The sequence below is a fragment of the Plectropomus leopardus genome, chromosome 5, assembly GCF_008729295.1.
Source record: "Plectropomus leopardus isolate mb chromosome 5, YSFRI_Pleo_2.0, whole genome shotgun sequence".
Lineage (NCBI taxonomy): Eukaryota > Metazoa > Chordata > Actinopteri > Perciformes > Serranidae > Plectropomus > Plectropomus leopardus.
In genome coordinates, this window is record NC_056467.1 from 23,967,305 (window position 1) to 24,089,200 (window position 121,896).

At 39.3% G+C, this 121,896-nt stretch overlaps 3 protein-coding genes across 4 annotated transcripts in view; all 3 read right to left on the reverse strand.

Annotated features, from left to right (window-relative positions):
* Positions 1-9,263, reverse strand: part of tada2a (transcriptional adaptor 2A) — a 17,167-nt gene extending 7,904 nt beyond the window's left edge. For both annotated transcript variants that reach the window (XM_042486793.1, XM_042486792.1), the window contains exons 1-10: positions 9,151-9,263; positions 8,440-8,546; positions 8,290-8,349; positions 8,063-8,154; positions 6,900-7,057; positions 6,217-6,305; positions 5,869-5,941; positions 5,702-5,765; positions 3,188-3,231; positions 1-55 (exon numbers count right to left, since the gene is read on the reverse strand). The exon at positions 1-55 is cut by the window's left edge and continues 56 nt beyond it. In XM_042486793.1, coding sequence (XP_042342727.1) covers positions 1-55; positions 3,188-3,231; positions 5,702-5,765; positions 5,869-5,941; positions 6,217-6,305; positions 6,900-7,057; positions 8,063-8,154; positions 8,290-8,349; positions 8,440-8,546; positions 9,151-9,259 — 851 coding nt within the window. In that variant the 5' untranslated portion in view covers positions 9,260-9,263. The remainder of the gene's footprint in view (positions 56-3,187; positions 3,232-5,701; positions 5,766-5,868; positions 5,942-6,216; positions 6,306-6,899; positions 7,058-8,062; positions 8,155-8,289; positions 8,350-8,439; positions 8,547-9,150) is intronic.
* A 46,377-nt stretch (positions 9,264-55,640) lies between these two features.
* Positions 55,641-104,054, reverse strand: traf4a (tnf receptor-associated factor 4a). Its single transcript, XM_042487171.1, has 7 exons — positions 103,551-104,054; positions 69,450-69,501; positions 64,435-64,539; positions 64,149-64,310; positions 62,339-62,500; positions 60,641-60,796; positions 55,641-59,268 (listed from the first exon to the last, which is right to left on the reverse strand). Exons 1-7 carry the CDS (start codon positions 103,691-103,693, stop codon positions 58,636-58,638), a joined length of 1,413 nt encoding a protein of 470 aa, XP_042343105.1. The 5' UTR covers positions 103,694-104,054; the 3' UTR covers positions 55,641-58,635.
* Positions 104,055-106,269: 2,215 nt separating this feature from the next.
* Positions 106,270-121,535, reverse strand: nek8 (NIMA-related kinase 8). Its single transcript, XM_042487079.1, has 15 exons — positions 121,489-121,535; positions 119,599-119,804; positions 117,351-117,583; positions 117,117-117,248; positions 116,631-116,839; positions 116,445-116,524; positions 116,161-116,345; positions 114,805-114,952; positions 114,192-114,268; positions 112,860-112,977; positions 112,558-112,708; positions 111,881-112,044; positions 111,460-111,612; positions 108,979-109,137; positions 106,270-107,121 (listed from the first exon to the last, which is right to left on the reverse strand). The coding sequence occupies exons 1-15, from the start codon at positions 121,533-121,535 to the stop codon at positions 107,093-107,095; spliced, it is 2,091 nt and encodes a 696-aa protein (XP_042343013.1). The 3' UTR covers positions 106,270-107,092.
* Between the last annotated feature and the right edge of the window lie 361 nt (positions 121,536-121,896).

Here is a 121,896-nt window from a genome sequence, read left to right on the forward strand (position 1 = left end):
CGTCTCATGACGTCATTCAGCTCCTGCACCTCCTTTGGGTAGCATCGCTCCAGCACTGAGAAAGCGAAAGAGAGAGAAGTGAGTGGGCAGAGGATACAAACAAATATAACACAGATGTATGAAAGAAAAATCCACCCCCTTAGATACTTTTACGCATCAATAGTTCATGTGATTTTTATTGCATTTGAGGAAGAGGTGCCGTTATTTAGTTTCTTTCTGTTTACCTGATTTCCCACAAAGTGCACTGTCCACTTCATCACTAGCTCTGAATCAACAATGAAATCATATGTATGTAAATAGTACTTGCATCTGTTATCTCAGTCATTCTGAGCACTAAATTATGATCTCCTGAGGCTGCCATCTGTGGAGTTATAGACAAATTATATGGATCTAGACATGTTAATTTATTTCTGGTATCGTTGCACACTGTACATTTAACATTTAAAACAGAACCACATTCCCTTTACAAACTCATAGCTAGATTATGATGCAACAGTCAGCAAACTAAATATTTTTTGTTGAGCAATAGATTCATCACCGCGGGTCTTTTTAAACAGCGAAAACATACAATCCAAACTAACTTTTTACAAGCCTAAAGAGTTTTCAGCCATGCTAGCGGCTCTGGGAGGCTGAACTTAGGCCCATTGGAGCTTTGAGCTAAAGGTCAGCATGCCAAAATGCCAATGTTAACCAGCCAACCAGGCTCAAACCCTGTTTGTTTGTATTTAAACCAGGGCTGCAGTAAAGATTATATTTCATCATCATTGCAATGTCAACTTGTGTGATAAACACATTGTGAAAGACTGCGACATCAGGGATTTTTTGAGTTGGTTAAAAGAGAGTGTCAGTAGAGAGCAGCACTTTAAATGTAACTATCACTACTATCTAGTAATATCTACTGAGTAATATCGTATTCATGATTTCGAGCCGGATTGAAGAGTACAAGAAAAATGTGCTAAAATATCAGATCCCACAACCTTTCTGCATCAAAGAGACACCCACCCCTCCCGCAATTTGCTTCAAAGACTTTTAGCTACTGCCACTTAACTCACTCCACAAGCATGCAAACTCTGAAGAGCTTGTTGTATTCATCTCAAAGCAGCACCCGTGTTGCTGAGTAACAGACAAGTGTCACAGCCAGAGAGGAAAGCTGTTGCGTGGGTGTGAGAGGAGTGGCTGTGCGTCGGTCAACTTGCTTCATCAGACTCCTGCATGCGAGCGCTAATGAGCAGCTGCCATGTCAGGCCAAACACATGAAATCATGCTCTTAAACCGCTGCGAACGTGCAGGACAATGTCATCTCTAAGGAGACATCAACACTGGACTTCTGGGTGGTTGCAAACAAACACTGACTGCAAACAAAGCAACACAGGCCTGAATCATTTAAAGGGATAGTTAAGGTTTTTTTGAAGCGGTGTTATATTAAATACTTATCCGTAGACAGTATGTCACAAAGAGTAGATGTCAGTCGGCACGCTCCAGTTTAGAGAAGCTTAAAGTAGTCAAACATGGAAGCTAAGCAATGTACTGCTTTAAGCCACCTTAAAAATGTTCCACCTAAATAGATCATTATCAGTTTAAGTGATGAAAGTATGTTGAAAGTATTTTTACTGATTTACCTTAATGTCAGACGGGGATTTTGAACAGGAAAATTAAGCCTTATGTTGCTCTCTTTGAAGCCAGATTTCATTGAAAAAAAAAAAAAAAAACCCAGTGTAATAGTCTGAAACACCTTTCTAGTCTGTCGATTAGAAAATCATTAATAATGAAAAAAAACAGTGATTTAACATCGCTGAACACGAGCTGCTGGTCTACCGCTGCTTCAATCGGTTTGTTTGTTTGTTTTAATAAATAACTTTTTGTTTAAAAGGTTTGGTTCAGATTCACCAAAGTCATACAATGACACAAACTAACTGCCTGAAGCAGCAGTAGACCAGCAGCTCCAGTATTCAGCGAGCTAAAATTACTGTTTTTCTTAATGGATTCTGGTGGCCTAGATGAAAGCATAGGTGAGGAGCTGATGTGATTAATGGCTTTTTCCCCCCCAAAAAAGGCTGTCAAACAGAAAGGTAAAGAAGATGAAAATACACTCAATATAGCATACATTTAAAATATTTTTTTTTTGGGGGGGGGGGGGGGGCTTTTTTAGGTTTTTGTTGCTGACCCTTGTCCATAGCAGGACATTGCTTAGCTTCTGTGTCAGACAGCAGCCTGCTTTTCCTAACTGAGGGCGTGCTGACAGATATCTATTATACGTAATAATCTGACTTTGGAAAAGTACCTCAGACAACCCTACTTTAAAAAATCTGAGCTATCCCTTTAATGCAACAAGCTTTTACAAGACGTCAGACACACTGCTGTCCTAAAACAACAACGCTGGTCAATCTGCCTCCAGCACTCACTGAGACATGATACTGTGAGCCTCCCGGGCTCAGATACTGCCTCTATTATTGCATGTGACACACACATGAACACTCACACACTCACACACTGCAGAAACACACAGTCTTTGACAGTCTCCATGACAACCAGTCTGCAGCTCTACAGCTACTGAGTTCCCTTTTGTCTTGAAAGACTGGGGAGATAAGAGAATGGAGGGAAAAAAGGTAGGAGGGCTAACTGGAGGCTGGAGGATACATAAATAAAACATAAGGGGAGAACTCTTCAACTCCCAAACCACAGCCAATTTCACAGTGCAACACGTGGAGATATAACAATGGGCTGGGTGGGCGGGCGGAGTGTTTTTAAAAAAAAGACAGCCCCTCGCCGTCTGTCTGACCTCTAATGCAAACACCCAAGAGATGCAAAGAATTACGTTACTGAGCTCGCTGAAATCCAACCTGTGACAGGTGGATCAATAAAATGAAGCCCCCCCACCTGCATTTCAGTCATTATGGCAGCAGCGCTCATCGCATGGGGATCTATTCACGTTGAAGCAATTATGCCGTGGCACACTCTGGCACACAGACTATTCCCAGCCTTGATCGTAAATACAAGCTCCGTCAGTTGCCACACTTCAGCTACCCGAGGGGCCACGGAGGTTAACGGTGGTTATTACACCGGGGTTGTTTGCATGCATCCATAGAAACGCTCAGCAGCGATTTGGCTGCTAGATATCAGATGCCTCCCTGAGTTGCTATGAATACTGCCACAGCAGAGGCCGGCTGAGTTTCACAAGAGGACTCACTCTGGAATTTGCGCAGGTTGATCAGTCCGTGGTCTCGGATTACCCTGAAAGAGATTAAAATGTAGATTTAATAATATGCAAATCAACATTACTATTGCAATTTCTCTTCTAAATGAAACCTGGCATTTATCTATATGCAATTATATTAGCTGTTGCAGTCTAAAGTCATCATGGCACTGAAAAACCCATATACACATCTGTCTTGTACACACAGCAGCTACAGGAATTTTGTTCAATAATTACGTTTGAGACTTAAGTGACATCGCTTAAAAGGTGTGTAGCAGGCTCCCTTTCAAAGCGCACTCTAAGTTCAGGCATCACAGCAAAAGGCCTTAGCCTGTGTCAATGGCTCAGAAGACCCTCAAGCTACAAGCTAACAGAGATCAAATAAGGTTCTTGGAAAGAGGAGGGGACAAGATAACACGCATGCCTCCCCAGCCAGACGTGCCATTCCAGCATGCTCGGGGAGCACAAACTCATTTAAGCTGATTTAGTAGTGGATGCATTACAGGAGTGACAGCTAACAGGCTGACGGTGGAGAGGAGATTCTCTAGAAAGTGTACTGACTGATGACCTTGAATGTACATCTCTTTTTTTTATAGAAAATTAGCCAGGCAAACATTATTTTCATCTCTCCTCTTCAAACTACTTATTTTGTTTTTGACCAACTGCCAAAAACCTATGCTAGTTTAGTGCACTTAATCAGGGAAACTTCCCTCAACATATTTCAACAGTCCTTCAATTACAGCCTACCTTCATTATACTCTTCAGTTTTTATAGGCTGTTGGGTTAATTGTTGGATCACTTTGGGGGATGTAGTGTATGAGTGCAGTTGAACTGTAATGCATTTTACTCACTGATGCTTCTATTATTTAGTCTTCCCACACAGATACTAACGGGATGGACACTAAGTTCATAACCAAAAATGTGGCAGACTATTTGTCTTCTGATCAAATTACTGTTTTATGTACTTGTTGTTTTTGCTCTAAAATTAAACATACATTAGAGCACAAAAGATGTCCCGAAACTGAATATTCGAACTTAAAACTACACTCAGCAGAAATTGTCAGTTGCTGTTTGGAAACAGTATTGGCATTAAAAGTGAAAGCCAGCCCAAGACTCTGTTACCCTCATTTTGGAACAAGCTTTGTCCACTTGGTGTTTCACCTTAATTTTTTTGTTATTTTATTTTTATGTCAGCACTGTATCTGCAATTTCCGTAGCTTGCTCTTGGATGCGTGCTGCTCGCCTGTGCTCTGGGCACAAGAACATCCCTAAAGTAGAAAACTAAAAACAAAATACAGGCAGAAGGCAGTCTCTGCAGATAATCAGACCGCCACACACTTCTAGTGGGCCACAAGTGATGATGGAGTGGTATTACTTTTGCATGGGTCTACAGATTGCTTTTGTAGGAAAAGCTTGCATTGTATACATTTAAACTTGTAGTTTAAAGTGTTAAAATCATACATTACTTTTTTGTGAAATCAAAATGCAGAGAATGTGCAGCAAACATATTCTAAGGATGGGAATTACCTGGGGACCCACAATACGATATTATCTTGATGCTAAGGTGATGTGATCTTAAATATTTATATTATTTATATTTATATTACATATATATTATGATATGTTGCAATTTTTTACATTTTTTTCAACTTAAAACTATGTCAGATCATATGTCTCAAAAGGAAAACTTTGTCAACATCTGTTTTTATCAAGCAAGATAAATTTTCCGGACTGCTCATCTCACTTCAATCATTTTCATCGCTATTTAGTGGACTGAAATAGCAACTGATTAAACGTAGGTTAACATTATTTTATAGTGTTAATAACTCATATAATTATTAATTCAAAATCAGTTCTTGGCATCTATATGTAGATTCAATATTGCCACGCAAAATATCTCATTACTATGCTATACTGATTTTTCCCCACAACTAACATATTCTATGGGCTTTAATACATTCTCTAAACTCTCCTGTAGGGAGGACGCGGACCTGAAACTGGGTCAAAACGTCACAGTTTGGCATGCTAAGCGTTCACCAGGAGACAAGCACATTTTCTCTCCATTTCCAAGAAACAGTAAAGTTCCCGCAGCTTGTAAGTGGCACCTAAATGACTCCCTGTGGCTGTTAATGAGAGCCTGAAAAAAGGCTTAACTATGACAATTATAATCACTCTGCTGACTCTGTAACAATCCCAGTCTCCCAGGACTTGTGTCTTCAAAGTGCTCAAGATAAAAATTATACAGTTTAGATTAGAACTTATAAATATATTACAATTGGAATTCATTATTAAGAAGATACAAATCGAGGGTTTAAAGTTGTTTACCTTGCAAATCTTAATTTCATATGACATGCATTTATTCAGCCTGAAAGCATAAAGAATCTGTGGGAAATCAGACTCCAAGAGGCAATATATAGTGCCATCTACTGACACAAAGGGGTCATTACATGGCGCCAAATACATCAATACTTTTTATTTATAATTTAATGGGTTAAAAAAAGGACCTACTTTTTCCTACGTTGTCTCTCCTTCAATCTTGAATGATATATATCAACAACTGAGAGCTTGAGTGCTGAAACAGAATAATACATGAGTAAATGCTTTTGTTGACACAATTTTCTTCAGTTTTGTCAATGAAAAACAATTTTTAAAATTTCTATTTCGATTCTACTCACCACGTAGGATGTCTGAATCATCATCCACAAAGTCAATGTCTTTCAAATCCCATTCTGCATAGTTGTCAAACTCCTACCAGGACAGTAAAAATGATTTTCATCATCTACTGGTTTTATTTATATATTCCCAAGCTCTCATGTAGCTATTCAATAATCACAAATAAGATCACTCTGTCAAGAAAACAATGCATGAGTGAGTAAAAGCAAAAAATAAGAAGCAACAGTAAGAGCATGACTTTCAATAATATTCTACAATAGACCATCTAATGTCCATTTCACCTGTTTGAAATGTTGACAGTATATGTTAGCATGCAGATTATTAAGCAGAAGACACATGTATCCCCTCACCTCCATGAAGTCTGCTCTGGCAGGCATGTATCCAGCCATGTCCCGAGACAGCACAGAGTCAAATGTGGGCCGAGGGGGATCATCAGTGGCTGTAATATTAGAGAAACACATTATATGCACACTGAAATTTAAGCATCTGTTTGTGTTGTGCGTAAAAACAAGAAATGAGTTCCCTGCAAACCTCTTAGAGCAGTCATGTAAAGAGTTTGTTTGCGCTGCCTCAAGTTTAAGTGTGCTGCGTGAACGTGACAGTGAACGTTTGGCAAGCTTTCAAACACTGTGACAGATGGAATCGCGAAGCCCTCCAGAAACTGAGACAAGATCCTGACTCACCAACTGCTTCTGCTCAACTTGTCACTGGCTTTCAGGCTTCAAGTTTCATTTCACCTTGTGTTCTTTTATTTTGTTGTTGTTTTTTTGAGTAATTCTTTCTTCTAGCTGCTCTGGAGGCCCATAAACCAACACTACTATCATTTTCAAAACTTAATGTTAATACTGTTAAACAGTAAAGCACACTGGGCTACTGGCTGGGGCGTGGCAACACAGAACTAAATTAAAATTAAATGAGTTGCTTATCTTGTGTGGAAATGTAAGAACAGAATAACTTTACTGACTTTGCTGGTTCTTTTTTCTCCTGTAACATTAGTGAAAACATGAGGAGGCTGAATGAAGTAGATACTGACGTTTGAAAGGAATAGCGCCCTCTGCAAAGCGAGAGTCTTTTGTTTTCCGGAGGCTGAGCAAGGTGGAGGAGAAGAGCGGATTGTTGATGAAATTCTTCATATAGTGGCTCTCGCATTCCTCTTTGGTCTTAGTGCGCATTTGATAAGCCACATCTTGCCTGCAGAAGAAATTTACCACAAACAAAAATCGTAAGTGAGCAACAATATCTCAAAGAGTTTTTTTTAAAGATTACTTTTTTTAGGCTTTTATGCCTTTATTGTATAGAACAGCTTTTAGAGTGAAAGGGGAGGAGAGAGATGATGATATAAAGCAGCGGCTGCAGGTTGGAATCAAACCTGCGGCTGCTGCTGCAAGGATTTAGCCTTTGTATATGGAGTGCCTGCTCTACCAGGTGAGTTAGTGGGTGCCCCATCTCAAAGAAAATTTGCCAAGGTATATGACTAAAATCCACGAGGTTTTCAGGATTTTTAAAAAATAAAGCAGTACAGTGGACTATGACTGTAACATATTTTTTTCATCATAACACTAACTGTAAGGGCCTTTCAGTCAAGGTTTCCATGAAAGGAATAAACCCCTCTAAATCCTTGTTTGTAATAAAAAGGATATTACGCTTTGCTGACTTACACCTTATGTTCAAAGACCATTTTATGATTTAAAAATAGTACAGAATTAATCATAAATCATGTTAAACTGCAACAAGTTAGGTCAATTTTAACCCTTTCATTAGGCCCCCAAATTCTCATGTCCAAAGACATTTTCATTAAGTCATTTTTACCAAAGAACAGCACATTAACTAGATTAAGAAAATTCATCGAGTGAGTGATGTCATGGAAGTAGTTGTCCTCTTGTGATGAACATTTCGATTGTATTTAGTTTTCTTTAACATTACATCAAACAAATAATTACATACAGCATCAGTCTTAGAATATTCTGTCTAAATAATCAAAATGTGCAAAAAGTGAACACCGTTGCTCTGCAGATTGGAGTCTAGTCACATGAATAATGGGGTAGAAAGGTCAAGGAGAAACATGAATTCCAGGCAAATTTGTGGATTGTTTAGTAAAGATATATTTTAGCCTCAACAAGCCATTAGTGGGGCATCAACATTTTGGTGGAAATTAGATTTACTCTGACCAAGACTGTATTACAGGCTCCCACTCACCAGTTTCCAAAGCCACAGTCCATGACTGCCTCCAACAGGGCCATCTCCTCCTGTGCTGTCCACCCAGGCTCCAGCACGGGGAAGTCTGACGTCTGCATTAAGAGGTAAGAGTGGGGATTTAAAGTGTGATTGTGTTGCTGTTGTCTCTGTGTGTGTGTGTGTGTGTGTGTGTGTGTGTGTCTGTGTGTGCGTGTGTGTGTGTCTCTCACATTTATCATTTTACTTACCATGATTTCATATTTATGATCACTTTCATGCTTCTTATATTCAAATCCTCTGGTGAAACACTGGAAGAAACATTTAATTTCAGTCTAATAATAACAAAAAAAAACAGCTGTAATAAGAAAATTGTGTGTATATGTTGGTCAGGCGCTCACCTGGAGGCAGAGCAAAAAAGGTGATGGTCCACATTCTGCACACTTGATGTAAGGCTCAGTTAGATAAGATGAGCAACCTCTGCATGGTGGTTTATCAAAGGGATCATCTAAAATGGACATGATGGTTAATGCAGGGTTAGGGGTTATATCTATATATTTTCTTGATTACAAGACTTTTGTATTTGATTATTGTGTCTTTTGGAGCACAACTCTTTCTTCTTTTGATGTTGTTTTTCTACTGTTTTTCTTCGTGCAAATAAACCTAAACCTAATCACTACAAACTAATATGGCACACTATGATATAAACATTAGTTGTCATTTACACACAAGAAAAGGATATCGGCACAGTGATCTCTCAAAGCGGCCTAAAGCCTGAATGTTCGGCTGTAAACAAACCGCCGCATATATGTTAGCCCCAGTGCTAGCTATGCTATGACTCTTTATGAAAGCTGAACTAATATTAAACTATTTCACTGTTATAGTGTAATGCGCCTGAAAGTTATACATCAAGAAACCACGAGATTTTAAGCTACAACATATAACGCCATTCAAATGCGAAATGTAAATAGTGCTACATGCTAGCGCTGGCAAAGCAATGCTAGCTGCAGTGGAGTTTAAGCAGCTAACAACAGATAACGAGAATGGAGCCAGATGTTTTGTGTGAAGCTGCGGTGGTTACAGTTTACTATGATAATATTATTGATACTTACTTCCAAAAGATGCCAGGCGATCCATAAGTTTAATATTTTGACAAAACAATATCCAGAATGAATGTCTTCGTCCTCTTCTTCTGCTGTGAGGTTTAAAGACAGCTCGCATCAGTTAGTGTTGCATTACTGCCACCTGCTGTAAGATGCGAGGAGTGCCACTCAGACTACTATAGGAACTTGTTGGCGCATTTGTGCTTTTAATTTGTTTTTGTTTTTTTTGTTGTTGATAATGTTGGCTATGTTCACGAATATGCCTTAATTTTTTTCTTATTTTTGTTTGATCTTGGAATTTCCAGCTCAGCTCCTACAATCACACTAAAATACACCGTGTAAACAAAATTGTCACATTCATAATGTTAAGTGCAAAAAACAAACCAAAAAAACAAACATTCAAACTGCAATTTTTGATCCCACAGCCATCAAAGCATAAAACGTGCTGTGGTAATCAAATAAATAAAAAACATCTCCTTTGCATGTAGTATATTGAAAATATTTGTTTTTCTTTGTTTTTCATCTAAAAACACAGTGGCATCATGACAAAAAAATGACATTTAAAGGGTTAAAATTCTGTTGTTTTTTTTAAACCAACATCAGTCCTAATCTTAAATATCAATAAAAGTAGAAAATCATATTAATGTATAATATTTTTCAAAGCTTGATTTTGAAAAGACCATTTTGTATGGAGCCGTATGTGTGTTGAGTATTTGACACTACAAAAAAAGTTTTAAAAAAATAATTATCTACTTGCCTGTAGAGCGATGCAAGTGTGTGTAATATTAAAGCAGGCCCCACGGGTTAAGCTAGTCCTTCTAGAGTGATATGCAACACTGGCTGCAGTCCTTGGAAATTCAGTCATCACACTGGACAATGAAGACTGTCAAATTTGGTGTTTGTGTAGAAAACAAGGAGTTTGTTCTTAATATTGTCTTGTTACTGGGGAACATTTTCATACATAAATGCAGATAATTTCAGACTAAACTCAGTTTAAACCCTTGAAAGAATGAGATCAAATTAAATCACTGAGGCTTGTTAAAGTCAAGAAAGCTCTTAACTGTTTTCATTACTAGATTTGTTTCAGCTAATTTGAAATAGACTTGCTGTTTTTTTAATACACATTGTTTGCATATTTTCATTTATGTTCTATTTCTATTATTCTGTAGCCTATCTGGTCTTTGCCCAACCTGAGGCAGAAGCTATCTGAGAAACAGGACTTGAAAATGTGCCTTGTTTGTTTGCACTTATAAAGCTCAAGAGAATTTTTTTATCTCTTCATTATAACCCCCCACTCTATTTCCTTCCCCATTTGTACTCATAGTATTTAATTTCATTTTACATTTTAAAAATGTACCAATTTTCCAGTCTATGTAAATCTCCTCCCCTCATCTTCTTATCCCACTACTGTTGCCACCATTAATTTATAATTTCTATCATTTTTAGTGTCTTTTTTGTCATATTTGCAACAATTAGAGGAGAGAAGCAGTCTTTGGCATTTAAATTCTTAGTTCTCATCTTGAGTACTTTGCTCAGTCTACTCCCCCTGTGACCTGGCTCTGGATCAGCAGATACAAATGGATGGATGGAGATGTAAACAGGTAGTAAAACAGTAAGTGAAACTGGCATCAATGCAGTGTGAATAAAGTGTCAAGTAATTACTATATATACACGACTATATCATGAACAGAGCAAAGACTGAATCACTACAGATTTGTACTTTGGTTGATTTGTTCAATCCATTTTAACAGCATCAAACTGACGAACAACTCGACAGTGTACACACTTAAGAAATTTAAAGAATGCTTCTGCTAAAATAACTTAAAAAAGAAAACATTTTCATTGAATAGTGTGACCTTCATTACTTTCCATCACACTCCAATGACTTCAGTGATGGGGGTCTCTCTTTTCTACCACAAGATGTTGCTGTAGCACTGCTTGTGATCACAAAACAATAAAAGCCTCTCTTTGTCATTCTCTACTCACACACCACCGCCTAAGCGTTGTACGGGCCATTATATATTAGGTTGGATAATGGACAGACAGATTTTTTTTCCTTCACCCAGTACAGAATGGCTTTCAGGAGTACAGCTCACTCTAATGCAAGTATCTACCACTCCTGATATTTTCCAGTGCCTGTGTCAAGCTTTAGCCCCTGAATCAAATACAACTTCAGCTACTCAAGGACAGCCCAAGTGGCTACACATCAGGGGACCAGGCAATACAAATATCTAAAACACTGAGACATAAAACTTCAACTCTGCATGCCTCAAAACCTCCAAACGTAAGCAAGAAAGTATGTTTTCTCTTGTGTGATTTGGCTGAAATGACCTTTTGATTCAGTACAGATGTGACACCCAGCACCTAGCTGGAAACAGACTCATATGACGGAGAAATGTTAAACTAGGCTCATGACTTAAAGGTGACCGTTGTGACATTTAGGGAGATATTACAACTCTCTGACGTTCATATTTCATGATAAATGATGCCAGAAAATGTGTAATGTAGCCTTTATTTTAGCAAATACATTTAGTAAAGGCCAATATGGGGGACATTGTGGCTACTAAACTGCACATTGGGTTAAATCCGAGTGTTCTCCTTTCCTCTTTTATACCCTGAGCCATCTCTGTGAGGACGATCCACTGTGACAAGTGCGTTCAGACGCAGCGTACCCCGCGTCCCGTCTCCTGACCCCCTGGGCTTGCCTTAGACCTCTAGGGAGAGACTCAGTCAGCATGAGGAGCCCCGAGCGGCACAGATCCATGAGTAACGACAAAGCAGCCTCCTGACAGACTGTGCACAATAAAGGGACAGTTGTACTTTCCCTCTCGGTGGAATTTCCAGCTTACTGCCAGAACGCAGTTTGTTTAACAATCCTGTGAGAGCGATATGATTTATTTATCTTCAAAAGCAGAACTTCTCTTTTCGGAGTGACAGTTGGCAGTTTTACCCTGAGCGACCCTCGCTGGGACTCACAACAACTAAAACTTTATAAACACACATACATGACATCCACTTGAGATCGCTGAACATCTCAGTCCCAAAAACGAATATCCTCTGAAGGCCTTCTATATGGTTTTGTAACCTGGCTACAGGGATTTGCTTCCATTCAGCCACATGAGCTTGAGTGAGGTTTAACACGGATGTGGCACGATAAGCTTGGCTCTGCTTTCACTGCTCCAGTTCATCCCAAAGGTGTTGGACCAGGGTTGAGGTCAGGGCACTGTGAGAGCATGTCAAGATCCTCCTCAGCAAACTCCATACAGAAAACCATTTTTAAATGGACCTGTCACGTTGAAACAAGAAAGGGTTTTTTAACAAATCCTTGCCGCGATGCTGTAAACATGTTGTCGTCTAAAAGAGTGGTTCCCAACCTTTTCCCTAAAATTTGTTAAAGGCTTAGTGCTAATTGTTAAAAATAACCTACTTTCATTTAAAATAAAAGTATTTTTATAAAGAACTTCTTGGGAAAGATTTTGACAATGAAAGGTTTTGCAGCATCTTCATTTAAAATATAATTCTTCCTAATATGCAAATAGGATCTTTTTACATTTTTAAACCTCTAAAATAAATGCACATATCTCTATATAACATGACCATTGGTATTTCTTTACTTTTTTTAATGTTAAATGAATCTGATTGCGAGTGGCTGGTTTCAAGTTATATAATACCATAATAATGGCAGTCCGCCCATTTCTATCATTGAGTAAACTGACACCCTCGACTAAATGACATACTTAATAGATGTTTCGTATAATATCCAATGCATAAAAACAATATTAGATTGCAACTGATTAAGACAGTGAAAGCAATAACTGCAGGACGTTTGCGTAAAACAAGTAATTTGGATGAATTTTAAGCAGATTGTTTCCTGTGAATATTGCATCAGTGACGGGTTTCCCTTATATTTTACTGTATGATTGACTGTATTACATTGTTGTTGTTTTTAACAGTCATACATACTAAATATGTTTCTTTTTTGACATATTCATTGTTTTGTTCTCCCTGATGCTTGACCTCTTTTAGCTTTTTGGTTGTTTTAATTGTGTAGGCTCTGGGATTAAAACTTAATTGTGTTCAGGTCTTCAACCTGCCCTTATCCAGTGAGATTTGTGTTTTTCTAATTCATATCTTGAAGGATAATCTTAACTTTAAAAATAACAATTTCATTCAGTTTTATTTACAGAGATGAATAGAATGCGGAATAAAGGCCTATTGTATATTTACTAATAAAAGTTTTTTTACACTTCAAATCAAGAAGGCCTTGTGTCTCTCAGTGAAGCTTTGTGACCCCAGGTGAGGGTCAGGACCCCGGGGTTGGGAACCAGTGGTCTGAAACATTATTGGATTCTGCAGCAATAAAAGTATGCCAAAAACATGCAGAGAGGGGCGTCAAATTACTTCTGGTGTTTTTTTAATTTTTTATTGAAATTCACAGAAGAACAGTTGGCTAATAAAATTATTGGCAAGGTGGTGTTCTGCTGTGCCAGTGGTCTAAGACGCACGCAGTTTGACCTTTCTGTCCCTGGACTCTACTATCAACAAAATAATGAAAGGTTAAAATGCTAAAAGAAATAATAATAATCTGAAAACAAGTGCTATGAAGCTGTTTGCTGCAGCCCAATGTGTATGAGAACACAGTAGCCTCCAATTCTCACTGCACGCCAGTTTGAAGTGCCAGGGTCAGCATATGTGGGAGCATACTGTATAAAATCACGTCTTGGCAGTGAATGTGGGCAGAATTCATTATCCACATGGAGACTAACAAAGAAAATAATGTCAGATTCACAGTGACATGTGTGCTCCCCTACGCCGGCCCCTGCTGCAGCATCACTGCCTGTGGGCAGACAACCTGCTGTCTCTCCAGCCACATGCCACCCCCGCCTACCCACAATGCCTCTCTCTCTCCTCTATGCCTTCACACCCGCAGTAAAAGGCCTGAAAGACCAGGAAAACCCCAGCCTGCAGGCCCCACACTGCTCATATGGATTAAAGACTAAGAACCTCGGGGTTTCTCTGTTACAGACGTGTGCCAGATTATACACCGGCCAAACAAACGCACACCCCCACCCTATTACATCCTTAAAAACTCCCCCAGACTCTGCCCACTCCTTTGCCTCTTACCAAAGCACTTCCCAGCTGCTGCAATTTGAATATGAGGGCCCCTTCGAAGAAAAGAGGGCATCTGGCACACGCCTTAGTGGCTATGAAAAAGAGTTAAACTGCTCCTGTCATGGAAATGTTCTGAAAAAAGATTAAGCCTCTTTTAAGAAGTAAAGAGGTAAAGTGGACACAAGCCCTTAAATAAGTTCAGACAAAAGGCAGCATGTCGATATTCTCACAATGAGTGGTTACTTGGAGTGGTCGTACACCTTAAGAGTATGCTTTGCAAATCACATTTGTGAGTAAAGGTCAGCACAGAAAATCATATTTCTTTAGTTTGAAATCACATGTCAGCGGTAATTGTGTAATCTCTCTCTAAAGGATGCTTTCAGCTCAGATTTATGAGGCTACCTGCCCCCATCTGGGCACTCCTGCTAATTAACATACAGTTGCTGTGTTTACAGGAAAAGGTCCAGTTATTGAATGGGATTAATTCATTATGCGTTGAGGAAAAACAAGTTGGTTTTGTTTTCAGTTTCAGTAAATACATTTTTGTTGATTTTTTTACTACTTTTCATACAGTGAATGGATACAAATGAAATGGGTTTCAAATAAAGGTAAATAACAATGAAGATAATAAAACCGCACAGGACCTTATGCTACATCACCTCACTCCTCATGCTATTTTACCCCAATAAACAGCACAAATATCTCATTAAAATGTTTGTTATGTAGGGTTTTTTTTCAGTAAAATGTCAAACACATAACAGATTACATTTAGATTTACAAGGGAGCAGTTGTGGTGGCTTGTTGTGATGTCTAGGAAGCATCACACTGATGTAATAAGATGTAATTCATGAATGCAGTGTTAGAATTGACGGGAGTTAAGTCTTTAAACCTATTTTATTAGTTTTCCTACATAAATTCCTCATTCATCCCTGCAAAATGGTTAACAGATGATAGCGATGCCTTGCATAAAGAATTTGTTTTGGATTTCACAGACAATGCAGCCACCCTCCATTTATAAAAGGGCACCCCACCTCCCACTTGGTGCCCCCAAAAATCATGCAGACATAGAAATAAACCCAATAAACTTTGATACAACACACAATCCATTTGAGTTGCATTAGGGCCACTCAGTATTTTATTCTCAGCTCCAATGTCTTTTTTCAATTATTCCCTTTGAGGAGCGGGTGTACGCAGCTGCATGCGCTTCAAGTTGAAAATCTTGAAATTGTTCAGAACAGCGCTGGTGATGTCACTTCCACTCCTTTAGCTAGGCTACTGTCACAACAGCGAAAGCCTTTTCACATCCTTTGGTAAGCCTCATATCCACGTTCTCTGAAGCGGCAAAAACTGTATGAATTGTATTACTTCTCATAGAGAAAGTTCACGTAGGGTTTACAATCAGTTGAGATTCTGCTGTTAACCATTAACTACCATTAATCTTTTTCTATGGGAGAAAATCTTCATGAGCCACACAGAGAAGCTTACATGCTATCAGCTCCTCACGTGGTGCAAGGTGACTCAGGATGGAGTTATTTGTCTTTTTACACAGAGAGCTCATGTGTTGATGAAACTCCAGATAAGTTGTACATATTTGTCATTGCAGCAGCAGCTGTTCAACCTAAATTTCCTGATGTACGTGTTTCCTTTCATCCAGGTTTTGTGTTGAGCACAGAGTTTTAAACAAGGCTCAAGTGGCTATTAAGGCATATGGCATTTGAAACTGCTGATTTATATGCAAGCACAGGCCATGAGACGTTTACAAAATTAAAATGACTCTGCATCAATAATGATCCAGAATGACTTCCCTCAGTATCTACAGAGCACTTGAGCAGTGTCAGATGTGAATAAATTAATGAAAACGGATGCCTCCCACACAAATGTGTCATCAGTTTATTTTTGCTGAATGAGAGGGTCCCCCACATATGTTCTTCCTCCCCCTGAGCTCGGAAGACATCCTCTCTCCATGGCCAAGGTAACGCAGAGGAATCAGCTCAGTGAGAGTTCAAGGAGGTCAACAAGTGGGTGTGGAATGCAAGAGTTTCCCACACGGCGTACCTCGACACACAGGCCCTGAGAAAACATGTGTCAGGCCTCAGCACAGCAAACTGGGAATCCACAAGGTTTGCTCAGACGTTTTAAAGGCCACAGAGGAGTTAATTCAAACGCTCTAGGGAGCAGGACAACAGTGGCAGAGGAAGTGCTCAGATCCTTTACTTAGATAACATTTATAAAATAGTTCCACTGCAGGATAAAAGTTCTGAATTAACAATTATGAAGCAGTGCATAAGTATTATCAGTTAAATGTACTTTGAAGGGATAGTTCACGCCAATATCAAAACTACATATTCATCCAAGATATGTATGTCTGCCTCAGAGTGCCTGAGGCGGCACTCAGCTTGTGGTGCTCGAAGCACCACACACATACATTTGAAAAACTCAACAGCAATGTCTCTTTCCAGAAATCATGGAGCAGTTACTAAAGATAATCAACAGAACTCCACTTTATGGTGGAACTATTTTCTTTCTGAATTACACCTGCCGACGATATCACCGTGCAGAAAGACGTGCATCATTTCAAGGACGTGATCTATGAGGAGGACTCGGTACAGCTTTGGAGGCAAGGCCCCATCTATTCCTATGACAGTTGCTCAGTGGTGCATGAAGCCAAAAAACCTCAAGTTCCGCGGTCCCGCAGAGGGATGTCATACGCTGTAAAGCCCGCTGAGGCAAACCGTGTTTTGTGATAATGGGGTTTATTAATAACTGACTTGACTTGACTATGTAACATTGACTTCAAAACCCAGCGCTGTTGATGGAGTCTTGGGTGAGCGGCTTGTGCTTATGATGGCGCAAGATGTAAAAATTAATGGTGTCCTCCTTGGCTAAGCCGTAATGTTAGCTAGCTCAGTGGTCCTCAGTAAGCTAGCAGTAGATGCAAGTTTCCTTCTGTGCAGTGATACGGTTGGTGGGTGTAATTAGGTAGAAAGAAAACAGTTCCTATGAAACTGCTCACAACAAGGTCTGTGGATTATCTTGAGTAACCATGTCATGATTTCTGGAAAGAGTCACTGCTGTTGAGTTTAAAAAAAAAAAAACATATATATATATATATATATATATATTTAAATATATATGTGCTTTGAGTGCCACAAGTCGCATGTCATTTAGTTCATTCCATTATATTAGGGAGAAGGCAGACATCTTTATGGGCGATATCTCCAACACTCAGGTGGGGTGAACTGTCTTTAAAGTATCAAAAAAAGAGTAAAAAAAATTAGAAAAAACTCAAAAGTACAGTTCTTCAGTAAAAGTACTCAGTTACTTTCTGTCATTCCAGGAAAAACTGAGATGCAGCCAGAGTGAGAAAATGTTTAGAGAGCTGTGAGAGGAGATTTCTGTGGCTGAAATGCGGAAATGTTGCCTTACACACACACACACTGACACGCATAGATGATGTACCCCACTGAGGCCGAGCTGTGGATGGAAAAAGAGCTCCCCGTGTGAACCGCACCGTGTTTCCTATGTACCTCTTACGGCAGAGCGGCTTTACCACAACACTGTCAGAACACATCAGCTGCTGGAGCCTTGATGGCTTCCACACTCGGGCTCTCCCAGTGGCGCCCTGGAGAGACACCACAGGCCTGTTGCTTTAGTCCTGCTCCCAGCAGCCCGTTCAGCCTGCCTGGGTCTTGCATTGCAGAGGGATCTCTAACACAATATCCCCCTCGGCTTAATCTCGGGGAAGAATGGTGACGTGCATTATGCATTATCTATGGTGGCGTTTGGGAGAATGGACAGAAATAACAGCGAGGGGTCACGCAGGACAATGTAAAAAGTTTTTTTCATAAAAGGCTGAACTGTTGTAGCTGGAGCATAAATGGCCTTGAGCCCTGGAGCTTCGATTAGAAGAATAATATCCTCAGAGCGTGACCGGATGACCTCATTGGACACTAAAGAGAGCCTTAATCTATAAAGTCTTCTTTCGACTGGGTGGCTAAAAATGTGTCATGTCATCACTGTATTCTCCTCTCACAGTGGCATGTAGCCTGTCAACAGAGTGAAAGTATTCTTGGTTGTCACCTGCTCTTTTAGAAGTGAGTGTGTGTTGAAGCGAGCAGTGAATGGCCATCAGGTCAGAGCAGGAATGCAATGACAACAACATGGCAGAGATAAAAGACACATGCTGGTTGGACGTCACCAGTCTTCCCACACAGCCACCATTTCAGGGTTACGACCTGTGCGCTTTCTTCCACACAGCAAAAAACGTATCTATAAAGTCAGCCTGGGTGTCCACTGTGGGTTGTCTGTGGAGGGGATTAGCCAGCTGTTGCGTGGGGAAATATGAAGGTTTTTACCCAGTTAACAGTTCACAAGAGTACAAAGTGTGCCATTTACAATCGGATCATGGTCAGCGGACGCAGTGAAATGACACCAAACAGCAGACGGACACAGATGACAAGCTGTTGCCAACTTGCAGACATCACAGCCCAGACAGGGGCAAATGGGGTAAATTTACGAGAAGATCCCAGAGGGACAGTTAGTGAGAAGGTGTGATACGTCAGGCGGGACTCAGTCACTCTAAGTGACTGAAATCTAATTGAGATGTTTTGGAAACAAAGTTAAATAAACTAAACAGAATTTGTGTGTTCATTATTAGAGACGACTGTTAAATGCTGTGTTGTTTAGTACAGGGGTCGTCCATGTTTTTCAGGCCAAAGACCCCTTAAGTGAAAGAGAGACAGAGATGGGACCCTCTAATACATATAAAAAATTGAGTTACATGTAAAACTGGTCCTATATTCACGTGTAGGGCAGCCTAAAGTACCATGTATAAACTTACCTTTACATGGTACATACAATGCTGATGAAATGGTCATTATTGAAAGATTTTTTTAAATCATGGATTCATATGACAAGGATTAATGGGTAGGACTATCATCGATGTTGTGTATTGTAAAAAAAAAAAAAAAAAAAAAAAAAGTTAAACTATCAACAGTGCAGTAACTCTCTAGGGTTCACAGACTCTGGCTGAGATTGTATTTTTTTTTTTTTTTTTTTAGGACAGCAGCGATTGATTTCCTTTAAGCACTGATTCATTTGGAAGTAAAATAATTTAGTTCAATGCAAAAGTGTACTAAAAAATGCCTATCACAAGTTCTCAGGGCCCAAAGGCATCTTCACATTTTCTTTAATATCAAAGAATCTAACAGATCTCAAAGATAAAAGCAGATTTGAGATCTGAAAATAACATTCAGTTTTCTACTTTTATTTGCCTTTAAGTGGCTCCGAGGTTGGAAAAATGATCTTATTACAGACTCGCTGACAGACTCATATGTGTATTCTTTATCCACTCATTGTTGCAACTCTAAATTCAAACTAGTCTAACTGTTTTTATAGATATCTTTCAGATATCTTGAGCATTATTTTATATAAAGTTCTTCAAACATCAGTGTAATATATTTTGGGTTTTGGTAAACTTTGTGATTTCCAGTAGAATTTAAAATAAACTTCTGTTTGTTTAAAGCGGCTATTAAATGATCTTTTTTGTAGCAAAATGTGAAAACTGTGACGATAAAGAGGTTGCTCATGAAGATGAACCTATATAGAATTATCACCTCAATCTGCAATGTCCCTCAGCATTACTCAGCTCTATAGCTTAAGTGTCCGGCCCACAACTTTACTGTTTTAAATTCACTGCCACTGCTGTCAAAGCATCACAGTGCATGCCTACAATACGCAACTATACACAAGCCGAAATTCTCTCCCATGTGATATGCATCAGAAGTGAGTGATTCTCTGAAAAAAGCATGACAAATATGGTGGTGCAACAACGTGCACAATGTTGGACTTACATTGACAAGAGGGAACAAAATGCAGGCAAACACATTAAAGCTGAAAGGCTGATTTAACTTCACCTTGATTGATAAAAGGTGTGGTGATGTTCAAGAAACAACATTAAACTATGGCAGGCAAATAAGAAAATTCCCAGATTTATACCCAGCTATTTATTAAACTAGCCAATACAATCCAGCATTCCAAAAAATATATGTTTGGGTGAGACTCCATAGTCTCACGACTTGAAATTCTTGAATGAATATAGAGCCATTGTTTGTAAGCTTGGGAACGGGGCTCCCACAGGACAAGACATGACTGAAAACAGGGACTGGGATCAGGGCATTTGGGTTTAAAGTAGCATGTGGTTCTCATTGCTGCAGCGTAGTGAGTGATCGTTGTGTACTGGTGCTTTAACTGGCCTCGGCCTTGCACGTGAGCTGATCAAAACCACATGTTCCAGTGTGATTGTGTCTGTGGGCTCATAAAGATGGAGCTCTGGCTGAAGAGCTGCCCCTGGCTCACACAGCCACACAGAGCCCTCTTTGCATGTTAAAAACGTTTTTTTTCCTCCACACTCTTTTGGCTGATGCAACATAGTACTACTTCCACATGGAGTGTATTTTTCCTGACTAAGGGGTTTGGGAGCTGATTTATATTACGGCACTGTTGTTGAAATGAATCTAGAGCAGAGGGTCTTTGTTTTTCTAAAAGCCTTCCTTGAGCTCATAGTCCAACAGCAATCAGAGAAGAATGGACGTTATTAAAAGTAAATTATGGTCCAAGCTATAAGAAAAGATGCCAGTTTAGAGGCGATAAAAGATGGTTTACAGAACCACTATTAGTTTTGAAAAAATGACTCCCTCAACTCATTTTTAAGGTCAACCGCTTTAAAGAATAGTTGTTTAATTCAGGTTTAATATGCAGTCTGCACCTGGTTTACATGTCCTTAACCTTTTGCTATGTGTAGTGCATTTCTTGTTGCTTATGGCCTTTTGTTTTAAAATTTTAATCTTTATGTTGTCCATCCCACTGGAAATGAGCTGATGTCTGGTGACAAAATGCCCTAAATAATAAGTCAAAGGTTTATGAGGTTACATATTTTTGGCTTGGCAGGAACTTGCTTTTTTCCCCAGAGGCAGGCAAGTGAGTGATTGACAGGAAGCTCAGTGTAACATAATGTGTGCACTGATATGAAAACACGGATCTCAAAAATCAAATGAAGCCTTTAAGTCTGCTGTTATGGATTGTCTACTGTATGGGCAGGTAAATTTGAAAGTGGTAGAAGATGTTCCTACTTTTAAAAAAAAGGATGAAATTGATTCTGGTGAGGGAGCAGGGTAAAAATCCCTGCTCCAGGTTTCACTGACTGTCTGCTGACACAAACAGCAATAATTAAAAGAAAAAGAGCAACCTGGATCAGATTTCTAACCTACTTTGTCAGCCTTATATCCCCACAGCCATATCAGATGAACTCAAGTAACCCCTCATCTACCCAACATGTTTCAGTGAGTGTATTTGAGATTGATTATGTAGAAATGGATACTGCTTCAGTATATTTTCACACAGTTGAACTGTCAATGTAAATTTAGGTCAGTTGGGTCAGTTTTGCTATTGTACTACCACCTTAAGTGGCAGATAAGCACAACATTTGAAGTATTTATCCATTACTTTTTGCTATTCCAGCTGTTTATACATTATCTTTAGCTCACTACTCTAACAGTTTTACTTTACTTCTGGCTGTTTCAACTGCTTATCCATTACTTTTTGTTGATATCAAAACTGTATATACATTACCTTTAGCTCACTATTAAACTGTCTATCATTACTTTTTATCAATTATTTACTTGTGTCATTTTGACAAGGAACCGAAAGGCAACATAGCAACACATAGTGAGTTAATATTACAGTAATTAGTAAGTGAACAAGGGAAACCCGACCCGAACATCATCTGTACATTATAATTCTGAACACAACCTGTCTGGTCCCACTGTGTATCCACACTCTATACCTGCGTGATTATATTTAAAAACACATGTGGTGTTCAGCAGTTCGATTAACTAAATATGTGGATGCTTTTTTAAATCAAATCGAATCACTGACCTAGATGAGACTTCTGACTTTTGCAAGGTTTCTCAGTACTTCCTGTATACAGCAAGGTGTTAGGTTGGTATAATTTTTGGATAATGAGTAGAAAACAGCGTCCGACTGTCTTTTCTGGCAGAGGTGTCGACAGTGTCACTGCTGGTTTGGGTGCTTTACCTTGAAGTCTCCTGGCAGAAAGTTAGCCGCAGCCTCACACAGTGCCACTGTGCCTTATCTCCAGCAGCCAGGATGCTGATTACAGGGAGACTGTACAGGCATGCACATACATCCTGCTCTGTGTCAGAGACAGCATGGCTGTGAATCTGCCTCCACTGCACCGCAGATATGCTCAGTGTCATTATAATGCCACTCACTGCAACAGGATAATGGGCAGAGTCTTGCTGTAGTATTGTTCAGTGTATACTGCTTTTTGGAAAATGATGGTAATGGGTTGCAAGAAAAAAAGATGTTTGAACACTGAAGCTGCTAGTTTTGTCTGTAGTTTACATAATCAACAAAATTGTTGTTTTTCTATCTTGACTGACATCAGTTGACAGCAATATTTGAAAAAAAAGAAAATTGTAGTCTTAAACGTCTGAGCAACAGTGTTAAGGCGCTGGTATTTGTCGAGTTTCAGAGTGTCAGGGATTTTTATTTTGGCGTCAGTGTGACAGTTGTGAATGGTGCTGCTATTTCTGAACTTCTGCAGCTGTGTCAGAAAAGTGGCAAGAAAGTAAGTCCATCTTTTGTGTCAGCTATATCAGTTTCGGGGGAATGTGACACCAGAGACAGAGTAAGTAAAAAGGAGGTGCGAATCTGACCTATGAACTCTCTGTCTGCGGGTAAAGAAGCACAACTCAAAGAGTTGATCTGCTACATGAACTAAAGTCTCACACACAGGTGTCTGCCTGTAGGCTGGACAAAATGCCAGGCTCAATTGTGCAGTATGTGTCTCTGTCTTTGAGACAGATTACCAATCCAAATTATAAATACAAAAATACAATGAATGTCAAGGCATAAAGACATGTGTACAGATACAATGCATGCATTTAACATTAAACAGGATGAAAGCTCTGCTGTTATCAAGAGCCTCCAGCCACCTCCAGGCTTTCTGTTTGTCTCATCAGCAGGTTTGGCTCCGCTGTTGATCCTCCGAAACCAAGCTCTCTGTATTTTTATATCCTCGCAGTAAAAAAGACAGCATCAGCCTTCTATTCAGATTACTTTTCTCTTTCCAGGCCTGAAAAAGGCAAACTTAACTTAATAAATCACAAACAATCAACTCTGTGAAATAGAGCAGTTTGGCATCATTTGGTGTTTTTTTTGATGATGGTTTTGTTTGTCTAACCAGCAAACAAACACAGGAGTGGATGACAAAGCAGCTAATTCAATGGGTTGATGCTACTGATACAGAATATAAATTTAATTTAAGTTTCATCCAAAATGATTCCAAAGAGTACTGACCAGTTTAGTATTTTTTACGTTTTCAGTCAATACAACTGTGATACTGAGAAACCTAATTGGAGAAACTAGAAATGCATTTCTGTCAATGAATGAAAATGTCATAGTAATATCAGAAGTTGCTTGTTTCTTTCGGATGTTAGGTAAGATCAGAAAATCTCATGTTTGAAAAATACTTAATTTGCCTGCAAGTCCATTCTACATTGTTGAGCTTGCGATTGACTGTGGATCAGTATTTCAAAATCTTAACCCATCATAATGTCAAATTCTTTAGTAAAGGACTTTACTAAACTTCTTTCATGCTTTGTTTAGTTTTTTGTTTGTTTTTTCAGACAATGGTCTTAATATGCTGTCATATGAAAAACTCACCAAGAAAGTTTAAATGGTGAGGAAAGAATGTGCATAAACTTTTTAGTCACACAATAACAAAGTCGCCTTAATTTAAGGAATGACTGTCTGCAGCAGATGCAGCATGATGAGAAAAATGTGGCAGCACCTGTCTCTGCTGCAGCACAGGGGGGTCAAGACCCCTACAGACCACCAAGAACTGCAAACAATACTGCCGTAGAGGTACTGAAGTAACATATCCTCTATCACTTCTTCATATCTGATTTGTAAAATCTTAATTTGTTCATTCCAATTTAAAGAGATCTGAAAAAACAGCGATTTTTCGCTAATAAAGCACAAGGATACAGTTTAAAATCAAATTTCATGATGCAAGTAATTTAAAAAAAAATATTAAAAACACACTTGTGGTATACTCTTACTCTTACTCTTAAAAAGGATGGCATGATGCGACCTTGTGACCCCCTCAATCAACCACAGAAACTTCTTTTCCTGCAGGGCAATAACTTAACAGCTTTCTAACAACCCGTCCATGTGCTGGAGCGATTGAGGAACTCCGGAGCGTTTCCTCTCTCCGCTGCAACAAAACCTGAAATCCATCACTCACTTCCTGTTTGCACTTCAGCTCAGTTTGCATGCTTCCTGTATAAGCCAAAGGACTTTGCTCACAACACTCTCAACGCAATGGATCTCTCAACGGTTTTCTTATCTGCTCGACAGCTGTGACATAAAGACGGGCTCAAGATTTGTTGGTGCACGCACGCACGCACGCACGCACGCACGCACGCACGCACGCACGCACGCACGCACGCACGCACGCACGCACACACACACACACACACACACACACACACACACACACACACACGGCAGCAATAAAGCTTCTTGTGAATCATTAACACAACACAATAAATGAGTAATTTAAAGAAATCATATCCATCAATACTGGACTGGAAATGAGTTATGAGAGACAAGTCCCCCTCACTTACAGATTCAGTTTCATTTATTCACCTAAAGACCACAAAACTCCACCCTTTTACTGTCCAACCCCCAACTTTAGAGGAGAGAAGATCTGAGATGATAAAAACACTGTATGCAACTGAAAAAAGTCCCCATGTCTTTCTTCTTCCCCTAATGGCACAATGGCAGCTGCCAGCCAGCTTCATTACGGATCACTCAGTGGCTCATCGTTCCCTACTGCAGTAATTCACTCCAGAGAAAGGTTTTGGGAGAATACAAAAGTTTTGTGAGGAAACACAAAAGTTTCTCTGGAGAACATGAAAGGTCTGAGAAAGAACACAAAGTCTTCTTGGGAGAACGCAATAGTTTTGCAGGAGAACAAGAGTTTCTCTGGAAAATGCAAGTTTGAGAAAGGAAAGGTTTCTTTGGAAAACACAAAAGTTAAGCATCTCAGAAAAAAAAAACTTTTTGTGAGAGAACAGAGCGCAAAAGTTTTGCAAGAAAAGGCAACAATTTCTTTGAAGAACACAAAAAAGTTTGTGAGAAAGTGCAGAATTTTTTTCAGAAGACTGCAAAAGGTTTGACAGACAACACACATCTCTCTTCTGAATGCAAAAGTTTCTTTGGAGAACACCTTTTTTCAAGAGATTTCAAAAGTTTCTCCCAACAAAGCAAAAGGTTTGTGAGAGAATGAAAAAGTATTTATAATTTTATTTCACCCATCTTTTTTTTGCCACCAATCTATTTCTATTCTTACCTCATGTCCCCTTAGGGACTCTAACACCCACAGTTTTGGATAAAAAATGTAGCTAAAGAGACGCTCAAACTGACTGAAGTTAAAGCAGTAAAATACAGCGCTCTTTGTTGTTAAATAAAAAGATAAAACTATCTATAAAACTAAAAGTAGTTCCGACCAAGCAATCTGATTGGTCCACAAGACATTTAGATGTGCTCAAATCGTCATAACAGCACACCTGCCTCAGTACTAAAAAGATTAAAAAAAGATACTCAGCCGTTTCTGAATTACAGCTCCAGGAAACACGATATTATTTCTGCATTAATACATGAAGGGAGCAGCAGCACATGTTATTATCACTGTCACAATTTTGATGATGAAAAGTAACAGCCAACTCACTAATGGTGTAAACTATAAACTAATACAAAGACGACATTAATCAGCATAAACCACCATGTTCTGCACAGATTTGTATAAACACTGACAAAAAGTGACATTTGTGTGTATAACCAGGTGACAGCAAACTTAACTGCAAACTAAAAATCATTTATTCCAGATTTAGGCATGATGGGAAATATAGGCTAAGTGATAGGGACGGCAGTGAAATGTGAAAAGCAAAATTACACCAAGAAGCAAAATATTTTGCAAGATAACATTTTGTGAATTTTGGAAATGATAATACCTCTAACTTTTTTCATTAATTTTTACTTTTGGACTTTACCTTGCTATTGAGTTATTGGAAACGTTTGTTGTCATCCTGTGGCATCCTCAACAGTTGTGCCACAACACAGAGCTACTAGCTTAAAAATACAGGTAAAGTTTGCGGGTGTAATCGCTAAATCTGTATATGGAAAATGTTTTTTAATGTTACTTAAATAAAACATTACTTGATGAGTTTAAAGATTCACTGGGTTGATGTATTTAACACTATTATGGAAGGCAATAACCAATTTTTTTTTTTTGATGCCATGAAATCAGATATGTTATCAGTTATATTTTTGGCTATACTGTGTTTATTTAATGCTTCTTTACTGCACTTGTCTTGCTTCCTAACCATCAGAGTGGCGGCTCCTGTATCTGATGAGACTGACATAATTACCAGTGTGTTGACAGAGCCCTCCCTGTTTGGGCGGTGGGGAAGTCTCTTGTTTACTTTTCCTCTTCAGCCTCTCAGCGATCATTTGCATTGATTGGGACACCGTGGTTTTGGGGCCATCAGGAAAGGCTGCAGGCCTCCCAGGCTCCTCCACCACAGCAAGCTCAGCCTGGCAAACTCAAACTGCAAGAACAAAGAGAGAAAGAAAGTGTGCCAAAAGTTAGTGTGTGGTGTAGAAAGTGCTGATCTTGTGTGATAATCAGGGAGAAGAAGTGCTGAGGCTGCTCATAAAGCGAAATGTTTTAAATCAGCCTTAGGATGCACTACAGCGGGTTATAAATACTAAAGTCGGCGAGATGATGCAACTAAAGTTTTGAGAGTCTTGTAACCAGCTGGTCTTCTGCTGCTGCGGAGAGCAAGGTAACACTCCCTGAGGGCTTTGATGGCACCATGTTTAATTCATGAAGAGGACACAAGTCCTGCTGATGCTTTAACGCTCTAGTTAAATGTATCAGAGGAGAAAAAGCAACTCCCTTACTACATGCCAAAATGTGTCCGCCTCAATTATTTAACAATGGAGGTCGGTGACATAAGTGCAGGGCAAAAAAAGCATTTTGAGGGGAAGACAAGGCAGCTGCAAACATGAAGGTAGTGTGTTTTTATGTGTGAAAGCTTGTCTTTAATACTCGTCCACACTTTCTGCTGCCGTCCAAGACCAGTGGTGTCAGTAAAAGCTGCTGCACTTTACCTGAGTGCATGTGAAGTGGTGCTTCACGCAGAGAGGTAATTGTGCAGCTTTAGGTCCTCATAAACCTCACACAGAGATCACCAAAACACACTTTCAGGTGGGGATGTGGTCAGCCCAAGAATCACTGTATTATAATGACATATGATGAATTTAAAATTCTGATAGTAGCTGTGATCATTGGTGTCAAATGACGAAAGTGAAAAAAATATGACAGTGTGACATTGTTTTTTCTCATGTAGATAAACTTTCATGCAAATCTGCAGCTCTGCTCAGCTGTACAGAGCTTTATTGACCTAATGTGTTTCAGCGATTTCTTCAAATCCGTTGTTTTGTCTTTAAAAAAAATGTACACACCAGAAGTAGGAATTGGAACACTTGTGAGCACTTTGCGCCAACATTTAAGCAAATCACCGACCAATTTTATAACAAAACTAAAAAGTGTTAATAACCGCACAGCAGAAGAACTGCTTTTTACACAGTGGCACTAATAAGATCAGTTCTCCACCCACACAGCACCAGGAATAGCTGGTCATCTTACTGCTGTGTGTGGTGGTCAGAATTTGCTGGTATTTCAGTTTTATTTTAATTTTATTAATATTATTATTTGTTTATAACAATACGACAAAATAAAAAATAAAGTTCTCTATAATAAGTTGTCTGATTGTAGGTTCGAGACCATTAGAATATTTCTTCATCCAAATCAGTCACAATGGACATTTATATGATTCAACACACTATTTTACAAACCAACCAAGTTATACATCACATGCTCTCAAATTTAGATGCCTGGTGGACTTTAAAACGGCACACAAAATGTGTAAAATAAGAAATCTGTGAATGAAATCACTCTGATTGAAGTCAGAACAGGAGAAGAACCAGAAGTAGGGAAAAGGTTATTTTCTTTACCCATCTTAAGCAGAAACATTACTGATGGTTTGTGTTGATGTTCACCGGTAACGTAAATATTCTTTGTTCTTTCAATATTGGATTGTGTTGTTCATGTGCTAACTGATACACTAACATCACAATGATCTTCCGGTTTCCCTTTTTAATGATGAATACAGACTAGCGCAGTCTGCAGAACATACAAGCTGACTGCTGACAATTTTGTCATTTAAGCATCTGAGTTCTTTAATTTTTTTGTCACCATAGAAACATTGAGCTGCTTCTACCACAAACTGTAAGCTTTTTGAGCTCACTGTAAGGGCGAAACAGAACTTCGCATCCAAGATTTCAGAAACCAGAAATAAATTTGTTGATCCTCTGGGAAACTGTGATCCGTTTATGTCACTATGATATAGTGCATGAAGAACCATAATAAAGTAGATATAATAAGTATGAAAATAGGATGCATGTAAAAATATAAAAATAGTCATTATGCCACAATGTTTAACACTAGTATGTGAAGTTAAAGAAATTTTAATTAATCTGTAGTGCTGCAAGGCCTTATAAGCTCCTCTAAAATGTGGACGTGTTCCCAACTTAAAAAAAATGAATAGCAGGCTGATGGGGGCCACATGATGCCACTATCTGGATTGGGAGAAATTCTGTTTAAACATACAGCAGATAGCAATGTTTTGCTGTGCTCACATGAACTTGCAGCTCTACATACCAGGATTATCAAGTGGATTTCAAAATTGCAGGTGGGGATTACGGCTATATCTCCTCAATCCCAACCCTGTTCAATATTTCGCCCGCAGATTACAGGGACTCCGTGCCAACACGATCTGTCGGTGAAATCCATTTGTCAGCAGAGTTCAGCCACTGGACTGCCATGACGTAAATCTTATTCACATGTGACACAATGTAAATCTCTTCAGAGGGAATCAATAACGTCCTGACTGAAGCAGATGAAGATGTGTTTTTGGCGGGGGGTAGCAGACATATGGCTGTTTTCCCCTGATGGAGGATTTTTTCCTTATGTTGTTTAAACAGCAGCAAACCAGCAGCAGGGAGAAATGCCCCCTCTAACAGAGTCGGCATCCAGCTGGGGTCAAAGGTCAGGGCCCTCCCTGCTGGTCAGAGAGAACTGTCAACAGAGGACTGTGTCCATCTGCAAGCTGAACTCAAACCTACAGCTCAGGTTTCAACATTGTTTTTAAATGTTTTCACTCTGTTTGTGCTGCTCTCCATCTACATTAACTTTCCTGAAAAGAGGTTTCCATGCATTAAATTCTCTGCCTGTTTCAACAACGGGAGATGGACTGACTCAAAGGCAGAGGAGTGAGTCACCTCTTCTACTTATCATCTATCTTTATTTCATCTGTCACCACAAAGCTCATAAAGACGGTTCATGACCTTCCAACCTCAGTTCCTTCATCCTCCGCTGTCTTTAAAGGCTCAGCGGACTGAGATTTATACCCACTCAAGGCCATTACAATGTTATCGCCATAATTTCTCACCACCTTTTGACACGTACATTCTTGTTTGATCAGTGAGTTGCAGCGTGTGTTGAGTGTCTCCCATCTTCCCCCACAAACTAGTTTAAAGAGACTTGGAGTTAATTCCTTGTTTGAGTTGGAGACATTGTCCTTTTCCCGTGCAGCTTTAGGACATGTAATCTGTCTGTAAGAGGAGGTCTTTCTCTTTTTGTCTCTCTTAGATGACTTAAGGCATCGCAAAACAATATATCTTTATGTGACAGTATACGTAGAGACTGAGGTTTGGGTGAAGTCGACTATTTTAAACGCAAGTGCTCCAATGACGCAGTGAAGCGTTGACAAATCATATGTTTTTGTTTCTAGCTTTGAAACTTTGTTATTTTGCTTAGTTATCTGACGTTTCGCTGGCTTTCTGTGCACTGTGGTACACATGGGGTTGCAAAGGAGCAGTGCAATGTGACGTTAAAATGGGGCTCAGACATTGATCAAAAAAAGCATCAATATTTTTATGACTAAACACAAACTTCAGATGACCCTTGGTCACAGCGTGTGGTGGCAAGTACCATTCACACCAACACGTTCTCACTCTGAAGACACTTGTCAACCTATGACGTTTTAGGTATCCTTGTGCGTCAGCTGTTTACACTCAAGGATGCCGTTACGGTGATGTCAAAAAGATGCGCGGGTGGTGGGATGATGCAGCGTGATCCTAATGTTCACACAACTGCGCAGACTGTCACGATGGTTGGGATTGGACACCAAAGCCATGAAAGGTTAGGTTTAGGCAAAACACGCACATGGTAAGGTGTAGAAAAAAATACACACACATCCACACAGGAAACAAACTCTACAATCCCACACAAAAGTCGGTTGTTTGTGGGACCCATCCACCTCCCCACCCGCCTTCCCTATATGTGCACTCGTGCTCCTTACATTACGTATTTACCGGCAGCGTCATTACCTGACGCTGTCCTTCAGTGTTTCCAGTGCATGCCTATCTGTCCTAGAAAAAAAAAATCGCTGTTAACCAGAAAACTAAAGCCTAATAATCAAAATATACAAGCTTAAAAAGCTACATGTAGATCTGGGAGTAAGTATATAATAAAATTCACCCACATATTTTGAAGAAACTGTCAAAAAAACCTGCATAAATTATATCAAAAAAATATTCTCACAAACCTCTACTGGAATCTGGCCTTTTGTATTTTTCTGCTGATGTTTTGCCTCCAACCAGTTTATGATGCTCATAGTATTACAAAAATGCGTTTAAAAAATTTACAAGCAATATCTCCTTTTTGTGGATTAGCCAGAGTACCCAGGGCACTGTTTATGAAAGGGCAAGCGTCTCTTGCATTTTAATATTATCGGCCTATTTCAATGCTACTAGCTCCAAATCTGTGTGAAAAAAAAACACACTAACCCTTTCCTTAAAGCCACGCAAGACTCAAAGATGCAGAAGAAAGACTCCAAGATGTAAGTGACCTCATCTTCATATGTACTTTCCAGACTAAAGATAACCATCTCTGAGTCACACATTAGCATGTCTCAAATCTCCCACACCAGCAGTCTTAGCTGAGGCCACTTTCACATATGCACCATGTAAGTGTGACACTGTCACAGATGTATAGGACTTGATAAGACAGCACTAATATTACCAGAACAGAATGTAGCAGTATCTAAAAGAACGTGAGACATCCTCACTGACGTTTTCTTCAGGGGACTGGCAGCGTTACATAGTGTACGGCCTGTCTGTGACTGAGATAACACATCATTATCTATTTTCAGTCGACTGTACTGAGTCTAGGCTGTTATTATGTATGCAGTGTGTAGACGTGGAGGAGAGGGGTGATAGACAGGGAAGTGACAAAGACGTAGTTTTCATCCTTTGGGAGCTACAGAATTTTAAAACTCCTCTTCAGCATTGAGCAATTCATTTCCATGTTTTACTGCTGATTATTAAAGATATATATCCTGGATTGTAACAAGACAGCAAATTTCTCCTTAGGGACATTGGTTTTTCTGTCTTTTGTCTTGTCATGTGGATTAAATCTTAACGGAAAACAAGTCAGTCTAAATTTTATTGTGTATCTTTTTGTACACAAGGCTAAAAGATACATCTATCTCCAGCCTGGTCTCACTCCCCAGGTGTCAAAAACTGAGGTCTAGTCACTGGCCCTTAGCGTCAGATACGGATGCACAGTGCAACCTTTAGCACCTGTATGAGACACACTAAGCTTCAAACAACTCCAATGTAAATTAATGTATGTCGTCATTTAATGAACGTAGTATAAAGAGTGTGAAAGTTTGCTTGGGACAGAGGGTGTAAGAAGGGCGGCGGATAGGTCCAACAAGCACAGGACTTTGACCCAGGAGCTACTGTTCATGTCCCATGTGGACACAAACATTTAACAGTTATTTTGTCACATAAGTCATATGTTACTTGTAGTCAGTGTCAGTCACAACTGGCATGATTAACGTCAACCACAAGCTTTTCCTGGACCGAACCACATTGTTTTGTTGCCTGAACCTAACTACCAACCTCCTCAGCATGAAGATAGAATGAAAAAGAGGCTGCCCATTATGAGATCATTATTGTGACATTAGAGGTTTCTGCACAAGCATAGGAATGACATCACAATGCTGTCCTAGCACCTTTAAAACCCCGTAATTAGCACATTATATCTCTTTGAAATTTCAAGAGTCCAGAAAGTCTCTGCTCCCAGCCAAGAATAATCTGACATATGATGCTCTGAAAAAACACAAAGTGTAATTTTCCCACTTAAGTTATTATACAAATAAAAACGTTTTTTGTTTTTTTTTTAAAAAACAGATAATGTGTCAATTCATGAATTTTAGATGTGTTGATATGCAAATTTGTTGTCATTTGACAGAGCCAGGCTAGCGAATTCCCCCGGTTTCCAGTCTTGTGCTAAGCTAAGCTAACAGGTTGCTGTTTTTGTATTTGCCATACTCACATAAAAGAGGTATTGGTCTTCCCATCTAACTCTCGGCAAGACAGCAAAGAAGTGGATCTCCCAAAACATTCTCTTTATGACATATGTCTGAGATTGTGACCCTAATAATTACTGTAACCTAACAACTGTGAAATTTACATTTAAAAGTCAACAGAATTATATCACACCAAAAACAACATCCCTCTCTGGTGGCAGAAACCTTAAAATTGTCAAAACCTTTGCGAAGAAAATCAAAACTATCTACATAACTTCAAGAGGCAACTGAAAAAATAAGTGTTCTTGTTATCTTGTAATTTGGGTCAACAGACCCTTTAAAATGTTTGGAAAGCAGTTTGTGCTGTTTACCTTTGCACAACAGTTGACTGATTTCAAGCCAAGCAGGCAAAGAATTGAGTGTGCTAAATGGCTTGAAATAGGACACCAGGCGTTACGCTGTTGTCTCCTGACACACTCACCAGCTCTCACAGCTTCATCACCTCCCCCTTTCTTTATGGGAGTTTTGCAGAAACCCTTGTTTTATCTAATTTGAGTTTAAAAAAACATTGTGGTGACGAGTGGGAGAGCACCTTGTAGTTTCAGCTCCATTGTGTCCAGACTCTGGGACTGCAGCCAAGCATTCTTCGAAGGGGAGAAGTTCACTGATGTTGTGCTAATAAATGGCTCTAGTGGTTTATCACGGGTGGCCCACGATGCAGGCCGAAAGTCCCTGAGTTGTTCGGCTGTTGAACATGGTTTAATGTTTTACTCTTCCCCTGGCTATAAAAGTCTACGCCTATACAAGTGGAATGTGTGAATCATGTTGAGCAGCTTTGGCAATGACACAAAGGACTCTGGAGTGACTACGATATATTAAAAAAAGCAGGAATGTTGAGTGGAGTCCAAAGTTTGCAATGTAAACACAAGCTGAATGAAGTCTCTCAGGATTTCTGAAGTGTCCTTGAGCAAAACACACACAGTCTTGGACTGCTGCGCTGTAGCTGACCCTGCACTTTAATCCCTCTGATGTATTTCTCTTAATGGATCAATTATATTGGGCACTCACGTGTACTTTGGTGAGGATTTTTGAGAAATTTTCCTAATTTATATAAAGCAAATTCAAAAAGAGGAGAACCCACAGCATATTGAACCCACAGAGAAGACAGATAGACACAGTTAGGTACTAGCTGCTGAACATAGTGGCGCATTTAGCAGCTAAAGAGCCACATAAAGTGCGACCCAGGGATGACTTTTTTTTGGTGGTCGGCAGAAGTTAACTGTGCCCTGGTTTCCTTGTCAAAAACACTTTTTCATTGCAGAAAATAAGCTCTGTGGCAAACATTTCTGACACTTACACGTTTTGTTCAGCAAGATAATCTTAAAGAATGACCACCACTTTTATAATTTTTTAAGCCTAAGTGCAATTGCCAAAAGTAATATGTTCATGTTAGGCTATAAACAAACTGCACTATCGTCGCATGACTCAACGTTGCCACAGTGAGGGTGTCGGGCTTTGTTCAGCGCGGCTCAGTGTGATGACGTTCTGTAGTCTCATGTAGTAACCACCTCTTTTAAGAAACATAAAGGCTTCAAGTTCACGAATGGGGTTTTTACTGACATGTTTCATGTCGTAGAACAAAACGTGAATGTGTCAGAAAGCCCATTCAAAAAAAACAGTTGACAAACAGAGAAAAGAAGAGTGAATATTGGACAAACCATTTCTGGTTGGAGAAAAATGGTCCTTAATTAACGCTGCTGTTGCTATACTACTGAATGTTTACATGGGCAACTAGTTACTAACGAGTTTTTCCAAATTTTCTTTAGAAAGATGTCATTGTTATATTTTGAGCTTGTTCCACTGCCGCATGTGATCAAAAATAAATGCTGCTTTAAGCTTCTTATGTTCCTCTTTTGACAGTGTGCTTGGATTATCTGTATCAAAGAGAAAACTACATTACAAAAGTAAAATCTCAATATGTAGGCCATGCCTACTCCTAATGAAATTACTCTTCTCCTCTACAATAGGTGCCAAATTCCAGCAACATTCCTCAGACTGTTTTACAACAGTGACCTCGGCTGCAGTAAATGGGCACCATCCTGCAACAACAAGTCTTAAATGTACATTGTGTTTATAGAGAAAACAAAGCAGGACCTCCTAACAAACCAGCCGCTGCACAGTCAGGGTGTGGTGGATGTCGCCCGGGTAAAGTGCCACATATAGTTAATCCACTCCATGTGCTTGAAACCCGACACACTGACTGAGAGCAGAGGCACAACAGGACAGACAGCCTTGTCAGTGATGAAGGGCTCCCTGGTGAGCCATCAATATAAAACAGCACAGCCTAATGATCATATCCATCATCTTCCATCACCCAAAGAGCTGCAGCCTGGTCTGCTCCAGCATGCAGGCTGCAGCCAGGGGCCATAAAGCAGCAGACCACAGGGGCCACAGTCCATGCATCCATAGACTGCATGTTTAATGGCCCTCAAAAATATTCTTTCAACCGGTTTCTTCTTCATATGAGTGACTGGTGTCTAAACATACAAATGTTTTCTGACAAAGTTCGAAAAGTTATGGCTCGTTCACATGAGAGATTTCTGTACTTTTGTTCTTTTTTCAGGCTTTTCTCACTGGCTGGAGGAGGGCGGGACTATGTCAGAAAAGGGTGATGTCACATATTTCCGTGCACCAATCAAGTTTTTGCAACATTTGAATTGAGTTACATCACACCAACCACATTTACACAGTCAATGCAGAGCAAGGGAGTAATAACTAAAGCAATAACTGAAGATTTTAAAAATAAATGACATTTTTTTTTACTTTAAATTCATAAATGAGCAGCTCCGCTCTTGCTCATTTAGCTATGATGAATATTTTATGTGAAACAGAACAAGTTTGCAGGGGATTTAATTAAAAAAGATAAAATAAAAAAGATTTGCATAAAACTGGTTGTGGTGTGTTTTAAGAAATGTTAAACTATAGGTGAGTTAAGTTAGATTCAGACACTTTTTTGGTTATAATATTGTAATTTTTGTGTGACACAACAATCTCAACTCAAAGGTTACTAGCTTTTTCTGGGCTAACATCACGTCAATCATGTCTCACAGTCCTCATTTAGTGAATGGAGCAGGCTGAGGCAACATTACATGACCACCTGTCACATGAACATTGACTGAACTGTTCCCTTAACGTGTTGCAGGTCAAATGTTCAGGTAAAATTTGTTAGTTTAGTTAGTAGTCTCCATGCTGAAGAGCAGCCCACTTGCTGGGAGAAAATGCTGGTTTCTGCAAGCCATGAATATGATTCTTACACATATCATCTTTTCTAAAGTGACATAGTTCTGATTACATGTGAGCTGACTTTTTAATCTGGAGGTGAAGGGAGCGGGGCTGGGCAAGACGACTGCCAAGCCACAGACCACTTTGAAAGACCACCAGAAGCAGTGAGACATCAACAGCATTTTCAGTGGCTATTGTGTCACCAAAATTTGGTGTTTTTTAGCAAGACATCTGTGGCCTCTCCAGCAGCTATGTACCACCAAGACTGGATGTTTTTTAGCAAAAGAGTGGCAACTTTCCAGCTGTGACTGAGCCACCGAAAGCCAAAACACAGATCTTTTTCTGATCATAATCAGGTGTTTTTCAGCCTAAACTAACCACGTTAAGTCAAGTTTCAACATATCTGCTACGTAATAATGTAACAAATGTTACATATGAATGGTTTGCAGAAACTTGCAATGCCAAATTTATTCTGGCGATTGGGCTATAAAGAGAGATAGCGTATTGTCATGAATATCCCAAAAGTTAGCATGTGGTAACCATCATGTGAGCGTTTTTCTACCATCACACTTTTCATTTCTAGAGTTAAATAAATAAATTAAATAAATCGTCCTTGAACAATGAATTCCCCTAAATGTAAGAGACTATAGTTTTAAGTTTTTAGGGTGGTGTCGAATCAAAATATTCCCTAAAAAAAGGAGAAAACAACCAATCCTGCACTCCCTCTTGCCCGCCTTTTCCTCAGATATAATTATCCAGCTGTGTTTGGCATGTATTATTTTCATTCTGCTGGGAAAATTAGCAATAATCACAACTCTGAGCATGACAGCGAAGTTTCAGCCGGCCAATCAAGACAATAGTTTTAGATCCCCCAAACCCAGAAAAATGTACCGCAGATCCCTCTCTCAGCATCTCCCGTCCCACGTGGATGATTCTTAATCAGAAACAGGCAGACTGGATCAGGTCCCACATGTGGAAGACTGGATTATAAAAGCTGCGAACAATTAGCATGCATGAGGGTCTGCCCTGCCTCAATGAGAAAGGAATGGTATCTGCTTATGTTAATTTCTCAGGATTAATTTAAGAAGCTTTTAAGGGCACTTCAGTGGGAAGGATTTTTAAAGCAGTCACTTTTTTTCCTGCTTTGTTGAGCCACGTGAAAACCTTGCACTACTGAAACAACTGCACATCTACTACTTCAGAACTTCTGTATGCATAAATAATGAGCTAGCAGCAAACTCTCTCACACCACACAACAACATTTTGGGACAAACAGGAATGAGTGTGTGTTTTTGTGTGTGTGTTTCTGTGGTGTTCGCTCAGCGCTGGGCTGGCGCCATGTTTGGCCCCATGGCTTCAGCTCCAGATGTGAAGGACTGCTCAACACACCCCAAGGAGGAAGAGGATGAGGAAGAGTCCGCAGCAGGATTGAGAGGGAGGGGGAACGGCTGGAGGGAAATTGAAACGTGACCCCATCGTCCTCAACGCTCCCTACACCGCCCTCTGAGATGCATAACTCACTCTGAGGAGTTTTCAAGGGACTGTATGAAAATTATTTGGGTAGGGGGAGGGCTAAAATTTATGTTTCACTTAAAACAAAAAAAGCAAAGTCCCACTCAGTGTTATTACAATATTTTCTTTGTACCTTCACTTTCCTGAAACTATCAGCTGACTGGGGGCGTTCACACTTTTCAGTTCAACCTTACAGGTGTGGCAAAACCTCTGTGAGACCATCATCTCACTGCTGTCAAACTTTATAACTTTTTTCTCTGCTGCTTCCAGTTTTCAGTGCACTGGCAGGTTTCTGTGAACAATCTTCACCCCATCACTCTCTCGCCACCACCAGTGTCTGGACTCCATATTACTAAACAATATTGGGGTATAATTTATTTAGCCACTACATATTCAAACAATGAGTCATGATGTGGCCTAACTTCTTTATCTCTGTCACTATGTAAAAAAAAAAAATTGATTGTGTACTCCACATTATATCTCGATGGAATAATATTACCATCAACAAGCACATTGGAAGTGAATTTTTAAAGTATTAATTTCATCAACAATGACATAAATAAAGGTTTTTGATGACCTTTTGTCCATGATGAAAACAATATTACAAGTAAATGAAAGTAGCCTTTTTAGTCTGTGTTCCTTTTGTGGATTCTTTGAAGTGTTGGCAGAGTTTGCCAATGCTTGAATAGAAGCATTTTCTGAAGGATTTCTCGGATTCTCTCTTTTTGAATCAGGCTTTTATTGAAGGGACGTGCACATCATCATCTGCATTTGTAGGGGAAAGCCCTCTCTGAAATGACCTGTGATTGGTCAAAGTCTGCTGTCATGGCCTAGATTTTCTAAGGTCTGAAAACAGAGCCAAGATGAAGTGCTTAAGTCTGTGTTCTCTCAGTCCACTTCTACTACAATGTTTATAATATCATTTTTGCCCAATAAAACTGCCTACTGCAGCTTTAACAAAAAATAAATAAATTTAAATATCCTCCCCATCCTTTGAACCCTCTACCCTAACCTAACAGTTTTCATACCAAAACAAAGCCAATGAAATGATCTCTTCTGATAGATACATTGATGAAAAAAGAGCCGATCCAAGCTTCAACCTCGACCACTGGACGCCTGCCAGTCCTGCTGTAAATCAACCACAGTGGACGAATTCCTTTTTATCGCATTAACTCGCCCCTCTTGTTAGGGGTCAAATATTGCTAATTTACATATGCAATTAGCACCCCCAAAGAGGAAAATTTCAGCTTGACAATAGTTGTCATGGTCCAAAAGAGTAATGCAATTAGAGCCGATTGTTTAAGCACGCCTGCCTGATTCAATTACTCACGTGCAGCTGACAATCAGTGTCTGGCTGCTTGAGATGCACGACTAATGAATGACATCAGGACATGCTGCCACCTTGCATTACTGCACGCCTGAGTTTCCACAGACACAGTCGTCAAAATGACACGAGATTCCTTTCAAGTAGCACGTGGCGTAATCTTTTCATGTCAGCACAAAAAAAACTGCAGTGGTAGATGATGACTTAAATGCAAAGATTCACATATTCTTTGATGTTTTTGAGGTGACTGTAACTTTCCTTCTTGGATGTGAAACATTATATGGTTAATGAGCACAGAAGTAACAAAGATTTAATTTAATGTCACATCCAGAGGGCTTTTATTATCAACTTTTTTTACAGTTTTACATTGCAAGAAGGGAATAAAAGCCTCTGCTGAGTATGTTTTCTTGCTCACACCCAAGTTATAAAGGCGGTAATAAAAAGTAAGAATACTTGAAGAGACAGAAACCTCCAGAGCACGCTGAGCTCATTGTTTTTCATCATTTGCACAAAGTTCAGAAAGTTCACGTCCCACAGCTTCAAACAGCCTGAAATCATAGAGGGATGAGATTTTATTAAAAGCAGGGAGGATCTGTTTGTATGAACTGCTCAGATTTAATAAAGTATGTAAATAATTCCTGAATCTTATATCTTATAAATCTGAAAAGTGCAGTGTGCAGTTTTGTTTGACATATTCAGCTGAATTTAAAGATAACTGTCATTTTTATAAAGAACAGAGGAGATCAGCATCTAACTAAACCGCAGCAGTGCACACTTTATAATTATATTCTACTTCATGCAAGCATTAGCTGCTCATCTCAAGGGTTTTGAGATGCTCGGGTATCACGATACGTTGCTAACGATAACAATGGTATCACGATACAGCTATACTGCAATACTTGATGTATCGTGATACAATGGTATCACGATACAGCTATACTGCAATACTTGATGTATCGTGATACAATGGTATCACGATACAGCTATACTGCAATACTTGATGAATTGCAAGACAATAATCTACGATACATTTAGATGTTTGTGTACATTTAACTGTAAAGGTAAAAACATCCATAAAAAGGCAGATATCAGGGATAATATATTTCTGCACTGCATTGTGGTTTCAGTTTCAACAAAATTTGACAACTGAGATGAAGCATACAAACATACATTATAGGTTGACTTAAGTCTCATTTCCACTGCACTAAAATACTGCTAACACTTGCTAACATCTGGCTTTTTGATGCAATAGGAAAGTGTACAATCTGCATTTACACCTCGGTCAAATGACTGCATTTACACCTGGGTCATGGGTACTGATCGCCTCCAACGCATTAATGGAAATGCAACACTCAGGTGAACGTGTTAATTTCAGCTCCTGAACCTGTGACATGCAATAACACACCACCACCACTAATTACCATCTCTCTACTCCTACACAGCCCTAAAACCTTATTCCAAATTAGTCTGCACAGAGTTTGAAAGAGAGACTGAATAAGTATATATATAATATATAATATATAAAGGGAAGAAACCACTGAAAAGTTTTCACAGACCTCAGTCCATGCTGCTTTTTACTATTTACCTGTTCTCCAGCCTATCCATGATGTCAAATGGACATACCAAAGCAACCCACACACACATGCTCATCTGCTGCAGGGCCGTGTACACAGCTCTGCTCTACTAGTATTTGGGAAAGTCGTTTCAAAAAACCCATGTGCATGCTCTAATTTTGTTGAAAAGGGGGTATTATACAGTTGTTTTGGTAACTTTAGCCACTTTCTACATGACAAATCAGGATGATGACAGCTCAGGTGGCTGTGCACTTTTGCTGTCTTGCCCATGTGTTTTACATTCACTGGACAGTTCTTGCATATTCTGTAGTCTTAGCGATTTTGTGTTGAGCTGACGTGTGCCCTAACTTTCCCCTTGAAAAATGATGGTGTATCCCTGATTTGTTTTCCCTCGCTGTCTTTCCCTCATTCATTTGATAAGCACCAAGAATAAGAGTCATGGAGCAGTGATATCAAATTTGCATGCTTTAATACAAATATTGATATTTGGCATCCGTGTATCAATAACAAAAGAGGAAGTAATACGATATCAGGGTTTCCCACATATTCATTTATTCGTGGTGAGCTGTCACAACTAAATCATCCGCAGCCACAAATAAAACATTTTGGATTTGAACTTGTTAATTAGTACCAGCTGCCATTTGCCCATCACTTAGTTACCAATATTTTAGAATATGATAAAATGATGCAGGACTTTTACCTGTAATAGAGCATTTTTAAAATTGTATTATTCATACTTTTACTTAAATAAAAGATAAGATTACTTCTGACGGTTGTCACTTTGTTTAGGAGTAAAGCAATAATCTGTTTATGCAAACAGCAGCACAGAAGACCATATCTGCGAGCCCCCTTTTTTTAAGTGTTACCTTTTCAAACCTGAGGGGCAACCTTGTTGCCAATAAATGTCAGCTTTGTGTCAGTACAGCTTGGCCCGGCAACAAAACATCAATTGTTTCCAATTGGCAGAATTTCCTTCCTCAGCCGTGGCTGCAGCCAATCAGAGGCCAGCTTTGTGGAACAGAGCACGCTCACCGTGGCAACCGCTCCACTCTACCTCTGCCCACTGACACTCCTCACACCGTCCTCTCTGTCTCCGTCAGATGGTCAAAATAAAACCCACTGGTGAAGTGAAACCGCTTGTCCCTGCAGCTTGGGATGAGGTAAATCTTGGCCGAGCAGAGGAGGGGGACAGTGTGTATTTTACGTATCCTGCTTTTATGGAAAAAGGTTTTCCCATTATCTGTGGCTAATACTCCACATTAGGAGGTGAGGTTATCTCTGGGGTTAAGGGTGTTGTCTCAAAATGATGAAGACATGAGACAATCTTGTGCAAGGCAGCGTCCTGTGCCTATAGCAGCAGCTCATGGGGGGAGGCAGTGATATTTGAGCCACAGCACAGATGTGGGAAAAAAGCTCAAGACAAGTGTGGGTGGTGCTGTGTGTTACAATGCAGCTGGGTCAAAAGACAAACCACACTTATTTGAGTAACCCTTCCCTGACCGCGCGTTACGGCAAACACACACTAAACACACCGACCCCCGGCCGAGAGACCTGCCGGACACAGAGCTGAATGTGTTTACTCCTCTACTTCTTTAAAATGACAGTGTTGCCATTAGGGGCTCAGAGCGACCGGGAAGCCATGTTTAGAGGATAATCTTGGCCGGACCATCTGGTCAAGATTTTCTCTCTTTTCTCTGGATTTCCTCTTTTTTTTCATGAAAGTATGAAAAAGTCTTTTTGTTGTCTTGAAATGCAACTGGGGAGTCACATGGATTTAATTTTTGCTTTTTTAATGTATAATTGAGCGGTGTTTGTAGCAGAGAGGGCAAAAAGCTTGTGCAGCATCCCAAGCCAGTGGTGGACTACATAATCTATACTTATACTATTACTGATCACTTCCAGTTGCTTCTGCCCATCTGGATGCTTCAGCAATCCCATTGCCCTCCCAGTTAAACCGCTGTTGACACAGGAAATTTAATCTAGATATCTTGGTGATGATGAAAGTGGTTGTAATAGGATTAAACTGGGCTTGACAGGAGTGTGACATCGCTACTGCAGGGCATTACTCTGTGAGTACAGCACTGAATTATGCTGGCGGTAGGATGCAACCTACTACGCATTTACCATGTGGCCAGGACTGAAGGAAATGGACTATATGAGTCATTAAACAAAAAAGGAAAGATCATTTCCCAAATTTAACATTAAAAAAGCAGACATTATGAAATAAGAACCACTGTATTTACCACTTTAAGCTGCTTAACTACAAACCTTGTATACTTTTACCATTTTAAAATGCAAGTTATCAGTATTTTAGCCACCCACTGCTTTTCATTCACTTCCACACTGTTTAAAACAACAAAACAAAATCAACAAGCTTTCCTTAGACTTGCAAATACTGTGTAATCTTGGTGTTACAAGTTTCATTAAAGTCTGTACGTAAGACTTAGGGGGACATGTTGGCAGAAATAGAATATAATATATCATGCATATATTCTCTAGTGTATTGTCACTTAAAAAATAACAATTGTTGTGTTTTTAGTTACCTTAGAACGAGACATTTTTACACAGGGAGCAGGGTCCTCATATACAGAGATATGCATGTTACACCACTATATTTCTACAGCAGCCCAGAAGGGCCAAACCAAACACTAGCTCTAAACAGGCTTTTTGGTTAGAAGCCCCTTCATGACAAGCAGCTTCGTAAAAACAATGATTTTATATATATATATATATATATATATATATATATATATATATATATATAATTTTTTTTTACATGAAACTGCTTTATATAGAGATGTTACGGTTTAAATCACCAAGTCTATTTGTTTTGGAGAGAAGGAGACCTTTGCAGATTAGTTGATCTCCAGTAAAAACCTTGCAAACATATGGATCTTTACTTTTCAGAGAAAAAACATGAGCACACATTAACAGGTCCTAGGCTAGGCCCAGCTCCAACATGCTGAGCAATGCTGAAAAAACACCAATTTTTTTAACATGACACTGCTTAGTCAGTGTTGTTACTGGTTTAAATCACCTGGTCAATTTTTTTGGCAAGGAGGTGACCTCTGCGTATGAACAATGAACACTAAAGGAATTCTAACCGGCTCAGCCGAAGTTTCAGCTGGTTGCAATCTGCAATCTTCACCACTAGATGCCACTAAATCCCCATAATTTTTACACACTAGATCTCAAATTTCTCTCACTATTTAAGAAAAGTTGATGTGAGAAGTTTGTAACACATCACTTCACCCTTATAGCGTGGTTTGTATTTATTATTGATGTAACTTCTATGTAATTTCTCTTTTTTTATGCTTTACTTTGTGTATATTAGATACTCAATATACTCCCCTTTTTTGAAGTTACTGCTTTGAATCTGTTTTTGTACTACTTGTGCTGTAACAATTCACTTTCCCTTCTTGAAATCATTAAGGTTGATCTTATTTTGCTCCTCTTTTCTGTCATATTTGCATTTTTTGTTTTTTGTTTTGATGACTTGAAGACTTCTATCTTCTAATCTATCTATTCTATGGATTTTCCTTTAACACTTCTTTAAAAAGCACAAAACTTTTTTCATCAAAGTGTGTAAAACTTGCTTGCTGCTTTGCTGTTTTGTTGGCATTTAATCAAACTGCATGACTCAAATTCTCAAAAACAAAAGTTATTAAAATTATCCATCTATAAAAAAAACTCATTATGTCTCACTATCCCAGTAAACATCTGTGTTGTTATTGAAAAAAATCAATGCATGAACCAAATACACACGTAAACACATACTGAAATCAGTACACAAGTTTAATTACCTAATTAGACTAATCTGAGGGGTAAGAGGTTTAGGATGAACGGATGTGTAAGAAAACAACCTCAGTGTGATCAGAATATAACTTTAAATGTCACTTTTAGCTACCCACTAGTTATCTTCCAAAAATGTACAGTGACAGTCCAGAAAATGGGAGGTAAAAATAGGCCATAAAATGTCTATTTCAGTCCGTCCTGAAGGATCTTAAAGTCTTTTGCTGCGCTCATGTATCTGCCATGTGGCCTTTCACCATACGGCCAGATTATGGGTTGGATGGTTGGGGCCACAGAAAGCCATTACTTAGGGGCTAAAGGCAGGAGTTAAGATTATCTGCAGGACTTCAGGCCAAAGAGATTTGTTTCCACAAGCACAACACAACACTGTGTTTAGTAGTGAGAGGATTCTGGGGTGGCAACGGTTAAATACAAGCTACAGTTTACAATTTACAAGCTAATTTAATTCGGGTTGATGAGCATTTTAGTTGATTTTCTGGGAAAACTGCAGCAGCCTACTTTTCACACGTCCTGTTTGAGTCTGAATAAGATACTTAACTATAACTATAACTTCATTTACAATGAAATTATGTGTGTCAGAGACACAGAAATGACTAATAGTAGCAGTTCCTCTCAGGAAAAAAGGAAACAGAGACTCAGCTTTTCGGAGTAATCGGAGCAGCTCATGGGCATGCTGTCCAAACCACAATGGTGATGTATTTGTTGAGAAATCGTTGCTTATCTTTGGTTAAAATAATAAGCTAATTGGTGATTTACTGAGGCTAGATGGAACCCTTCACAGCTATCTAAAAATGGGTGGTTCTTCATATCCACTTCCTGTTTTCTAAAGTTGTTAATAACATAGACTATATCAAATAATTGATGTTGCTATTTGATGTCAATCCAGTTTAAAGCCTCTGCATTTCAGCCATCACCATCTTGGTTTTTTGGAGCCAGAAGTGTAAATTTGACAAGAGGGTGGCGCTGTGGAGGAGCAAAGGGGAGGATCTGACTCACAGTGTGTGACAGACAGCCTGTAACTCAAAGTGGATGGACCTTAAATATGTGTAACTTTGGGCCTTATAAAATGTTAACAGATAAGTAAAATAAAATTCATCCCCCATACAGCTGTCATGAATTTTTAAATTAGTTAAAGACACCAAAACCATTTTTGTACGAGGCTGTAAACATGTTTATTCCTGCTTTAAATTTTAACACGGTGGTCTTTGGGGATCGAGCCTCAGCACTGCAGTTTTTAATACTTTCATGTTGGCGTGTGTTAATATATTGCTACTTTCACTGATAAGAAAGCAATCTCTGAAAGAAAATGTAGTTTCAAAGATATTAAAACAATTAAAACTTTTCTTTGGCCCTCAACACATCGCTCTTTTCTCCCCGCTCTCTAATAACCCCTTATTTCCCCCTCTATCCATTCCTCTGCTTTTAATATCCCTTCATAATTTCCACAGGACCTGGGATGGGTTTTATTAAATTCATACAGCAATTAGATGGGCTACAGTTAGACTGATTATCATCCAGCTGGTCCATTTCACCCTCTCATACTGTGGCTGATGACTATTGATGTAATGTACAGCTGGACACCTTCCCATCCCTTCCCTTCCCTGTCTTTTATGTTGTCCCCTTTTCTTATTTTTTTTTATTTTATTCTTATTATTTTTTTATTTATTTATTATTATTATTATTTTAATCTTTTTACTTTATTTTATTTTATTTATTTATTTATTTAATTTCATTTTCTTTTTGTTGTTGTTGTTGGTCTGTCTGTGTGTGTGTCAATGTGTCCTGTCATGTTTTTCTTTCTCCTTTTTCTTTTCTCTCTTTTTTTTTTCCTTTCTTGTTTTTTGCTTCTTTGTTGGTTTACTTCTTGATTCTCTTTTTCACCAATTGACATGTCATGTTTTGTTATATTTCAATTTATATCATTTATGGAACATCTTTATTTTATCATTATTATTATTTTCTATTTGTCTATACTACAAACGTATTGGATGAAAATTCACAGTTCTGCTATATTAATTGATGTTGATGTGCATCCAAGGAAAATTCAATAAAAAAAAAATGTTGAAAGAAAGAAAATGTAGTTTCAGACAGTAATGTTTTATAAAGATTTTCCTTGAAAATGTTCATCTGTTTTTCGGGCAAGCTGCAATCTCCGAGGCTGAAAAATAAGGCAAACGCAGAGGTGCCAAAAACTGTAGTTTCTTGAATGGCCACTTAAGGCTGGCTCCAGAAGTGAGCCAACCCCCATAGACCCCTTTGTTAAAATGCCCGACTTTACAGCAGAAATAAACATGTTTACAGCCTGCGTTCTGATATCTATAGTTAATTTCAACATTCATGACAACTGTAGTGAGTTTTTATACAACTCACCTGGTTAGATTTTATTAATGCATAAATTTAAGCATGACTAAGGGGGTGGTGGTTTTAGTAAGAGTTTGTGTGCGAGGTGTTCTTCAGTCTGAGTCACATCCACTCTGGTTCAAGAAGTGAGTCACTCACTTCTGGTTCAAAAACCCAACATGGCAACTGCCAAAATGCTAAACTCAAAGTTTCAAAACGGCAGTCCACAAACAGATGTGTGGCGTCAGGGTAGCTACGTCTATTGTGTTTTTTACAGTCTTTGGTCTGCACCATCTCCTGAGAGGAAAATCTGCCTCTTTAGCTGCTTAACATTTCACCACATTCACAACAAAGCTGCTGTGTCGGACTGTAGTTTGGAGCTGAGCAGGCACTTTATAGTAAGGGTGTGCCATATCATATCATTCACAATAATATCGGTATAATTTTCAATATGATAAGAAAAATTCATATGATAATGGCAATATTCCAACTTGTTGACATAGTGACACCATACCGTTACGCACTGCAACAGCAAGCACAGCTGAGAGCGAATTGCTACCGGTTGTTGTTCTCTGAAAACTGAAAAATCTAGACAATTTTTGTTTATTTTTTTGCTGAATATTGCAAGGCAAACTGTTGCATTTATGCTGTAATGTAATACTATAACACTTATTTTTTTGCAATTTTATGTTCTCAGCCACTTTAAGAAAAACTGCATTACAACTGCAGTGCTATCTTTAACAAGAGTGGCACCTAATCCTGTGGATATTTTGCATTACAAGAAACTCAACTTCATCTGTGACAATGATAATTGAACAAAATGAGTATTGGCCAAGTTTAGGCTGAGTTTTAAAGGGGTGTCCTTTTCACCTTGGATACAGTTGAAATTGAAGATCTGCCTGGGCAGCAGGGGAATTTAGAAAATAAAGTCAAGGACAGCGAGCAACAGGGACAGAGTACAGTCAGAGTGACATTCTTTAGCAGAGGTTTTGATGTGGATGAGCGGGAAGCCTCCAGAGGTTCACACGCTGCTGGGATGATTTGTCATCATGAATGTCGACTCATGTAAGCAATGGTCACCGAAAGGCCCTTTCAGGTTCACCAGCTCACACCGCAAACCTCCTGCGCACACACTGCACACATTACCATGAAAGCTAAATGTGCACTGTTTTATCTGAGAAGGTGCTTATTAAGATGCCAAACCCTGGGAGGGAGTGTTATTCTCAGATGTACACAGAGGAAAATAGCTTCAAAAAAAGATGTTTTAGCTTTGCTTTCTGTTATAGTTTATTAAATAACACATGCTGTCTGGGAGAAATGTTATAACTGGACATCGGGAATTAAAATATCAGGCTCAATAAAATATTCAAAACGTAGTAGCAGAAATCCACCCTGCAGAACTTTGCTATTTTGGACTTCAAGATACATTTGTTTGCCAACTTTCATAATTTATTTTTATCTTACATACTTTTCTATATACATAAATTTCGAAAATAAAATTATAGATTTTAACATCTAAAAAATTTAAGACGCATTCCCACTCTAACACACGTGTTACTGTGCACGCAAAACACAGCAAATATCATCATTACTTTGAATCACATAAATACTACAGTCTCTCTCTGAACTGAACTGAGTAGGAGGTGATAGATTTTCATGACTTCCCAGAATACAAACAACAGAGGCTGACAGAGTCTCACACCTCTCTGAATGTTTGCATCAGAGCTGTCGGAGAATCCTCACTGAGGTGTCAAATACTGGCTGTTTTCTATTGCGTGTATTTTAAAAAGTTGCTTAAAATATCCACAATGAGCAGAGATGTGATAGTGTGCTTTTACAGGCCCTTAAAATGCCCATGTGCTATACATGTTTCTGTAGCAGTTTCTTATTGAACAAGCAAGAAGAAAGGATCATTGACCTCGGCGGGTGCTTTCAGCTGAGGTGAGAACAACAGTACAAATATAATAGATTTTTTTATGATATATGGCAGGAAAATATACTCAAAATATAAGGACATAACTGTGCATACAAAAAACAACTTTTTTTTCTAAAGTTTACTTTCTCCATCCTGCTATTCAAAATCTACCAAAAACAACAAAAGACATAACATTTCTAATATTCATCAATATTACTACCAGAGCCTGAGCACAGGCTTGACATGACACGCTCTAACATGCATGCAGTTTGCCGGCGTAACTGTGATGAAGACCACAACCTAAACAACAAAGCCAAAAGAAAACCACCAGACCTTAGCAGACACTCTCAGGCAGCATACACTCTTACATGTTCTTACACAAGCAGGAAATCAACCGCAAAGCTAATTCATAGTGACAAACGATACAACAATCACAAGATGCACCTTAGTCTGCATTATATTTAATTCAATTCATTTCATTCATAAAGCCCTATATCAGAGGGCTTTACAGAATAAGACATCCCTCTGCCCTTGGACCCTTACAGCGATAAGGAATTTCTTAGGCCATTAATGGCCAGTGATGGAGAAAGTCTTGTGAAAGTATCCTACGAATAACACACTGTAAATATCAGACATGAAGTCTATTGTGACAGCATGTAAGTTTGATATGATCAGGAAAATCTCCTCACATGAAACTAAAAGTAATGTATTACTATTTTCTCTGTAACTGATTATTACTTCCATTAATTGATTAATTGTTGGCTAAGAAACAGTGAGAAATGCTGTCACAGTTACCAAAGTGACATCTCCACAATGTTCGTTCCGCCCAAACCTTGAAACCATCAAAAATGTATTACAATTATTAAAATATAAGAAAGGAAAAGCAGAAAATCATCACATTTGTGAACCTGGAATCGTGAAATATTTTTTGCATGAAAAACGACTTCAAGTTATCAAAAGAGATGCAAATTAATTTTTCTTTCATGAGGCAAATTGATTCATTGACTAAATATTTCAGCTGTTATTGTAGCTATACTGTTGGGTAGTTTAATTTATAACAGCAGTAGGCTAGTAGTTTAAAAGTAGGGGGGTAGTTTAAATTATAACAAAATATTTTATAATTTCTTTGGATGTTTTCAATGCTAAAATCTTCGTAAAATTCGTAAAGGGACTACAGCTGTCAGATAAATGTAGTGAAGTAAAAACTGCAATATTTCCATCTGAGATGTAGTGGAGTAGAAAAGTGGCATCACAAGAAAAGACTCAAGCAGGCCGACCTCAAACGTGGGAATCAGCTGAGTAAACGAACTTAGTTGCAGTGCAACGCGGTTAATAAGCCAAACACAGTATTTAGCCTACTGTCATTCATCAGCAGTGACGAGCATAAAAACAGAGATTTATCTTACCATGGATGGTCTGTGGAGGAGCCGATGGCAGTTCTCCATCAGGAGGTTCAGGCTGAAGTCCTCCGATCGTGGTTTCTTCATACATCGCGCTACGGATACAACTTCCGTATAATACCCCCTCGATTTGTTGAAAGGTCAGCCACGCCTACTCTATTCCACACTTTTGATTGGCCCAAAAATATTAGCGACGTCCAGGTAAACAAATCATGTTTACAAATGTTAAAAAAAATAAATAAATACCCTCATTCGATTGGGTGCACCTGTGGTCACACCCAAAGCTGTTTCTGGTCGCACCTGAATAACATTTATTTATTTATTTATTTATTTATTTATTTATTTATTTATTTATTTATTTATTTATTTAATTAGTTATTTAGTGAGGCACAGTCATGACATAGCTTGTTATTATTGCAATACAGAAGAGCTATATTTTAAACTTGTTGTACTGTTTGATAATGCAACAGCTGACAGGAAGTAAACAGGGACCACATTATCGACATCTATAATTTTTTCAATTCTTTACAAACTTAAAAACGTGATTTTCTTGTAGTGTGTAATCATGTTAGCATTATAGCATCCCTATAATGCCCACTGAACTAAAACATAAAATAATAAAACAGGAGCTGGAGTCTCTGTTTGCTTGCACTAGGGGGTTTTGGCAAGTGTGTCTAAGATATTACTAGACACTAGATACTAGACACAAAGTCATTTTTTAAGCCTGTCATTATTTTTAGATGTGGAGTCATTATTTTAAAGAAGTCTTTCATTATTTTGAAACAATAAATCATTATTTTGAAGGTATTTCTCATTATTTTTAGATATAAAGTCATTTTTTGAAGCAGAGTCTCATTATTTTGAGATATTAAGTCATTACTTTGAGGAAGTTTATTATTATTTTGAGATACTAACATATTATTTTAAGGATGCATCTCATTATGTTGAGATAATAAGTAATTATTTAAAAGACTTTTCCCATTATTTTTGACATACTTACACATTATTTTGACAATGTTTCTCATTATTTTTGAGATAGCATACTTACATGTTATTTTGAGGACGTTTCTCATTATCTTGAGATATGGACTGATTATATTTTGTGTCTTAATATTAAGAAAATATTTTTGCATCTCTTATCTGTTGCGGTTTTAACTTCTGATGCTGGATTTACTTCCGCTACAATCCTATTAGGAAGAAAAAAATGCACACACAATATACCATATGTTTGCGCATTTATTATGATTAATCAGATTTATATTGACGAGTACTGGTGAGCGTACAGCCTGTGAACGCCTCCAGGTTCTTCCCCCAGAGGCTGCTGAGTTATTCCAGTAATCCAGGACAGTGATTGATCTGAGCCCGGCAGCGACGTGCTGCTGGCAGGTAGCCACAGTGGGTCTGACTGACCTTTGGCCCCGGGTCACTGCCTCTGGTCTTACTCGACTGGTTTTTAAAAGCTTGCTGGATGGATGTACATCAGAAGGAACACACAAATCAATATGCAGGAGGAGAGGCTGTCTTTTTCTTTCTAAATAATAAATCATCCAGCTGTATTTTCTGATTCTGTGAGCTCCAGCTGTTACGTCAGAAAAGTCAGCTTGCTCAGCGAGGTCAGAGTAGTCAAACAACCTTATCATGAAGAGCTGTGGTCTACAACTCCTCGATCCAAGAAAAGGTGTTAGGGAACACTTTGATTGGAGTTTATGGAGAATAAAACAAAATCAAGCCTCCAGTATGTGAAATATCTGTCCAAGCCTTTTGTAACTCTAAACATGAAGCCTCACACAGGAAAAAAAACATCCACTGCAGCAGTCCAATGCAGCGCCCTCATTAAATCTGATGATTTGTATATGAGTGCTTCAGATTTTTAAAAACGATTTATGTTTGAGACGTGTGATAGACAGTTATGTTGCCAGCTAATATAACGTACAATCATTTTACAACTTAATAGGTGTTGTTGCAGGTAGGTGGATTTATATGAGTGACTCACAGCTAATGTCTTTTGGTTTGAAGGGATGGGTGGAGCTGCCTGTGAGTAATAGAAGATTAGATTTGGTATTATCCGAGACAGGATGTGCAGAAGGATCCAAAGAGGAACTAGTGCATATGTGTTATCTAATTTATAACATACTTTCAGGCAATAATGCACTGTAAGTCCAAGGGGACAAGACAAGAGGTTAGGGAATGAGGGGGTTTAAGTATTTACTAGAATAACGAGAAGAAACAGTAATTTTTCTTACTGGAATCAGGATAAATTTATTTAATTGTGTAGCTCTTCTAAACTTTTTATATGTTATCAGAATGGATCAAATTCTCATAGTGAAACAGATCATTTTTAGAGGGTTGTAATGCTCAAAAATGTATATCCACTCATTCAAATATGTTTATTTCACAATGTTAATCTATAGGGGAAAATGTTTGGGCCCAATGGTGTCATGTGCCAGACTCTGATGTTGTTATTCCATGGTTTGGCAACTATGTCAAAAGGTCTGATGCTGCTCCGGGGGCTTGGTAGGTATCCAGTAAGCATTTAATTAGTGCCCTAAATGTATTTACACTGAAATTTGAGGGCTTTTCTCAGCCAATTTTGCACAAAATTCTTCAGAGTTTACCCTAATGAAACACTACTGAGTTTGACAAAATAGCATTTACTCGATGCTGAAAGCTTCTGAGCATTACATGTTTTTATTTTTGGTCAAACTAATGCTCACCTTGACTAGTGAGCTTCTTTTCAGATTATTTGTCTGATTGGTAAGTGAACTGCAGCTGCGGAGCTAAGATATTCCCCATTCTTGAACATTATTTCACTGCTGTAGGACCCTGAATCACCAACTCACACACCATCCCGCTGCAGTTCCTGCACTGAGAGGCAGAACTATTTAACTTCAGCATGAGGAACGACAGCATGGCACTGCTTCATAAACCACAGCTCCTCTTTGATGTGTTATTTTTTTATGGGCGAGGAAAGCCTCATGGGTTGGGCTTTTCCCCGCCTTCACCACCACCTCCTCCTCCGCCTCCTCTTTTAACCCAGCTGGCATCTGACGTTCAGCATCCAAAGGCTGGGTGAGCTCAGCAAGCAGGAACGACACTGATGTGTGCACAGTGTGTGTGAGAACGTGAATGTACCTGTAAATCATTTACCAAGTGTGCGGAGGGTCACCTGAAAGAGAGCAAAGCCAAAGGGCAGCGCTGTACCACGAGCTGCACGTGACTCGGCTCTGTATGGGAAACATGGAGCTACCTAACATGTAATTAACTGTTACTATTTTCATTCTGCATCGCCCTGAAGCTGCACAGGGCTGTTGGTTGTACACCATGCGCCAGGAAAGTCTGAGGCTTGCTTTTACTCTTCAACTACATCTATTCACTCTCTGTGTTGGTCTGAGGAGAGACGGAGGGGACTGTCCTGCCCAGAGGACCCCTCCCTGAAATGAATGATCCTTCTCACTGCGGGGTAACTTAAAAACAGCTTCCTGAATGAAAAACAAGTTCAGAATTTTTCAAGGATATTGGCAATATCCTCAAAAAGGAAGACGTTGTAAAGAAGCAAAGAGAAGCCATGCTGTATTCCTAAAACAGATGTTGTTTTCATAAAAAAAAAAAAGTAGACTGAGTGAGTTGAGATTATACGTTTTAGGAGGACTTTGGCCAGCTATTGTACTGTAAGTGGAAAACAGGACTGTCCTCCCGGGGGACCTCTCAGTGACTTTGACGTTAAAAGCTCATTTTACTCTTCCCTAAATCCTGCTGCACTGAACATCATCCAAACCGCAAGCTAATGCAAACTCCTGGCATGGCTTCAAAGCAGGGCTGGTGTCTGCCTCACTTCCTCTGCCCCCTTTCCTCTGCTCCTTCACCTCTATCCATCTCGAGCAGCAAAAAAAAAAAAAAAAAAAAAGACTGGAAAGAAACTGCTTTCACCTCTGACCTAGATCAGCAAGTAGGTGTTGAAATAGAAATACAACCAATTGACTGCTGTGGATACAGTAGATATTATGTCCAGAACAGAAGGAGTGCTTCCTTTTGAACAAACTTTTCACATGAGAGGAAAGCTGAGAGGATTATTAGGGCCGATAGTGAAGCACTAAAAAACAGAGTCTGATACATGCAACTAGTTTTGAATATTAATGAGTGGAGAGGCAAGAGAGGAGGAAAGTTTCTCTCAGAGGACACAGACTTTTAAGAGGCACACCAACACTTTAAAGTTACAACTTGGCTGCATCACCAAGCTGAATGTAAATGTTGAGATGAGCTTTATAGCCTTTTACTATAATTAAGAATTAATACTGATAATAGATTTTATCAATAATTCAGCAGTGTTAACATCCATGCTAATACTTTAAATGCATTTAGTACCTTCTTGGTGGTCAGTACAGTAGCTATATAAAGCTTCCAGTTATGCAGAGTGAGTTTATATGTCAGTTGGTTTATTAACCAGCAAATATTTCTGCATTAACACTTTTTTTTCGGGGCCAGTACCAAATTATTTTCAGTCTAATGCTGCATTCTCATCAGGCAGGCGGTAAACTTCAGGTGGACAACAGTTTCTACAGTTATGGTGACCCTTTGACACCAGGACAGACATTACCTTTCTTGTGCTGCATTCACACCTTTCATAAGTATTTAAACATTTGAACCATAGGCAAACTGATTTCCTAAATCTCAAAAACATGGGCAGAAAAAGCAATGAGCAACATAAGAAATGTCTTGCAGATTGCAAGAAATTAGATTTAGATTTTTTTTTAAAAAAAGCTACAGAAAAACATGTTCATAATAATCAGAATTACAATTTTTAAATTGTTACAGTGTTATTATTTTTTAAATACTTTAGTTTTATTTATTTTTTTTGTTTGTTTGTTTGTTTGGTTGGTTTTTGCTGGTTTTTTTTCAGACTTTTTTTTACGTAATTATCACGTAATCTTTTAAAAAAGAGTTTTTTTATTTTTTCTGTCTTTTATAGTTTCTTATTAAATTGCCCATTTCAATAAATGCATATAGTGGCATGATGCTGCACAACACAAGCACATGGTAAACAATGCTGGGAAGTCAACAAAAGCACATGCTGCCACAGACATTTCAGATTAGGCAAAAGGGCACATGGTAAGACCTGGACATAAAACATCACATTCAGAAGGGAAACAAAACACCAGACTCCCACATGAAAGTCCGGGGTTTGTTGGATCCGTCAAACTCCCTTCCCTCCCCTCCTACAGTGACCTTCGTGCTCCTCCAGGGTGCATCATGTCAACTCAACAGGTTCCATCCGGCCACATTAACTGACACAAAAGCGCATTATGCTACTGTGGAAGGTGATGTCTGGCTGTCTGGCAGCGTGTAATAACACCATGAACAATTCTGTCTGGCCAGGTTATCAGCAGACACCATACAGCAGTGTAGCATGAGGATTTAAAGGGTGGCTTTTGTAATCGTAATCGAACATCAGAAGCACACCAAAAGTGGCAGTATTGACGACTTCAGAATGAGAATGGGCTGTGTCTTCTAGAGCAGCTTTTTTTTCAGCCTCAAAAAATAACTAAAGTGATCTGATGAAGTTTTGAGAATTAAAAACAGTGATTGTTTGGTTTCTTCAGAGTCTGCACTGTATAAAACAAAAATACCTAAAACAACTATAATATATGGTATTTTATTTCAATTAAGAAATTGACAAGCACTCATCAATCAACATATTAAAACATTTGTGCCATCTGTTCAAACTCACATGACGGCTTCTTAAAATAAATACTTTTAAGAGGAAATAATACAGACAGAGTATGTGAGGCTCAAACCACAAGTACAAACAAAATATCCAAATGTCCAAAGAGACGAAAGGGTCTGAAAATTCCCAAAGTCAACCCCGACTCTCCAACAAAAAGTGTTTGTATAAAACAGCTAAGTATTTTTAAAAATACAGAATCTTACAAAAAAGTTTCATCTTCTCACTTCTTTAAATCACTGTAAAATATCAGCTGGTATTATGACAAGAAATCAGGATTTTTTTTCCATGTAGAATAATAAAAAGACAGAATGTGCTTCTGTATTTTTACACAAGTATTCACATACATCATGAGCGTACTGTATCATCCAAGTCCTCCAACCCTCCGTGATGGAAACAGGTGTATCACACATCCCTCCCAGCGCTCCTCATTGTGTGCCAAGCTCAAGATAGACACCAGTGACCATGGTAACAAAAGGTGTAGTCAGTCCCGAGACACCCACATATTTGCAGAGACCATGTCATTAACTTCCAACAGTGCACCACCCATGCCCAGGCTATGTAAAACAATACACTTCACAGCCAAGTGTTCACTGTCTTTATAGGTTATATTACCGGCAGCGTTCACATTTTCTGTATATAACCCCCCCCGCCCCCCAAAAAACCCTTTCTGACAATTTGTCAATTTTCAAACGGTCCTTAAAAAAGAGACAAAATAGCCATCACGGGAGAGGATTTCAAGAATACAGGTTACAGTACAATAATGTGGTCCAGGTGGTAGCACATGAAGCATGCATGTGTTTGTGTTGCCCTGCTCACCCCTAAAACCCTCATGCAAAGACATACTGTATAAAAAGGCCACATGGCTTGTCCTTCACTATTAAATGCACGTGTACTCCAACAACTGGCCTCTTTGTCTGCTCTGCTCATCCGAAGACCGACGAAAGGTGCTTTTTTTTCTATTGGTGGACTCAACAATAGACACGAAGCCTCACAGGGTCACTATGAAGTGTGTGTTTGGTACAGGCTCCAGAAGCTATTTATCGAACTACTGACTAAAACGATTCACAGACTGTTCCTGCAAAGGAAGCAGTAACTAGAGGAGACTGATCTGTAGCTTCAATGTTGTAGAGTAAAAAACTTGTCAACTTTATAAAAAATAAATTTAAAAAAAGCCTTGGTTGAGCTTGACATTTGCATTTTCTGTTTTAAAAGCTCAAAAGATGTAGGATGTTCTCAGCATTAGGGGAGGCATGTTTAACTTTAGTTAAAGGAATAGTTTGACATTTTGGGAAATTTGTTTCTTCGCTTTTTTGCTCTTATACATGAGAAGATTGATACCAATCTCAGATCTTTCGTATAAACCAGTTAGCTTAGACTAGCATAAAGACTAGAAGCTGGATTAAGTAGTTAGCCTGGCTCTGTCCGAAGATGTATTTACAGATTAAAGGTGCGATACAGAATGCTTGGACACATGCTCCAAAAAACAGTACTATTACTACTTGGTTCATACAATCTAAATGTACAGTCCGACATTATTAAAAAAAAGCCAACTACTAAATTTGCAAAATTTGACTAAACTGCTTAAACCCTTTGGGGCATAGTGGGGTTATTGACATGTTACACTGTATCCGTCTTTGTAGCATGCTGTTGCTGCCATATTGCGCATTTGGCCTATGTGCCAGGCAAGCAATTCCACTGGACTGAATAGTCACCATTTTGGGGTAGTATCTAGTTGTTTTAAAAGATTTTTTAAAGGTTTTTTTTTTAGCAGTTCTGCTTCTCAGTTCTCTGGACTCTACAATGACTCGCTATCTCCTGTCGAGGTACAAGTGGTATTACCAGACAGGACGGGCCGAGGCTAGCTGGTTAGCATTCTCAATTTGGTAGATATCTCTGCAACACAACGCATAATGTCAAAACCGTTACTTCTTCAGATTCTGTTGATAATGTTAGTTAATTTTAAACATTTCAAAATAAAATTCTGTTCATATTTTACATATCATACCTTTAAAACAAACACAACATAAAGAGGTTAATGATTGAGCTTTACAGGTGCTGGTAGGTGGATTTTCTCACTTTAGGACGGAGCCAGGCTAGCTTATTACTCTTGTTTCCAGTCTCTATGCTAAGCTAACCCGCCGCTGGCTGCAGCCTTGTATTGAACACACAGATATGAGAATGGAATTGATCCTGTCATTTAATTCAGCCAAAATGTAAGACTGTTCCTTCGAAAAAATCACTTATATTGAAGCTGCAAGTTTCTCACTAGAAAACATTGATTTGATGTGTGTACACAAACCTCACGAGCCGTCTCTCACTGAGGGCTCTGTGTTTGTTAAGGGATCAGTGAAAGTAAACTGTTTGAGCATGTAAACAAAAGGCAGTTGGGCTTGAGCTTGAGTCTGCTGAGCTCCCACTTCTTTATATCACCCAAATGGGACATCTCCAGCCAGCTTCCATCTTCCTCTTTACTCTAAGTGCAGAGGCTTAGCGAAGCCCTTCACCCCTTTTTTAAAATATCTTCTCCATAATCTTTAACATCTGTACTGCGGAAATAACAACAAAAATATAACTTAAGATAAACTCTCTAGGCACTGTTTGATTTCCAAGGCTTTTTTTTGTAGACTGTGATAAAAGGTCAGCAAACAGATAAAAAAAAATAATAAAAAGAAACTCCAGAGAGTGATGGTTCTGTGGACCAAACACTTGCTCCTCTGTGATACATCAAGGTCCTCCGAGTCAGCTCACACAGCCAAACAGACTCGCTCGCTTCAAGCTCTGTGGTGGAGAGGCTGTAAGGGCAGAAAGTATCTAAAGGGTATGTGTGTAGAAGTAGTCAAGGTTAAGAGTCAGTCCCAGTCTTTAACCTATCTTCCTCCTTCATGAAAAGAAAAAAAAGGTCAGATCTTAAGCCATAATCTTCTGGGGAATCTCTATAGAAGCTTTGATGAAGATGCAGTTGTCTCGGATGTAGTTCCTCTTCTTGATCTCCTCGTGAGAGATGAACTTGGGGTAACCGAAGCCCAAGGTGCTCTCGTCCAGCGAGTTGCGGCTGCTGCTGGGCTTCTGGAAGTTCTTCCAGTTGGGGTCGGGGTTGAAGGTCTCCGTGATGTGCTGGGGTTTGGAAAGTGATGGGTCGCTCTGGTCCAGGATGGAGAAAGTCACCTTGTAGGAGAAGGGCCACTCCAGCAGGCTGTCATACTCTCCGGGCAACACACGGATGTAGACGGAGAGGTGGGAGCCCTCGCCGCTGCCGTTACCGTTTAAAAAGGCAGATACCTGCAGCTTGTAGCCATAGCGGTGAGTGTAGAAGGGCGGGCTGAAAAACTCATGGTTGCTTCGGAGCTTGGCCTCCTGGAGTTTGCGGGAGTAGTCGTTGAGCTTCCAGATTAGGACACCATCGTGACTGACAGACAGCTCCTCCATCTCCCTCCGCAGCTCCAGGATCTCCTGCCGCTGACGCCCCACCAGGTTACACATCATAGTCAGGTGAGACTTAGTGGTGTCCTCCAGGTGACGACCGATGGCCAGTTTGGGACACTGCCAGAGACAAAGCAGAGAGATATATCATTCACAAGCTGCTGCACAGTGAGTAAAAGAAGGCATGTGCAATTTATATAGATTTTACACATTTACAACCATATAGAGTAACACAAAGCTGCCATCTGTTTATGCCTCAAAACATTTTCACTTGTTTTATACCATGGGTGTTTGTACTGCTAATATGTAAATATAGTTTGCCTTTCCAGCAAATCAGAAACAACATTTTAACTATGTACCTAAAATAAAAAAAGCAGGATTTGTAATTGAACCAAACCTTCAAAAGAAAAAAATAGTTAAAGGTTCAGTGTGCAGGAATTAGAGGCATATATTGGTAAAATTGAATAAAATATAATAAGTATGTTTTCTTTAATGTTTTATCACAAGAAAATAAGAATTACCTTTAAAACTCTGTGTAATTAGAAGAGGAGGTTTTTAAAATGGGAAAAAATAAAAAAAAATTAGGAACTGCATTGAGCCCTAAAGCATGATATTTATTTTAAATTTTGAGTTAAGGTGAATAATGGAGGTCCAGTAGAAAATCAGTATGATGTATCTACCTTGTCAGCTCCTCAACTGCTGGGTCAGATTTTGTGCCAGGCTTCAATATTGGATCATGACATAAAAATAACACCTGTGCAACATCATGAGCTCCCATTTCCCATCGGCTAAATGATTGCATTTAAGCACAATAGGAAGTCATGCTGCTTTGTGCGTATGATGTGACGTTTAGAGGAAGCAGTGGGACATTTGTGGCAAATCATGATGGATAATTGTAAAAACTTGAGCAAAAGTTTTATGTTCATTTATTCAGTTCAGAGTACGCTATCTGAATGATATACTTGTTTACATCCTTGATTTACAGTGTATAGCTGGATATTGCATCCACAGATGAACTTGTGTTTATGAGTCCTCCATACATGGAACCAGATAAAGATGTGGATTATTATATTTCATGGTCACTCTGCTATTGTGAAAACATGTTTTTGCTTTCCATCTGTGAATGATACGCATCAAGTTCTCCAGATGCCTCGTAATTCCTAACAGAGCAAAGTAGGCATGACGCTCGTCTGCCGCTCCTCCTTGAGCGTGTCCACATTTTCACAAATTGACGTCAGTTTCATAAACAGACAGAATGCACTGTCAGAATATAGAAGTGTTGCTCTCATTAAAATAGAGCCTATAGGCACAGTACTGTATGTTCGAAAGATAGATCATTACTTTGTGCACAGTGAGAAATGATATGAAGGAAATATTATAAAAATGCATGTAAATAACAAAGACAAACAAACCATGCAGTTTTTTTATGGACACAGTGTTAACAGAAAGAAGAAATAATCTCTAAAGGATAAATGCTGTAGGTCAGTCTCACCCTGTGTTTGCAGCCGGCGTCTTTAAACGGGCAGAGGACGAGTGCGCTGCCGCAATTGTCCTTCACATGGTTAGCCAGGTCCTCTCGGGCGATGTTGGGTGTGCCGCACTGGTTTGGGCACTGAACAGGAAACCGAGGGCAGTGGTACTGGTGGTTCTGCAGAGGAGTCAGGGACAGTGTTAATGTGTGCAAAGCTGACCGACAGCATGAGTGATAAGAAAACATACTGCACACACAGCTGGGTTGCAGATTAATGGTTGCACAGGAAAAAATGCCCTTGAAAGTTCTAAAAATACTTGTGGTATTATTAATGAGGCTGCAAAAATAGAGAAGAAGTCACAAAGAAATAACATGTTGCAAATAACACCGCAAAATTTTGCAACAAAAGTAATAAAAAGACTAGAGCGGAAACAATAAAGTTATTAACAGATTATCAATCTGCAAGCAGCTTTATAATTGATTGTCATTTTATTGTAGATATGGCTTTTTTTTTTAGCTGTTTTTGTCTTTTTATTATTATTTTTTTCTTAAATTTAATATTTTTTTATATTACATTACCCTAGTGTTGTGGAAACTTTCTCTATTTTCTGATGTTTTATAGAAATAATTATTCACCGAGAAAATAATCAAAAGATTTATCAATTATGGAAACACGACAGAGATTAACAATTGTTTTCATTATCTTAACAATCTTTTCTTGACTAATCAATCAATCAAGTCTATAAAATGTCCAGGGTCCAAGGTAAAGTTTTAAAATGTCTTGGTTCTCCAACCATCACTCCAAAACCCCCAAATATTCAATTTCCAAAAACAAAAAACAGGGAAAAAAAAGAATAATTCCATATTAGAGGGGTTTTTAGGGCTTTTTGCTTGAAAAATGACTGAAACTATTTTTGATTACTTAAAACAGCTGCATATTGGGGCACCCAGTGGCTCAGTGGGTAGAGCATGAGCCCCATTTACAAAGGCTGTGTCCTTGCCAAAGTGGTTGCGGGTTAAATTCCGACCTTGACCCTATGCTGCATGTTGTCCCGTCTCTAACCCCCTTTCTCCCTTTAGCTTTCCTATCAATTAAAGGCATAAAAAGCCAAAAAACAATTGCAGATTATTTTTCTGACAATCGAATAATCAATTAATTGACCTTTTGTTGCAGCTCTAAATCAATATTATCATTAGTTGCAGCCTTATATCTAATGAGCTAGATGGTGAATAAAACTAAAATGGTACATATGGAGTGTTTATTTGCCAATGTGCAAAGCTAATGTATTATAAAGTCAATTAGTATCATAATATATCATATCAGGAGGTAAGAGCTCATCCGACTTGACTGAAATTATGTTGAAATGAAATGACTAGGGACAATTAAATAAAAAACAAAACATCATAAACATGTAAAACACTTTGTGTCTTTGTGTCACTACATCTTGGCCCTAAAATGTGTGTGGGACAAGTTGCTCAGCCTCTGGCCAGATGTGCACAGAGGCACAGCAGCTCACAGTAACATCAAGCTGGCGAAGGACAAAGACACCATGACCAGCAGCATCCAAAGGCCACGGCGGGCTTCCTCTGTGCCACCACCGCTCCAAAAAAAACCCCACTGACTCAGTCATGTCAAATATAAGTCTAATTATTTCAATAAAAAGACAGAATTAAGACAGTCTTTTGACATTCTGGTGCTAAACGTTGTGTGAAACTGACCTGGATTGTGTCGAAGACAAACTCCTTGCCGCAGTACTTGCAGGGCTGTGTGCGTTTGGGACACTCAGCCATGCCATGCTGGGACAACAGACGACGCATCATCCTCGCTCCACACTTGTTCTCGCAGTAAACACTCTCCTGAGGACACACACCCTGGTGGTTCTGGGACAGAGAGGATACACATATATGCATATTAAAGCAGAGTTATAATGTCACTGCATACAGCTGGTATTACTATTTACTCAAATGCAGTTTTTATGGTTCAAAACTGCATTTTAACAGAGAAAAATATGCATTTTTTCTGAAAGCTATGGTTTCTGAAAGCACTTATCTATGATTACAAACAAAAAAAACTCATCTGCAAAAATAAAGTAACTAACCTCATGATGAGAAGTTTACTGGGAAACATTGGGACATCAAAGCTACTACCACCCAAAATAAATCTGTAAAACCATACATTTTCTGTGCCACTGATTTATAATCTTGTTTTGAGGAAAACTTGTGTGATTTAAGGGGCTCGCCTATAATCAGATTATCAACATTTTGAGTTTTTATTCTTTTACTGGCGTAAATTTACTCTGATGACTTTTTAAATAAATAAATAAAGAGGCATTCATTCCTTATAATTATATCAGTCCCGGAGTTCAGAAGATGTAATAATCACTCCAAACAGTCCGTGACAAAGGAAATATCATGTACCAATGTTGTCATTTAAACAATTACTGTGATCTATATTGTGGACCATATTGTTGTATTATGCTGCAGCTCTTTAAAATATGACCTTAAGAAGTTTCACTGTTTTAAATGACAAAAAAAAACCAAAAAAAAAAACAGTTTTGTTGCTAATACTACTAATATGTACAATACAAAGGAAAGTGTTTAAAAGAGTATTACTTGAGTACTGGCACTTAAGCACAGAGCTATAACACTTATTCCAGTCAATTATTTCATCAACAGCAAATTAACAAATTAATTATTATTCTTCCAATCATTTTTTCTTGCAAAAACGCAAACAATTCTCACTGGTTACATCATCTTAAGTGTGAGGACTTGCAGCTTTTCTCTTGTTTTATATAACTGAATTGAATGTCTTTGGGTTTTTTGAGACATCACTCTGCACTCTGGGAAATTGAAATGGACATATTTATTTATTTTTTGGCATTTTGGCTTTTATTTGACAGAGGACAGGGTAGAAATGGAGGACGGATGTGTATGACATGCAACAAAGGTGTCAAGGATGCATCGAATCAAGCATGTTGTGATTCGGCTACCAAGGTGCTCCAAAATGAGCATTCTTTACAACTTTCTGATTTTATAGCCTATACAAACCATCGAACAAATTGGGGAAATAATCTGCACATTAGTCAATAATCCAAATAGTCTTTCAGTGGTGGTACTGGAAGGTTTTGAAAGTTACACAGTTGTAAACATGACTGAGTAATTCCAACATGAGAGCCAAAAGGTGGATGAATGCCCCTGTAACTGTGTGCAGAGGGGGACCATGTGGGCCAGAGTAAACAGAGGAGGGGCGGTGGAAATGACAGAGGTGTTAGTGAGGAGAGCCCGCTCACTCAGAAAAACACTTTCAGTATGAAAGACTGAGTCAAAGCGTCTTTTCCTTCTGCTAACACACGTGTCATTTGAAAACACATCAGCACACGTGCATCAACCTCCCCTGCTGCTTTTCACAAAAAACGTCTTTCAAATAGGCATGGAAATTACGTGGCGTCACTGTGGCTTGTTTACGTCAACCTTCCACTGTGTTGAAACAAGAAGAAGAAATAAAAACAGGTTTGGAAGCGGTGTTTACCTCGTAGGCTTCACCGGTGAACTCGCTGCCACAGAACTCGCACTTGACTTTGCGCTTGGGGCAGTCGTGCTGCAGGTGGTCGGGCAAGTCGCGGCGCGTCAGCTTGACGGAGCAGCGGTTGGGGCAGGGTATCACATTGAAGGCGCAGGTGGAGAAGTGGCCCTGAGGGAGACACAACAACACACACATACACATTAGGAAATACACAAATCAGAGTGACTGACCGCAGCCAAGATGAAAAAAAAGGTTGATGGGAGACAGATGAGAGGAAATCGAAGCTTCTCACCTGCAGCTGCTTCATCTGGCCGGTCCAGCGGCAGCCCTCCTCACTGTGGATGCAGCGGATGGGCAGCGCCAGGATCTGCTGCTCCAGCTCTGGATCTGGGTAGATCTGAAGGAGATAAACAGAACGAGGTCAGTGTAACAGTGACAGGAGCCAGTCATGCTGGAAGACTGAAATATGCACACCTTCATACAACAGAAGTGTGTATGGTGGGCTTTGATTTTTTTTTTAGATAAACTATTACACTAGGTGTTTTACTTCATGGGATAGGGAAGTTCTCCCTCTCCTTATGCCAAATCAACCCTTTAAAACCTGGTTCGACATCAGTTCTCTTGTGCTGTGTCCAGACACAACTCAAGCTATTTAACCCTTTGAAACCTGAGCAATATTCTTTCAATAACATGGGGGAATGACCAACTTGTCAAGAAATGTTGCAAAAATTGCAAGAAATTAGTAAAGAAAAGAAAAAGAAAATGACCTAAAAATGAATTAGAAAAATGTCCAGAAAAATGCATTTTTATTCATTATAACCTATACAATCGACATTATGTTACAGAAAAATTATACATATGTTTTTTAAATCTTCTGCACTGTCTTGTTTCATTATCTTGTGTTTTTTAAATTTACTTTGCTTTTTGTGTGCTTATTTTCTGGTAATTTTCTTGTAACTTTTTTACTAATTTCTTGCCATTTTTTTGGGCCATGCATTGATAGTTACCTTCTCCACATGTTTTTGAAAGAAGTCAAACCAATTCACTCAAGTTTTGAAGTGTTGACCACATTAAAACACATTAGATTAGCTAAAAATCATAGGGATTAAAACATAAAAAGCTGACATTTGCTGAGAAACATGGTTTTCACAGGACAGCAGAGCAGTATTTTAACAGGATAATTTGTGGTTTACCTCATGAATAGACTAGTTTTATACATCAGTAGTTTCATACTGCTCAGCTGAAAAACAATATAGTAAACCCCTCTTTTGATGAATTACAGTACATGAATACCAAATTTAAAAAAAAATAAGTTAAAGAGTAACACCTCTTCCTAAGGGTGAACGATGGGAACGGGTGAGTGAACATCAGATTGTTTCAGTGTTTCCCTGATTAAGGTGCCTGACCTGCTCTGTGCATAAGCCAACAGAGGCTAAACTGTGTTTAGTTGTTTGTTAATAAAAATGTAAGTCGTGGCTCTGTTTTGGTGAAGCTTTGCTCACCTCCAGCCTATTTGCAGAGTAATACCTCTTATTACTCTCGCCAAAAAAAAAAAAAAAAAAAAGCCATGGAGAGCGTCAATATTTGTGCTTAATAAAAGAAAATTTGTTTAATTACGCACTTAATATATCCAGGTCTCTCTGTCTCAGTGATAAAACACATTTGGATGTCAAAATATTAAGCTTCCATAACTCATGGAGATGCCTGTTTATCAAACCTTGATCTAGAGGACTCCATTAAGATGCGTTGTTTTGCCTGCACCTGAATCCAGAAAATCAACGTCTTTGCTCACAGTTAACTACATGTTAAATATAAAAATTAAGCTTTGTAGATTTACCTCCGCCAAGGAGTTAACTTTTTTTTTGGGGAATCAATTTGCTGGTTGGTCTGCGAGATTATAGAAAAGCTACTGGCCCAGTTTTCATGAAACTTTATGGGAAGGGTGTAGCATTCCAAAGCAGGTTCCAAAGAAGAACCAATCACATTTTGGAGCAGATCTGAATCACGGCGTGGATGCACAAATTATGTTTTACTATCATTAACATTGCGAGACAGGTTGTTTCAGCTTGGTGAGAGTGTGAGCTCTCTGAGGGCCTTTCGAGTTCGAAATGTGTCGTGAAATGGTTCCGATACTTAACTTGCCCTAAAAACAGAAATGTTCAGTTTTAAATTTCTGTTTTTTGATGTTTAACTTTCGGACAGAGCCAGGCTAACATTGGTCTCGATGCTAAGCTAAGCTAAACATCTCCTCCTTCACTGCAGCTTTGTGCTGCATGCAAAGAAGTGAGGTCGGTATTAATTGTCTTCTCTGCCATGATGGTTTCTACATCATATTGCACAAAACCGAATGTTGAACTACAAACATGCACACTCTAGAAAAACCAAACTGTTGAGATCGTGTAAGAAACTGCAGCAGCAAGTCGACACGGATGCTGCACTGATAATGAGTCAGTTTATGGGTTTATGGGACCTTTGAGAGCTCGACAGAGAGCAGAGGAAAAGATTTATTTTTCCTCGGTCACTGAGCGATGAGGATGAGTCAGTTTTCTGCCCAAACACCCCAAATCCTCCCCTACAGTACACTGTCCTGAGGATTTACAGCTCTGCTCTGCATCTCCATCCCCCCATGAGCACAGCACTGGTCAAACAAGAAAAGCCACTTCCTCAAAATGTCACAACAGCCCTCTAAACAAATAACAGCTCAGTAACAGCACGACCGCACTCTCGTGCCTCTGCACCAAAACATGGAAGCCATCGCTTCAAATTAAAAGTTTGTTTAGAGAATGATCTACGATAAACCACTTATGTCACTCTTTGTTTCAAACTGCTGTGTTAAACTTACTAAATAAGCATATCAACGTGAAAAATGTGCTCTTTCAAAACAGATGCATCTAACATTGAAACAGATGCTAGACTCGCTACACTTTTACAGTAAAAGCAGATTTTTTTTTTTTTGCTGCCATAATCACATTCCTTCAGGAGAGGCGAAGAGAAAAAAAAATGCTCTAAAGCAAACCGAAACACTCTCTCATTGTTCCAGTCTTGGAATCTGCAGGGAGACGGCTATAATGACCTTTTAATAACTTAGTCCCAGGCAGATCAGGGGGGTTAAGCTCTTTGGAGCTCCAACTTGGGGGTTTATTCCGTCTGCTTTAGCCATTGTTAGTCCCACACTATTACTACCACTACAGCAGAATCCCTTAATGACTGCAACACTCTTGTTCTGGTGGAGCGAGGTTGTGTTTGTGCATGTTTTCTGAAGGACAGTGTGCAGCGAGCACTACAATAACCCTGACAGTAGACCACCAGGACGGGCTAATCTGCAGGCGTCTGGAAGCCTTGGTAAATAACAGCGTCTGACAGGTGTGCTATGAGCACATCCTTCCCGTGGGGAGTCCCTGCTATTACAGGCGCCTTCGTCGCTCTCAGCACAGCTTGCAGACCTGCACTGCTGAGGCTCCGGGTTAATGGCTCGGTGGCTAATTCAGGCTAATGCTAAATAACCGCATGTGGGGATTATAAACAGCGGCCTTCTTTCAATCGATGCCAAAAGCTGCTGAGAAACAGGGACGATCACTAACTGTTGGTTGGTTTGGTTTTTAAGTCTCGCGTGCATAGTTCAGATTTAAGTCCTTTTGTTGCACTCTCTCACTTTACAACGGGGACATCACATGTGACAGAGAGAGACATCCTCTGAATCTGAATACAGTTAGTCACTGTCTGTCCCCCTCCTCCCCTCCAGGGCAAAATCTGATTAACGGCCTTTAAAAAAACAGAGACAGAAAGAGTTCAGTTGAAATTCAGTTTCAGTGTATGATCCAATGTAATAAAATTACTTTTTATTTTAAAGTCAAAGTCAGCTGACTAAAAATATTTTCCCTTAAAGTCTGGACAGTTGCATCTCACATCCTAACTATATCCACAGTAGATCTAATGTAGCAGGGTTACATTTCTGTCCCTATCTGAGCTGCTTATTGCTCTGTAAAGCACTTTGAATTGCCCTGTTGTGTGAAATGTGCTATACAAATAGAGCTGCCTTGCCTCATGTTTATTTGTGTGCTCTACCTTTAAATTGTTCTGGTTTTCAATTATTTTAGCATTTTTAGCCATGTTAGCAGCACAGGGATTGCAAAGTCCATGACAACTATTACATGGATTGGCATGAAATTTTGTACAGACATTTGTGATCCCTAGAAGATGAATTCTGCTGACTTTTCCTCTTGTGCCACCATATGGTAAAAGAAACAGTTCACCAGAAACTCAAAACTACATATTTTTATGTCTGCCTTTTCTCCAGTATTAATGAACTAGATGGCACTTGGCTTGTGATGCTCAAAGCAAAAAAAAAAAAGAAAAAAAAACATTTGAAAAACTCAAAGTAATGTCTCTTTTCAGAAATGCTATAAGCACTTTCATGTAGGGACTATTTTCTTTCTACTGAACGACACCTGACAATCGTATCACCACGCCAAAAGAAGAGTGCATCTACTGCTAGCTTACTTAGCACCACTGAGCTAGCTGGGACTACAGCTAAGCCAAGCAGGACGCCATTAATGTTTACATCTCGTGCTGACGTGAGCACGAGCCTCTCGTTCATCAGCGGGTGCATGCTTTCTTCTGGTTCTTCCTTACTCAGTAATCGGTTCATGACTTCTGGAAAGAGACATTGCTGTTGAGTTTTTCAAATGTACTTTTTAAGCACTTTGAGCACCACAAGCCGAGTGCCATTTTGCTCCATTTAACTGGAGAGAGGGCAGACATCTGTACGGCTGATACCTGCAACACTCTGCAACTCACACCAAAACAATCTAGACTGATAAATAGCACTACAGGTAAGAGGATAAAAATGCACTTTTGATTTTGGGGTAAGTTGTCCCTTTAACATTTGCTGTTTTGAGTGAAATATCTCTATAATTATTGCATGAAACTGTCATTAAATTTTAAACATATATTCATTTAAACCTAGAGATACGTTGATAATTTTGTTGATTTTCTTAAATTTTATTTAGTGCCTTCATTAGGTAAACATTTATCCAATACTTTTTTTATGACCTGCAAATCAGCCTCAGTTGCCCCCTTTTTAAGTGCTAATTAGCAAATGTAACATGCTAGAGTGCTAAACAAAGATGGTGAATATGATAAACAGCATGTTAGCACTGTCACTGTGAGCATGTTAGCCCCACAGAGCTACACGGCTGAAGATGTTGTTCAGCAAAGTTTAACATAAAAACAATTTACTATCATACTGAAAAAAAGAAAATGACTGAATGAATTAATGTGTGTTGTGAGAGCGTTAATAAATAGTACCTTGGCATAGTCCAATGGCAGCTGGTCCTCTGGACACTTGAAGACGCCCTCACTGCAAAAAAAACAACAGAAAACTTTTGTTATTATTGGAATCATTCCAAATAAAAGCTTACTGCAGACAGAAACTGTTTGTAAGCATCTCGACAAGGATGATCAGCCATTTTTAAAATCATATTCAGCGCTCGGTGAGATTACTAACTCTGACCCTGACCGAGAACAGCCAGAGCTGAAAGGCACTTCTTTGACAGTCTGTAAGAGCAGTGCTGCATCGCCTTTAGTTTTATTCTGTGTCTTCAAACACTCTTAATATGAGAAGTTCTCTGACTCATCACACTGTGTGGCATACAAAACACACACACACACATACACACACACTTCGCAACAAAGTCAGATCTTTGAGCTTCTGGCTTTAATGGCATTGCCTCTTTCATCTTCTGCCCCTCAGAGGAAATGTCTGCACAGATTTTATTACAACTGAGGACAAAACTACAAGCATGAGCCTGATCGCTTTATTTATAATACATAAAGTGATGATTGAAAATCCACTTTCCAGCCGCTTTCACGGACGCTTTCACAGCTCAGAGTGAGAGTTTAATTCTTGCCCTTGTTTCTTGGTCTTGATAACAAAGAGCTAGTTTCTACAGGCTTCTGTTTTCCCGAGAATAAAGCAGAGTAAACCTTGCCTTCATGCTCGAGGCTCTTCCTCAGGAAAAACAGACGATTTGCTGATTCACTTGCACGAGAGTGAGAAGAGTTTTTTTTTCCAAATTTTTATCCTGCAGCAGTTTAACCCAAAATAAGACTTTACTACAGGCCCCCGCTCAGCTTTTGTGGCGCCACAGTGGAGCCATCGCCGGCCTGTTTTAGGGCCAGATGAGCGAGTGCCACGGCTCATTAGGACGTCCCTACCCTGATGTCATCATGAAATATTCACACTTGTAAATAATAGAAGCAGCAGCCAGTGTGGGTGAGCTGCTACACAGAATTTAAGCTTGCAGCTGCACAGAAAAACCCATCCAGACACAGAAAGGTTACTTAAAAACACAGAAAAGGCAAACAAACGGCGGCTGATCTCTTGAGATGTAATGACCCCCCCACCACTGCTATTGGTTTAGAGATGCCCTCATAGACTGTCTTCATTTCCAGGGTAATTCATCAAACAGTTTCAACATTAATTAGTCCCAGCTGCTCATCTGCTTTGTGGCTTTTTTTCTGTTTTATGCAATATTAACCATTTGAAACCTGGACGGACAGCAGTTTTGTGGTGCTGTGTTCAGATGCCTTTTGTAAGCTTTTTGACCCTATGCAACCTGAGCAAATTGGTGCAATTTCTTTCAGAAACACAGGGAATTTAGGCTATGATAAACTTGGCAAGAAATGTCCCACAAATTGCAAGAAATTAGTCAAATTTGACAAGAACATTACCTATGAATTAGCTTTTAAATAAAGAGATAGAATTATTAGAAAATTATCTAGAAAATAGGGGGGAAAAACGTTTTTATAATTGTAAAAATCTTATATTTAAAATTATGTTACAGAAAAAAAGAAATGAATACATTTTTAATTTTATTTTTTAGGCCATTGATTGTTTTACTTCATTATTATCATTCTTATTATTATTATTATTGCTTACTACTACTACAGCTTTTGAGGTAATTTCTTACTAATTTTTGGGCCATTTCTTAATAGGTTGCTTGTTGTCTTCTCCCCATGTTTCTGGAAAAAAATCCCCCCAAAAAACCCAGTCAAGTTTAAAAAGGGTTTTTAAGTGTTGGTCAGGCAAACATGACATTTCTAGATGTCAACTTGGGATTGGAAAAAATCTGTTAAAGGCATTTTGACCCAATGATTTATCGCCCTAATAATAAGCTGCAGCCCTGACCTCTTAAATATTTAGTTTTTCACTTTAGATCTACTGAAACAGTGCAGATGCACAGAAATGAATTTATCCAAAAGTCATGAGCCCTGAAGCTTGATCTGACCTCTCATGCAAAGAGGCCTCTCATAACCCTGACCATGCCTAAATTAAGTTTAAACTAATTAAGGGACAACAGTGTGCAAACAGTCACTGTTTGCCTCTTGGTGCTTTAGCAGTGTCACCTGACTGTGGCTCCCAGAGGCACAGCGACATGTGACAGGATGGGAGAGTGCACTTCGCCCCGTCTACCCAGCTGCTATGAAACCCGGGAGTGTGCTGGCGGGGGGGATGGGAGCAGAGGTTCGGCCTGAGAGGGAGGGCAAGTTGATGAAAATAAGGGGTGGAGGAGGGAGGTTAATGCATGACGAGACAGCAGTAATTCTCCTCCATTAGGGTCACTGTGTCAGCAGGGAACTGGAGACCAATTAACAAGCCACAAAAGGCTGTAGAAGAGGGTCAATCGATTAGAGGCTAGGAGGGTCCAGTCAGCATCTCTCGTGTAGTGTGAAATCATTTACGGTGCTCATCACCATCACCGAGGAATCATCTCACACTGTGGAGCAGAGAAAGCACCACAACCACTCAGTGAGAGGAGATGAAAAGCGACAGGCTCTCAGCTCCGGACAGGGGACAGCCAGAGGCCCCGTCCAGCTCGGGTCCCGTATCTGACGCACAGAGAGGCAGACAGGCGAAAAGAGCCAAGTCACAGACTGTCAGGATAATTCCTCCCCTGGTTGCAGAGAGGCTCCTGCAGCCACACATTCATGTGTTCAGGCCCCACTGCTGATAAAACCGCTCTCTTGGTCGCTTGTGAGTCGAACTCGCTACTGCTTTGTGACAGCACATTAGCAGTGAAAGGTTGGGCCAATGTGTAACGCAGCTCCAGTTCAATTACATCCATCCTCTCTGACCACTGAGGGCTTTCTATAAGAAATTAGAGAGCACCACAACCAAAAAAACGACTTAATATCACAAACAGGGCTTTTTTTTTTTACACATTGTCAGTAAAATGTCAGAAGATAACAAAAAAACGTTACTGCAGATTCACAGATTTGAATGTTTTGTTTTGTCTGACTGACAGTTTAAAACCCAAATATACTTTGAGGCATAATGCAGGAGAGAAGCTGCATGGCTCGAACGAATATTTAGCATTTCTACCCATACTAGACCATAAACTGAAAGTCAGCTGTGCCGCTGGTGTAAGTTACCCACTCAGGTGCACTCAGCCACTCTCTTAGTCTCTATTGCGCCTGTTCTATGGACCTTATGATGCAGGAGATCCAGGCACTCTTACATCGCGTGAATAAAGAGTTTTTTGCTTCATGCGCTACTGAGCAGCTCTCATAGGAATGAACAGTGGCTCTGCCTCCATGCTGTATCCAGGTTTTCTTAATACATTCATGACAGAGCCTCCTTGATGTAGATACAAATGGCTCATTCAAAACATACTTATTATATCCATTTCTATACATCCCTGTAAATCCTTCACACTGGACCTTTAACACCGTGACAAAAAACATTCGCCCTATTAGTAATTCAATAGTTTACACAAAATGTTTGGTGATCCCAGCTTCTTAAGTGTGACAATTTGCTCTTAAATATGATTACAGTGTTTTGGGCCATTGGTCAGACAAAAAAATAATTTGCAGATGTCACCTTGAGTCCTAAATTAATAATACAAATAATAGAGAGGTTCATCAGTAGGCATAATGATTAGTTGCTCCCCTAATGCAGTCACTGAAGGATAAACATGACTGTTACATAAAGACCAAAGGAAGAACTCCTTTGTGCACATCCTTGCAAGTGGGAACTTGTACCTCCCAAACAACCTGTCTCTTTTAAAACAAGTTTTCCCACAAATGTTTGTCAGCAGATCTCTGACCATAGAGCACACCCTCGTCAATGGACATCCAGGGCGAGAGGCCGATAAACAAATGTTTAAATGTTGTGTTGGGATGTCACAGGAAAGCAGCTTAAGACCGGACAGCGTACAGTATAATACAATCACCTCATTAAAATTTCATCGCCTCCTTCTGTCCGCTTGTACTGCGAGAGCAGCGGAGGCTCTGTGGCTGCTCTGCTGCAGAGACGATTGTGTGTAAATCACCTCCAAGTCACTGTCAGACAAGGGCACACACATTATCAAGTTGTGTTAGGAATCACATCTACCCCTTCTGCAGGTGAAATGCACCCACTAGTCAAAGCCATCCCTATGTTGGACCTTAAATCCCTCTCCCCTCTTATTGCCCCCTCTCAAATCTTCTTTTCAGGCGCAGATTAAACAGCCGTCCATTCACCGGGACGATATCACGAGGACAGCCGTCACAACATGCTTCGTCACTCTGTGCACGGCTCCTGACAGGCAGACGGTGAGAAGTACAAATCCCTCAGGTTTAATCTCACCGGTGCAGAGCGGAGGGGTTTTTTTTCACAGCGATCGGGCTGCAGGCCACACAGAGCGACATGTTGGTGACAGTAACCTTGAAAGCTGCTCTGTATTAACCAGCAGAGAGACTCCTAAACAAACGTCCCTGTGTTTGCCATTGTAGCAGGAAGGCTGTCGAGACACACTAAACAAACTAAATCAAAAGCATGAGGTCTTTGGTGAGCGCGAGTCTGTGGCACATTAACACTCTAAACAGACCTCTGTCACACGAGGTATTTTCTCAGATACCATCGAGGAGCCTCGACTGAACTGCCCGATTATCTCCTGCTGGAGCTCACCGCCAGCTTTTATGTTCATCCTCGCACTAAACCATTTTTGTCTTTTCAAGTTATAACCGGGATTAACTTTTATATACACAAACAGAACCTAAAATTCCAGCAGCGCCCTCCAAGCAGGCTCTCAATCTCACAGCTGAAACCAAACTCCCTACTTCTCCTCACAGGAAGTGGAAGAGAAAACAGGAATTTTGTTTTATCTCAGATAGAGTTCCTATAATCCCCCCAAAATCCATCTGGTTTTCAGTTTGTGTGTGTGAGACTGTGTGCATTCATGACTTCTTTCTTCTAAGCCTCATATTTTGAATAATGATTAAGATGTTATTACAGTTTCTGACGGATATTACTCCATGTATAATCAGTCTGACATACAACATATTCAAGGAGTTTTCCTCATGGTTTAAAAAGCTGATTTTATTTTGATGGGGTTACACTACAGCAGAAAAATAATCTCTATGACTAGAGCTGCAACACTTAATTGATTAATCGCTTTTGTCTTTAAAAAAAAAAGGGAAGATAGCCTAAAGATAACCTAAAGAAATACTCTTGCTGAAATTTTTCACAATGCTTGTCATTTTAATCAACATACAAATCTTGTGACTTTAAACGGAAACTGCTTCGCCTAAGGTCACCAATGACTTCCTACTCTTGTCTGACCCCACCTCCCTCAGTATGCTCCTCCTCCTTGACCTCAGCACCACCTTTAACACTATTGATCACTCTGTCCTCCTCAGCCGCCTGCAATCATCCATTGGCATAACTGGCTCAGCACTTGCCTGGTTCAGATCCTACCTTTCAGACAGAGCTCAATTCATCTCCATTAATAACTGCAAATCTCATACCCCCCAAATTACACATGGCGTCCCTCAAGGTACGGTACTTGGTCCCCTCCTGTTCATTCTTTACATGCTACTGCTCGGTCACATCATACACCCCCATGGACTATTATTTAACTGTTACACCAATATTAATCAGCTTAACTCTCCCACCAAAACCATCACTCCTGCCATTCTTTCAACCCTCACAAATCACCCAACTGACAGAAAAAAACAGGATGAACAGCAACCTCCCAGAACTCAACTGCAATAAATTGGAACTTATCATCATTGGCCCCAAATCCCTCCTCCCCTCCTCCCAGGACTTCTCTCTCAGCATTGACAGTCACATAGTCACATTATTATTATTATTATTATTATTATTATTATTATTATTATTATTATTATTATACATCAACCTGACCAAGCTCAGTTGTACGGCTACTATCTCATCATACATGACCAAAAATAGAGGCCACATGTAAACAATCTTTACCCTTTACAGGAGCTTAGCGACAGCCATCTGTTTATAGCGAGGGCGTAGCCCAACTAACTCAACAATATTTAACACTGTGTGATGGTGTCACATCTCTCATATCAAAGCATCACAGTTATACTGTGAAGGAGCATTTCACAATTTTAACTGCATGAAAAATATAACTCAATCAATGAGCTTTAAAAGGTGTTGGTAGGCTGATTATGTTTACCATTTGACTGAGCCAGGCTAACTGTTTCCCCCCTGTTCCCAGTCTTTACACTAAGTGAAGCTAACTGAAAGAGAAAAAAAGTATTCCACAAAATACTTGACATATTTTTTCTGGTGCCTTAAACTACACAGAGCCTAACTACCGCTGTCCTGCAAAGAGAAGTACTGCACCTGTAGCTCCATTGCATTAGTTAAATGGTAACTAAGTAAGAGGTGAAGCTGATGCCACTTGAAGTAAAGAAACAGATCTTGGAGAGTAGTTTAGCCAATTGCATTCTTTACTAATACTATGTAAAGCCCCAAATAATATGTGGTCCCAATACTTAAAACAAACTGGCATTTGAAGGAAACCAGAGTCAGCAGTTTTGTACTGACATTAAAATGATATATATTATGTGTGACTTTGGACAGCTACTGCCACTTTAATTATAGGAACTTCACATAGAGAGGGCAAAATGTTTTTCCAAAGATTTAATAGATTATTTTCATGTTTTCCCAGCTGTCTCCGGAGCTGTCTCACCACAACCCACGATTTATTGTAATTTCTTCCAAATGAAAATTGAGAAACTGCCTGCAAGTTTTTGTTGCTCAAGCATATTTAGAATGACAACCAGTAGAGAATATAAACTAAGTTAGAATGCATTTGTTATCATTCTGTATGATTGTTTTGTCAGTCACACAGTTTATATAGGCTGTGCTACGTCTTAAATCAACTCACAATCATCCTGAGAACAACTTGTTCTCACTATGTGCACTTTAAAGCTGCAGAAGGTGTTTGTCCTGCAGAAGCTCCTCATGTCATCCTCACGACTATAGCTGGATTAACGCCCTAATGTGAGTGGTTGTTGCTGACTAAAGCGGTCCCTAAACAAGGTTGAATGACGGGGGCTGAGGCAGGGTGGTGTTTCCACCTGTGGAACCTGATACACCGTGAGCGCAGAGCTCCCTTCGCCCACGGCTGATTTGGCATTCATCCAAGCTCTCTGTCTGAAAAGGGAGGAGCAGCTCCAACTTTCACAGAGTGTGATGACACACCCGCCCACAGGTGCACCAACTGCTCCTTCACAGGCTGTCTGTGTGGGATGTCCACACAAAGTGAAGCTGTGACAGCTTCCTGTGTAGGATTTAATAGCTAAAAGATAAGCTGTCCATACCTGTGGTTGCTGGAGATTATATCGGGTATAAACCCTCTGACGTTTGTGGTGACACTTTCTTTTCGAATAAGAAGGATGATGGCTATGTACCCTTTCACACACTGCAGCAACATGCAAGATTGGATTAAATGAGTTCGTCAGAGTTCATCTGACACTTAGCTCGGACAGTTGGTCTTGTTGTCCATTATCTGTAATCATCAAAATTTCTATTTCCATTAGTAGGTTAGTCAAACTATGCTGATAATAAATGAATCCCTTAATCTTCTACAAAGTGAAAAACTGCAGTTTTATGTAAGTAAATTGAATAGTTCTGGGTTTTGGCCATTTGGTCGGAAAAAACAAGATATCTGATGACATCACGTAGGTGTCTAGGAAAACCATTTTTTACTCTTTTCTGATGTCATTTTTCTGATGACGTTAGACAAATGATCATTAATTGATGTAGAAGAAAATCAGCTGGGTAACTTTAAGCCCTTGATTGAATATATTTGGTTTTTGACTGTTAGGTGGACAAAACAAGCAACTTGAAGCATCATCTGGTAAAATCATACTGGGCATATGTTTTACAGGAAAATCTATCAGTCAAGAAAACAATTGTCAGATGAAATAATAATAGCAGCAGACCTTGTAAAGAGCTCTGTACCTTTAACATTTACCACAGTTGGAACTGGTTTCTATCATGTGTTGATTAACACTTTATCAATTTTCCCTGTAAACAAACCAAGTTTGCGACGTTCCATTTACCTTGAAAGTAGGAGCTGTGATAACTGTATATCCGAGTTGATTGCGTTTCAGTAAAACCAAGATGTTGCACCATGTTTTGCACATTAAAAAAATGTAGAAACAGGTCCACAGATAGAAGTTGGACAGGGCTGTTTGTACAACTTGTTTAGTGAGACACAAATAAGACAGAAATGCAGATAAACGGCATAACAAAGCTGCATTATGTTGATAAATGCAACAGCCGAGTCAGAAATCTGACTTCAGGGGCATTCCTGTTGAAATTTCCAACTGGGAACATAGAAAGTCCAATTTTCCAGTGCAAATGGAGCACACCATTGGATAGGAAGTCTTTCAAGGCTATTATTGTTCTACCAGCACGTAACAAAAGCCTTTCAGCCATTTAAACAATGGCTTCTTAAATCATCTTCTCTGTTTTATGGGACTACTATAAACTGCTGTCCTGCTTTAATTTTATTTAAATTTATAGAGGTCATCTGTGTGCTAAATCTTGTTCCAATCTGATCTGTCCTTTGTTTGTAAAATACAAATTTTGTCATTAATTACTGACCATATTTCACCAAACACAGGGGTTGTCCGATGAATATTAGTCCAATTTGATTTAGTATTTCCCAAGCGGCCATTTGGCAAAGGAGCCGCCAGAGAGTCAGTAAATTCGAGCGAAACAGAGACCTAATTTGATATCACTTAAATGTATCCAAACAGGATGTTATTCCCTTAAAAATATTCCAATTGAATGTTTTTTGATGGATTCAGGAACTAGTTTAATGCACGCCTGTCCAGAATATGACACCTGTAAAATCTCAATCCGACTCTCTCAGCTGGTCACTAACAGCCACTGGCAGCTGTTTATTATGAAGTAACAATAGCTGACAGTCTGCAGGTCATGGTCATCAGCAAGACCGAAATAAATTACATCTGACTCTGTGCTAGACAAACCTTAAAAAGACACACAGAAAATTAGACCGCTTCCAATAGTGATTACACGTGTTCACATAAATCAGGCAGAGCTAAACTTTAGAGTGCAGTTTAAAATCTCTATTTTATGCTTCTCTATTCAGACGAATACTATTTTTATGTTGCTTTGCCAAAGCAGGAAAAAATGATGCAAGTGGATGAAAGGCACTACTACGAGTGTGTGTGTGTGTGTGTGTGTGTGTGTGTGTGTGTGTGTGTGTGTGTATGTGTGTGTGGGTGTGTGGGTGTGTGGGTGGATGTCTGGCCTCTTTCCCTGGCTTCATCTCCAGCACCCCATGTAACACACTCACTGGGACAAACTGTGGACCAAGATAGAAAAACCATTAAAGAGGATGCTTTTATTACGAGCTGCACTGCCACTGCAGTACTACGAACCATGAGCACAAGAAAGCAGATTTGATGCTTTTGTGTCCACTCTTTATTATAACATTCCAATGTAGAGATACATTTACAAACCATAGATCCTGACGGTCAGGACACCTGAGGCCATGCTTGCTCATGCCATCATCGCTTATGTAATGATATTCATTTCTCCTTGCAGCTCACCTCACCGTGCTGACATTTGCAAGCACAAGCCATCTGTGAGTGAGTTCACGCAGCTAAAAAGCGTTCAAAGGTTAACAAATTCTCGGTTTGTTTTTTTCAAATGTCAGCTTTGCAGCATATAATGAGTAATATCACTGTGTACTATATGTTGTTTAAAGACTCTGATGGAGCTTTTTTTACATTTCAAGCCCCAAAACAACCCAATATTTTTGAAGATGTACTTATTTTTAAGATGGCACACTGCAAATATTAATGTCTGCAGGCAAACCAATACAGCAAACAACAATTATACTGCAATTGTCAATAAAATAAATGGAATACTATTTTATAACTGCAATATGAACATTATGCACAATACTGCAAAAAATGTGCCAAAAAGATATAACCCAGAAAGACTCTGTTCCTGTACTAAAAACAAGGACTAAACAAAAAAGTACAAAACTTCTGTTTTTCTGTATTAGGAAGACAAATTATTATCAAAAATTAAGACAATCAATAAACTAATATGATGCAAATGTTGTAAGAAGAACTTGTGATTGAAATATTTTAAAATTTAAGGGGCAGTGTGTGAGATTTAGTGGCATACAGAGGTAAGAATTTTAAATTGAAGCTTCTCCAATGTGCAAAGCATAAACTCCCTGTTGGGATTCCTTCAGTGTTCATTGTTCAGAAGGTTTTTAACAGGAGCCCAAATATCTGCAGAGGTCTCTTCCTCTCTAAAACCAACAGGTCAGGTGATTTAAACCTGCAAAAACACTTAATAAAACAGAATCAGGTCAGGAACAGGCTGCTAACTATAGTGGCCAAGGAGGAAACACAAATGGTCCTGTTTTAAGTCAGTGTTTGATTTGTCTGTTTTGGGCTACTGTAGAAACATGGTGGACTCTGTGGACAAGGGCTTGCTCCCAATGTAGATTATACACTCAAGAAAACATACTTACTATATTATTTTCCATTTTTGCAAATATATCCCCTGATATCCTACACACTGGCCCTTTAATGGTGTAATAATCCAGTTTATTTTATAGTTAGTCTGTATATTTTTCTGATCCTTACCAATAACTGTTTTCTTTTTAACATTTTGGATTTGCACCATATTGTTTACCACTTGATATATCTGGCATTGTTTGTATTTTGCACCTTATTTATAATTTTCAATGTATATAATTTGTTTGTTTGCGCTACTTAGTACAGCTGCGGCATAACAATTTCCCTCTGCATAAATAAAGTCCTATCTTATCTCATCCTGTTACCAAAATAAATTTCCCATTGATGATAAGCCTACTTTACACACACATAGGGGATATTAGAACATATTTATTATTGGTTTATGAAAGTCAGAGCTACATTTCCTGGGCGGAAATATGTTGTTTGTGTGATGATGAAAAGTAGCTTGGAGCAGCTGGTGAGGCGAAATCAGACAGTCACTTTGAATTTGTGTGCAATTAATACGATGACTCATCAAATTGCCAGAGGTGCAGCTTAAAAAACACTACGCCATAACGGGAAAGGAAAGAGCCACCTGCCAGAGGACAAGCTAGCTACAGAGGCAGAGTGAGAGGAAGGAAGGAAGGCAGGAAGGATGGATGAAGGGATGGAGGGAGGGTCAGAGGGTGGAGGAGCAGCCATCTGCAGGCTGAGCGCAAGCCTGCAAGATGCCATAATCCATCCTTAAGTGTGTGAGGAGGGGAGACAGCGCTTAGAAGTATTTATAATCCCGCTCACACTGTCTCCTTCCATCAGCGTGATCGTGCTCTGACATGGAGTCTTTATCAGAGAGGGGAGGGTTATAAACATGAAATGCTAATCCGACTCTTCCTAGTTTGTTGCTGTTGACTTTATGAATTTATAGCCCTTAGAAACTTGCGTCACACTTCCTCCAAACTCACACCCGCAATATTATCAGTTTACAGGAAAAGTTTGAAATTTGGGGGAAATCAAGTATTCACTGTTTTGCTGGCCGTTAGATGAGAAGATAAACCCCCGTCAAGTATTGTGAATCTTCTCATCTAACTTTCAGCAGCAAACATAACGAGAACATTTCCTGAAAGTCTTCACACACCAAATCGATGGTCAGCTGGTGGTCGATGTCAAAAGTACTGGAAATACAGCATTTATAGCAATTTATGTATCAGTTGTAGGAAGGTTACAGTCTCTTCTGTCAATGTTTTTTTGCCTCTTCAGTTGTCTTTTGAGGGCACTGACACACCAAGCCAACAGTCGACCCGTTGGTCAATGTCAGGCCGTTGGCAAATTTCTGTCACCCTTGTCTTAGAAGTGTGCCCCACACTGTTGGAAATAGTCAGCCATTGTCAGTTTTTTTCCAGCTGATTCAACACGGAGATGATGGAGCCCTTGGAGCCCGTCATTTGGCCATTCAGCTTAGCGGACAAGAAGAGAAACCGAAGTGAGAAAAAAACTAAAGTCAAGAGGAAGTAAAACCAAAACAAAGTTGTTATATTGGGTAAGATTACTTTTTTAGCCACTGAGCTCTTTAGCAGAATTGATTTATAATGGTTTGTGTTATTGTTCATTAGAGCAAGTTAAATATTCTATATATGTGTTGTTTATGTGCTAACTGGTGTCTTGAATCCATCCTGCTGCTCTTCAGTCATCCTTTTTTAATCAAAAATACAATGCAAAATGTACATGCTAGTTGGCCGCTGGCTGTAGTCTTTGTTTTCAAGTGCAACTTTTTGGCCAATACACAGGCAATGTGATACAATTTATTGCATCTATGCCTTAAAATGTCACTTTTTTCTTTATCACGCTGGCGAAAGAAATGCTTGACATGATATGGATTTCAGTCTCAGTTATGCACTCTTGGCTGGCAATGAAATAAATAAAACAGCAAATGTAATAGAGGGCTGTAGGAACTTTTGTTTTCCTGTTGATTTCATCCCCCAGATTATACGCTGTGTGCAGGAGGTACAGGAAAATCAATCCACTTTCATTAACTGCTGCTGATCTGGGTGCAGGGTGGTGGGGGGTTGAGAGAGAGAGAGAGAAGTCTGTCCCATCAACTGGAGCAGGAGCTGAGCTCACGCATGCAATGCAGCACAGTCTCCCTCACCCACGCAGTACACAGCGAAAAAAAAGACAAGAAAAAAAAGACCACCATAACGGAGGCGTACCCACATGCACGAGGGCCTGCGCTGTGTACATGAAAGGAAAGGAAGGCTTGAAAGGAGATGCTTTACGTTTGATCTGGTTGAAGGGGCGGTTTGCGGAGGGGTGGGGCGGTTGGGGGACTGCGCCAGGAGATCAATGAAAGTCCTGAACTTTAACATGTCGCACATGTGAGAAGGACCTACTGGCCTGTGAAAAAGCGCTAAAAGCTGCTATCAAGGTTGCAGTAGGTGTGAAAAACCCCACTCTCCATTTTACTACCCACTGGCACACATTTGCAAAAAAAAAAAAACAACAAGCTATCAACTGTTATTCACCAGCTCGGCCCAAATGGAAGCAGTTACACACTATAAATTTCTCCAGACACGTGTGAATTTTAGCTGTTTTAATCACAGATGGCTGGTCTAATTTTAGCTCAGCTTCAGAGGACAGATTTCTGCTCAAAAGGGTGATCTGCAGCGACGGCGGCTGGCTTCGAGGAGTTGCGACGCTGCCACGCTAATCCTGTGGAATGCCTGCACTGGACGTAGGGGCTTGGAGATTGCCAAGGCATTGCCTGGCCTATTAAAAAGGAAAGCTGCCTGCCAACTGTATGCATATGGCACCGGAGAGGCAGCACTAGACACAGTCACCTCATTTTTTGTTCAAACAGCATTAATGAATTAGCTATTGGAGTCACAATCATCGAGAAACACAGCATGAAATCGCAGCACTAATACAGATTAAGTGTGGAAGCAGCAGTGCGCTTCGGGCCATTGTACAAGCTGTCTGTCAAAATAAGAGAAAATGCATGTTCATTGAGTGTGCGAGTGCTTCAGTAATAAAAGGTGTCATTCAGAAAACAGTGACTGATGAGCAGGTGCTCAGCTTGAGGAAATTTCTCAATCTGCATGTGAGGTTTTTTAAAAGGAAACTTTCACTTCAATTAATTAATTATTTCGCTTTATTGAATGAGTTACATAAAAGGCTGAAACCACTTTAATATATGTCCATTAAATATGAAGCTAGAGCCAGCAACTATCTAGCTTAATTAGCTTAGCATAAAGACTGTAAACAACTAGCCTGGCTTTGTCCAAAGGTGACATCAGCACTTTCGCGATGATCAGACAGAGCATCGCGAAAGTGCCCCTACAGTTTTAGCAACCTGTAGGGGCTTTTTAAAATGGCTTTCAATGACAGTTATGCATTTTGTTTCCTGCTTTTGAGTTGGTGAGCACCTCTCGTGCTGTGGCTGCACTGATACTGTAACCCTGATACTGATACTGTAACATCGGCGCAACCAGGACCAAGAGCACAATCAGGGCGAGCCTCGTGTCCTCGCCTCGCCTTTGGACACCTCCATATCAATATATGCATGAGACTCTTATTAACACCCACAATATCATCACAGAGTGCATTTGATAATTTCGCACCTATTGTTATTGTATTATGACATGCGTCTGTTTCCATTATTGCTGTGCCTCTCTCCCCCTCCCCCTCTCTCTTTCTCTTTCCTTTCTGCCACAATTGTCTATTGCACGTCTGTCCGTTGTTGAAGAGGGATCCCTCAGCATCCTCTGCCGCTCTTCCTGAGGTTTCTTCCTTTTTTTTCCCGAGGGAAAAACAGGGTTCAGGGTCAAGGGGGTACAGGGGTTCATTTTCAGGAGTTTTTCCTTGGGTGATCTGAAAAAGATGCAGCAAGTTGCAAAAAGTGCTCCATCTAAACACGGCCGTTATTAGCTCCAGTGAGTATGTCGCACCCAGCTAACTGCTGCTAGCTGTAATGTTAGCTTCATATTTAGCAGACAGATCTAAAGCACATCTTAACCTATTCCTATTTTTCAAGTTTTAAGTTTCAGGTAGGTTTCAGGCTTTCATTCAGTTTTTGGTCAGACTATCTGACAGATGGTTGATTGGGTGGTTAACGCTCTGTAAATCTAAACATAAACATATTTTATATTATAAGCTTTTCACTTCAAACAAACTTTCTCCAATTAGTTAGGACAGTAGCAGCCAGATCAGTCCTTCACATAAATACGAGGTTCTTACAAGATTTAAATGCCTTTCAAGCATACAGAGAGAAAGAGCGATCTTGAAATGTGAACCCTCCATCAGTCAAGACAGGACTGAGCTTTAATGGAGTCTCTCTTCTATCCTCCCTCACAGTAATAAAGATAAGGAAAATCCTGACACCAAATCCCACGAGGCGTTTGTGTTAAAAAGCCATTAAAATTTAAAAAAGGATTTTACATCCAGAGGTTTCATGCTCCTTTAACCAATTAAGACGCTGTGCATGAGGTCACCCCATAGTTGGATCATTCACGAGCTGTTTCCTAAATTAAGCAGTGTGGATTTCAGCGCGAATTAACTGTCAAAATGCCTTTTTTTGTCAAGACGGTCTTAACTCCTGTGGAAGACTGAAGAGGAATATGCCAATGGCTTGTTAGCTGACTTTTAACAGCTCATTATTCCTGCGTAACAGCCTGCTTTTGCTCTCCGTGGGGTTTGTTTTACGAGTTTTAAAACCACCAAGATCTGTTTCACCCAGCCCAGAGGCCAAGAGGGACAGTTTGTCTTTTCAGAGAATTTACTTCACTGTTGGCCACCAGAGGAAAGACATCAATCAGAAGCCACTTAGAGGTAAAGTTTCACGATTTAGCAGCACCTAAAGATACATGAGCTCATGGCACCAGAGGAGGGAAGGACGAGCTTCTGCTTTGCATGCTCTAACTATGAATCACGTTTTATAGCAATTCGTATGCACTTCAGATCGCTTGTTTTATGGAGTCTGCCCTCAATGCCAAAACCCATCCAGCAGACAAAGACGACAGTTGTTTTTAATGCATGCAGATTGACTGCATGCCTCTGGGGACAAAGCCTCGGAGCGACAAAGCTCCCATCACCCTTCAATTAAAACTATTCTTTTACTACAGATGACTGTCATTCCTTCGAAAATATGTGGAGCAAAAGTGAGTTGTAAACAAGATGAGAGAGAAAAAAAAAACCCTACAATATCTGCAAACCAGACTTAATTTCAACAAGAAACAGACCACAATAACTTGTTTTATCAGGTCCAGGAGGCAGATTATCTCAGCCCATTTCTGCATCGCCTCCACTGCGACCAGCAGCAGCAGCAGCAGGTGGGCGGTGCAGCTAATCCCTCCAACCAGTAAAATCTTATGGACAACAGATCTTTTAATTAACCTGCACCTGTTCACCCAGTTCACCCAGAGCACCGGAAAAGAAGCAAAACATAAATATCTGCAAGCATGCCTTCACTTTACTTCATTTGATACGCTTCTTGTTCGTGAGATGATAAAAATGTTGAATTTATGACCCTGCTCCACCTTTTAGTAGTGTTGCATGTGATCTGTGAGTTTCCATCAAACTATTCTGCACAAATTTCCATGTTAAAAAAAGGAAAACTTGGTTAACTGATGAAAACAAAACATACTTAATGAATTAATCATGTTGCATTCGAAGCATGCGAGCAAGTGACTTAAACTTTCAGTGAAGAGATGAAAACGGCCGTCAGATGAGACTGAGACCTATTCTCCAATTTATATCTGAAATGAAAATTAAAATTTTAAGATTATTTTTAAATTATTTTTAAAAATAAAATTAGTGTTTGTTACTAAAGTACTGTAACATAGAGCAGTGGTTCCCAACTGGTCCAGTCATGGGGTCCAGATTTCTCCTTAGTCATTAGTTCAAGGTCCACACATAACATAAATGACCACATATTTGATTTGATTTCACAAAATAAAAACAACACATCGCCTTAGAAGACAAAGATATTATACACATTGCAAGAACAAGCAGAAACAACACTTAAAATAATAAATAAATCCCCTGCACCACAAATTCACTTACTTAAAAAATAAAGGGTATATTTTACAAATTTTACCATTCAGAATGGACCTGTGACCAACATTTGGACAGTGACACAAATGTCTAGTGTAGGTCACTTGCATAGTATGCTACACATAATAGCACACTATGCTGTTATTAAAATGACTCCATAGACTTTTTGTTTCATAGGAGACACACATAGCGGTCTCCTGGGTGAAAGTCCAGAGATTGTTTCCTGCTCCTCTCCCACCCACCTTATGCGGACTTTCTCGCTCTTTAAACTACAGTTGCTGCTCTGAGCATCAGAAAATGCTAATGCCCAGTGCATTACATGCCATTGCTAAAAGGAACCTCTGTGTGTCTCTATCTGACACCAAGGGCAACTGACCAAGTGTCGGTATTTGACAAGTTGAAAGCAAGATCAGGTTGCTTTTGCACTGGTTTAATGGCACCCGGTTTGAGAAATTGTACCATCGTATATCTCACTGTGCCCTCTAGCTAATATTCGCATCACAGTCGTGGATGAAAGCGCTTGTTAATTTCTCATTTTCTGATGCAGATTCTTGAAATTTGTGCTTCATTTAGACTAAAACTTAACTTGTGTCTGCTCTGTATATGAAACTCAGCCATTGTTTCTTTTCAGTGAGTCACTGCCCCTGCAATGCTCTGAGTTGGTGCTTTCATCAAACTGCTAGTAACATCAGAAAGAGCAGCTCTGCCATCATAAACCAGCTCTCTTTTCTTTCCTGTCCTTCACAGATAAGTACCCCACTCCACACAAACACACCTCTCCAGCTGACCGTGAGATAGCAGGTGCTGGTAACCCATTATCAGCTTTACTGAGTGAGTTATTTTAGTCCGATCCCACAAGAAGAAGAAGAAAAATGCCTTTTGTAACACATTCATTAATTAGCTCAATGTGGAGTCCACTCCTACATAATCATAAACCATAAAATAAGAAAATGTTTTTATATGTCGACACAACGACTCCACCTCATTGACAGTTTCAGAAGTTCTGAAACTGATAAGCACGTTCGTTTTTGCGCAACTTGAACTTTGCCGCAGAGACTCTGAGGTCACAGTGAACCGTAGAGAGTGCAGAATGGAGATGGGATAATGATTTGGATTTCCCCTTGTCAAAGTCTGTGACCTGCCTCACTGTGATTCACCGTTATCACTGCGCAGTGCGGGGAAGCACAGCCATGAGTCTGATGTGTCATGAGTCACTCGTGTTCCTCTCAGGCAGAAAAACTGCTAACTTTTCCCCTTCTCAGCCTCGTCTTTCTTCCTCAGTGCTGCTCACCTTCAATAACAAATCAAACTGACACTCCACTTTCCTCTCAGATATGAAGAAATGGAGTTATATAATGTGAATTTCTGCTTTGGGTTCATTTGCATTGAGCTGCAAGTGGAAAAACTCCTTTTCCTGATTTGTCAGTCAGCTGATTTGGGCCTGAGAGGTGTGCACATCAGTGGCAGTGACAATTTTAGGTCCTGTGCTTTTGTGTCCATGGTAACTGGGAGGGAAGGTGAGGGCTTTTTAGGTGTGTGTGTGTGTGTGTGTGTGTGTGTGTTTGTGTGAGAATGCAGTTGGCACAGTGAGTGCACACAGACACATGCACTAATTCACAAAAAAAAAAAACAATCACTGCTTGCTGCTCCTATTATAAGCCGTGATGATCTCAGACATTCTGTGGCTCCTGTTCTCCCCTCTCAGTCTGAATCTGCAAAGAGTATATGTAGATTCAAACAACACAGAGCGCCACCCCCGGCCCTCCTCTGAGTGACTGTGAGCCAGCTCAGAGCTGCGCCTCCTGCAGTTGTCCACTTCTCTGCTTTGTGGATGTAATTTCTTTGTTCAGCGAGGCGAGGTGCTGACGTCAAATCGCCTCCTTTGTTAAAAAAAAACAAAAAACGCCTCAGCTGCATTGTTCATCTAGCATGAATTCTTCAACCTGCTGCTGTTGCTGGGAGCATCAAAAAGATAAATGACAAGATTTTTCAATCAGCGCAAAATAAAGCAGAGCAGGAACGAAGAGGAAAATAAAAAGAGGAATTAGCAACAAATAGTGATATCACGGAATCCTTGTAGGAATTAATCACAATGGAGACAATGTAATTTTTAAATTTTTTGACAGATATGCAGCGTGAGAAACGCTCAATCACAACAACAACACAATTACAGTTACATTCGGCAACAAGTTGAATAGGCGGATGTTACTGAATGGCTGTAATAGACTAGATGTTAATGACGTTATGATTTTTGACCTAAAACAGCAAATACATACTGATTCCAGCTCCTAAATTGAGTATATTTTCCGGGTTCGTTTGTCTTCTACTATGTTAGATTGATTATTTTTGCTTTGGGGCTGTTAAAATCTGTCAATTTGGCTTTTTTTTTTTTTTTTTAATTTTTTCTGAATGATTTATAGATTAGACAATTAAAGTTAAGCTATCATCATCAAAAAATTGCCAACTGAGGCATCCCCTTTGGTAATCTACCACCAAAATCAGCCAATCCTGTGCCAATTCTACGCTTGATGAACTGTAAAAAGCTGCTTTTACGCTGCTGGTTCAAGGCGGCAGTATTGCAACATTTTGCTGCCTCGCTGTTCTGTATATAACTGTGAAATATTAGGATAGAGTGGCCCTTCCTTTAAGGCGCCACACAGAAGTAGTAACAGTGCAGAAAGAGAGTGTAATGAAAAGGACAGCCAGCAGCACGTGTGTGACTTTTGATGACAATGTTATGTGTGAAAGCCACCACGGGAGGTTTAACCCTTTGAAAACTGGAGCCACATCACTTTTCTTCTTTCAGCAACTTTCAAAAGTATTTTAACCTGGGCAAATCAGTGTGATCTCTCTCATAAACATGGAGAAAAGGGCAATGCAACTTGGTAAGAAATGTTCCAAATATTGAGAAAAATTAGTAGATTTTCAAAAACTACATTTAAAATGATCATAACTACATTTAAAATTACAAGTCAAGAATTATTAAAGCAGCATTCCCAAGTCTTGTTAGCCTTTTCTATTTGTTTGTTTTGTTTCTTTTCAAGTAATTTTTCTTTTAAAACTAATTTCTTGCTAACTTTTGGGTAAATTCTTCTTTTGTAGCTCATAATAATAATAATAATAATAATAATAATAATAATAATAATAATAATGATAATAGTAACTTCATTTATATAGCACCTTTTTAAAAAATTGCTTTTACAAACAAAGCAAAGCAGAGGCTATTTTTTTCAATTCCTTCTTCCCATGATTTTGAAATTAAATTTAAAAAAAAAAAAAAAAAAACACACCCCAAAAAAATAAGACTCCGAAGATCCTTACCCTTTAAGCAGAGGATAAGCTCAGAAACCATATAAGGGGGATAAAAAATGATTGCATAAGGGAGGCGTAAATAGTGACTTAGCGGCATCATATCATGATCGCTGTGTGAAAAGGGCCAAAGTCTGGAAAACAAGCGCTCGTTGACCCTGGACTAGCTGACTGAATGAACCAGCTGGACGTGCACCTGACAGAGCGACTTCCTGCACGGCTCTTTCATGGGATCAATAGTTGGCTTGTGCAGAGGGAGGAAAAGGAGACTTCAGAGCTTTAACGCTGTGTTGACATATCTGAGAATGAGCTGCTGCGAGACACAACACAAGGGAGTTAGTGTACTCAACGGAATCATTGAGCTGTTTGGTTAAAGGAGCACCTCAGTAAACAGGCCAGCTGATGACAGGAAAGTGGAAGTCTTGGCAGGAAGGAAGCGGAAAGGCTGAGGGGCAACTAAGCACTGACCTTCACACTGACGCGGTCCCTGTTGATAAATGACGATAATTCAGAGTGTGTTCGCTTCGAGTGAAGGGCTTAACTGCTCCGCCGACACCTGTTCAGCTCTATAGAGGAGCCTTTCACTGAGGACAGGTGTCTCAGCAGTAAGACGCCCACTTCCTCGCGCTCTCTGCTCCGCTCCCAGCTGCTCTCCTTTCAGACCTCAGACTCAGATTCCTCACATGCCGCCCTGTCAGCTCAGCAACCACTGCAGCGGACACTCAGCTGCCTCCTACTGAAGACAACTCCCTAATACAAACAAATCCTCTACCAGAGCATCAGAAGCATCTCACATTATGGACGACAAAGCGGAAATACTGCAGAATGGGTTTTTTATGATAAATTGGAATATGCTGCTTATTTTTTTCACTTAAAAAGAAAAAAGTTGCATTAAAGCACTTTTCTTACTCTATAGAAGGTGGACAAGTTCCCTTTAAGTATGCATAAGCGTCAATCCCCCAAATGAATTATAACATGACATTCAACAATCATCAGTTTGACTCAGATTTAAGAGAAATGAACTCAAGAACTTCCCGCATTAGTCTTTTCCTCACTTCATTTTCTACACAAATGGGAGCGGTAATGGTTGGTAGTGCTGCAACTTACAATTATTTTCATTATTTTATAAATTGAATTACTTACTTTGTCTTTTTCTTGATTAATCTTCACATAGAAAAACATTGGCTCCTCTAGAGAACATTTTAGCCCCTGTATTGTTCTTCAGAGGTTTTCTATTGGATTTTCAGATGACTTTAGTTTTGTTTACTGAAGACTACATTAAAGGTGAAGGGTGAAGTGTAGACTGGGAGATTTGGCTTCTAGTGATAAGGACTGCAGATTGCAACCAGCTGAAACTTCTCCTGGTAGGAATTCATTCATTGTTTTTACCCGGGATATGAATTATAGACAGAGGTCTCTTCCTCTCCAAAACAAATGGAATAAATCAGTTTCACAAGCAAATCAGCTAAATTTTGATGCAGCTCTCTGCAGCTGGGCTTTCAACTACACTGGCAGACACGAAAACGCAAATGGCCCTATGCAGAGCCAGTGTTTGGTTTGTACATCCTGGGCTACTGATCTCCATAAACGGGGATCTGCTCCGTATGAAGATATAAACAGCTATTTCTAAGGTGACGAAAACATGGCGATTCTTATTTTCATACACTAAAGAATACATAACTATTATATTATATTCAATACCTGCCAATATATTCCCTAAATCCTACACACTGGATATTTAAAATAGCCTGCAAACAGTGTATGTCCAGAGGATAGCACCTTAAAGCAGTGGCTCTCAACCTTTTTCCATTTAAAAAAAATGACCTAAACTTATCAACTTATGGTGTATGGCTTGTTAACACTGTGTTTTGGAAATTCAGTCATGCACACATTTGACGCACATCATAAAAAAACAAAAAGCATGCTGCTGGAATTATTTCTGTGGGAGTCTGCACATGTGTGCACATTCACACTGTCGGCTTTCTGGCTGGTTCAGTGACCTGTGCACAAGACAAACAGATTGGAGGGGTGGGGGGCAGTTAGTACGACAGGGAGCAGAGCGCAGATGAAGCCAGATTGAGCGCTGAAATGGTTTTGAACTGAACAATGTGCCTCATTCCTTTAAATATCTGCTGTTTTACCACCCCATCTACAAACCTTCTGGAGAAGCTCACAGGTTCTTTGAGAGCAGGCAGAGAGCATGTACGTGTTATTATAAACATACCTTTATCTAAGCTGCTTCACATAGCATGCATACTCAGGCACGTGTAACCACTAGCCATGCTTTTCAGATCTGGGCCAACTGGCTGCGATCCAGCAGCAGCAGGGCTGGGTTTGGCGGCTCGGCCCCAGCATGCTCACTGTGTGAGGGGCAAGGTGCTTCGCTGCATAGCTGGAATGTTTTTTGTCTTTGTTTGGCCCCAAAAGGCTGGATTCGTTTTAAAGGACCTCTTATGGAGGAGGGCAAGTCCAGGCGTGTTTATAACTGACTCTGAAGGGCAGCTGCATTCATACTGCTGCCTCTGTGGCTCATTTAGTGTCATTTGATATGTGGATATTAATATTAATCTAATGATTACCCAGTATGAGTTAAGTTTACCCCCTCACCACATCGATACACTTCACTGCTCTAAAACAGTGGCTGCCAGTGACTGCACAGCACAACTTGCTGCATAGGCCACTGTTTTAAGGCAGCCGCAAAAAAGATTTAAAGAATTTTTTACAGATGTGAACTTTATTTGAATGGTGGATTTACTTGTGTACTCGCCATTACCCAATCCAGCATTTTAGCCAGTCCTGGAGGCATCTCAGAAAATATTCACATTTGAGAAGTCAGAGCCAGTCAATTTTTTGCACTTCTGCTTCTTCCTCTTACAAATGAAGTGGAAGTCATACGCAATAAAAATGCATTCCTGCTCAAGTCAAGGCACTTAGCAGGTTTGTCGGTACAGCCTTTCATGGTCTGGTATGATGGGGAACTTATGATGGCTAATAACAGCTAATATCAGCAAGATTCAAAGAGATATCTGCTGTTTTAACAAACATTCGTGAATCATTTTGCTGACTTGATAACGCTTCTCTTGTCAATTGACTAACTTACAAACTAATGTTTTCGGGTCTACCTTCAGGTAAAGAGCTTTAGATAATCTGGCTAAAATATTGTTTATTTGATGACAACCTGTCTGATCATCTCATATGTCCTCATCAAACTTAAATTGAGTCATAGGCGTACATTTTAGGGGGCACATATTGGTAACAATTGTCCCTCCCAATAAAAGCATAAAAGTAGCATTTTGATTTTAAATTTGATTTGATCAAATTTAAGACATTTATAGCATCAATTGATGCAGAAAAGGTTTAACATTAATTTAGGGAATTCATTGTTCCCATTCTTTGATGATCAAAATTTCCTACTGGAGGAGCCCTTTCCCACTGTTTCATATGTGTTGAATGTGTTGTATTGGAACAAAACCTATCCCCTTGATTTTATGTAGCTAGATTTTCAGCAACTAACTTGGTGATATGTCATAATTAACTACCGAAATAATTGGCAAAGCTACAAAAACAACGCCAAAGTTGTAGTAAACCATGGATTTCATTAAGCAAACCATCTTTGAATTCTAAATGTACAAATTAAGTCTCAAATCCTCATTCTGAAGAACCAAAGTTCAAACTATTATCAAACTCCACAATTTTCCTTCATTCTGACTGCAATAAAAAAAACCCCAGGAGCTGTATTTCACATCCACTCCACAGTAACAACCGAACCACCTGCGACGAAAACTTCAGCCCTTCATGTAACATGAAGTCAAAGTACTAATTGCCGTAATTTGAAGTTGTTTCCTGAGTATGATTCAGGTGTGTGGAAGTTGAGTCACGGCTTTAAGACTTTCTGAAAACCACAAATTGCCTTTTGTCTAAACTTTCACATCGTTGTCGACCACAAAGCAGGGCAAAGACGCGATGTGTGGTCACTTGATTTGGACAAATGGTCATGGCTCGTGTAGAAGTCAACTAGAGGCTTAAGAAGTCTTTGTGAGGACTCAGAAATGAACAAGTCTGTGGGAAGCTGCAGCTGGCTGAACTCTCGAGGCTGTTTTTGCTTGTGATAAAAAAAAAAATTCAGTCTTTCAAAAGCGATGAATTACGCTCAAACTGGCCTGTCACTAATAAACTCCCTCACAGCAGACAGATGATGTGACCTAAAAGTGACGCGTGGAGAGCCGTGCCGACGCAACCAGAGGCTAAAACGTCTCAATGAGAAAAACCACCGATAAGTGCGCTGCTCATATTTCTTTACATTCAAACAGCTGTCACAATATGAGTCTCACACTAACATCTTCTCTGGATGTCTGCAGCTGTGTGAAAAGGTCGGGGCACTTTCTTTCAGCCATGTCATCATCACAGCTGCATCTTTAAAGCCTCTCAGCTTCCTCCCGAGAGATTCGCCGCATATGACCTTATCCTGAAAGAGTCCGGCTAACATCTATCTAAGCAAGTTTCCTTAAATGTCCTTTTTTGTCCAACAAAGAAATAATTCTTCTTCTGCTGTTTGTTTTTTCTGCCTCAAACCATAGTGGGAAAGTTTACTGGCGAATCAGAGGATGTAAACAAAAATCACATGGCCTCAAATGTCATTTGTCATGCCGTCATGCAGAAAAACTGAATTATTGCACTGTTTGTAATAATGATCCTTGTCTGTGGTTTATACAAAGTGAAAGCATGTTCATTTAAAACCCAAAACTGCGGTTTGAGTTCATTTATTCATGCTAGCCTTTCTAAACATGGGTAATTACTGGCTATCGGACGTCAACATTCATTTCCTTGCAGCCATGAAACACTGTGATTTAGAGTCATTTCCCATTGTTTGTTTGGGCTACATTCTTGGGCTTTCATTTTCAGGTCCCTTTAATGTGCATCACTGTTCATACTGGAGTTCACACAAAATTAAGCGCATTTTTAGATCACCTATTAATCGTTTTTTGTATTTTTTTCGGGAAAAAATGCCAAACATTGTCTGGTTTTAGTCTCACATGTGAGTTTGTTTCTCCTTTCTGTATCTTCTTTCATATCATTTTAAACTGGCTATCTTTGGGTTTTATATTGTTTTTGGATGAAACAATAGCATTAATATTCATTTTTTAACTATTTTCTGACATCTTTTAGACACAATTTATTGAGAACATACAGTGTAACGAAAATAACCGTTAGCTGCAGCCCAGGTTTAGAATGTCCAAACTGAATCAAACTTCATGTGTCAATGTCTGGATTTTGAATGAAATTGATACTTTGCGTTATTTGTTGGATTTCTTTACTTTGTGTCATGAACACAAAAACGTGCCTAACCCTCATGAGTTTACAAAACACCATTTCATTTTATAGCTGCAGCAATCAATCAAAAACACGTTATCTTACTGCTCTGTCCTCAAACAAAATACTGTGCCTTCAGATTGTTCTCACAAACTGCTTATATGTTTTTCTACGAAACGTAATGCACCCCAAATCCTGCATTTACCACGATTTTTACAAGGCAATCACATGAGCAACGAGTTGACGGGAGTATACAAGCAGGCAGTTCTGAGAAGCATGTTCAGAACCAATGTTTATATTCCTAAACCAAACTATGGTAACTTTACACACACACACACATTGGGGACATAACTTGTGGGATGTTAATTTGTCAGGTAACAAACAAATTGTTCTGTAAGGATACTTTACTGCCTTCGGCCCGGCAAACAAACACTGTCACCAGTAAGGTTCCACTTCTGAAACATAACCAAAATGTTTCCGTGGTCATCAAACCAAAAGAAATCAACATAAATTGAGTGAATTTTACTAAAAGGCCTTATGTTTTCCTCAGCAGGGCGGTTAAACAAAAAAATGAAGCTTGATCTCAATTTCTTCCATGTTACGCAACATGGGTACTGTTCCAGAGCATAACTGTGCACATGGGGACCTTTGTCTTTTATTTAAATTCAACTTCACATAAGGTTCTAGTTCTTATGAGATACTAAGTTCGGAATTTTGGTTTCAACCATATATCCACAGACCATTTTCTTCTTTAGAGCGGAAACATTTTGCTACTAATCACTTAAATATCATAAGGCAACCTGTTCCGGTAATAAACACAATGTAAAGGAGTGAAAGTGTGAACGTGCCTTTGCTGCAGGAACTCTGTTTCAGGAAATAGTTTGCTAGAAGCTGCAGGAAGTAAACAATCATATTAAACTTTAGAGATCAGTCACTTGTCACATTATCATTCGTTTCAAAGTCCATGAGTGAGATGGCGTGTAAAGTTCAGGAACATTCAGTGACCTAAATTTAAAAAAAAGAAAAAAAAGAGTGGGCGGTACGACTTCCCAGTGGCTGACGTTTGTCTCCAGAATTTACAGGTATGGCACTTCATGGAGGTGAGGGTACATTAGATAGAGTATAGACTACTGGCTGTGCTTTCCCAGACAAATGCTGCTGTATCTCTTCTCTGAGTGAGTGGCTCCTTCTATGCATTGATGTGTTCAGATTTACTGGGTTGTTTCCAGCTCTGTCACCCCAATCAGCTGACAGCGTCCTCAGTGCACAGCCTCTAAGAGGCCTTCACAGACCTCAAAGTGCAGAACGGAGGCCTGAGGGCTTTCACTCAGCTAAACACAACATCTCTCTGTGTGTGCAGCTCACTGACCACTGTTGTCGTCACAAACAGGACGGGACAGCAGAGCCCCCCTCCCAACTCTCCGGATCTGGACCCAGGATGCCTGTGCAGCCTTTTGGACACCTGCGGGGGTCTGTGAATGTCTCTGTGATGGGACCGAGGGACAGAGATGGTAATGAACACACAGTCATTCATCAGCCATCCATGGCATCGCTCCCATTCAGATACAGATACCCACTGAGACACAAAGCCCCAGCTGCCTCAAGTGGCAGACTTACACACAACATTGGGCATCAATGCAACACAGCTCCATTTAGCCCTTTAAGAAACGCCCAGAGTGCCTCTCTATACATCCCCTGCACGGCTGCACGCACAATGGACAGAAGTGGATTCATCATGTGTTTAGAGGGGAGAAATAACCTCAATTACCAGGTGTTTACGGAGCCAAACACTTTTCAGATCAGGCGCTTGATTTTTACGGTAAAACGTTCTAATAAAAACCAGCCTTTAGTGGTCAATAATTCACTATCTGAAGCTTTATAGATCAATTATTGTTCAAAGTAACTGCTGGGTTGCAAAAGAAATGTTTATCCTACAGCTGGACACATCTCTGTAACTTTTGAGGAAAAGCATTTGTTTTTCTTGCATAGAGTAAAAAAAATGACATCATTCTTGTGTCTGTCTGTCATTCCTCTCACCTTAAAAGAGGTGTTAATCACAATATGCTCTCATATCGATTCTTTGAACAATAATATAGTATTTGCTGATATCACAAAATCTCCAACAACACGATTTCGATTCAATTCAAGTACCTGCGACCAATATGAGAGAATATCATAACTATATCAGTAATCAGTCTGCCATCAGAAGACTAAAAGAGTTTGTAGTTATAATGTTGGGGATTGTTCATCGGGGCATTCAGACAATAAAAGTTTCGGAGAGTGAGTATCACCTACATCAATCAGGAGAGAAGAAACTGCGCTACACACAATGGATGTGTCAAACTGAAAATGAATCAGCCCCTCGCCCCCCAAAAAAAACTTCCCAGACTTTTTGACGATGAATAATCGAGTTGTGAAACAAAAACTCTCATATTAGCCCACTTTGGAGTTCCTCGTGACTCTGGGTAAGTCAGCAGCTGCAGCGCTACACGACTGCACGGAGGAGGAAGCTCCTGAGCCGAACAAACCAATTACACCCCTGGCAAGGCCGTGGCACAGCACTGCATCATCCCCACAGAGACATCGCTGTCACATTGCAAGGCATTACTGAGGCTCAGTAGACCCGGGACTGATGAGCAATGAGGCCTGGCATGTGCGAGGGCTACTTAGCCCCCACACACTGAAGTAAATTGTGTTACATGCCATTAAGTGTTGCTTCCTCTTTATTAAAGCGGCAGTGTTGCTAAAACAAAGGCCTGCCCCGGTCAGCACGCACTCGATTACTGAAGCATGTGACTCATATTTGATTGCAGCGGGCGTTAAAGCTGCAGGGCTGGGCTGCTTTTTACCCCATGACTCTCCCTTGGAGCTGGGGCAGCCTCCAGGACTGTCAAGTATTTAAACATTCCTCCCGGGGCGGAAACACAGCACATTAGCATCACATGCTAACATGCCTATGGACACAGAGGTCTAGCTCTTCTCAGCGCTGACACATGGGAAAGTAAGAGCAATTCATTTCCTCGAGTGCCTCTCTGGGAAGTTTATTTTGACATCCTTTGAGGTAAAAACACTGAATTAACCCTTTGATTGGGTCATTACAAGCATTCGTAAGCAGCATATACACACTGAATGAACAGATTGGTTATAAACAGAGATGTGTTAATTAATGTCAATCAACAACTATAAATCCTCCGATGGTGAATCACCCAGCAGTGTAGACTGGTGAATAAATAGCTAATAAATGACAGCATAGTTAAAACACGTGTTACAGTGTAAAATATCTTCAAAGCAGATGTTACACTTACAACCATTATTAATATAGTAATTAACAATAATAAACACAGACTTGATGATTAAAGCTCTTAATCAGTAGCTTATTAATGCTATGACTGCAGCTGTGATTATTAAAATCTTCAGCACGAGTCTACCCCTTATTGGTTGAATCAGAATGATTTATCAGTGTCAGAGATAAAGGAGCCTGTCGGAGTGAGGAAAGCAAAAAATAAATTAATACTGAAGTCAAGATGGCATGAAATCAAAATAAACTTGCTATTTTCAATACGTTTTTTTAACCATTAAACTCTTCAGCAGAAATGATGTGCAACTCTGTGTTATTCTTCATTAGCTCAAGGTAAATATTGTTTGTTCTTTCAACATTGGGTTGTGTTGTCAATGTGCTAACTGTCTAACTAGTGTCTTATATCCATCCTGTCAGTCTTCCTGTTTCTCTTTTTTTTAATAAAGAATTAAAAGCTATCGCCGCTTGTTGGTATTGACAGTCATTTCCTCTCTTGCAGGTGCAGAATGAATGTCCTTTTTGCTCGGTTGCTGTAGTCGTTGCAATGTGTTCAAGAGCAACTTTTTGGCTGACAAACAGAGGACGTGAGGCAACGCAACAGTCAGCTTTTGTCACCACTCGTTCTTTGATGTTACTGTGGTGTGTCTGGGCCGTAACGTGTTTAAATAATGGCAAGGCAGTAAAACACCGCTGTATAATATAAAATACGTCTGAAAGGAAAAAGTTATAAATGTTCACATCTACATAAATAAACCATTATATGTCCTTGTAACTACATTCTATTGTGTTATAAAGCATTTATTAAGAATTTGTTCTGCTTATAAATGCTAAATACTGGGAGTTAAAGAAAAGCATTGCAGATGAGGTGGTATTTTAATTCAGTCAGGACAATTTGTACAAACAACGATGATGATGATTAACAGTGAAGAAATGTCATGCAAAAACATTCTTGCGTGTCTTGTTGCAACAGAGCAGCGAGCTCCGCAGACGGCGAGGGATCCGTCAGGGTGAAAGTGGGCAGAGTCAGCTGGCAAGCCCGGACTGGATGTTACACAGTCTTCGATAATTACAGGAAGAGCATCAACCTCGTTGCACAATGGGCGAAGCATTAGCTAACTACTGTCTGTCAGCCTCAATAAACTTGAACTCTCCTCACAAAGAGATGCATGCGCTCGGCGGCCAAGAGGGCTGAAAGTGGCCTCAACTGGCACACTTTGTTAATTAAAGAGGTGATGAAGCAGCTTTGTTTCTGTTTGTCAGAGTCAGTGAAAGTGGAAGAGCTGCTGAAGTATCATCTGCTGTTGATGTAAATGTTTATTTGAGCTTTATTCGACCTGAGGAATGGACCAGGGACTCTTGTATAAAGCTACAGCTGAAACAAGCTGACTTATTAATAAGAAACAATGTGATCTTTTAGATCAAGACACAAAAGCATTTTATACATTGTAACTACAGCCTCATTAATAGTCAAAAAGTCATTTACTAATGCTTAATCGATAAATCATAGGAAGGTAGACTTATTAATAATTTCTTAAACAAAATTTAAAAAACGAAGATTTCCATTCAGTTTTGTAATAATACAGTTATAAATAGTATGAATTATCCAGTCTGCCTTAAAAAATGTTAGCATGTCATAAATTAAGAGTTTTAATCACAAAGTCTGAGGTTATGCATGTTGATAAGTCATTGATAAAAGTCTTCCATTGTACTTGTTAACAAATGATTATTAAAGCATTTTCATTATCAGGTCTGCAGTTATTAGAGTTGATAAGTTAGTAATACGTTAATGACTTATAGCAACTTATGAGGATGTATTGATCATTAAGAAAGCCATTATTTACATGTTATAACTCATTGGAGAATGCCTTATTATAAAATGGTATTTTTTCACTTATTACAGATTTTTGTGCAGAGATTGTATAAAAAGCTGCAGATTTTTCTGCAGCTGTTTTGTCTCTGTGCAGGTCAGACTTGGAGGAATCACAGTCACATCTGCACTGACATCCCGACCAAAACAGAAGCAAGAAGTTACTCAACAAAAACTTTCATAAGTCGGGAAACTTTGGTTACATTTAGTCAGTCTGTGGGAGTATAAAAAAGAGCATAAAACGAAGGACGAAGACGGAGGCGGGCAGGATGAGACAGACTAAGCGTCGGGCCAAACTCATTGATCAGCAGTGAACGCTGTTCCTCCCTCGCTCTCTTTGTGCATCTGAATTCCTGCTTTTCAACCAGATGCAATTTGCTGCTGTCTAGTAAGCAGGAGGAGGCTTCTGATGAGTCAAGGTGTACGACGAAGCACTTTGTGTATTCAGAGCCTTCATTCACATCTCCACCTCCCTCCTGTCAACTAGCAAACTGGTTTTCTGACATAAGAAGCATACAAAGGTTTAAATGTGATATTTGTTTCTCCTGAAAAAAAAAGTGTTTTTACAAACAAAAAAAAAGTTTTGTTTGCCTAAAAGTTTTTCCTCAGGGTGATGTCAAGTTTCATCCAGTAAAAGTGAAAGACATTTTAAGATGTTTGTCAGCCATTGCAAAAGTTGAATAACAAAAAGTCCACTTTTGTAACTGAAATAAAACTGCAGAGCAGAGCTTACACTGAATCACAGCACAAAAACCACAACGTTTTTTTGGGCTGTAAAACTGACTAACAATTAAAATACTTTATTTAACTCCATCTGACTTCTCAAACGAGTTACTCAAACAGAAATGGGCAAACAGCTCTGTACGTTTCTGTTATGTCTTCTTCTATTTATCTTTCCAAACACATCACTGCAGCTCTGATATGATTCATGCAACACGTCAACATTGATGTTCATCTGAAACACAAGAACTGCTCCTCTGTATCAGCTGGATATGAGTCAAAAATCCTAAAAGAACATCAGTATGGTTACACTGTGCGTGAATAAAGAATATTCACTTGCATTAACAAAATGTGAGAGAACAACTTGATGTTTTTTTTCTTAGTGTCATCCATACAACAATCTCCAGCATGCATGTGCCAGAAAGAAACTATAAACTCTCATAAGCCAGCTCCAGAGAGCTGCTTAACATCTTCATACTACAAATGTGTAAAAAGAAAAAAGTCCAAAATTAAGAAAAACAACTTAAACAACTTTTACAAATATATCTTCAGACCTTCTTGGTCTTTTCGAACAGTTATTTGTCTCTAAAATGTCAAGAAATTGTGAGCAAATGTCCTTATTTTTTCCCAGTTCCCAAAGTGACATTTTTTGTCTCCATATTAAAGAGAAAAAGGCGAAATGTTTATATTTGAGGGGCTGAAAAAAGCATTTTCTTTTTCAGAATTGCTGACCTGACTTGTTAATTATTTTTCTGTTGATTGACTTATTAATTAATTGAACAATTGTTGCAGTTCTTACAATTATTTCAACTTTTATCATCTGCTCACCAGAATATTTCAGGGTGTTGTTCGGGGATGACAGCATGACACTTACTTAGTGGTTGTTCTACCTCTTTGATGTTATTGTTTTGCATCTTTTTGGTCATTGTAGTTCTCTCTGTGGTTGTTTCGCACATATTTCGAAGACATTTGTTTCTCTTCGCAGTTCCTTTTCATCTCTTTGTGGCCTTTTTGTGTCTCTTTGTGGTAATGTCGAGTTTCTACCTGGTTGGTTATTTAAATGACATTTCTCAGATGAAGGTCGGGGGAGCCCTGACACTCTTTGCCCAGTCGGCCTGTTCAGTAATCCACCTATGTCTTAAATCATAGCTTGTGCAAGAGCTAAAACAATAAGCGTTGCTGTTGAATGTGCCGTTTTCTCTGGAATTCTAACTAAATATACATCAGTTTTGGATAGTAAATCCGACAAAAAAGTCATCTGAAGACAGTCCTCGGGTGGTTGGAAAGTGTTATTTTAATATCTGATATTTTTTAGAAGAAACAACCAATCCATTAACTGAGAAAATAGTGGTCAGGATAGTCAATCATGAAAATAATAATTAGTTGCTTGCAGCCCTCGTTTGTACAGCTCAAAAGAAAGCAGGACTCACTTTCCACTTCACACAGATCACACATCTGTTTGTTTTTTTTCCCAGATGTTTCTAAATGTGCCTGAAACAGCATCTGTGCAACTCAGGATCTTTGGCATCTAGACAAAACATCATACAATTTGTTTTTCTTCAAACATCAATAAACTTTTAATGACTTTTAATACAGCTGACATAAATTATTCACGTCCATACACACTCTCTCTCTCTCTTTCTGCTACAGACCAGGAAGTTTGTGATGCAAGTTCATGATTTGCAGGTAAATTGTGGTTGCTTTCATTGCTTTCCTTTAATGTATGATAGTTAGTGACAGCTTTTTTGGACAGTGTAGTCCACCTAAAGATAAAACAAAGACTTTCTTTTTACAAGTCTTAACACAGACTTCAATGTTCAGCAGATTAGGAGGTGAGGGGACGAGGGGGGAGTCTGTCAGACTGCTGACCTCAGAGTGAAAGGTCCCTCAGTGGCCCCCTGACTGACACCAATGAAGGAATCTATCTAATCCTGGACTCAGGGCAGACCCAACACACACACACACACACTCTCAACCTCAAAAACCCTCAACCCTGCAACCCCACGCAGACTCAGCCACCCCTGGGGGCAAAAACACAGGCAGGATGGGGAGGCAGGGGCCCTCTGCAGGACACAAACACCACAACATGAAAGATACTAACACTAAATCAATTTACTTTGAAGATTTAATCAGGAGACAAGGACAAAATCTGCAGAAGCATACACTTACTAATAATGTGCATTATTGCAAGCTTCATTTTTTAGACTCAAGACAACAAAAACCATCACCTATAGCCCATTAACAGCCAGATTGGCATTATTTTGCTTGTGCTGCTCTCCTCTCACAAGCATTTGAACCTCTAAAACCTGAGAAATTGGTTTGATTTCTTTGGAAAACATGGGGGGGGAGACAGTAAGCAACTTTGCAAGAAACATGCAAAAAAAGAATTAATTACAGGGGAAAAAGAAAAAGAAAATTAGAATATTAACTGGGATTTTTTGACAAAAACAATCATTAAATTTAATGGCGCCTGAGAAGTCAGACAAAGTCAGATGAATATATACACTATTTCCACCACTTTCTTAAGGTCTTAAGGTCATTTTGTTATGTATTCATAGTTTCTTCCTTTTTTTGGTGCTTATTTTCAGATAATTCGCTTGCTAATTCATTGATAATTGCCTTCTATCCATTATTTTGAAAGAAATCAAGCCAGTTTGCTCGGGGTTTAAGCAGACAACATCCTCTGCCTGTCCTACAGAAACACTTGCATGACCGATCCAAAACAAAAAGCTCTTCAGTCATGTTTCCGTGTTGACACAGTGACTCAGAAATGCATTTGACGCTGGCATATGTGCAGAGAAACACACCTGCAACTAAACAGGGGGGAGTTCAATGTGATCAATGCAGGCGATGTTTACCAGGCCCCGTGCACTGCCACAATCATTATGCAGCATGAAAGACTAAAATGAATGTAAAACCCTGCTGCTGGAAGGTGAGGACACACCTACACATCGTTTATTTACTGTTGCTCCACCGAAACTAGCCGCCGTAGTCTCTAGTATCGCCTGCGGAGAGAAGGATCTCTCACAAACAAAACACAACGTACCTTAGAAATTCTTGCAGACAGGTGTCACAGAACCGATGTCCACAGGTAGACACTTGGACCGGCTCCCGCATTGCCTTGCTGCAGAGCGGACACTGAAAGCGTCTCTTTGGCTTTTCCAGAAACTTGTAATCAAACCCGGGCATCGCTACAGGTTCCGAGCGGCTGTCTCGGGCCTTCAGCTGCAGGTTAAAAGGTACAAATGTCCTCTTTGATCCTCCGTTAACTCCCCCTCCCCCTGAAAACGGGGCTATTTATTAGCTGCACTGCTGTCTAAGCCGATGAGGGGTTCATATCACGTCCCTTCGGCTACCGACAGACCGATCAAGGAGGCGAGTCCTCCCTGGTTTTGTCCTCCAGCAGCCCCGGATGGCAACAAAGGAGCGACACAGCCGTCCAGGAGACGCTGCAGAGATGATCACAGATTGGTCCTGAAAGAGCTGTCCGTGCACGGTTTTGCAGCTTGGGGTGAATGTGTAGCCCTGTGCTCCTCCTGCTGCTGCTCTGTGGATGCAGTACTGACACACTGAGCACAATGCATAACCCCTCCGTCTGTTTAGGTGCACCGAGTCCCGCCTCCTCCTCAACGAAGGAGGAGTCAAGAAGCTGAAACACTGTGTTCACACCATTTTAGCCCTCTCATCTCTCCTCATGGGGTTTTAATTGGAGCTTTTGGGTGGCTGCAAATGAAATGCATTGTTTGTTTTCCATGCTTATGTGTATAATTATTAATTATTTGTCAGATGCAAGCCTTTATACTTTTATAACAAGTGCACAAACACTGGTCCTGACTTTGCAGGCATTTAAAACATATAGATCTAATTTGTAAAGTCAAAAATGAGGAGCGTTTTGTTATCAATAGTTCAGCAAAATAAAATGTCTAATTGACCTAATACAGAAGCCCATAGCACAGTTAGAGTGGAAAGGTGCCCTCTGGTGGTAGAGCATACAAACACACACACACACACACACACGCACACACACACAATGAAAAATATAATATTTCTTACTGTAATTCATGTTAAAATGTTGCTTTTATAGCGTTTATGAGAAATAAAGTATGACATATGCTTACACTCAAATAAACAAAGTGTAAATCATTGTGTGCCAGTTAAAGTAAAGAGCACATCCACACATTTAGATCATTTCTCACCTGCTGTATTGCCACTGGATTACATCATCATTACATCATCAAACAAGACAACAATGGTAAAAAATCCATGTCTCCAAAAAAGGTGAGGACATATCTTAACGAGAGAATAATTACTTCAAACACATGACTATACATTGAAAATGTGTGATTTCTTATTATAATGTCAATGAATATATTGGGAGAAAACGCACATTAATCCACAGTCTCACTGTAATATATAACAATAGTAACAATACACCACTGATGACAGCAGCTCTGTGAAGCTACATAATAAAGCAGGTGATTAATGTGAGAATAATGGGGACTGTGGAGGCAGAATAAAAGCATAGGTAATCAAGGTAATCACTTACACTACAGCTTAGTATATCTTAATTTTAAGATGGTCATATAGAACTTGTTTTAAAGTTAAGTCACGATAATGATGTTTGTTTGTTTTTTATTATTATTATTTTTACTTAATCATGTCTTAATTGGGTCCTATGACCTTTGAAACCATTTCTTTTCATGTACATATAAAAATAACGCATGTACTTAAACAAATTCACTCATAGACACCAGTCACGGAAACTACTCAAATTTTGTACCTACAAATTTTAGGATATCTTTACTTCACTAGTGGCAAAAATGGTACTTTATATTTTACTACATTTATTTGGCATCTTTAAATACTATGTAGATTCAGACCAGTACAGCAAATTATTATTGACTCATACATTAAGATGAATTATTATTACTATTATTATAAGTAGGCAACATAAGAAATATGTAAAAATTCAGCCATTGTGCATAATGAGTACTTTTACTTTTATACTGTTATTCTGAATCTTATGTTCATTTATCTCGGATAAATACTGAATCTGAATACTGAATCCAGGACTTGTAACACAGTGCATTTTACACTGGTGGTATTGCTAATTTTATTTTTAGGTAAAGTACTTCTTCCACCATTTTGGAAACTTCTCCACAGTCTTAAGGCATTCTATAAATATGGTTCACACATTATATAAACCATCTCATTTTTACTCACAATAAATTATAACAGAGAATCTTCTTAAATTTCAGAGGTTGCGTCTGAGATTACTTATTTACCATATTGTGTTTTATTTACTGTCCACTGTTTTTTTACGAGTGTCCATAGTGTCCAAGTGTAAATATTCCCTATATAAGGATTCCTAAAATGGAACAAAAACTTTCTCTGCTAACAATCCCACAATGCAATCTGTCACATTTAATAGATGTCAGTGATGAAGCAAAATGTAGATGACTGATATGTGTCTATATTTACCACTCCCTGCATAGTAAAATTTAGGGATCGACCATAACCATAACTGATATTTGGAACCGATATGCATTCACAATAAAAATGATTTTTTTTCTGTCAATATTAAGAATTTGGAATATAACAAACTCCAACACAAAACTTTGTTTAAATGCCTTTGGCAAATATTTAATCAAAACTGAGACTTTTAACACTTTTTTAAAATCAAGTCAATTGAAAATTTCAGTTAATAAAAAAAACTGAATAAAAATAGTTCCCTGAGGTTTTACAAAGTAAATGTTCCTCCCATGCTTACACTTTCTTTGCACATTTTAATGAATTCAATTTATCGGCAATCATTAAAATAAAATGACAAATCAGATAACTGGCTGGTACAGGTCAATAATCTGTTGACCCATAGTAAAATTGACTGTCTGTTATGCAGGGAGTAGTGAACAAGTGAGTGATTTCAAAAACAGTCATTTATCCTGAACAAAACATCATTCTCTGCTTTGAAATCTACTGTTGACTTACAAATGTATTGGAGGACTAATCCAATAAAGCACAATGTGAGCGCTGACGATGTGATCGAGATTAACGCATTGGGTTCACTTGACTGATGAGTTACTAAAAACTCAAGTGGCTTTTATTCTTTCTGTGCATTGATTCTTCTCGTTCACCAGTGGCTTAAGAGAGGTTAAACCAGTTTGACTTTTACTGGCCTTCATTAGACCAACTTCACGTGAGAGAGGACAATGGCTCTCCACATGAAAGCTGCTTAATCGCTTCCTGTAATCTATCTTCAGAAACAGCATTGCAACATTCCTTTAACCTGTTGTGAGATACACCTGCTGCAACACAAGGTTTCACCTTTTCTGTGCTTTGTTGCACAATATCAAACCTCCGAATGAAACAAACATTCATTCCTGAAGACAAAGAGAGAAAGAAAAAACTGCATAGAGAGGAAGACCAAGTGAGAGTCTGAGGCCGCAGCTGCAGTATGAAAGGGAATCTTTCAACTGCAGCACAGACGGGCCTCTGGGAGGGGTTATATTCAGAGGAAGCTTCACCTCATGCCACTGCTGGGCTACATGACGACCGCTGAGTGGGTGTGGGTTCGATTTTAGGACAAATTCATCTCGGGGCTGGTTCTTCAAGCAAAGCTGAAACAAGAGGGAAGAAAGGTGAAACATCAGAAAGAGCTGAAATTATGAGTTGATTAATAGATTACTTGGTTACTGTTTACACAATTGATTTCATTTTTCAGCCAAAAAAAATCCCCAAATTTAGGGTTTACATCATCTTAAATGTGAGGATTTGTTGCTTTTCTTCCTCACATATGATGATGTATAACTTTTTATATTTTGGTTTTCAACTTATCATCAAAAAGAACAAGAAAATTTTAAAATGCCACCTATAATTGGAATATTTCAGAATTTCTTGACACATGTTAGAAAAAGCAATTATCTATTAAATTAGAAAATAATCAGCCAAATAACCAATATCTTTGACAAAGCGATAAATCTGTTTGCCAATAATGAGTTAAATATCGATACAACCTTGTCTACAGTCTCTACAGCCAACACGAAAACAGGATCCCCCCCAGTTACATGGCTGTTACACATGAATGTGCAACACTGTTAAAAGCTCCTTTTCATATTTTTATTTCATTCACTTTTTTTCTATCTTTCAATTTGGGATTGAAACGTTGCAATTTTTTTAAGTAATAAAATTGAGTATTATTGCTCTCCTCAGCAGGCAGAAATCACAGTTACAGTTTTTTGTACTAAGCACTCCAACAAGAAAGATGCGTACATGTTTTGCACACAAATTGCATAGTTACATCTATGGTTAGGGCTGCAACTAACGATTATTTTCATTTGCAATTTGCGTAAATTTCTTTCTTTTTTTTGCATTCATTCCCTATTGGGTTTTGGTATGTGAACTGCTAATTATCGGGCTTTAACATGTCTGGTAAAGTGTCTTAATGCCTGAAGAATAATGAGGTTTTACATGCTTTCAGATGATGCATACTTAAAATCAAAAATTTCAATATGTACAGAAAATATGAAAACAGTATTGGTTTCCTTTGTACAGTGACACCTAAATCTCAACAGGGACAAAAGTCTGCCGTTCATGCAGGTCACCTGAGAGAGATTTGGACTCAAATCAACCTGAGCAGCTAGCAGACTTTCACTCCCTGGCTACTCAGGATGCACATAATTCTTTAATAAAATCATGTTTTTTTCTGGGTTGAAAGTAAAGTGTTCATACACTGCTTTTTAAAATATTCTGTACATGAAAACATGCATCAAGACTGTTCCAATGAGGTGAACCAGTTTCTGGTCTGATCAGCATCTCAGACCCTGCTAATGACCTCTATGAGTGTTAGGCTCATGTCCTTGTCACATGGTGCAGGTAAAGGAAACATTTAAACAGCAGCCGTGTAGCCTGCAGTGAGGATTACCAACATCTCTGTTACTTATTAAATTGTGATGCAGTTTAATCTTCTCTAAATCTGCAGCTATTTTCTATTTGGAGTGTAGAGGGATGATTTAATCCCACTTTCACTGTTATTCAGTTTTCATTAGAGTCTGTGACTTTTGCACTGTCACTATTTTTTGCACTGTGACAAAGAGAGACGAATTGCTGTTTTCTGTTCCTCTCAGTAAGAGGTCTATGGCCATGTCATTAATTTCAGTCTTTAATCAAGAGATATGGTGCAAAATTAAAAAATATTATTACATTTGGCATGTAGATGGTAAGGTTTTAGAAAATAGTTTGTGATTTTGTGACTGTAATACTTAAGAATGTATGACTGTATGAAACAAAGCAAGTCATTTTGTAAGTGGGTGAGCTTTCAGACTTATTAAGAAGTCTCAGTGCATCTGTGTGTGTTATCAAGAGAAGCTTGACTCAACTTCATCTCTCATCTGGGGATTAACACTCTCAGTTACATTTCACCACCATCCCAACATCTCACAGTGTTTGTTAACAAAGGCTAATAAGCGAAATATTACGTTTCACTGCCAGCAAAGTGTTGCCATGACAACAAGCCACTGATGTCACCGTGAACGGGTGAGTCTCGTCAAGCTGCACCGCCTTCGGTATCCCGGAATCCTCCTCTTTTCTTCCGAGGCGGCCGCGGGCCCCCTTTCCCCAGGTGTACACCTCCCCTTCTGTGGAGGAGAAGGAGCTGGTCACCGTTTTCTCAGGACGCATTAATCCACACAAATCTTTAACTAACAGCTCTGTCTCTCCTGCAGTGGCAGCATAATGGCTCTATCTGGAGGAAAGCTGAACAAAGACTTCCCTCAACAAAGGAAACCTACAGGCCCGACTGCCACTGCTGGCTTTCTCCCCGGGGAGCCAATCGCTGGCACAATATGACATTTTACCCCCAAAACACACACTTCCGACATAGAAGCACAAAAACACACATATCTGTTATCTTTTAACCAATGTGTCTAAAGAAACAGACCAATGGTTTTGTATGTTTATCCCATTACCTAAATACCCTGTATAGTTTACATAACTGCTAACCATTTTTCCAAATCATACCATATGTTCCATGTAACCAACATTCAGTTTATTTCAGTTTGACATGAAAATAAACTTGCAGGAACTTGAGACTTGTTCGAGTAACAAAATCCATCACAGCGGACATTCAATCAACTCTGTTTTGGAGTTAAAGTTACACTACAGCTGTGTGGTCACATTGATGCTCACAAGGAATGTTTAAACTGACTCTCATTAAATCCTTCTTTTTTTCTCCAAAGCAGCTAAACCACAGCTATCAGAGAGATGTTGTCTTAATTCAGGGCTGAGATGAACCCTGTTGTGTTTATTTGTGCAACTCCTACTCATTCATGTCTCCAAACAACAGTTTTTAAGGGAAGGGTTAACAATAAGGGACAATAAAGACTGTCTTTTTGAAAATGCTTCTTTTGTGTACAAGTGCTTGTTGGAAACTGCTGGAGAATTGCAACCATTTTCATGTAAAAACATGAAATTCACATAATCCATTCTTAGAAAATATGTGGGTGCTTATTATTTGCCTTTCAGGAATAATAACCAGACAATGTGGCTCCTATATGAAATGCTTTTTGACAGCTAATTTCAGACGATCAGGGTTTTCTTGAATCCACCAACAAGAAGAATTTCATATCAGTCCTTCTATGCAACATCATCACCATGCAGTGATTTTAGAGTCCCTGTACACCTGTGGTACATCCACACAGGTGATTTCCTCTAGTTTGGCTACTTAGACCTTCTGTAATGGTGCAGTCAGACAGGATTTTGCTTTTCAGCCATTTCTTTATGGAAAGGGGTGAGATACATTCACTTCTGGTTGCATATTGACCCGCCTCTTTCACTTTATCCAGAGTTTAATCTAACTGTAGTCATACAAAATCTTGAGGCTCTCAAACTTCCAGTTCTCAATCAAGAAATGTTCTCTACTGTATTTCTTGTTTTACAACTGCACAGCAAAATAATATAAGCAGCAGAAAAGGGATGCTCTTTGGCTGCGTAAATGTCAAAACAGTGACACTGTTAGATAAACACTGCTAAAAAACTTAACCGAGAACCTAAAGGACAGCCATAATTAGCAAGCTAGCCATGCTAGCTCCTGCAGTTAGTGTTTACAACGTTGCCCGCAGTATTTCCTATCTCTTTTCATTTTTTGCACACCATGCCAGTAAATTGCACCACACAAATTTCCGTCTGATGGCAGATTAAGGTCTGTGTGCTGGACTGCTCCATGACTCTGCTGTTAGCTTTGTTGCACCTGTTAAGTCAGGAAAAATCCAGCTTTTATCATTCTTCAGGCTCTGAAACACCAAGCCGAGAGTCAGCTGTCGATCAGGATTGGGCCTTCAGTGAGCGCCTGTCTACTGTAGTTTTTCATTTGTGTCCCGCACCATTGGTGCTAGTCAGCCATAGTCAGCTGTTTTTCATCTGATTTAGCATTGTGAATCAGAGTCCGAGTCGGTGGAGCCCATTGGTGAGTAAAAACCCTCTGACTGACCATTCAGCTCGTGAGGAAAGTAAACACAACAGAGTGAGACTGTAACATACTCATTGGGTAAGATTTAGCCATTGAGCCCTTTAGCAACACGGTTTGTCACTGTTTGTGTTTTTGTTTGCTAGCGTACGGTATCATTTATTCTTTCAGCATTGGGCTGTGTTGTCAATGTGCTCACTGGCTAACTAACATTTGATCCATCCCGTCAGTCTTCGAGCTTCCCTTTGTGAATGACGAATATGGACTACCGCCACCAACTGATATGACTTATTTCCTCTCATGCAGGTGCAGAGCACACGACAGGCGAGTTCTGGTCTTTGACTTCGGTTTAGTGTGTCTGGGCCTTTATTAGTTCACTTAATCTAGAGACCTCCTATACAATCAAGCCTTCAACCTGATTAGAAGAATCATTATACTGGAAACACCCGTGCAGGGCCTTAAAAAAACAAAGTTTTTACCACATAGTTTGACTCACCAGATCCGATAGCTAAGGTGAAAGCATCTCCACAGGCAGCCATGGTGATGCCCTGCAGCCCGGGCACCGGGTACGGCACACGGCTGCTACGACGGGAACTACAGCCCATCTGGCCATGCTGGTTGCTGCCGAAGGTGAAACACTGTCCTCTCTCTGGAAAATGTGGGTGAAAGCAATGTTTCATTTTATAAAATCAAAATAAGATTTTGACACAATAACTGATTATTAGCAGGCTCATTTTATGCCAAAGGTGTCGAAGAAGAAAGACTGCACCTAGAAAACTTGTTTGGCTAGCACTAAATGACACAGTGACCTTCTTTTATTTCACATCATTATGGAGACAATCACTCTGAGATGTATCCCTTCAAAAAAGTCTAACTGATGAATGCAATTTGATAGATTAATAATTGGAATATTTTACCTGTAACAGCAACAGAGTGGGCTGTCCCAATGTCAATGTGAACAATCTTCTCACTGTTTAGTGGGGCTGATTGGACAGGAGTGTAAGAATGGACTTCTTCCACCTGATTTGAGGGATTTGGTTCCTCTCCAGCTGTTATTTTATCAAGGCCGAGCTTGTTGAACCTGAGCGCAACAAAATCAAAGCACTTAAAACAGAAAGAAATACAGAAAACTGCATTTATTATATTCCTTTAAACAACTCCTTGTATATGTATTTTCATCACATTAATATCTGTTGTTCCTGTCTCTTTGTCTGCTGAGCTGCAGGTATCTGAACAATGCTGCTTATGCTGATACCTGAAATTAATACTGTTTCTTTTATGGTTGGTTCACCTACACAAACAGTCCTACATTCTGCCCTGACCTCTGAAAGAAAGACAGATTACCAATGACAGAAAGGTGTTTGTCATTTTAGGAGAATGCTGCCGCACAGGTTGTGCACCATGAAAATGTCTCAGTGCATAATCGCCTGTAATCTATGATCACTATAAGCACATGAACAGTTTTATACATATACATGCACTGGCTTTGTCTTGTCATATTAAATGAGATGTTTCACTGCTGATCATTAGCTCATGTCAGTCAGTGACATGTTTATTGAGAATAATGGCCGTATTTTTAGGTGAGAGTAATTACCTGTTGCTTCCACATGCCACAATGCTGTACTGGGTGCTAATAATCATAGAGCAGTCGACTCCACACATCACCCTCTGGGCCTCAAATTCCACAGGTAAACACACCTGCTGTGGAGAGTTGTGGGTGTCTTGGGTGCCTAGCCCGAGGCGACCTAGCAGACAGCGGGACAGAAACAAGGACAGAGACTGGACAATTGAGCTGTGTGCTGAGATGCTGCTGCCATAAATCAGTCGCATAAAATCAAACACCGAAAGATGAATGCTGAGATAGATTTGAAAACAACCAGCTCATTTACTACATACCATTGTCTCCTCTTCCCCAGGCAAATACTTCTCTCTCATTGGTCACAGCGAGTACGTGGGAAGCACCGCATGACACTTGAACCAGCTCGTAGCCAAGGAGTGCTTCGACTATCTTGGGCTGAAAAAAACAGAAAGAGTACAGAAGCGTCATCGCTGAAATCTTTCCATTAAAGAATTTATTCAAAAATCTGTAGGGAGGCAGCATCCTGGTTGTCCAGTCTTTAACAGATTTACAATAACTGCAACATCCCTGGTTAGATAACGCCAGTTGCATGTCATATTAATATTTGTCTCCCGTTGTTGTCTGTCTGCCTCTCTACTATCATCAGTCCAATAAAGGTTAAGGGGAAACATTTGCCCCAAATTCAAAATTACATATTTTTCCTTTTACCTATAGATCTGTTTATCAACCTAGATTGTTTTGGTTGTGCATCTGCTCATGGATGAGAGGCTCGTTCTTGTAACAGGGTGAAATGTAAACATTAATGGCATCCGCCTTGGCTGAGCTGTCCTTTCAGCTACTTCAGTGGTGCTAGGCAAGCTAGCAGGAGATGATCTGTGGATTAACTTGAGTAATCAGGTCATGATTTCTGAAAAGAGACATTGCTGTTGAGTTTTTCAAATATATTTTTTTGGCACTTTAGTAACTCAAGCCAAAAGCCATCTAGTTCCATTATTTTGGAGAGAAGGCAGACATCTCTATGGCTTATATCTTCAACACTCGGCAACTCAAGCAAAAACAGTCTAGAATGATAAATAGCACTACAGGAAAGAGGGTAAATATGTATTTTTGATTTTGGGGTGAACCGTCCTTTTAAAATTCTAACATAAATTTGTAGAAAAAAAGTGTTGTTATTTTTAATTAATGCTTTATTCTAAAATGTCTGTAATTTTTTTATTATTATAATAATTATTATTATTATTGTGTTTATTTTATTACTGTTCAAATTGTTACTATTTTCATTATTTCTTTAATTTATATTATTTTATTATTATTTCAATCGTTATTATCATCATTATTATTATTATTGTTGTTATTCTTTTTATTATTATCAGAATTATTATTATTTTATATATTATATTTTGGGCATGTTTGTCGTTCTTCTGGGCATATCTTCACATATTTTGACAGCAAATGAACATCACAGCAAGTGATTTAGTGTTTCTAATATTTGGCCTCACTGATTGAAAGAAATGTGTGCAAACATAAGACACATTTGTTTAATGTAATGCAGGACTCTTGTATTAGACTGCATCATGTTTTAGTTGGGTGTATCTAATAAAAATGGAAAAATGTTTAAAGTTTTTTTCCTCTGAATGGCGGACACATACCTGTGTTACATCATTGAAGTTACCGTGTCCCAGGCAGCCGTTGCTCCCACTTCCAAATGTCATGATAATGCCTCTGTCTGTAGATTGAAAATAAAAAGAGGGGATTAGAGACACTATTAGTTGATGAGTGTAGGTGTATTCTCATGTGGTCCAACACAATGCTTCTAATCCTCATCTAGGAAACGATAATCTGTGTCACTACAGCGAAAAGTGATGAAATTGAGGCAACTGAGCTCAGAGAATGGGCCTTTAATCCTGTGTTATTTGCTCTGCAGTGCTGGATGGACCGATGACAGCCTCCTAAAGCACACTGACTAACAGAGCACCACAGTTTGAGCTAGATAAAAAAGTGCTTCAAAACTGCCAGGAAAGCATGGTTTATTTTACAAGCATACCCATGCTATCTGATCAAGTCTGGAAAAAGAGCTGACAGTATCCACACGTTCATATGTGCGTTCAAATACTGAGTCAGCGTTTTACAGTCATGTGGTGCAGCGTGAGAGTGCAGAAAACAGAGTAAACATTGATTTCCTTCAGTAGAGCTCCCCGCAAAGCTGACTGGGCACAGATGTGATTTCTCTGATGGTTATACAAAGCAGAAAAGCACACCAACCTGTCATGCAGGTGGTAAAAAGATCGCCACAGGACACAGACTTGATGGTGACTCCAGACTGACCCTCGAGAAAACGTGAAATGAACTGAGGCTGCATCTGCTCCACCACACCGGGCAGACTGGCCTCACCAGACCCCACTGATGGAGCCTGTGACAAAAAAGTGATTATTAGTCTAAAAAGGGCTAAAAGAGTGAGAGTGTAACAATTTCCTGGAAAGCATACGTAACTAAAAATGTTGAAAGAAAAATCCACCCTCTGATACATCGTTAGGAATCATAAATCTGTGATGTTCTGCCATCCAGCAGTTATTTTATTATTAAGTACCCATATTCCCGAGCCACCTTCATGTAACTCAACATTTTACTAGAGATTCTTAGAATTGAGAGAAATCCAGTTCAAAAACATACTTTTGAGAAACTGATGATGTCTCTCACACTGAAGCAACCCTGCTGATGTAGAAATAACAATCTCTGTCTCTTCAACACTGAATTTTCCTTTCGAATGTCGCCTTTGTGTCTACAAAGAAACTCTCTAAGGGGCTAGTGCAAAAACCAGATTTGTACTACTGATAATTTTGGTACATGAAAAACAACAAACTACTTGTAAAACTGAACTACACTGGAAGCATATAGGGTTCTTTGGCTTCTCCACAATTGAAAAATGCTTTTTGGTTGCATGTGGTTCTCCATACCTTGAACCCTTTCAGAGTGTCCTAACCCTTCAAACAATAGCGCTGTGAAGTTGTGGTTATTTATTTTAATTTATTTTGGCATCTGTCCAAGGACTGTTGCTCTCCATGTTGTCCTCCATAGAGCTCTGCTAACAGCAGCATGGATTCTGCTTAACACTAAACAATCTGAGCATCTGGACTGAGTCAAATCTGTAGAAATCCTATTGGAATCACAAACTATTTTCATGTATGTTATTTTATTTCATTTTTTGCTGTCCAAACTTTCTAGAATCAATCTTGATACAATCCAGATATGCCAACAAACAAATTTGGGCTGACAGACTAAACAAGTCCTTATATTCCACTCATCATGATTCTGGTTTCACAGGTTAGCCTGGGGCCAAATGAACAACATCCAGAAGCTAATGGTTCTGGGAACAACCTCAGTCCTTCAGAATGAACCCTTTTGGAACTTTTATTTCTAAGAGTGTATTTGTAAAACCGTATTTTCCTAGTTATCTGTAAAAATCAAAAAATCAAAATAGTACATCAACTACTTGACCCAGGAGTACAGAGTAAATCAAAGTTGTTCCTTGATAGACAGTGAGGGAGGATTTTTGCTTGATAATGCATGACTGAGAATTTCAAAAAGCAACAACATTAACAAGTCAAAAAATACCCAGACCTCCCATGTAATCAGACGGCCAGACTTGGTCACCCCCATTTTCTGAGTTCGACCCAGAGACACTTGGAGCACCTCAGTGTTGAGCATCGGCAGGCGGAGAGGCACTGAGATTCCACTTCCCCACGTGTACACCGAGGACAGCGGGAGGGAATGCACCTTCCCTGATCCTAAACCCACTGATCCATCTGTTTAATCCCAAGAAATTACAATCAAATGTATAATTTAACCATGATCAGCCTGGTGCACCTTTTTTTGTTGTCAAATAATGATGTAATGTGCCTGACCTCTGGACCTGTTAGTAGGAACTCTCCCTCCTGGTCGACCTTGAGGACCAGTCTGCACAGTAGACAGTGGTTTCTCTATCCTGCAACATAGAACAAGAAAGAACTCATTCCACAAAACATACGAAATCTTTAACTCAATTTCATGGAGACACCTGTCTTATCATGAGTTATGCCTTAAGGCAGTACCTGCGCATTTTGACATTTCCTATATCTGTGTAGAGATTAAGCAGAGGCCTGATGCATATGGGAAGAGCCATTATTTCATTGAGTTGAGGCCGTTTGGATGGATCCAGATTGAGCATGTTGAGGATGAGCTGTCGGAGTTCTGGGCTGTACCGGTCTGAGATTGGAGCAAATGTGCCGCTCATAATCTTCAGAACGAGGGCGGGTAGATTCTGAAAGCAAAGTAAAAGAAAAGTATATTTCTCTATACTGGCATCAGAGCGATTGTAACGCACCACAATTTTTTCTATAAGTATCTCTGATTCTGATATGTAAAAAAACCCAGATAATCTACCTAAAATCTTTGCCAAAGGAGTACAATTTTCACATTTGTGCCTGATTGTGGATGTGGTAGTTGGTATACTTCAAAAGCTAACACTAACATAGAATTATTTAAATCACTTAATTTAAGTAAGTGAGGGATGTTGGTGAAGAAAATGTTTTTCATACAGCTGCCTCGAAGGCTCTCTTCAGGCTCGCTAGTTCATAGAGCACGCAGCCCAAAGCCCAGATGTCACTCTTTTGGTTATACGGCTTTCCCTCACACAGCTCTGGGGAGATGTAGCACGGTGTCCCCACCACCTGCAGAGTGAAGAGAAGGAAGCACTGACTTGAGGTGGCACATGTTAGGACTCAACTTGTCAGAAAATGTATGTTGCTGCAGCAAACACAAACTCAACTCACAGTGTAAGCTTTGCTCTTGCTGACAAGGATTTTGGAGATGCCAAAGTCACCAATTTTGACGATCATCTGGTGCTTGTCAAGAAGAATGTTCTGTGTCTTAAGGTCTCTGTGTAAGATTAGTTTGTTGTGGACGTGGTACAGGGCGAGTAAGATCTGTACAAAGAAGTGAAGGATGGTGTCCTCGTCCAGCAGAGAGTTACAGCGCTTCTGTATGTAATCAGCCAAGGTACCACCTGCATGAAGAAAACATTGAGAATAAGAGAATAAACAATTGAGATAATTTCTGTCCGTTAAAATCATTATAACGTAGAAAACTATTAAGTTACTAGGTTGAGTGAACAGCAGTGAGAGGGTGATATCAAAGCATATAAGCTATGGATGTAACAGATGTAACAGCAGATGTTCATGCTGCACAGGTAAAATGCTCATGAGAATGCGGATCCACAACATAAACATATTTTTATCTGCAACAATGAAAGAGTATGGCACAAATATTTTGGATCCCATGCTAATGTGCAATTTCTGCTTCAGGGTCAGAACTTAAACTAAACTTTACATCCCCCATCTATAAGCCCTCTTAAAGTCAGGAAAAGTATTATACCATTTTTAGCAAAGCCAGTCATAAAACAAAAGCTTTTTTGGTTTCCTGTTAAGCTTTTATTTAGTTTAGTTGAACTTACTATGGTAACAATATGGCATGAAAAGAGAAATAATTAAAACAAGTCAGTGAGGGAAAAAACCCTTTTCAAAGTTTATAAAAACATTTGAGGACTTGAAGGAGTGATATAGCTTAGAAAATTAGGACTTGTTTTAATTATTTCATTATAGATTTTTACAGTTTGGAGATTATCCTATATAAACAAAATACAAATCCTAAAAACCTTGAATGCACTGCTTGATGTAATGATGCAGATGCACATTGGAATAAGATTCAGGGTGATCTCTATAACTATATAGCTATAACAAAATCTAAGAGACTGTTAAGCCTCCTCTTTATGCACATCAAGACAAAATGGGAGGGGGAGCTGAACACTAAAATTACAACCGAAGAATGAACACAACACACCGTTACAAATTCAAAGACATGGAGCCTGCCAGGCACTCATTTTTGGGCCATGTCATAAGTTACACTTATTCAGCGAAAATGTAAATGCTAGAATAAAAGAAATTCTGAGATATGCAATACCCCAGGAGGACAAGTTGTGTACGCTGAAAATGGTACGACCTGAACCCCTACTATAAAACAATGGTTAGAAATTATAAAAGAGATTTATGCTATGGAAAAAACACAAACCATCATCTTCAGTTGAGAAAAAAAAACATAATAAAAACACTAAATGGGATGGGGAACCTTTATATTTCACTGTGATATATGCAGTCTGGGAAAAAACAGGAGCATCAGCACCAGGTCCACTAAGCTGGTAAACAGTTTTTTTTCACAGGCAGTCAGACTCTTAAATGCCCAGCACACATGTCTGCCCTCCCCCATCAACCCCAATCTAGAGATTCAAGCATGCTGCTTTTAGCAGTGCTTTTAGTGGATAAATGACAAAACACGATGCACTTTGTGAACACTGAAAAGGGCCCTTCATGACTCTACAATGATGCACTTTATAGATTTTTTAAAATTATGGCGCCTATAACTTTCTCAAGACTTTAATCTAGTTATTTATGACGTTTATTATTGACTTGAACTGACTTGCACTTTTTTGTGTTTTGAGGGAAAATGTAATTTTGTTTTTTATGTATGGGAGTGCATAATGAAGATGACAAATAAAGGAAAACTAAATCTTAATCTGAAAATCTAAATCTGAAATAAATATCAGTATAACAGTCTTAGTACGCTGTGGCAGTTCCACCTGCAAATTAAGCAACTAAAGAACCACAAAGACAAGAAAATGTGGTTTAGAAACATAATCCAGAGATTTAGGAGTCTTGACTGTGAACAAAAGAGCACCTAGAAGTACCTCGGAGGAGGATCTTAGGTTGAATATTGGCTCTGGCTCATGTTGCAGAATTTTGGACTAAGTGGCAGCAATCTACCCTTTTTTTACATTACACCTTTTAATATAACAGAGAAGTTACTTTACAGAGCATTGGGTTTAAAAATACCTCACAGACTGATGCTAGATGTTGACATGTGAACAAGTAAAGGTATGGAGCCCTAGAGCACTAAACCATGGGAAAAATGAACTGTTAGACAATGAACAAAAGGGGGTCATGTAATAAGATATTACGGTAAACTTACCTGGTGCATACTCCATAGCAATCATCAGGGCCTTGTCTTCCAGGAAATTCTCATAGTATTCAATGATATTTGGATGGTTGAGCAGTTTCAGGACCTGACACTCGTTCTGAGCCGCCAGACGCTCGTCTCGAGACATCTGCTCCACTGGGATCTCCTTCAGGATGACAAAAGCCCCGTCACTGCGCCTGCGGCACAGGTGAACGATCCTGACAGGGGAGGAAAATAAAGAGAAATTAGATGTGCATTTTGTTTCTTAAACAACATAGTAGGATAATCTTTGGTTGTTTAAATCCGGTGTGATAGTTTTGTTTTTGACAAGCAAGCATTTGTATGATTTTAAAAAAGCAAATAAAAGTGAATGAAAAATCAGTGGCGTAAAAGCTTTGCATTATTCCTTTATGTATGTATTTGCTCAAAAATGCAACGTAGAATAAACAATATTCTCTGGATCACAAAAGAATGATTCCTGTCACAGTGCTTTATTTTTGTTGTGCTACTTTTAAGAGCTACTGTACTGTGTTTTAATGTTGTATGTAACCTTACAAATCCATACACTGATGGTTATGTGGTCCACCTTAAAAAGGGGAAATAACGTGAAAGGACACACAAACATGGCATTTTCATTAGCTTATTATTTATGAGGAGGGTTAGTGGGTGTCCAAGACCAGTCAGAAAATCACTACACATGTAGCTCAGATGTAATACACAAAAATACAGATTTACCTGTTTTACAGATTGTTTAACTCCCTGTCAAGCCCCCCCAGACACCCACCAATATCCCATTTATGTATTAATTGTACCTTTTTATTTATTGTTTTTTTTTTCCTTTTATGTTGTTTTTTGGTTTGTGTTTTTTTTTTCTTCTCTTTTTCTGTTTCTTGATTTCTGGTGCTACAGTTACAACAATAGAAAAAAATATGGTGATATGTAAACATGTGTAAATGTTGTACTTCTTTTGCTTTCACAAAAAATATACAAGTTTACGTTATTGTCTTTATGCTTCAGTAAGCTATATAATGCTGTAAGACAAAAAAATATGAAAATTGCAAGCAAATTCGTCAAATAGGCTCATTATATCTCATCAGATATCTTATGATTGCACCTTATGACTGTTTAGTGTAAAGTTTTAATCTATAAAGTAAATGGTATATCTGGTAAATAAATCTAGTTGTGTAGAAAGTACATATTACCCTCTGAAATGTTGTCAACTATATGGTCTGACAAAGTGGGAATACTGAAGTGGAGTACAATTTTAACAATGTACAGTTGTACAGTACAGAATCTGAGTGAATACACTTTATGACTTCCCATCCCTGCACAGCGGATAATTTAATATTTAATAATTTTAAATACGGTAAAAATGAGCAAAGTAACGCTTGTCTGCTCATGTTTTTTTTAACAAGTTACAATTTGTTTATTGTAACTTTTCCGGCAACTTATTGTCTTTAAATGACAACTTTGACTGTGAAATAAGAGGTAGGTTGTATGCGATGCGGATGCAATAACTCAGATGACTGCTTAGCTAACATTGCCGTGCTATGACGTAAACAAACAAACTTTTAGAAAGGAAAAAAGCCACACAAACTGTAATTGGTAAAACCTATAAAGTTTGTTTATAGGTTAGAAACCCTGATTGGCTTTGGCATTAAGATTAAACACACAGTGCTAGCTACCGATTACTTTTTAAATAGCCTTTTTACATAAACCTTTCTAGACGTCCTCTTCTAAGAGTGGCGCACATTTGACGGATCCCGTTACATTTTTGGTGAAGAAAAGCGGACTTCAAGCTTTCTTAATTTACGCCTGAGAACACCACATTTTCCCAAACACAGCGCGAATAACAGACGTGTGAGACAAAAACGGCCACAAAGTTTAAAAGTAAGAGTTTACCCAAAAGCTCCTCTTCCGACAACTTTGATTTTCTCATATTTCTCCATCGCTGCTCCCTAACATTTCCGCCGTCTCCTGGCAACCCGTCCCTACTACTATAGGAAGCGACGAGGGACAAAAAAGAGGAAGGCGGGTAAAAACGGAGAAAAAAGGAGGCTCGCGAAATTTATGTAATGATCATTGCTGATGACGCATATTAAAATCATGTTTTCAGTCACAAAGGAAGAGATTTAGAAACAGAAAAAATAGTATTCTTTAGAATGATACATAAGCTAAGATAAATACAGTGTAAGCAGCTTGAACAAATGCAGCAGATGCAGTAGGTGAAATAACTGGTGCATGTATAAGTGTTGGCAATAGTAAGACTTTTTATACAGAATCATGGATGGATTACTGAACAGGTCGACA

Bases quoted from the DNA above. Each gene is read 5' to 3' on its own strand.
- traf4a (XM_042487171.1), bottom strand. From the start codon at position 103,693: ATGCCCGGGTTTGATTACAAGTTTCTGGAAAAGCCAAAGAGACGCTTT. The intron at 69,502-103,550 runs GTACGTTGTGTT...TTTTTTTTGCAG, and splicing joins TGTCTGCAAGAATTTCTAAG to TGAGGGCGTCTTCAAGTGTC. The intron at 60,797-62,338 runs GTCAGTTTCACA...ACTCCTCTGCAG, and splicing joins TTGTCTTCGACACAATCCAG to AACCACCAGTACCACTGCCC.
- nek8 (XM_042487079.1), bottom strand. From the start codon at position 121,535: ATGGAGAAATATGAGAAAATCAAAGTTGTCGGAAGAGGAGCTTTTGG. The intron at 117,584-119,598 runs GTAAGTTTACCG...TTCTTCATGCAG, and splicing joins TGCTATGGAGTATGCACCAG to GTGGTACCTTGGCTGATTAC. The intron at 111,613-111,880 runs GTAAAATATTCC...CACATTTTCCAG, and splicing joins CCACTCTGTTGCTGTTACAG to AGAGAGGACAGTGTTTCACC.